Here is a 116677-nt window from a genome sequence, read left to right on the forward strand (position 1 = left end):
AGGTTTTGCAGAATGTTTTTTATTGAGTACAAAAAGTTGTCAGCTCCTTTTGAACTATTTGTCTCATTACTAAATATATCCAGTTTAAAGGTTGCAGTACACTGGTCGATACTGTATAGCAGGGGGCCCCAACCTTTCTTACTCGTGAGCCACAGTCAAATGTAAAAAGACTTGGGGAGCAACACAAGCACCATAAAAGTTCATGGAGGAGCCAAATAAGGGCTGTGATTGGCTATTAGGAGCCTCTATGCACACTATCAGCTTACAGGGGCTTTATTTTGTAGGAAATCTTGTTTTTATTCAACCAAAACCTGCCCCCAAGTCAAGAATTCAAAACTCCCTGGTTTGGGGGCACTGAGAGCAACACCCAAGGGGTTGGGGAGCAACATGTTGCCCCAGAGGCACTGGTTGGGGATCACTGCTGTACGGTATCCAACTGGACTGTGGGTTGATACGGTTACTACCTAGCCAGTCCTCCGCTAAAGGATAAGTACACACCTGCCTATACCCCACCCATGTCCCAGTCCACTCTGCCCATTTTCCCACCCTATGACATTATTGCCCTGCCCCATGTTACATCTCCACCAACTACCCTAGCCCAAAGGCTGGTGTAATAAGAAAAAAAGGTGGCAACCTTATGGGTTATTGTTACATACATTCAGGCTGAAGGCCCAAATGATCTCTCACAAAGTGCAGCGCTGGACAAACTGACACAGCTTGTAACAGAATAGTGTGCCAATAACAGGTATAATTAGTGACTGAGGAAAAGCTTAGGCCAAATTGAACTGATCTAATTGCTGATCTAAGTGATTTGCATCCTGTCTAATAATCCGATTCCATTGTAGACCAGTGGAGAGAGCAGAAAACATCTACAGCCCAATGAAGTCTCCTCAGTGCATCCCGATCCCTATATTATTGAGCCCACCCAGATATAAGCTGTTGTATGCAATATATTTTTAGAAAGACCTACATTGTTCAAGGGTAAAGTTTTCCTTTAAAAACAGTTCTTAAAAATTAAGAATGTACTTTATTTAAACACAATAACTGCACTAGGATACCTACGTCTCGATCATTCCAAGCTTGTTATGTAACAGCCTAATACTGTAATGGCTGCTTAATGGAAAATATGTGGAATATATACCCTTTATATGAATAGGAAATATTTCCCCTCTAACCCATGAACCATGACTTCTCCACTAATTGTGATTTACCAATTACAGGTTTACATCCGTGCTCCAAAACAACCATTAATAACCGAGCTACAAAGTTTTACAGAGTAATCGGAGCTCTTTTCCTGACAGCACTCTACTCAGCGCTTAATAAATCTAGCCCTAAATGTGCAGGAGAGATGCTTGCTAAGTAAGGGAGTCGAATACTTTTGCAGCTGTAAAAGAACTTTCCGTGGCATGTGGAGGGCGGTTAAGTAAGAGGGCACTGTGTGCCTCTGAAGTAATGCTCTTGGAGGGTCCCGGTGCTACTGTGAAATCTATATGTACTGTACTTTGTAGTATGTGGCAGGAATAGTGGGAGTGAAAATATTAGGACCTTTTTACTATGGGTTAGATTAAGTTCTGGAGATTCAAAAGGGATGTATTTGCACCTAATAGAGTCCCATTCACAAATAGGGTCAGACTAGGGAGTGCATGGCCCACCGGGGCTACCACCCCAGGGGTCCCGTACCCCCCACGGCACCCCTGCCGAACACGTCCTCCATCATGCTCTGTCCCCCACAGCACCCCCCCAACCCCCTGCAGGGGCCCCCTCACGTGCATAAGTGAAACGCGTCAGGGGAGGACACCGGGGGAGCGGCAACAGGCAGGGCCACTAGGCGGCCCATCCAACCCTGTTCACAAAGCAATTGCCCCATACCCAGAGCCAGTGCATGTTCTATGACGGTCCAGGGCAAGGCTTGGGGCCATTAAGTACAGTGCTCTATTTACAATGGCCTATAAGCCTATGGCTAGTGCCCAAACAACTCCAACCTTTTGTTCTTCAAATGGGCTCGCTACAACCAATATAGCTGGAGTGGACTGTGTAGCCCAGGTATGAATGTATTTCAGTAGTAAAGGGAAATATCACTATATTATATATGGCATTATTATGACTATATATTCCTGCAAGTTTATCACAAATAGTTATTGAGTAATTAATTGTGGCATGTCTTTGCTGGCCTAAATGATATACTGTGCAATTCAATCAATCTCCACCCTGGAGGACCTGTCTCTAAAGTATTATTCATTTGTCATTATACTTCTTCTAAGAATCATCTTAAATTAAATTACTCACAAAGAGCTATGTTAATCACATACTGAATGATTCCATAATAAGCTGGTTGCACTTCTGGGACCTTTTTCAGCTCAATAACAAACTTTCCTATAAACTGGAACCCAAACTGAACTATATGTTCAAGGTAAGGTCCCATCTGAGATTTGGGGGATGCACAAACCCCTGAAACCAACAGACTGCACTCAGACCCAGTGATTACACTTCTCCACATATTGGGGTCATTTATAAACACTGAGCAATTTTGAACATGGACAGTTACCCATGGCAAATAATCAGAAGTCTGCTTTCATTGTTATATCTGCAGCTGGCTGGAAAAATGTAATCACTGATTGGTTGCTATAGGTTACTGCCCAAATTTGCCCCTGTGTCATCTAAACACTACCATAAAGGGCCCACCATATAGGTGTGAACAAGCTAGTTGTCTTCTAGGGCTTAATGCCATAGACCAGGGGTCCCCGATATTTCTTACTAGTGAGCCACAGTCAAATGTAAAAACACAAGCACCATAAAAGTTCATGGAGGAGCCAAATAAGGACTGTGATTGGCTATTAGGCAGCCTCTATGCACCCTATCAGCTTACAGGGGCTTTATTTGGCAGTAACTCTTGTTTTTATTCAACCAAAACTTGCCCCCAAGTCAGGAATTCAAAAATAACTACCTGGTTTGGGGGCACTGAGAGCAACATCTAACCACTGGTTGGGGGTCACTGCCATAGACTGGGAAATCGATGGTGCTGACAAGGAAATTCCACCATGCCAGCAACATTGATGCTACATTTTCAGGGCAATTCCCTGTTATTCAAGTCTCGCCAACACACATTGTGGCTTGAACCAAAGCCTATGGCGTTTAGAGAGTTATAGGACAGCCATATCTTTATTATTTATGTATTCATTCATTTGCTCGTTAGTGTATTAAGGGAACATTCTATATTTATTTTCCACAGTTTATTTCCCTTACATTCTCTAAAGTCATAAATGGCCTTTCAGCTTCACTCTTGCCTAATCATCCATTGTTGGAATACTTGAAGCTTGGTATGGCGGCTTGCCCATATTATGATCATAACTTTCATACTAAAACCCCTTGTTTTTGACAATACATTCACTTGCATAGATACTGTTACCAATGATCAGGGAACCAGAGAATGTGCATTAATAAGTCTATGAAGATTCTCATTCATCCAGGTCATGATATACAGTATCTAGTAGAATTAAGTCTAAAACAACTGGACTTTTCTGAGTTTTTCTTGAAAACATTTCACCACTCATCCGAGTGGCTTCTTCAGTTCAAATGACTGGTAGGGAATTCCCCGGTATTTAAACTCTTGATGGTAGTAGAGTCACAGACATCCAATCACAATGGTTCCATTGAACTTGTTCAGTTAGGTGTTAGCTGAAACTGACAGGTGTAAGAAGGTATGATCCAATCACAATGGTACCAAGATTCTCATTGATGAAGGTGTTAATCCTTCAAAGTACATGACTGGAAGTGTGAACTGTTGTGAAACTGCCGGGGTAAGGATGTCAACGCGCCATTGTATGTTGGTGACAAGCGGTGTCGCAGGCCCCCTCCTCTGTTCAGGGATGGTTTTTCCAGGCTGGCATAAATGGCCTCTTTCACACCTCTTTCAAACCATCTGTCCTCTCGGTCCAAAATATGCACGTTACTGTCCTCAAAAGAGTGACCTTTTTCTTTGAGGTGTAGATAGACCGCTGAGTCTTGTCCTGAGGAGTTTGCCCGCCTATGTTGGGCCATTCTCTTACAGAGAGGTTGTTTTGTCTCCCCAATGTATAAGTCTGAGCACTCTTCACTTAATTAATAAGTCCCCTCTCTTTTGTATGCTGGTAGCTAATTTGGCCGGATCAGTTGCACTCCAATGTACTCCTATATTTTGTTTAGCCTTGGAGTGCTCCCACAACCTTTCTTTTTGTGTATTTCTGTACATGTAGCATTTTTCACACAAGAAATGATGCTTGATCTGGCAAGAAAAAGTTCCTTTTTGGTAAGTATTTTTGGTGAAGCTTCTTTTTGTCCTCTATGCCAACTGAGCTTGCCCCCAACCACCCTCCCCAGCGCAATCTTACGTCTCAAGCTCCTTGGCTCTCCTGCACCCATCCTGGGAAATTAAGCTCAAACAGGGTCAGGTTGGCTATTTTGATAGCCCTGGTAAAGTGCTGCCTGTTGCAAAGTTTTTTCTGTGTACCTACTTTCAGCATAGGTTAGCTTATACCTCTGGGAATCTCATTAAGCTCTCTCTTGCAACCTCTTATTTTACTCTTCACTGGTTCAGCAACCAAGCAAAGACTACACATGCTTTCTGGGTAATGACAAAAAGAAGTGCCAAGAGTCCACTTTGTCATTGTTATTTTAGATGGATGACTGCTCCAAAATAAAGTGAAAACTGGGACTTGTAAGTTGAAAGCAACAGCTAGACAACACGCACAGGCAAGTATGATTATGTATTTATGATTACCACTAATTATAATTAGACTTTTGACTAAAAACAATTTAACAAAGCATTTAGGTAATATGAAATTATGTATTAGTGGGTGGGTGCCACACCCTCCGCCTGCATCCAATGGGACGAGCTCGGCATGACCTATACAGGAACATGAACCTGCACGAGTGCGCCAACAGCAGGGAACCAGCAAAACACGGATCCAGAATGTATTAGCGCCATGTCATTGTAGCATTCAGTGTCAGTATCTATGCACTTAGCACGCCTATGCATTAGTGTCTATATATTGTAAGCCATGGTGTATAGTCAGCAATAGAAAGAGAACCCTATATTAAAACCTGCCCTTGACAATGACCACACCCTGCCATTCTGCCATGCATAGGGATTTGGGAGCAAATTGCATAAGGGTTAAAATTTTGCCCATGTATTAGTGCATCAAGTGGTATAACTACCGTGGGTGCAGGGGAATACCCCTGGGCCGTACCACCCATGGATCCCATAGGAAACAAGGAGTACAAGAATGGAAGATAAATGGAGGATGGAAGTCTATAGTGTTTACACAGAGGGCAGGTCTCTAGTTATGCCACTGAGTTCCTCACCAGGATTTTGTGGTACACACAATGATGTTGCCATGTGCACCAATTTTAGCAATTAACACTTTTTCATACCATTTAAAATGAATAACGACAGTAGAGATAGATATTTATGACATGCAGGCTACTCTGCTTGTCTCTGGCACCAGGGGGAGAGTTATTTAGAGTTGCACGGAGGGAACTGTTAGAGTGCATCATTGATCTGTCCCTGTCACTCTATGCTCATGTTACTTTCCATTTTAGTAAATGTGCAAGTCACAATTAGGTGGCTAAAGCATGGCTAAATCACACAGGTGCCAGGCTTTTTTATTTATACGTTTATGCTCTATGTGGTAGTGAAAGGGCCCTGGATAAGAACATATGGGGCATTTATAGGACTTTTGGGGAGAAGCACAAGTCTAGCAATGTGAGTTTTGGTACATTTCCTATCTGGACATCTTATGGGAACCCCCAAAAGCGTTAATATAGCAATGGTTGAAAAGTAACAGCTAAATGGGTCAGTCTACTGTGTATGATATACTCTCAGCTTAATTATACACCAGAATGCTGAACAATGGCCTCAGCGTGACTATAACTATCTCTCGTGAGCAATTCTGATTCTGCCTTATAATTATGTGGGAATCTTTCATATACTTGTGTTCTGGTGAAGGAAAAAAACTTATTTTTGGCCACCTTACTTAGCCAGGGTTTGACATTCTCTCATAGAGGAACGATATAGGCAGGCACTCTGAATTCCCAAAATTATGTATCAAAAATGACCCTATTGGTACGAAATGCGTAAGGCTTTCTCTGTTTTTTTATATATGGACTAAATAAACTTTATATTTTTTAACTACAATATGGCTGCTTTTTGATACATATTTTTGGGAATTCGGAGCTCCTGCCTATATCGTTCCTATATGTGATTTTCTCCATGATGGCTCCCTAAGCTGAAGGTCTGGGGCATGAGCACCCAGACCCACCTTTACTACGGGTAAGATTTGTACTTTGTTTGCTAAGACTGTGGTTATCCCTCAAGACATTTTGGATTTGACATTCTCTCCACTACACAGTGGAGCTTTCTATGGCAAGCTTATGTTGCACTAAGAAACCAATATATGCTAATGATGTTCTACACATTTTTTAAAAGAAATTCATGATGAAATTATGAAGGAGTAAGGTACAACAAAGAATCGGATTAGAAATGCTAAACCCTGTTTGGGCTTCTGCACAAGTCCAAGACCACTCGGCCATTTAGCAGTGAAGATCTGTGCCTTTGAAAATCACCCCCATTAGCTCCCATCATGCTTTGGGCTGATTGGTTGCTATAGGCATTTGTAGCCATGTTCATTTTAGGCTTTAGTTTTTCATTCTATAAAAGATCCTGTAGGTTAATGGAACTTGACAAGAGCAAAGGCATAATGCTTGGCCTCAATGTATTTTCTAAATATCGACATTATCCCTATCAGGTCTTCATTGTGTTTGATCGAAATTGATGGGAAATGTGAGGAACTGTTGCCTGAATGAGCAGAGGGCCATGGTTTAGGATGATAGTCACCATGTACCATAAGCAACACACTCCCCTTTATCGAAAACGGATGCAATCTTAGCCATTTTCTGGCATTTTATCCTTAGATTCCAGCCCTAGGTAAGTCTGGGTGTTGCAGTCATGCCAGCAATGCCATTTACTGTCTATCTCACTACCTACTTGTGGTCTGTTGGCACCCTTATTACATGACTGAATTTCAGTACCGGCTGAATGGTGAGGATACGCTTCCTGCTCTACACATTATCCTTATATTTTCCCATGTCCCTAGCTGCCTCTCTGCCCTGTCCTCAGCTGATTGATGTATACATGACTATAAACAATCCCCCACCCTCACACGCTGCCTGCTTAGGTGTCGACTTGGCTCGGCCTTCTCCTTCATTCCCAGCATTCTCTGTCTCTCTGAGACCTCTCACTTCCACCCAGGGCTACATTGCTTAAATACTCACTGCAATCAGAGCAGATGCCACTACGGCACGAGTTCCCTCCGTTACTGCAACTGCCTACTGTCTGGCCTTCCCCCTTCACAGACAGTCTCTGCTCTAGTAATTCACCTTAAATGCCACTTCTTGGCTGCTACTCCACTCTACCAGTGTCACCACTTGCTCCCTATAGCACCAGCCATCAAAGCTCTCCACAATATGGCTTCCCACACTACCCCCAAATCATTCCCTGCTTTTTCTAACAAGCTTTGCACATAATAATCTACATATAAAGAGCTAATTCTGCTATATTGTTGCCAACCATATGTCACAGATGACAGCTCCTTAACAGGGCATCAGCCATATTGTCCCAGGATAGACCTACCAACTAACACCTGAGCTCACCCACTTATTTTAACTTGTTAATCTTGCCATCTGCTGTGAATCAGCAGAGAAGAAGATGGGGTTCTACTGTGGGCCTCTTTATGGGCCCAGATCTCCATGGCTACAGTGGGGCAGTCACCTTGGCCTGGTACAGAAGGCCAAATAATATTGTGTAATAAGTCTAAGTTATTCTTTGTTTAGCTTTATTTCTCCGTTAAATAACGTCATCTAAAATTATGAAAATACTATTAGGCTGTTATTTAAAGAAAAACTATACCCCCAGAGTGAATAGTTAACCAACAGATAGTTTATATCATAATAAGTGGCCTATTTAAGAATCTCATCAAATGGAATATATATCAGTAAATATTGCCCTTTTACATCCTTTCCCTTGAGCCGCCATTTAGTGATGGGCTGTGTGCTCCCTCAGAGATCAGCTGACAGGAAATAATGCAGCTCTAACTGTAACAGGAAGTAGTGTGGGAGCAAAAGGCAGAACTCTGCCCATTCATTGGCTGATGTGATCTAATATGTACAGTATGTGTGCCTGTGGTTTGTTTGTGTACACCATGAATTATTTGATGCCAGGGGGCGGCCCTTAGTACTTACAATGGCAATTTTCTATTTAGGATTACCAAGTGGCACATACTCCTAAAAGGTATATTTTTATGAAAAAATGTATTTGTATGAAGCAGGGTTACACAATGCAATATATTTTTATAGAGACCTACATGGGTATAGTTTTTCTTTAATGCCGAACAAATAAAAAAAGTACATCGTTTTAGAACAATTCTAACATGTTATTATTTTGGTAAACTTTGCTCCTGGATCTTGGAATTTTTCCTCTCCTAATAGCAAGCCCTCTGCCCACATCCCCAAAAAAGCTTCCTCAATCAATCCTGAGTTCCTATCCCCATTAAGCATGGATGCAAGGTCAGCTTCTCCCTGCAGGCCAGTTGCTGCCGGGATATTCTTGGACAACAGGAATGCGGGACGTGTAAACCGTGCAGTCACCCTTCCAATAACAACTTGTTTATTCCTTTTTCAAAGGCATTGGCTTCAAGGGTACACGTGCTGGGCTGTGTTTCCCACTGGCATGGGCCTGCGGTACTATGTAGGTGAAAGGTATAAATGTTCTCATCAGATGATTACCTGCCATTAGGAGCAGCGCCACCGACCCAGAGAGTAATGTACTCTTTGTACAGGAGATGTTGGATAAGGAACTCCTGAGCAAACAACCCTAAAGTCTAACTTTATATTGTGATTAAAAATACACTCTGTTCAAACTATTTTTTGCTACTGCTTAATGTTTGCCTTCACGTGCTGATTGTAAGGTACTGACCAATACTGTATGAGTGGCCATACAAGGTGATAGCCAGATACTATTGTTGTATTCATTCAAGTGATCAAAGCTGAGGCTCTTCTTCAGGATTTTCATACAACTGACACAAGGCGCTTGCCTAACCAACTCTGTGCAGATATGGCTGGCTTTAGGCCTAGACCAGACAGGAGACATTCTTGCAATCTCAATGAGCGAGTGGCAGACACTCAAAGTGGAAGCAGGTGGTTCCTTTTTAATATTAATACTAGATGATGTGGGAAACAATAAAGTGTCTCACTGCAACCTATTAGGCGAAGACACACAGAGCTACTTAGTAGTAGCTACCTGTCACTTCTACTAAACGCCAGAAAATACCTGCCATAGACAATACTGGGAATTGCCACTAAAGTTGCTGCTACTAGTAGCTCCGTGTGTCTCCACCCTTACTATGGATCTTTCAACAACTTCAGCAGTGATAATACAGGGACTTACTATACCTGCTGTGCCAGAGCCACAGTCCCTTCCCAGAGGCTATTATGCCCCACTGCTACTATAGGCACCATCTCTCCCTACTATACCTGCTGTGCCACAGCCCCAGTCCCTTCCCAGAGGCTATTATCCCCCCACTGCTACTATAGGCACCATCTCTCCCTACTATACCTGCTATCCCACAGCCCCAGTCCCTTCCCAGAGGCTATTATCCCCCCACTGCTACTATAGGCACCATCTCTCCCTACTATACCTGCTATCCCACAGCCACAGTCCCTTCCCAGGGGCTATTATCCCCCACTGCTACTATAGGCACCATCTCTCCCTACTATACCTGCTATCCCACAGCCCCAGTCCCTTCCCAGAGGCTATTATCCCCCCACTGCTACTATAGGCACCATCTCTCCCTACTATACCTGCTATCCCACAGCCACAGTCCCTTCCCAGGGGCTATTATCCCCCCACTGCTACTATAGGCACCATCTCTCCCTACTATACCTGCTATCCCACAGCCACAGTCCCTTCCCAGAGGCTATTATCCCCCCACTGCTACTATAGGCACCATCTCTCCCTACTATCCCTGCTATCCCACAGCCACAGTCCTTTCCCAGAGGCTATTATCCCACTGCTACTATAGGCACCATCTCTCCCTACTATACCTGCTATCCCACAGTCCCTTCCCAGAGGCTATTATCCCACTGCTACTATAGGCACCATCTCTCCCTACTATACCTGCTATCCCACAGCCCCAGTCCCTTCCCAGAGGCTATTATCCCCCCACTGCTACTATAGGCACCATCTTCCCTACTATACCTGCTATCCCACAGCCCCAGTCCCTTCCCAGAGGCTATTATCCCCCCACTGCTACTATAGGCACCATCTTTCCCTACTATACCTGCTATCCCACAGCCCCAGTCCCTTCCCAGAGGCTATTATCCCCACTGCTACTATAGGCACCATCTCTCCCTACTATACCTGCTATCCCACAGCCCCAGTCCCTTCCCAGAGGCTATTATCCCCCCCCACCCCACTGTTACTATAGGCACCATCTCTCCCTACTATACCTGCTATCCCACGGTCCCTTCCCAGAGGCTATTATCATAGTTGTTACTCTAGTAGGCTTTGCACAGCCAGGAGGCTAGTGTGACTAATACACAACTAATACAAGTATAGTCAACATAGCAACACAAGTATAAAGTCCAAAAAACGCAAATGTACCCCTTATTTGCACTAGCATCCCATAAATGTTCTTTCATTATGTTCTAAATAACCTTTCTTGTGGAATTTTCCAAGTGGCTTTTTTTAAAAACATGTTTATTAGGAATACCTGTGACAAAGTCACTCATGCTGCATGTTTATAACTGTGAAGTTTTCTGTAGTGCAAATATGTGTTTAGCATATGGTGACTTCGGTGCATGAAAGCAAACAGGTTACTAGCAAACTTGCAAATTCTATAGAAAACCAAACTCCCCCTTTCTATGCATTGTGGGTAGTGAGATATAGAACGTTAAAATGATGCACGTTGGCAAATATGGCGTTTCTGCTAGGATCTTCTTGATTTATTTGGCAAGACTAAATTTAGTTTCTGAGTGAATGTTTAACCTAAGCCCAAGCCTAGTCAAGGAAACCCTGGAAAGATGACATTCCAGTGAAGGTGACATTTCTGTTGTGCGAGGATACCAAGAGATGGCCTTTCATTAGAAAACTGCTAATCATTATATAGGATTATATATAGTAGTTAGCCAGCTTTACTTATCACATCTATCCGATCTCCAGAGCTGTTTATTGGCCAACTATGGATGCTGGCACCATAGCACGTTAATATTTAATTAAATGCCTCAGTATATTTTTAGTTGACTGGAAATGTAGGGAGTGTAACTCAAGCTGTTCACAGAGCCATTTTGGATCAATAAACATGAGTATAGATCTTGTTTTTCCAGCATGACTACATCAGTACAGTAAGAAGAGCTGCCTCTGGGGAATGGTGCAAGCTGATTATTATTATAACTGATATAGGGTTACCTACATATCTCTCTGTGACCTCTAATTATGTATCTGCTACACTCCCATCAGATTTGCCCAAATGTATGCTAAAGTAGGTGGTCTGAGGGCCTTATAGGGGCTAGGGTGGAATGGGGCAGTGTGGACAAATGTATTCCTTTCCTCTGAGATGCTACTGTGCAAAACTGTATCTGCCACTTAGCTTTGTGGGGCCCTTCAGGTCCCACAGTTTGTGTGTATATAATATATAATTTTTTTCACAATATTTACTTTGGGTTTGCAGTAACCACATGCATTTAGTACCAGATAAGTTTAAGGGAGGGACAGCATGGAAGTTCGCAAATTGGATGCACCCTGGTTCCACTTATGCTGGGTAAATAAAGTGCTACTATGGATTAGGAAAGAAAAACATGGCAGCTTGTTTAGCAAATGCTTGATAAATGACCATGCTGGAAAACAAAAGGATTAAGTGACCTGCCCAGGTTCACAAAGTGCTGACTCCAGGACTGGGACCCTGGCCTTCAGTGTCCCTCAGTCAGATTCTTTCACCTATAGGCCTTCTCCATTACCAGCTGGATGGGCACATTTTTATTGAGATAAATTTGCTTCTGCCTTGTGCAGCGATGTGCCAAATGCAATGACTGATAATAATAGGATTTGTAATGAAATAATTGCTTGAGATCAGCAGTTTCAACATGCCCGTTTCAGAGATCTAAATCTATAACTTCCCCCTTTTCTGTACTTTCTGTACTTTCTGCACATGATCTATGACCTATATTGAAAGCTCAGCAATTTGTATTTGGCTAAAGTGGGTGGCTGACAATTTTTGGCAATGTAATAACACACATAATCTACCTCCACATTGGCTAAGCCAGAGCAACCAATCAGATGCTTGCTATTAGAGCAGGCCAGTAGAGACTACTTGTAGACTGGTTGCAATTGGTTACTACAACCAGAGCAAATATGGGCTCCTGGCGCTCCATAGCTTATTCATAGCCGGCAAGTTGGAAGGCATGAAAGGATGTCCTTTGCAACTTTCCAACGTATAATAAATGAGCTCTTCTACCCCGTCATTTTTGTGAAGTTGTTCAATCCATTTGCACGCACATATGGCATGTAGGCTGCACTGACAGTTAGCTAAAGGACAACTAGCTGATATGCTCTTTTGCTGACATTTTCAGGTGGTATGGTAAAAAAACAGAAGTTAAGGTTAAGGAGCCAAAAGGACAAATACTCCATATTTAAATAGTTATGGGTATATACCTGTAGTATATAGTGTGCTTTTTTGTCCTCCCCCCCACCCTAACCTTCCTTGTTAGCTATTTAAGCACTGACCCTCAGGAGATATTTTCTAGTATCTTGCCTTAAGGATACCTAATTATGTGTAGCTCGCACCGAGTAATAGGAAAATAGTAATTTGCCAAAAAATTAAATATTGTGTTCAATTTGATTTAAAATGTAAACTTTTTTTGTCTTAAGGCAATGCTCTGTGTTTAAGAGATATAAATATCTTCTGTTTAAAAAAAGGGTAACCCTCTCTGGAGGAACCCTAAAGGTAGGGACATAGGTGACCCAGAATGATAGTGGGCTGGGCTTAGAGAAGGGGATGATCCTCATTGGAGGAACCCATGTGGTTTTGGGCTGGGCCTTAAGGAGGCGGTGGCAGCAATAAAGGGATCCACAAGGTATTTGAATTGGGCTTAGAGGAGCTTGATTGACGGCACTGGAGGAAATTTCACTTTTTACATAGCAAATAATTCATTCTACCATTTAAAATTTTTCTTTTGAACCAACAAATGTATTTTTATCTGTAATACTGGTGTGTAGGCGCCATCTCAGTGCATTGTGCCTGAGTCTGAGCTTTCAGAAGGAGCCAGCGCTACACATTAGAACTGCTTTCAGCTAAATTATTGTTTCTCCTACTCCCATGTAACTGGAGGAGTCCCAAGCCGGACTTGGATTTCTTACTATTGAGTGCTATTCTGATACCTACTGGGAGCTGCTATCTTGCTCCCTTCCCATTGTTCTGCTGATTGGCTGCTGGGAGGGGGGGGATATCACTCCAACTTGCAGCGCAGCAGTAAAGTGTGACTGAAGTTTATCAGAGCACAGGTCACATGGCTGTGGCACCCTGAGAAATGAAGAATGAATATGGCTAGCCCCATGTGAAATTTCACAAAAAATGAATTTCAATGCAGGATTCTGCTGGAAAAGCTCTATTAACTGATTTGTATTGAAAAAAACATGTTTTCAATCCAAGTCCGTGACAGTATTGCTTTAAAACCAAGTATGGATAGAATCATGGCTGCATTTGGCTCTGTTTATTGAACATTTGCCAACATTTCAAATACAGATCTATTAAAACTTACAGCTGCCTATAAGAGACATAAAACAAATACTCTCCCTGTATATTCTAGAACATGCAGAGTGACACTGCATTTCATCTTGTTATAGAAACTGCTGCTCTCGGCAGCCCTTCCCTGAAAAATGAGAAAAGCCTGGGCCTCTAATACAGGAACTTGGCCAGGATACTGGCAGCCAAAACCTCAGGGTATCACGCAGCCTGCAAGTGATCACTGACAACCACCAATCAGAAGTCACAGCATCATCCCTTCCAGCCAATGGAAATCAAGCAGCTGTTTGGACCAGACCTGACCTTGGCATAACATCCTGAATGCTCATGAAATCACAGTCTGTTAATGTTTTTATCCATGTAAGGGTGGCCTACAGGGCACGACCAGGTTATGGATTAGCTTCTGTTCCTAAAGTAACAGGAGACGACACCTGTTCCCTAGCTTGGCTAAATTAGCTTGTATCCATATTTTTATTTATTAAAATAGATTTATTTTAAATTAATCTTCATTCCAGCAATGGATATGGGTCTTAAGAACCTGTAAATTATGTGCTCTGGGTGAATGCTCTTTTTTTCTAGGCTGGCATTAAAGGACAAGCAAGCCCTCAAATTATAGTTTCATAAAACAGGTGAATGCAACCTTTGGCAATGCAGTTTCTGGTGCACTATAACTCTCAGACACTTCAAACAGCCTTAGGGTTTTGGGAAAAGTGTTCTGGTAAAGGTCCACTTTTTCCAGTCTTCAGTGAGAAAAGGGTGTTCCCTCTGACAATTTGTGGGTGTATAATGGTAATATGGTATATCTAGTATAAATAAATCTAAAGCAACTGGACTTGTTTGCTTTAGATTTATTTATACTAGATATACCATGACCTGGATGAATGAAAATCTTCATAGACAATGGTAATATGGCCATATAGTATGGATTGTCCCACACATGTTATTGACACAGTAGATCCCTTTCCAAATTCTAATCTGGGACTCGTATCTGTATGTGCTTTCATTAGCACTTTCCATGTGCCTATTGATCAACACTGTGCCCCAGACATGCATTAATAGAAAGAACACTTCTGAGTGGTCTTTGACTTTTCAATATATTTTTCTGATTGTACATCTATGGCTAAAGCTGCACAAGTGACTCTACCTGTTGTGACTTTTCCTTGTGGCCAAGGCCAATATAACTTTCTGCTGATAACTGGGGATTGCCATGAGCAGCCCATGCCATGAGAAAGTGTATTCTTATTAAATACTAGTAGCTTTGGGCTTCTGTGAGTACTTAGGCTGGAGCAAAGGACAAGTAGCCTAGTTGCCCAGTTTCTCATATTACTTTCTCATGCTGTCTTCCTAATATTCCTTTCAGCCCCTTATCTCCTGAACCTACAATCCCTGCTAAGAGCACCCATTCGCAAAATAAACTGGGTGTATCTTTGCCACAATAGCCACACCCCATTCCACCCAAGCAACCCCAGTCCTACCCAGACCATGTTCCTTTCCCTACCTTTTATAAAGGATTTTGAGCCTCTTTGATGTTGCTCCCAATGGCCTCAAAGTAGGTGCCAATTTTTTTATTTCTGGCTTGGAGACAAGTTTTGAAAACCCAGAGACACCATTTTCCTCCAAGCAGAACCTCCTGTAGTCTAGCAGTCCTCATGGGGCTACCAAATAGCCAAACGCAGCCCTTATTTGTCATCCCCAAAGAACTTTTCTCATGCTTGTGTGGTTTACCAACACTTTTTACATCTGAGTGTGGCTCAGAGGTAAAAAAATTTTGGGGATACCAACCTTAATGGCTCTATCATTCTCCTTGTTCTTCTTGATGTGGTGTCTGACCTCCTCTGTCCTCAAAAGTTCAGAATGTTGACTTGTCATTTATTTTCAGCAGAACGGCCCAGTGCCCAGGCTGTTGCTTGGCCTTCTCAGCAAAATATCACCCAGCAAACTCATCTACCACTGAGATAAACCTGTCTCAGTCAGTAAAGTCCTACCTCCTCCCTTCAAAACCCTTTAAATCCCATGCCTGTCCATGGAGGAAAATGGGAGAATAAATATGTTAATCCAAGCAGAGATCCCAGCCAATGGAACTGTAGTACAGGACAGGTGGATGTAAAAATAAGTTGGTCCTACTTCTTGGAGGAACATCCCATAGACCAAAACAGGCAAAGATCTGTTTATTTGTACTGCCTGTATTGACTGTCTAAATTTTTGCTGACTTATTAAACATAAACAACAATTTGGGTACAATTTTATAGTTATGACAGTTTTAAGAAAATGAGATGTCTATTCTTGTAAATACTTTAATTTGCTCTCAGAGTACATAAATTATATGAGCTGTGTAGACATAATTGTATGTTGGAGAGCCTCTACGTTGGGTAAACTCCCAGCTCATTGGCTTTTTGTTACAGTTAATTGAGGATGTTATGAGTCAGAAGCCCAACATGTTGTTTTCAGGATGAGAGGAACAATTAAAAGCTGCAGCATGTAACCACTGAATGATCAGCGCGTGCACAGAAGAGACGGCCAATCGGAAAGCTCATGATTTTGCTAAGCAGCCAATCAGTTGAAGGCTGGAATACATGTAGGCTCAATGCATGCTTGGACATGCTCAGACAGAATCGGTTGTGAAATATGCTTACCGTGCAGAAATGTGTATTCCTCTGATACTCATGTAACAAATAACACCCAAAGTGCTATTATTAATTCTGTAATCTTGTGTTAAAGAATATATTCTAAGGGCATGTTAGGATTTCTATTTATATACTTGCGCCTTTTTAAAAGACACGCTTTATGTTGCTTATTCTAGTATTCTCTATTGTTCAGTGTAGACATTCCTACCCATATCATAAGTCTGTTGCACAGTCAGAAACTGTTAAACATGGTACCCTCTTCATACCTTCCACATTAATATAGCCCCACACAACACAAAAAAACCCTAATATCCCTATCACTGTAATCTGTTCCTTAAAAAAAAGTATTAATAAATACCATTTTTATATGCTGCAAAACAGTTCTTCTCTTTCTGCATCATTTGAAATACTGGCAGGGGAGGAGGGACTAAAACATTGATGTTACAAATTGTAACAACTTCCGCACAGCTTACAGACTGCATGCAGGTACTACATAACCCACAATGCATTGCACTGTGATGTTCTATCCTTATTGACATCACGTGTGCAGGGAATTGTGGGATTTGGAGGATACAGGTTCAGCAGGAAAACAGGGGGCCAGGCTTAGGGAACTGTTCCAAAACATTATTAGATTAAAAATTATTCATATTTTTTTAATTGATATATATTGCAATGTTGCTTGGAATTATGTTTACTTTTCAAAAAGTTCAAGTTGTGTTTGAATGGAGTTCTTTAAAGTGAGAGGATCTCCTCCCCATATGCCCACCTATGGGTGGGTGATATTAGGCTAATTGGATTGTTTGGCCCTAGGGTCTAATGATCAAATTAAAACAGAGGGCATAGGCACCGTTGGTTTGGGCACCACATCAATGAGCGGTGTGGACCCTGATCCAATGGAAAAATCAAACCTGCCTGATTTCCGCACAGATGACAATCGGGGAGGCCCGTCGGAGGTGCCCATACACGGGCAGATAAGCTGCCGAATATATCTAAGGGACCGATATCGGCAGCTGAAATCGGCCCATTTATGGCCACCTTTAGTTGTAAGAATCCCTCTGCTAGTGGTTTAACTATCATTTCAACACATTTAAGCAACAAAACTCATTTGCTATGTAGAGGAATAACTAAATATATTCATGAATGAATGTAGCAAATGAGTAATACATAACATAGGGTAGAATAGTGATTGGAAAGCTGGAAATGTATCAGTAACTTGCACTCAAATATGTTTAAGATTAGCACTGTAAATAAGATATAGGAATAACAGACCTCTCTGAAGCAAGAAACACAAGCAAATCTAAAATACTCACTTACTGGTGAACCTTGACACTGACTTGTCTCTCTAACACACTAAGGAACTTGGGAGTTATGACACAAAATCCTTTGAGAGCAACCAGCCACATTGGGATATCAGCATTGACACTTGCCTGCACATTGTGGCCAGGCCATATCAATGTACATGTCTGCCATATGCTGCTTTAAATGTAGCTAGGTAACTACAGGATGACATAATGAAAACACCAAATAATATATATTTATTGCAACTCCCTTTTGCCTTGGGTTTTTGGGCAGCAGTTCAAGAAGCAAAGTCTCTGGTCTTTTGATAGATAACACAGATGGAAGTCTACTTCATGCTCTGGGTTATAGAATTACTGTTAGGGTTCAGTGTTGATTAGATATGTATGAAGGTTCTTGGCTACAATTTAGAAGGTGCTTAGCTACATCCTGGTGCTAAGGGAATCTTTTTAGCAGCAGGGATGGGGCATTATTGCCTTGGAACATGGTAACAAATTGCAGAAACAGCCTTTGTACTACAGGCATAAAATGGTTTATAGGGATTTTCTTCTTTGTAAGGTTTTTTTTTTTGAAATCCCAAATGTATGTGTCTGTTGAATCAAATGTGGATGCACTTTAGTCTACCAGAACCCTTAAAAAAAGGATTTTGTCACAGGAAAACATGTTTTTGAAACATCAGTCAGTAGTGCTCCTCCAGCAGAATCCTGCATTAAAATGCATTTTTCTAAAGAGCAAACTGATTATATTCAATTTTAAAATTTAACATGGGGCTAGACATATTCTTAGTGTCCCAGCTGCACTCAGCCATGTGACTTGCACTCTGATAAACTGCAATCTCTTTTTACTGCTGTCCTGCTGGTTGGAGGGCTGTCATTCCCCTCCCTTTCCCCCTCAGTAGCCTATCAGCAAAACAATGGGCACCTGACACCTGCATTGCTAAAAATGCTCCTTACCTAGTGGTAGATATGAGAATAGCACCCGAGTCTGGCCATGACTCCTCCAGTTACATTGAGTAAACAATAGCTATCTCAAAGCAGTTGCATTGTGAAGTACTGATTCTTTCTGAAAGCTCACACCAGAAATGACGCCTACACACCAATATTACAGCTAAACAAATACATTTATTGGTTTAAGGCTAACATTTTAAATGGTAAAATGAATTATTTGCAATTTACACCGTGTAATTTAGTAATTAAAACAACATCATAAAAATCATGTCAGAATCCCTGTAACCTGCTGAGTAAATCTAAGAGTAGGTAGCTTGTGGCAGATTGTGCCACAGTTTCCATGTCGCTCCTTCAGTATCATGTTTTACGTACTTGTAATGTGTAACAAAACCCTTTCTTATAAAATCCTCCCTGATTTCAGAACATCAGTTTTGCTGCTCGCCATAAAGGAATGTGGCAAATGAAGTTTCACTGACTCACAATCTCTCTCTCATAAGAGGAAGTAGCTGAGCTAACAGAACACGCAGGGAGTGTATGGGCTTTCACGTGAAAATGGCAGGCATCCAATCAGGCCAGAGCTGATCTACCTGCGCCAGCCAATCACAGCGTTATTTATGGAAGTGCAGCGTTGCATCATTCCCATGGCACCAGTGCCAAGTAATTGGGAGATACCATTCCTGCGCTTTGTCACCAGCTGTTTTCGTCTTTCCAGTCCAGAACAAAAAGCCTCTTTCCTGGTATTATTGCCTGCATTGCCGTAACACATTATTTAATTAAAGCAGAGTATTATTTTAACCCTTTACAATAAATAATTGTTGGCTGACATTGCATTTGCTACTTTCATCTGAAAGTACAGAACCGTTCTTACAGAACCATAAAAAGTATGACAAGTTTGTTTTCACATAAAGTTCCAAGCTTTCCCCTGATACCATTACTTGGATACCAGCCCATCGTATTACAGAAAATAAAGATTATTTAGTGCAGCTATGAACTTTGAACAATTATTTTTAATTCATTTATGATGTTTATATGATTATTGCAGTTGTGTTTTGCTGATATGTGTACTCAAGGTTAATAACAAGCCACGCAGCCTATAAGCAGTGCTATTGAGTCTTTGGTTTAGAGTTTAGTCTAGATTTTTGTATCCACAGTACAAAGATATCAGCTGGGATTGGTGGGCCACCATACATGTACCAACGATCATACAAGCATTGGCACGTGCATGGCCATTTTAGGCACAGTGCAGAAAGGGCTTGTCCCTCAAACAGCGGCCTAATCATCTTGTACCGGGCCCCCCAGCAAAAAATCTTTGGAGGGGCCCAGCGTGCACTACAACTGACCTAGTCTCCTGCCATGCCGACTACCCTTTAGCTGGAGTGCACACACGGTAAACTGCACAGGTTGCAAGTTTTCTAGTAGAATGGCTATAGAGGAATCTGATCCTGCAGCCCAGACCCCAGTATGTCGCCCCTCCCCCATGACAGGGGGGTCTGATTCCTCTATAGCAGGGATCTGTATTAGCCCATAAGCCACATTTAATTGAAAAATGTGTTGGGGTGCAACACAAGTGTGACGAAAGATTCCTGGGGGTGCCAAAAAGAGCTATAATAGCCCCTATGTGGACTGGCAGCCTACAGAAGGCTGTTTGGCATTATACTTGGTTTTTATGCAACCAAAACTTGCCTCCTAACCAGAAATTCAAAAATAAGCACCTGCTTTGTGGGAGCAACATCCAAGGGGTTGGGGAGCAACATGTTGCTTACGAACCACTGGTTGGGGATCACTGCTCTATAGTATATGCCACTGCTCTCAAAGAAAGGCCCCATCCAGCCAAAGGACTGTCTTTATAAAGGGTAGTTCATTGTATAGGATTCCTTATCTGAAAACGCGATATCAAGAAAACTCCGAAATATAAGAAGGCCATCTCTCATAAAGTCCATTTAAGTCTATTAAGCATATAAATCTAATTTTTCTAAATAATTTCCTTTTTGATCCTAACTGCATGAATCCATATTGATTTATTTAATGTTTAAATAGTTATCAGTACAGTAGATAGGTGATCCAAGCATCCTGGGTAACAAATATCATACCTCCAGTCATTACCCAACTTTAAAAATATTGTTGATCTCATTTCAAACTGCATTAACTACTCATAGCCCTTGTGGCTTTTCATTGGCTGGAATCTTGAGAAGTCAGACAAACAGGGCATACAAATTTACATTTTTGTTAAAGAAAAATAAAGAGTGATTTGAAAGTCCTTCTTTCAGATGCCTAATCACAGTTAGAAGCCATAAGGAATGAGATGGGACCAATAAATGCAGCCTAAAACTGCAACATCAAGCGACTATTTACACTCACACTTGAACAAATTACAAACACACAAATCCTTGCAATATCTCTGTTTGTCTTAGTCTTTTTTCCTGGATACAAGCCATTATCGCAAGAGAAAGTAAAAGTAATAAAAGCATAATAAAAGAAACAAACGATAACAATAATAAACTGAGAACCTTGAATAGATATACAGACTATAAAATTAATCTTGAGTTTGACTTCCAGAAACTATTCAAAGGGGATAATAAATGTGTGGGAGTCATTCCCGTAAGTCTATAATCCTTATTTGGCAATCTTTCTGACTAGTGCTTATTGTGATATGACTGATAAGTGTAGCCAAGGTGAAATGTAGTTCTAGTTGGATTTAAGGTGCCCTTTGTAACTGTAGAAACCAGTGATCTTTACAAAGTTTGTTTCTTTTAACCCTGTTCGCGGGTGACTAATCTCCCCGAGTTGCCATCAGTTGCCATCCTACCAGCGAACATGTAAGTCGCTGGTGGGATGGCACACGCGGCGGCGCGATTTTGGCAAATTGCCAAAAATGCCTCGCGAGGCAACTTCGCTGATTTGCCGGAATCGCCACGTGTACCAGCCCACCGGCGACTTACATGTTCGCCGGTGGGATGGTAGTTCGGGGAGATTAGTCGCCCGTGACAAGGGAGATTTGTCGCGGACAACTAATGTTTGGTCATTTCCCTATGGGACCCAACTGTAAATTATATCCTTATAAACAGCTTAGTGATGCCAGTTATAATCGGAACTTAGTAATTTCTCTCACATGACTCACTAAAACCGATATATTATAATAAACAAGGTATAAGAAGTCACCTTGGAGTTCCATGAACTTATAATATCTCTATATTTTACAACAGGGGGTACTTTATTCACTATTCACGGCCACAGGCGTTACTGGGATCTACAGAGAACTCTATAGCCAAGGCAAGCTGAATGGAAACTATAATTGCAGTTTCTTTTGTCCCTGTGACTTTAATGAGGAAAGAACAGTACTTAAGGTTATGCGTTTTAATACTGTACAACCAATCTATACATGTTACAGCTTGTGTTTCTAATAAAGGGAATAAATTCTATTTAAAGCCTGGGGCACACCTTATCCCATACAGTAGATGAGATGTAAGAAATGGCCTACTGGCTCATAAATATTCCTGATAAGAATGAAATATATTTAAAGGCCAGCTTTACATGGGCCACCAGTGGTGTAACAACATGACGCTGCCCCCTCCCCCTTGCACTAACGTGATTTTAATTGGCCACTGACAATAGAAAACATGCCAAAAAGCTGTTAACATCGCCGTCTTTTTGTCTTTCAGGCAGTGGCATGAAACATAATATGATTGGTGTTCTACGGTGCCTGAAACAGAGCACAACAAACTGAGATATGTGTTAATTGTCTTATAATAAACTAAACAATTTATTCTAAATCATTTGCTGACAACTAGCACTATAACCCAGGGCAACAAAGCAGACATTTCTGTGGGAATGTTTAACGCACCATAACGCAGCCACAGCTCTTCTTCACATCCTGCTGCACTGATCATTTGTACTGGCAGCAGGAATGACTTAGAAATCTTTTTAGTTTTTTTGTTATTATTATTTTTATTAAATATGTATAGTGAAGATAAAACCAAAAGTTTTAATAAATAATTCAATTAAAATAAATCATTTTTCTTGGTTCTGTCCATTCCATCCATGACAGGGCAACTCGACTAATGTGGGATCTGGACCAACTGACCATTCTTGATTATGCCACCCGCACCTCTTTGTTCCCTCATTTTTTTTTTATAAACTATTTTTTATTTTTTAGATTCCTTTAGGAACAAAGTAACAAGAAGAAGAGTAGAAGAGTAAAAGAGACCTGGCACAGCAGGGAGTTAGAAGGCAAGTACTAAGAGGTTTAGCCGATAGCTGTAGAATGTATTGTATTGGGTTTCTGAGCGCTGTTCTTTCTTTCTATTCCATTGTCCTATTCGAGTCCACTTGGGGATACCACTATTTTATGGGGGTATTACTGCTGACGGTATGATCAGTTAATGCGGTCAAACGTCTTTTTCAGCATTGAGTGCTAATACCATAGATGACATGTTGTGATTTAGTAAGCACTGGGTAAGGGTAATGAGTCTCCTAGTATTGTCATGTAATTGTTGGTCCTAAACAAAGCCTGCCTGCTTTTATTTGTATTCAAAACTTTGTCTATTAAGATTGGAGCTATTAAGCTATTAAGGTGGCAAATGTTTGGGTTAAAGTGTGGGTAAGTGGTCTAAGAATGCTTGTATGTTGGTTGGAGAAGGTATAATTGTGCAAAGGGATATATTTAAAATTCTTGGGTGGTGGTTTGAATTTTCCCAGTTCTATGCTGTGAAGCTTGCTGGAAAAGTTGTTTTTTCAAGGCTGCAATCGTTTTATTTCCTATAGTACAGGTATAGGACCCATTATCCAGAATGCTCGGGACCAAGGGTATTCCGGATAAGGGGTCTTTCCGTAATTTGGATCTCCATACCTTAAGTCTACTAAAAAATCAATAAAACATTAATTAAACCCAATAGGATTGTTTTGCATCCAATAAGGATTAATTATATCTTAGTTGGGATCAATTACAAGGTACTGTTTTATTTCTACATAAAAAAAGGAAATCAGTTTTAAAATTCTGAATTATTTAGTTAAAATGGAGTCTATGGGAGACAGGCTTTCCGTAATTCGGAGCTTTCTGGATAACGGGTTTCCGGATAAGGGGTCCGATACCTGTATAAGTATTGCTTTTCAGTTTAGTTTCGTCATGATGGGCTCTGAGTTAATGCCCCTTTTGACCATTTAGTGACCATACATAAAACTGCAACCTAACTTAACATCCAGCTCTCCTATTTTATTGTTGTGGACTACTGCAAGTAAAATTGCCCCATCTTGCCAATGTGCCTTCACTATCCAATCCAACAAATAAGAACTGTGGTTACAGTGTAACATAAAATATATTCAAATAAAACATTTCTCTTGAAACAATTTTTGCTCCATTGAGGAGTCCAGATCAGCTCTATGCTTAATTCTGTTTCCTGGCCGTATCATATACCTGTCTAGAATCCCTGACATGCAATGACTGGGCAAGATTCTCCATCTACAAATAGTTTCCGTACCAAAGTTGGCGTAGGGCGCATCTTACTGCAGCCTGACAGGCCATTCACCCTGCTCCCGTAATACCTGATTTAAAGCCTTGCTCCCCTAGGTGATCTTTGCCCTTCTCCCATTTCCCGGATAGTCTTCTATTCATCCCGATCACTTTTAATCCCTTATCAACTTTTATCCACGCAAGCAGGTCTCTCTCCTCATATTTAAGCCAAACAATAACTGGATTCACTTCCAACTGCCAGTGCTGGTGGATTTTCTAGATTAATCTGCCAGATAAATAAGAATTCCTAAATTTGAGAGAGAATTGGAGTTTATTTCCAGTCCCTCTCTGTATTTCCATCTAGAACAAATTTTTACCTTATACTGTTAAATCCGTGGCCCACCAGAGAACCTAACATTCATAGCCATGAGATGAAGATAGAGCTAAATGTTCAGGTTATTATTTACACCTATGCTGGAAATAAAAAAGAGCTAATTGTTTTAGCCAAGGGCTCAAGACCATTATGCTCAAAGCAGTCAATTAAGAACAGCTAGGGCTCTTCCACAGACATGGACCCCTTTGCATGCTGGGGTTGAAACCTACCCTAGAATTAATCCTTCCAGTAACATTCCTAGTCATAACTTAATGAGTGGGAGCTGTGGCCATTTCCAATTAGACTTTAGAGTAGATTAGACTTTAGTAGATTTAGCAAGAAAACAGAAATAAATGGTAGCGTGGCTGATTAGGTGGTTGCCTTAAGAACCCACCTATTACTCACCCCAATCCCAAGACATGTGATTTAAGGTTCTTTTGTGGTCAGACAGGCCTATATTTAAAGGAGAACTAACCCCTAAAAATGAATAAGGCTACAAATGCCATATTTTACACTGAACTTAGTGCCCTAGCCTTAAATGTCAGCATCTATAGCATCAATGATTTAGGTCTTTACAGTTATCTCAGGAGCTCCCCATCTTGGAAAGTGTCTGTGACTCACATGCTCAGTGTGATCTGGGCATGTTGAGAAGCTAAGGTAAGGGGTTGTAGCAAATTATCAAGCAGAAAATAAGGTTCGCCTGTCATAAAATTGATGCTACAGACTATTAAATTCTGCTGCTAATTGCACTGGTTTAAGAACTGTCATGTAGTAATTATCTGTATTTGTTCCTAATCAGCCTTATATTGTGCCATTTATATTCTATATATGTATAGTGTGACATTTATATTCTATATATACAGTATATAGTGCATTTATATTGTATATATACAGTATAGTGTGCCATTTATATTGTATATATACAGTATATTGTGCCATCTATATTCTATATATACAGTATAGTGTGCCATTTATATACTATATATACTGTATATTGTGCCATTTAAATTCTATATATACAGTATAGTGTGACATTTATATTGTATATATACAGTATAGTGTGACATTTATATTGTATATATACAGTATAGTGTGCCATTTATATTCTATATATACAGTATATAGTGCATTTATATTGTATATATACAGTATATTGTGCCATCTATATTCTATATATACAGTATAGTGTGCCATTTATATACTATATATACAGTATATAGTGCCATTTATATTCTATATATACAGTATAGTGTGACATTTATATTGTATATATACAGTATAGTGTGACATTTATATTGTATATATACAGTATAGTGTGCCATTTATATTCTATATATACAGTATATTGTGACATTTATATTTTCTATACACAGTATACTGTGAATGGGTTCCTAAGCCCAGTTAAGTGACAACAGCAGATGATGGGGGAAGATAGGGAGCTACTGGGGCATATTCAGGTGCACAGATATTCCCTGCTTAAGGGATGTGGTTGCTTTGGGCTGGTCTAAAAGCACAAAACATAATGTACAACATTTCTTACCTACTTCTTTAGTTAGACTTTAGTTTTCCTTTAATAGTTTTAGACAAAACCCTTGTGAATCACATTTCAAAACATTTAATTGGTAACTGCCTATGTGGAGATGAAGCCCCCAAAAGCCATGGGCCTCAGACTACCGCATAATATTCAGTTTCTTGTTCGACAACATGACAAGGCTACATCTGTAAGAATTCCAGTAATGGAATGGGAAAATAAAAACAAATGGAAAACAGATACTCAGATGTCATAGAAATCCACAGTAAAAGAAATTACAAAGGTATAATGACCCTTAAAAACATGAAATATCATCCTTTGTTGTGTAAGGTCATCCTACTTGCACTGTTAGATCTGTGGCTTTAGCTTGGATGGGTAGCTGCATTACAGTGCATTACAGTGCCAGAGGCCTTGCCGTACTGCTGGATATTGGTTTAAGCAGAGAGGGAGCCAAAAGAAACATGTAACATTAATTCCTAGAAGTTCTCTGGAAACGCCATCATAAATGCACGCACCGTGATTTATCCAGACTATTACACATGTGCCTTGCAGTGCTCTGAGAAACCAGGCCCGTCTCTCAGCAGCAGAACAAGGCAGTTAAAACCTTTGATGTCGTCCCGGACAAGGAAAGTCAGAATGTTGGAGAAGTCGCAGGACGCAGTTTAATGTGACAGCACACTCATTATTACCATTTGAATGCACATCATTTACCTACATCAACACATATCTGCTTCAGAAAATGCAAAAAATATTGTAAATACATAAGTTCACCAAATACTGCAAACACAACAAATACACTGTTTCATTGTACCCAAGATGGGGGTCCATTTTTTACCCAAAATGGGAGTAGAACCCAACTGCTTTATCTATACAAGACTTCCTGACTATATTTTGTATTCAAGATAAGTTCAGAACCTGAGTGCTTTGCACAGATCCTGTCTCTATTTTTGTACCAAAGGAGAGGGGCAGAACCTAACTCCTATGTGTGGGCAACATGCGGATAGAACATGACTCCATTTTGTACCCAACCTGACTCCTTTGTGTATGTAATATGATGTAGTAGAATCTGACTCAATTTTTGAACCAAAGATGGCATGCAGAATCTTAAGGTCCCCATACATGGGCCGATTCCAGCTGCCGATATCGGTACCTTAGACCGATTCGGCAGCTAATCGGCCCGTGTATGGGCACTACCGACGGGCCTGCCCGACCGATATCTGGCCTGTAATCGGGCAGATCTCGATCAGGCAAGTTAAAAAATCTAGTCGGATCGGAGACCGCATCGGCTCGTTGATGCGGTCCCCAGAACCGACCTTTTTCTATACATGTAGCTATAATTTGATCGTTTGGCCCCAGGGCCCGATATCGCCCACCGAGTGGATCTTAAGGTGTATGAGGACCTTTACTCTTTTGTGTAGACAACATGTGGGTAGAACTTGACTCCATTTTCTACCCAAAATAGATGTGAAACCTGACTTCTCTGTATGTAATATGATGTAGTACAACCTGACTAAATGTTTGCACTAAAGATGGTGTGCAGAATCTTATTCCTTAGTAAGAGGGGGTAGAACCTGTTTTGTACCAAAAGACTCCTTTGTATAGACAAGGCGTGGGAAGAATTCATACCACAGACTTTATTTTATTTTAAGTAAATGTAGGACACATCATAGCCTTGCATGTTCCTGTACTGAGCACTTAACCATATGCCGAACAAACAACACAATGTAAACAGAGTACATACTCACCTCCCACTAATCAGTGTAACCCATAAGAAAAGGGATTGTAGAACCTGACTCCATTTTGTACCAAGCTGAATTAGACCTCCATATAGTATATATATCCAAAAGTGTGGATAAAACTTAATTTTCATAGCCAAGATGGGGGGGGGGGTTTACAATTTTGTACCCAGGATGGTGTGTTTAGAGACTGATACAACATTTTACCCAAGACAGGGGGGGGGGTGAGGAATAACACAATCTTTTACCCAAGATGGGGGATAGAGTCTGACACAATTTTTTTTTTGGGGGGGGGGGGCAGCTGGATGGGGGGGGACAGCTCCCATCATCTCCTCTGACAGCTTTTGTTTCACACAAAATATTGGATTTTTACAACCACATGTGCAGTGTGAAAAGTGCAATTTTGGGTACAAGTCTCTATAAATGACCCCTTGCATCTTTTGTACTTGTTTACCTCAGCTACTATGCAATATATAGAAACTTATAGGGGAAGGGGGGGAAGGATTTTTTTCCCCCAACTGATTCTGGTGAAAAATAAGACTCCGCCAGAACACCTGGGATTCTGGCACCTGATGCAAATGGAGGAAATTGGGAAGGGGAGCAGGACACATGTGCCACGCTGCACATCTCTGAGCTGTGTGTGGAACAAAGACAAGAAGCAGAGCTCTTACACTATAAATAGATACCGAGTCAGCTGGCGCCTGGCCAGCCAATAGCATCTCTTCAGCTGGAACAATGATGTCACTCCCTGGCCAAACTATTTCCTGTCTCCAGCTTTGCTATGCTCTTTTTCCTCAGGCTGTAAAATATGTGTTAAATATATAGGAAACCTAAACAGTCATCTTTCCTTATAGTACAATTATAACTTAATGCCCCTCTGTATCTCAAAGTAGTCCTTCAATGTGCATCCATAAGAAAAATATACTTTCACTGAGTGTACTATTACATATGCAGAATAACTGGGAGCTGCCATGCCGCTTGCTCTGCCAAAGTTCAAGAGAATTTGCATTGCAATGATATTACTTTTGGTGCACGGCATGATTAACGGCATTGGCATCAAATTCGCTTGGTGCAAGTCGGTAGTGCCTAAAGACACTGGAACCCTTGAATTACTACCGTGTCCAAGATGGCTCAATTTGTACACTGTTGCTGTCCCTAGGATTTTGGACGATTCACACAAAATTTAGTACCAACCCGTCCTTTAGGGCAATGGCACGCGGCTTATTTTAGCCAATTAGTTACATAGTTACATAGTTACATAGGGTTGAAAAAAGACCAGTGTCCATCAAGTTCAACCCATCCAAGTAAACCCAGCACACTTAACCCACACCTACCAGTCTAAACACTCACATACATAAACTATAAATACAACCACTAGTACTAACTGTAGATATTAGTATCACAATAGCCTTGGATATTCTGATTGATCAAGAACTCATCCAGGCCCCTCTTAAAGGCATTAACAGAATCTGCCATTACCCCATCACTAGGAAGGGCATTCCACAACCTCACTGCCCTCACCGTGAAAAACCACCTACGCTGCTTCAAATGGAAGCTCCTTTCCTCTAATCTAAAGGGGTGACCTCTGGTGCGCTGATTGTTTTTATGGGAAAAAAGAACATCCCCCAACTGCCTATAATCCCCTCTAATGTACTTGTACAGAGTAATCATGTCCCCTCGCAAGCGCCTCTTTTCCAGAGAAAACAACCCCAACCTTGACAGTCTCACCTCATAGTTTAAATCTTCCATCCCCTTAACCAGTTTAGTTGCACGTCTCTGCACTCTCTCCAGCTCATTAATATCCTTCTTAAGGACTGGAGCCCAAAACTGCACTGCATACTCAAGGTGAGGCCTTACCATAGGAGTGATTTTGGATTAATTGCCACCACCTCCAGAGCTAGTATAAAGGTGGCCATACATGGGCCGATTGTAGCTGCCGATATCGGCAGCTTATCTGCCCGTGTAGGGGAAACAACAACTGGCCCCCGACTGATATCTGGCCTGAAATCGGGCAGGTTAAAAAATTCAGTCAGATCGGGGACCACATCGGCTCGTTGATGCGGTCCCCGAACCAACTGTGCCTATACCAGTCATTATAATGCCCCCGATATCGCCCACCCATAGGTGGGGATATCAGGAGAAGATCCGCTCGCTTGGCGACCTCGTGTATTGCCACCTTTAGTCATAAGTGCCAAAGCACCTTAAATCACTTACGGTAATTGCAATCACACGCCAGCAATTAGCCATGCTGTAAAGTTATAAAATAAAGACTCCTCGTTGCTCTTTAGTTACTCAGTAACCCAGAGATAAAAATAAGATTTTCCCTAGATCACATGTGCTTGTTTACACCATAAAGAGCTGAAGTTGGACGTAAGTTTATGGTGCTTTGTGCATGATAATCTGCACGCTGCTTTGCTGGTAAGGATGACTGAGAAGTGATAGTAGTAGGACTCTTATCTGTACATGAGCAGATGACATTCTGGGCATAAACAATATATGTATACAAAATGCCCTAGCAGACAGCTATGTGAGATATTTACTTTAGGCCCCCTGGGGTTTAAATACCATTTAAAATTAATTTAAAAAGCTGGCACAGACTATTTTGGCACAGCGGAAAAAGAAAAGCCCCATTAATTGATAATTTGAAATTAGAACTTGCCCCAGTTAGTAAATGAGCCTCCCAGATTTTCCAGCCGACAGTCTTAATATGTGTGTAATTAGCAGGGTACGGGCAGAACTGCCACTGGTTTGTGGTGGACAGGCTGCAAGGACCCATCCAGCCGGGATCTCTCCTTTGAATAAATCCAGTTAATAGTCTAATGCCTTGTTATTATTACATATGGGGTAAATCTAATATAATGTCTAATTATTAATCATTTTGTCGCAAGGTTCACGGTTAAATGTTAATATCATTTGCCATCTTTGAAGAAGTTGGATGTAATCAGCTTTATTGCTCAAGTGTCTATAAGCTTCTGTTGGATAATCTATACTTTCCTGACTGCGTAATCCTCTCATTTCCTGAGTCTAGGTTCCCAGCACTGCTCTGCACACACCTAGCCGAGTAAATGGCAAGGAAGCCGTATTTGAGCCTGTCTGAGGAAATTGTCTTTCTACTGACAAATGAAGATATTTTCATTATATGCTGTGTATATATTTGTCAGAGTGGTCAGTTTGGTTACATAATATAATGACTTTGCCATATAAGTCAGTGGAGACTTATAGCAGATGAGAGATTTGTGAAGACCTTGTGACCAGCCACAATGGTCCTACAACTCTCAGTTAGGAAACACATATGGCACAAGTGCATAACCCCCTACTACATATAGCAAGGATAATCGAAGGCAATAAAAATGCAACAGGCTGTCGTTCCTTGTATTATTATAACACCTTTGGTAGTTTGTGGTAAAGAAAACAGAGTAAAAGGGGCTATACACATACAGGCCAGATGGATGGATACCGACACATTTCTATTACTCCATTTGTAAGAGCTGACCAAAACAGCATAAGGTAAATAAGAGTTGGGGCTCGAAATAATCCATCAAGAAACATTATTTATTATCTGTTATTTGTACAGCACTGACATATTTACACAATGCTTTATAGAGATTGTACGTTGTTCATTACCCTAGTAAACCTTACAGTCTAATGTTCCTATTACATTCTCACAATAGGGTCAATTTTATGAGAAGCATAAAAAAGGAGAAAACCACACAAACAACACCTTGCGGATAGTGCTCAAACCAGCATGAAACTCAGGTGCTACAAGTTAGCAGTGCTACCCACGAGCCACTGTGCTACCCACAAATAATCCACCATGTTGCCCACGAATAATCCTTAATACACCAAGATAACTGGATAAATTTTGTGAGTTTTGAGCATGTAAGACGTTAGGGGGCTCAGGGTGATGCCTTCGTGCTTCCCCCCATCTGTTCCTCACCTGCCCCTCGATTGGGGCCTTTTTTTGCACTTTGCACACTGCGTTCTGCATTTTAAATGACCAACTACCTAATGTTACTTATATTTTAATAATCAATAACAGAACAAGCAACATTTAGGCTCATTTCATTCAGTGCGGCTATTATTAAACTGTGGGTGTTTTGCTTCTTTGCTACTTGCCGAGAGGCAAATGCTATGAATAAATAAGTTTTGCTGCTGACAAAACAGCAATGATTTATTCCATCCCAGCCCCAACCTAAATATGACCGATATATGTAAGGAAAAATCAGAAAGCAAAACTGTGTATATTTCCTAGTGACGTACATCACATTTGAAGGGAGGCAGACTGGGTAATGCTATTATAAAGTGTATGTCATCATTCTGCCCTGCTGCTGCCATCTTGCCTTATTGCTCTATTTTCCTATACATTACCCAGTATCTCCATTCTTCATACTTTGGCCTGGGCCCATGATATATAGTGCCTTGGGTTGTCTCCTCTATTTTCATCCTTCCTCAAAGACAGCTCCCATAGATGTGTGTTTTTACATTTTTGTATTCATATATGTAGCTACTAATATACCCAGCACTGTACATTAATACAATACATTAATAGAACAGATGGGAGCGATACAATAATAGAATATAAATAAATACAATACATTCAAGATTAAGTGCTATATGTTAAGTGACAAAGGTATCTTATTAGGCCACAAAGCTTACAATCTAAGGGGCTGATTTACTAATCCACGAATCCGAATCCGAATGAGAAAAATTCGGATTGGAAAACAAACATTTTGCAACTTTTTCGTGAATTGTCGCGACTTTTTCATAGCCATTATGACGTTTGTGAATTGTCGCGACTTTTGCATAGCCATTACGACTTTTGCGAATTGTCGCGACTTTCTCGTATTGAGCGCTCGAAAAATTCGAGACAATTCGCAAAATACCGATCATTACGAAAAAAAAACGCATTCGGACGCTTTTCGGACGTTCGTGGATTAGTAATTGTGCCCCTAAGTGTCCATTCTTTTTCCTGCCTTGTGCTGTCGATTTCCCTATTAATAGTTTCTCACATGCAAGACTGTTGTGTGTCTCTCTATGGCAGAGCTCCCATCCCAGACTGAGAGTATGGGGCAAGCAATATTACATACGCCCTGTAGGAGAGCTCACATTGCCAGCATAGCACACTTTAGCTTAAAGGATGGTTTCCTTTCCTTGTAGGGAGATGAGCTCGGATAGGAGTTGTAAACAAGTTCTTAGAACTAGGGGCCTGGATATATCTGCCTGCCTTTCACAAAGCCCCCTGGACTCCTGCGGACAGCTGCAGCTAGAATGTGTAAACAGCTTCACCAGGGGAGCCTTGCTCCATTCCTGCTGAGTGATCAACTTCAAATATATCCCTTGTTTTTCTGCAGCCAAAATATCCCATCCCATAGGCAGGCCTACGGCTGAAGAAGGGAAGGCACTTGCAGCAAACACATCTGTGTTTAGACTGCTAAATATTTGCTGGTAAAACACAAAACCCCACCAGAGGCAGAGGGAGAAATTGCAAACACAGCAGTGTTCTCTGCACTATCATCAAATATCCTTATTGTAGTAATACAATGAATGGGCTTTGTAAATGAGTTCCCATATTTAAAATTAGTTTGTTATAGGAACCACATTCACTGGTGATCTCTTCAATTTGCTATTTAAAAATGGTTATTATAATGCCACTGTATATAATTTACAATATTTATAGAAAGTTAAGCCAACCACACACGCAAAGATCCATTCTTATGGACTGGGTAGTCAGACATAATTTATTTGTCCCTCCAACCAATGACTGGATTATAATAGGGCCTAGGTAGTCCATCTGGGAAAGAACAGCATTCACTGCCTGATACAGCTCTTGACTATCCAGGTACTCAGGCCTGCCTGATAGATAAATGTGACTAGATATTGGCTGAGGTGGGCATCATTTTGGCCCTATACAGTTTCTTATAATAAGTTATAAGTTGTCAGCATTGTTTTTATTCTAAAAGATAATACAGTTTTATTTGTAAGTGTCCTGTGCTTGGTGTACCCAGCATCTCCCATCTTAATGTGTTTTTCTGATTCTCAGTTCATGTGCATGTTCCTCACTATTCAGGGCATGTCATTGGAGAAAAGACGAAAAACAGTTCCATCAGTCATTTCTTTTGGAGACAATGGTATGTTCCAGTGCGAGGCTTGGATAGTGACAGTGAAATTGAATGCAGTGTTGGTAATGCTCCAAATATTAGCCGAAGCGCGTGGTGCATGATGTCAGGTCACTTTGCCACGCCTGTGACTTTTAGCACAGATTCATAGGACAAGAAATTAGGAAACCCCATGGGCACAAAATAATTCTTGTATACAAGTTATCTATCCTTCTGTTATTTACAATAATAAGATATAGAAGAGATGCTTAACCTAGAGAGCCTCAAACGGACAGATAATTCATCCCCCCACCGACATTTTCCCTTACAAGCACTCACCCCAATCTCCCCCTAACTGGCCTTCAGACTGAGCCCCCTTAGCCCATAACAAGGTTACAGATATATCAAAACATTGGGGTAACAGTCACCCTGCTATAGTTTCAGTGGTACCCAGGGCACAAATAAGCACTCACCCCAAATCTCCCCCTAACTGGCCTTCAGGCTGGGCCCCCTTAGCTCATAACAAGGTTACAGATATATAGAAACATTGGGGTAACAGTCACCCTGCTATAGTTTCAGGGGTACCCAGGGCACAAATAAGCACTCACCCTAAATCCCCCCCTAACTGGCCTTCAGGCTGGGCCCCCTTAGCCCATAACAAGGTTACAGATATATAGAAACATTGGGGTAACAGTCACCCTGCTATAGTTCCAGGGGTACCCAGGGCACAAATAAGCACTCACCCCAAATCCCCCCTAACTGGCCTTCAGGCTGGGCCCCCTTAGCTCATAACAAGGTTACAGATATATAGAAACATTGGGGTAACAGTCAGTCAGCTTTAGTTCCAGGGGTATCCATGGATATACAGAGCAAATCTGGTGAATTCAAGGCTCATATTATCAGCATATTACTGCACTTGTAGGGGGAGAGTAGTGGGGAAAAATAGGAAACCAAACTAATAATACATAGTAATTAGAGGGAAATGGTTCTACATTGTGCAAGGAGGCAGGCAGGCATGTGACTAGATGACTTGGGCTGGACTTCCTGTTGTTGGACTAAAAGTACACTTAATCCCTGTTGTCTAAGATCTATTATGGTGGAACAAAGCCAGCACCAAGGCTAAAGCATTTCATTTAGATAAAAACATGTTTATAGCAAGCATAAAGAAAGTTATTATGACATGGCCACCTGCCATCTCCTTCTCTGAGCTGCTGTCGTATAACACAAACCACTGATTTTAGCCGATACACATTGGACACACATTGTAAGGGACATTTCTGTTGGGCAATTGTGACACTCTATAACCAGTTTGAGCCTTGGAGCATTTGCAAACATTAGAACCACCCAGAGCAGTAAAATGCTATAGGTAACTTTTAACTCCAATTAGAGGGTTAGATAATTTATAGGGCTAGAACAACCATCACTCAGAGCTATGAAACACAAGTCACAAGTCAAAATACTGCATATAAAATTCTTAACTAAAATAGGAAGTTGGGCTACCGTAGTGCTACCGTAGTGCAAGTTAGCCCTCTACTTTACTTGTGCAATGGACTGCTCATCCTTACATTCCCAGGACCTGGAATAACCATTTATCTATGACAGTTCTATTCAGGGCCCCAGAAAATAAGGGGGTTTACGATGACTAAGGAAAGAATCCCTATATGCAACTTGTGAAGGGGATTTTATGTCCTCAACACCTGATCAGCTGCACATTTATCCATGCAAAAAACTGAATGCTTTCCCGGAATCCACAGGCAAGGAAAATGAGCTAAGGATATATTCGGAAACAGAAAGCAAAAACAAAAGGTCTAATGATAAAACAGATGAGAAGGGATCATGCTAGAATGAAATGGAAGCTTTTGGTTTCAGTAAGAAATAAAATTACACGTGGAAACATTGAGACTAAACAGGAAGTCCCATATTTAAAGGAGGGGATGTAAAAAACAGGATGGAAAATTGAAGATGAAAGGGTTGCCCAGGAAAACCCAAGTATTTTGCAAAAAACATGTTTATGAAAATTATAATACAAATATGGGACCTGTTATCCAAAATGCTTGGGAGCTGGGTTTTTTCAATTAAAGGGGTCTTTCTGTCATTAGAAATAAAGCTGATGGGATTGATTTCTTCCAATAAGGATAAATTACATTTTAGTTGGGATCAAGTACAAGGCACCATTTTAATATTACAAAGAAACAGGAAATCATTTTTTAAAAAAAATCAGTTATTTGATTAAAATAGAGCGTATGGGAGATATTCTTCCTGTAATTCAGAGCTTTCTGGATAACGGGTTTCTATATAAGTGATCCCATACCCAATTTTGCCATCAGGTCAACTTCATGCAACTTTGGCTTTGCCAAATGGTTAATTCTTTGCCCAGTTTGGCTACCTGAGTGGAGAGCCAAATCTGAATAAAATTTGGCCCTTTGGGTTCCCAGTTATATCACATGAATGGCCATTGTGGGTCACAATACAGATCATTCCTAAAAAGCGAGAGGAAGCAATGGAAGAAGACAGACAATAGTTCCTTATAAGACCAACAAAGATGACTAACAACAGTAACATGGTTGATAATGTATTATCAACCATGTGGAGCAAATCTCACCCACCCCCCCAAAAAAAAAGCCTTTAAAAGAGGAAAAAACCCATTAATGTCTCTAAAGTTAATATTTGCTTTCATGAGAGATTTTGTTTCTGCTTCACAGTTGGCTGACCTGCAATAGCAGAATTATTGGCCTTCCTATGAGCAGTCTCTTAGTAACACATCTTAATTTAGGAAAGATATCACCTCATGTCAAGCTTCCAGCCATCTGTTCCTCTCTGGTTTCACAGATCGAGCCACTGCTCGCTAGGACCTATCCTTACTGTTGTTTTTTTTCTACTGTCTGGTAAAAAAAAAAAACAGTGGAGGCTATTTATTATTTTTTATTATTACTCAAGATACTTCCATAGTAACACATGTTCAACTACAGAATAGATGTTATTTTTTTTACCTGCTGCTGTGGTTGAATTTGCTATGATTGTTGTATGTATGTATGTATAACTTTATTTATAAAGCGCCACAAGGGTACGCAGCACTGTACAATCTTACAGTATACAGAATTACACACAGGGAGGACAAGTGTTATAATAAATAAATACAATAAATATATATAAATGCACAGGGAATAAGTGCCATGTGGTATGAGACACAGTAGGAAGGAGGCCCCTGCCCCGTAGAGCTTACAGTCTAAGTGGTTGGGTAATATACAGGCACAAACTGGAAGGTAAGAGTGCACCAGGTATGGGCATTTGCCCTTAGTGCTCCAGAAGGTAACAGCTGAGCTTTTTCTTAAAGAGAGTGGGTGAGTGTTCCCTACGGAGGGATTCAGGGATAGAGTTCCAGAGGTAAGGAGCAGCGTATAAAAAGATGGAGGCTCTGAGAGGAGCGGAGGAGACGACCAGGAACATGCAAGGAGACCACTGAAGAAATGTAGCGAGTTGCCCTTAATGGAATAGGAATTCCATGGACATATTTTGGGTAGGATGTTCAGAGGCACATTGCATAATGCTAGTGGATATATTTCCCAGTGTCTACTCACTGGGCACAAACTCACTGTTAGGGCCATGTTGAGTGTCAGATAGTGTCAGTATCTGCTTGCTCAAGAAAGATCACCCTTAAATGCATGCCTTATAACAGAAAGAGGGCGAGCCACCTGTTAAGCACCTTGTGTGTCAGCTCTAATGCCTCACTATTTTTACTGCAAGCACCACTTCAATCACATTGCCACACTGATGGCTTTTTTTTATGAAGAATGAGCAAGGCACATAGTTTCACACTTGGTTCAATGAAGGATTAGTTGTCTTCATTTTCCAACACTTTTCTTGGTTTGTATATATGTTACTTGAACTCCTGTATGCTAGTTGTTAAAGATTTATAACCCCAGCGTTCAATGTAATTGTGATACTTTAGTATGGTTTGCACTATTGATTATCTTTGAGATTTCTAGTGAATCTTATCTCTGACTGGCACTTTAACTCAGCAAACACTAAAAATGAAAGTAGGGCAATTGGTCATTGTGCCCTGTCCCCAGTCCATTCAACTGGATATTTGCTTTTAGTGCTTAAAGTGCACTAGACTGATTAAAGCTTGACTGCTAAGTGTTTGTGTATGGAAGCAAATCTGCCCAAAAGTACTTCATAAGCCCTTTAGCTTATTGATGGCAGATCCCCTGAACCGTCCCTTCTGACTCAATCCCTTCATGAATACTGTGTTTTTGTTGCCAAGCAAATGCTCAAACAGTCATTTGTAAGCAGTAACCACTGCTTTTCCAAGATCCAAGCCAGAAGGTAAGGGCAAAACTAGGTCTGGCCATTATTATACATGTCAACCAAAACATTCAGTAAAACTGAGGAACGACAATAGATGTAGTGATTTGCCCCACATGTGATTATCTGGCAGCTTTTGAACAGTACTAAATGTGTTACTGATACCAAGAGCCAGACTGGGGAACACTAAGAGATCATTTTTGATAAGAATATAAAACCGAGTCTGCGGTAACTGTCCTAGACCACTCTCATGTGGAGCCTCACTAAGCAAACTGTGTAAGCAAGTAGAATGGGTATAGTAAGCATAATAGAAAAAGACAGTAGGGCAAGATGGCAAAAGTAGGTCAAGATGGCAACTCCACTCTTTACAGAGTTGCATGAAGAACATTACTTTCAATGCTCATTGCCCTGATTGGACAGAATGGTATTAGTAAACGTTTATTCCTCTTATGGTTAAAAGTGATCATGCACAAAAAGATACACTCTTTCCCCAATTTGCTGCCATTGCACTACAGCGCTGCAGAATATATTGGTGCTTTATAAATAAATGTTAATAATAATAATTGCACTGGGTAAAATTGGGATGGACTGATCATTTGGCTATCGGGCCAATGATCGGGACTAATAAGACCTGTCAGGAGATGACTATATCAGCTTTCTAATGCCGACCATGCAGGGCAGGATTTTCAAACCAGACTAAAATATCCCTCATATGTAATAAAAAGCACTAAGTTTGCCCATAAAAACCAATAAGATGTGCTTTTAAACAGTTGACCAGTAAATTATTCATGCTGGTTGCTATGGGTTTCTGCTTCTGAGCAAACTTATTGTCTTTTATTACACAACCCCATATATCTGGACATTATTTTTGGTCAGATCTGGATCAGACAGTTCCTCCTGGGCTGATAAGCTGCTGATTGTGTCTGGAGGAGCCAAGTTTCAGTGGTCTAAACAACTGAAGAAACACTTTGATCACAAATTATATTTTAGTAGCAGTAAAGAGAAGACTTATTTGGGGAAGAGAGGAACCCATGTAACAAAAATGAAGGCTTCTTTAGACTATGATAGTAAGGATACCAAATGATATGAAGCTGTAGACGAGTTAAATACATAGTAGGAACAATTTTTTAGTTGTCAGGAATTTAAACCAAGCCAAGAACCTCAGCATCATCTCTATTTCACAGGCATCCTTGCCTTGCTTGCAGCTATGTCTGAATTGTTGGTTGCTGTTTGTTTTAGGTTGTTGATCTCGATTTAAAGCCTCACTTAATCCCCACTGCTTGCCCTGGCCTTGGATATGCCTCCTGAGTTTAAACTAAAGCACTGGCTGGCCTTGACTTTGCATCTAATGGATTTGCCATCATTTTCACCAGTCTGACCATGACCTGTATCCCGAGTGGAGTTTTCTGTTTGTTTGTTTTTTTAACAGATTCAGTCTAATACTTGTTTTGGGTCCAGTTCCTCTGCAGACTTCTAATGCCAGACTGCACAGTTATAACTACTAGCATCCTCCAGGTGCTACTGAAGTGTGACCTGAAATTATCAGTCAGCACTGTAAAAGAATATAGTGGATTTTACAATGGCAAATACAATGTAGCTTATGACACATATTCTAAAGGCCTGTGCACACATAGGCAAACCTTCCTTATATACATGGACAGCACACATTCCACTCTGTAGCATATTTGCCCACAACAGCCAGTAATAATACAGCATTTCATTAGCCTATTGACCAGATCACTGGTGAAAGCCATGCAATCAGACTGGCCAGTGAACAGAGAGCAGTTGTCCCCAACCAGTGGCCTCAAAATAGGTGCATACGTTTAGTTTGTTACATACGTTAGGTTCATTAAATCCAGGTGTGCTGTTTCTTGTAGGCAGTCAGTCCACATATGGGCTATCAAATAGTAAATTGCTGCCTCTATCTGGCACCTCAGAAACTATTGTAGTGCTTGTATTGCTCCTTAAATCTCTTAACATTTGAATGTGGCTTACAGGTAATAAAGATTGTAGACCCTACCCTAGAATATTCCATGTTAACTGATGTCAGGAGTGATCCTGGACTACTCCATAGAATTCCTTCTGCTTTGCATACAAATAAGGAGGGTATTTTCTCAACCAAAATGCTCCATTATTTAGAAACCACACTATCCCAGGTTCCACTATAGTGTTGGGATGTTTGGGGTCTTCATTGACAGGTATAAAGCGCTTTGGTTAATTCTGTCCCAGATAGCTCATGGTATTAGGTTAGCTTTCACAGACTTAAGCTGGCCATATACGTTCAGATTTTAGTTCTTATGACGAACATTCGGATATTGTTTCAACGCAACAATCTAAAACTAACATTTAGACAGAAATTGTATTATTGACAATTAACAATTACCAGACAGGAAAACTGTATGAATCTCCTTGTTTCTATGATTATATTGGTGCATGTATGGCCAGCTTTAATAATATGATAAAGAATAAACTAAACCCTCGGAGTGCAATTTACAGGTTTTCCTCCAATAACATGAAATAAATGTAAGATTTAACCTTGGCTTACATTATAACTAGACAAATATTGCCACCTGTTTTACATGATGGCATCAACACAGCCGACGCTTGCCAACTGGCAAGAGCCAGGATTGTAACGTTAGCGTGGATTACATGAGGAAATCCAATCATGTTAGATAATTACACTTAGTGCCAACATTCATTCATAAACAAATCAAGTTTTTTTTTTTATATATTTCTTATCTTTATTTAAAAAATAAATATTGCCTTTAAACAGGCAACATTTCACAGTACAAAATATAATAATAATCTTTGTAACTGATATACAAAAACAGCAATGAATATTCCTCTTACAAAAGAAAAAAAAAAAAAAACCCTCCTCGGTGCAAGCATACATTCCCCAAGGAAACACAGAAGTTTTGCAGTGCTAAGTTACAGTACAAGAGATTAAGTGCTTGCTCCAAGAATCTGCAATACAAGTAGAAGTCTGCAAACGTTTAGGTCAAGAATGTTCGAACAGGGAAGGGCGGAAAAATCAAAAACACATTTTCATACATCAATGCAAAAGGAAGCCTTGTTTTAGGAAAGCTAAAAATAGCATAGTAGGCAGCAACATTAGGCTTAAGTGCATTGAAAGACTGGCGTTTTTTTTCTATTTCATTACAGAATACTGTATGTCGACTAACGAGATAAAAATAGCCCTTTATACAGTGAAACTAAAAGCTGCCAGTCGGGACGATAACAAAAATGATTTCATGCGTGTCCCAAAGGCAGATATTATTAATGGTGACGTTTCCTTTCAAGATCTGCAGTAGATTTCAAACATCTTAAATCATTGTACAGACTGAGAAAGTGATGTCACAATTAAAGCTGATCATTTTCCGGAGATCATTGCAATTTTACAAAAGCCCCCTAAGACACTGTTATGCAACAGGCTGAGAATCAGAATATTTTTTAGCTCACTATAGCTGGACGGTCAGTGAAACCTGCCCTAAGACCTGAACAATATAAAGGAGAAGCCATTCTGTAGTGGTTACATATGCCCAACCCCCTCCCCCCAAAAATTTTTTATAATAGCTTAAACATTCCACAGAATAATTAGAAAGTGCTTTACAAAGAAAAACAAAAATACTTAACACTGTTTTCTAACAGGAGAATACTAACAAATGTCACAAAAAAGGACAACATTTTTGCATGTTAATATATAAAGGATCATGCAGCATGCATATCCTGTTTTTTAGAGATATACACGCAGAAGGTTATTGGATTCGGAAAACATAATTGCGGGATTGCATTTGTAGGGTATATTAATGCCAGCTTCTCATGATTTTCTTAATCACCTCATTTACATAATTAAACCCTTCAACATATCAAAAGGGCCAGTAAAGTTACTATCCATCTCTGTCCTCTGAGTTAATGCCCTCGCTGGAATGCTTTCTGGCGTGACTTCTATAGCCCTACTTCATAAGGCACCAGTAGAAAAGGTAGACTAGCATTCTATAGTCATTTGAAATCCTTTGACCCTTGCTTATAAATAAGAGGGCAGGGAGGGGGAAAAGTAAGAATCACACCATTCAGACTCATTAACAGTTTGGTGTTGCTTAATTATCAGTCTTTGTGTGTGCTCTCAGTGATCAAATACTATGTGTGTTCGAATGTCCTCATATCCACCATTGGCCACAGATTCTTGCCCACAAAGGGCATAAAGCAGACCGCTCTTTATCTTCATGGCACATCTTAATCAGGCGATGCAGGTTTAAGGCAAGTGTGAAAGTCTTTCCTTGTCTTTGGTTCAAGCTCCTGAACCAAGCCCTTGAAGAAAAGGCCACTTACAGCTACCACATGGCCACTGTGTAACAGTAGTCAAGTGAAGAATTTAAACATAAAAGAATGAACATCCTTGGTGGTTTCTGCTTTTCGGTTTACTGCACACATGTGTTTTTGTTGACATCAACCTGATGAAGAAAAAATACAAATAGTTTAGCCAAAGGTTAGCCATCTCATTTTTTAGATTAAGTTGTGCTAATTCAAGTGGACAAGCCAAGTAGTATCAATAGAAGAAGCTTACCTCTGTGTAGGTTGGGGGGGGCATGTATTTAAACTCTGGAGCATACATGAAGATAGGGCTGTCGCAGGCTCCATCTAAATCATCCAACAATGGAGTGGTGGGGCTCTCCAGTCTGTGATCTTCAGGAACAATGTCCAGGTAGCCTGGAGGAGCTGAGGGAAATAACAGGAATAATGCATAAGACTTTAGTCTGAATACAACACGTTGGTCTAAAAGAACAATAAACAGAGCAATATTTTAAGAAACACACCTTCTGGGGTGCCTGGGATGTTCAGTTCAATCCAGCTCATCTCAGAGCTGGCCTGGCTTGCCATGCTAGAGGTACGGCTGTTCATTCCAGAAGAACTGGAGCCTATGACAAGGGGCAAGTTGAGGATGATCTTCTTGGCACCAGGGACGCTGACATAGACCTGCAATGTAAAAGGAAGAGTAGTAAGTTATCACTGCAATGCACTGGATTTTATTTCCCTTTCTACTCTCACTTGACTTTTTCAGTAATCATATCAAAGATCTTGGTGGGTTATGCTGATCAAGTTCCTTTCAGTTGGTTACCCACAGAAACCAACCATCATTTAGCTCTGAATAGTCTAGGGTGGTTAAAATAATAAAGGAACCATCTGATTGGAGTTGTCATGGGTTGGTAGACTTAAGCAAGCTTCATACTTCTTGCTAGACACTTCCATTTACACTAGATGACATTGCAACAACCAATCTGACTTAAGCCAAAACTTACCAGCAGGGAGTATTCAACACGCAGGATGTTACACCCCAAGATGGAAGGCTTGATTTTAGGTACACGGATACTCTTCCCTCTCCATGAGTCAGTCATGCCTGAAATGATGTGATTGCCTCTCACACTGCATAATTTCTGAGTGAAGACTTTGGTCTGGCCATTGGCCAGATAGGTGTGCTTGGATATAATGGCAGCTTTGGGGACAACGATGCGGGAGCAAGTGTTCTCAAAGTCAGCAGAGATGCAGATGTCTTCACCTATAAAAGAAGGGTAAATCTAGTTGAGAGGGAAGCCATTTTTTTTATGCAAAAACTAGTTGTCTGCAACATTTTGTCTTTTCTACCTGCAATTCTGACCTTATTTAATTTAGGTTTTTTGGAGTCTTCTTTGAAACCTTATACATACATATGTACCACATATCATTTAGATGGTTAGAGACAAATGAATGGAGGAACCTGCCCCATTGAGCTAATGCTTAAATATATATTGTTGTAGTTATTTATATTCTGTAATTGCATTGATCCCCCATCAGTTCTATCAGTGTATAATTTTAATGTACAGCTCTGTGTACACAAGTATCCAAACATACAAACATAAATTCTGTATCTACATTAAACAAAGAACCTTACCTTCACAGAATCCCTTGCGGTTAATGCAGGCACTCATAGAGATGTGGCCATCAGGAATGAACATGCACGTCATCTTCTTGTACTTTTTGCCAGACACTGGTGACTGCCAGGAAGAAACAAACAAGATTAGTGATGCTCTACTGAGCTGCTAAAGACAGGACACCAGCTACTGCTCTGACCCTCTGACCCTGGGGCTAATCTATAAACTCATTAGCTGCTCTGTCAATGAACCTGACCTATAATGAGTGCTGAAAGGGCAGGAGATCACTCCTCAGATAATCCAAGCATGCAAGACTACCTGCAACTGGGTATTGCAACTTTATACAATAAGGTGTAACTTTACCATTGAATACTTTTATTTCTATGACTGCACATAACTATAAGATCTATAGGACTTAGTATATAAAATATAGTTACCATGAGATCTGGAGTGTCTACATTCACAGAGTCCTCAACTTGAAAGTGCTTCTGTGCTTCTTGGGGAGGATGGGATGGCCGATCGAGGAAAGCTTTAACCCAGTACTTCACAGAACCATACTTTCCTTTGAATGATGACCCCAAAGGACTGCAAAGAGATACAGGACCATAAGACTTGATATACAAAAATAAAACAGACAAAAAAACAAAACACAAGCAGATAAATGTAATTGCTACATTTAATAAAAGCAGGATACCTACCCTTGGGGCAGCTCGAAACCGAACTTGTATTCATAGAAGTTGCCTGGCCTCATAATGACAGATCCATCGGAATCTATTTAAGATAACAAGAGACACAGAAATGAAGTTATAGCTTGGTAAAGTTTTGTCAAGGAATCACAAAATGCTGAATTGCTAACTGCGTGTAGCATTATTGCCTTATGTTGAACAGAAAGGGACAGGACAATCTTCTTTATAAGATACTATTAATCTCCCAGTACGATATGGACTGAATCCAATAGGTTGATCTGAAACTAACACACCCTGCCATGGCAACCGTGCACCAGTGCAGATCGGGATGTCCTGCCAATAGCCTCTGTAGTTTTCACACAAGCATCATATTTCTCACATACAGTGTGCATTACAGTACTGAGCCAGTGCAATAGGATCGCAGGACACAGCACTTCCAGTAGCAGGCTCTGCATACCAGGAATATTTGCCAAGTCCCAAATTCAAGTCCAGATGATGCTTACAGGGACACTGCATAGCGGGGCATTTAATGACCATAGCGGTGCATTTAATGAGTCTATTACTACAGTGCCACCAAGCACAGAGGGACACCAGATAGGAAATCAACATACGCAAAGGGGTATGTCGTCGGGTATAAAGAGCCACATCCTCATAGCCGTCATGCAGTTTAAAGGGACTACAAACCCACTTCCTATCATGCTCGTAATGCTCTTTGAAAGCATCAGGCAACCCAGCAATGCAGAGATAAACAACCCTCCAAACTACTCACAGTACCTCCATCTTTCCCTCCCACCTTTGGCCCCAACATTGCTTCTCACCTGTAGGCTGCTCCTCCATCTGCAAGGTGTCCTCAAATCTCAAGTACTCCATCTCCTGCTTGCAGTTCTGGGACCACAATACTTTGGCCACTCCACAAGCCAACACTCTGACGGCTGTCACCCGGGTCACTTCGGCCACCTCCACCAGGACCTTGCCGGTTACCTTCTCCCCGCCGCAGTACACCTTCTGCGGGTCGGCGAAGGACACTTCGAAGCACTTGACTTTCTTGAAGACAACCATGATGACAATGAGTTCTATTCCAATGGGCAACTAAGAAGCCTGAGAAGACAGTTGGGCTGCAGGGGGCAACCTGTTTGGCAATGAGGAGTCCAATGGAATTGCAAGCAATGAAGAATAGTCCTTAGGTAAGGATCACACAAACAAGCAAAGAATTTTAGTTTCACTTCAGTGTCAGTTCAGTAGTGTGTGATCTCTCTAAGCCTGCACAGAGTTGCACTGGTTAGCAGGTCCCACACTTTCCAACCTACAGGTTGTAAACAACACCAGGAAATCAGCCTGATATAGCCCAACGTAACCCCGCCTCTGCGCTCTAGCTCCGCCCACCTCGTGTATCCCGACGGCTTCCCCATGCTCACCTCATGCACACAGCTGCCATTGGCCGGCGGAATGATGTCACAGGAGAGGCCAGCCAATGGGAGCCGTACGGCAACGCGTGAACAGGGCATGCAAGCGGCGGCAAGGAGTGCGGAGGGGGCGGGGCCTGCGGCTCATTCCTTAGGCTGTTAGTCAGGGCGGGCTGGGCTCGCTGGCTGGGGTGTGTGTGTAGGACTGGGCTCGCTGGCTCTGGGGGTTGTTTACTGTTGCGACTGGTTTCGTCTATATGGGGTAGTCATGTCATTGTGTGGCACCTGTGTATAACGGAATCGCAACATAGATAAAGTACTGTAAGGGCTGAAACTGCCCTCCGGCTCAGAACAGGGTGTAAGTCAATTTGACCCCATGCAGCACTGTTATACCTGGCACTGTTATACCTGGCACTGTAAAAGCGTGTGGCACAAAGGGGTACTGTAGGTACTGTACAAGTGCCCTTATGGTGCTACTGCTGATTTGTTATTCCCAGCATCCCCTGGCAATGATGGGAGGGATTGGAGTTGATAGTTTGGCTGGGATTACCTCATGGCCCCAGACTGTTTTGCCTTACTATACACAGTTCCATTACTATACACCCTGTCCCTCAGTTCTATTACTATACACACTGTCCCTCAGTTCCATTACTATACGCGCTGTCCCACAGTCCCATTACTATACGCGCTGTCCCACAGTTCCATCACTATACGCGCTGTCCCTCAGTTCCATCACTATACGCGCTGTCCCTCAGTTCCATTACTATACACACTGTCCCTCAGTTCCATTACTATACGCGCTGTCCCTCAGTTCCATCACTATACGCGCTGTCCCTCAGTTCCATTACTATACGCGCTGTCCCTCAGTTCCATTACTATACACACTGTCCCTCAGTTCCATTACTATACACACTGTCCCTCAGTTCCATCACTATACGCGCTGTCCCTCAGTCCTATTACTATACACCCTGTCCCTCAGTTCCATCACTATACACCCTGTCCCTCAGTCCTATTACTATACACCCTGTCCCTCAGTTCCATCACTATACACACTGTCCCTCAGTTCCATTACTATACGCGCTGTCCCTCAGTTCCATCACTATACGCGCTGTCCCTCAGTTCCATCACTATACGCGCTGTCCCTCAGTTCCATTACTATACACACTGTCCCTCAGTTCCATTACTATACGCGCTGTCCCTCAGTTCCATCACTATACGCGCTGTCCCTCAGTTCCATTACTATACGCGCTGTCCCTCAGTTCCATTACTATACACACTGTCCCTCAGTTCCATTACTATACACACTGTCCCTCAGTTCCATCACTATACGCGCTGTCCCTCAGTCCTATTACTATACACCCTGTCCCTCAGTTCCATCACTATACACCCTGTCCCTCAGTCCTATTACTATACACCCTGTCCCTCAGTTCCATCACTATACACACTGTCCCTCAGTTCCATTACTATACGCGCTGTCCCTCAGTTCCATCACTATACACACTGTCCCTCAGTTCCATCACTATACACACTGTCCCTCAGTCCCATTACTATACGCGCTGTCCCTCAGTTCCATCACTATACGCGCTGTCCCTCAGTTCCATCACTATACGCGCTGTCCCTCAGTTCCATCACTATACGCGCTGTCCCTCAGTTCCATTACTATACACACTGTCCCTCAGTTCCATCACTATACACCCTGTCCCTCAGTCCTATTACTATACACCCTGTCCCTCAGTTCCATCACTATACACACTGTCCCTCAGTTCCATTACTATACGCGCTGTCCCTCAGTCCTATTACTATACACACTGTCCCTCAGTCCCATCACTATACACCCTGTCCCTCAGTCCTATTACTATACACACTGTCCCTCAGTCCCATCACTATACACCCTGTCCCTCAGTCCTATTACTATACACACTGTCCCTCAGTCCCATTACTATACACCCTGTCCCTCAGTCCCATTACTATACGCGCTGTCCCTCAGTTCCATTACTATACACCCTGTCCCTCAGTTCCATTACTATACACCCTGTCCCTCAGTTCCATTACTATACGCGCTGTCCCTCAGTTCCATCACTATACGCGCTGTCCCTCAGTTCCATCACTATACGCGCTGTCCCTCAGTTCCATTACTATACGCGCTGTCCCACAGTCCCATTACTATACGCGCTGTCCCACAGTCCCATTACTATACGCGCTGTCCCTCAGTTTCATTACTATACACACTGTCCCTCAGTTCCATCACTATACACCCTGTCCCTCAGTCCTATTACTATACGCGCTGTCCCTCAGTTCCATTACTATACACCCTGTCCCTCAGTTCCATCACTATACACACTGTCCCTCAGTTCCATTACTATACGCGCTGTCCCTCAGTTCCATCACTATACACACTGTCCCTCAGTTCCATCACTATACACACTGTCCCTCAGTCCCATTACTATACGTGCTGTCCCTCAGTTCCATCACTATACGCGCTGTCCCTCAGTTCCATTACTATACGCGCTGTCCCTCAGTTCCATTACTATACACACTGTCCCTCAGTTCCATCACTATACACACTGTCCCTCAGTTCCATTACTATACGCGCTGTCCCTCAGTCCTATTACTATACACACTGTCCCTCAGTTCCATTACTATACACCCTGTCCCTCAGTCCTATTACTATACACCCTGTCCCTCAGTTCCATCACTATACACACTGTCCCTCAGTTCCATTACTATACGCGCTGTCCCTCAGTTCCATCACTATACACACTGTCCCTCAGTTCCATTACTATACGCGCTGTCCCTCAGTTCCATTACTATACGCGCTGTCCCTCAGTTCCATTACTATACACACTGTCCCTCAGTTCCATCACTATACACACTGTCCCTCAGTTCCATTACTATACGCGCTGTCCCTCAGTCCTATTACTATACACACTGTCCCTCAGTTCCATTACTATACACCCTGTCCCTCAGTCCTATTACTATACACCCTGTCCCTCAGTTCCATCACTATACACACTGTCCCTCAGTTCCATTACTATACGCGCTGTCCCTCAGTCCTATTACTATACACACTGTCCCTCAGTCCCATCACTATTCACCCTGTCCCTCAGTCCTATTACTATACACACTGTCCCTCAGTCCCATCACTATACACCCTGTCCCTCAGTCCTATTACTATACACACTGTCCCTCAGTCCCATTACTATACACCCTGTCCCTCAGTCCCATTACTATACGCGCTGTCCCTCAGTTCCATTACTATACACCCTGTCCCTCAGTTCCATTACTATACACCCTGTCCCTCAGTTCCATTACTATACGCGCTGTCCCTCAGTTCCATCACTATACGCGCTGTCCCTCAGTTCCATCACTATACGCGCTGTCCCTCAGTTCCATTACTATACGCGCTGTCCCACAGTCCCATTACTATACGCGCTGTCCCACAGTCCCATTACTATACGCGCTGTCCCTCAGTTCCATTACTATACGCGCTGTCCCTCAGTTCCATTACTATACACACTGTCCCTCAGTTCCATTACTATACACCCTGTCCCTCAGTTCCATTACTATACACTGTCCCTCAGTCCTATTACTATACGCACTGTCCCTCAGTTCCATTACTATACACACTGTCCCTCAGTTCCATTACTATACACACTGTCCCACAGTTCCATTACTATACACCCTGTCCCTCAGTTCCATTACTATACACCCTGTCCCTCAGTCCCATTACTATACGTGCTGTCCCTCAGTCCCATTACTATACGTGCTGTCCCTCAGTTCCATTACTATACGTGCTGTCCCTCAGTCCCATTACTATACGCGCTGTCCCTCAGTTCCATTACTATACGCCCTGTCCCTCAGTTCCATTACTATACGCGCTGTCCCTCAGTTCCATTACTATACACCCTGTCCCTCAGTTCCATTACTATACACCCTGTCCCTCAGTTCCATTACTATACACCCTGTCCCTCAGTCCCATTACTATACGTGCTGTCCCTCAGTCCCATTACTATACGTGCTGTCCCTCAGTTCCATTACTATACGTGCTGTCCCTCAGTCCCATTACTATACGCGCTGTCCCTCAGTTCCATTACTATACGCCCTGTCCCTCAGTTCCATTACTATACGCGCTGTCCCTCAGTTCCATTACTATACGCGCTGTCCCTCAGTTCCATCACTATACGCGCTGTCCCTCAGTTCCATCACTATACGCGCTGTCCCACAGTTCCATTACTATACGCACTGTCCCTCAGTTCCATCACTATACGCGCTGTCCCTCAGTTCCATCACTATACGCGCTGTCCCACAGTTCCATTACTATACGCACTGTCCCTCAGTTCCATTACTATACGTGCTGTCCCTCAGTTCCATTACTATACGCGCTGTCCCTCAGTTCCATCACTATACGCGCTGTCCCTCAGTTCCATCACTATACGCGCTGTCCCACAGTTCCATTACTATACGCGCTGTCCCTCAGTTCCATCACTATACGCGCTGTCCCTCAGTTCCATCACTATACGCGCTGTCCCACAGTTCCATTACTATACGCACTGTCCCTCAGTTCCATTACTATACGCGCTGTCCCACAGTTCCATTACTATACGCGCTGTCCCTCAGTTCCATTACTATACGCGCTGTCCCTCAGTTCCATCACTATACGCGCTGTCCCTCAGTTCCATCACTATACGCGCTGTCCCACAGTTCCATTACTATACGCACTGTCCCTCAGTTCCATTACTATACGCGCTGTCCCACAGTTCCATTACTATACGCGCTGTCCCTCAGTTCCATTACTATACGCGCTGTCCCTCAGTTCCATCACTATACGCGCTGTCCCTCAGTTCCATCACTATACGCGCTGTCCCACAGTTCCATTACTATACGCGCTGTCCCTCAGTTCCATTACTATACGCGCTGTCCCTCAGTTCCATCACTATACGCGCTGTCCCTCAGTTCCATTACTATACGCGCTGTCCCACAGTCCCATTACTATACGCGCTGTCCCTCAGTTCCATTACTATACGCGCTGTCCCTCAGTTCCATCACTATACGCGCTGTCCCTCAGTGCCATTATACGCACTGTCCCTCAGTTCCAGTGGGTGACAGGTTGGGGTTCCAGGTCTGATTGGACCCATGCAGTTCTTTGTCCCACAGTTCCAGCTTTATCCCTTGATGCTTTTTTGCCTATTAATACATACTATTATGTCACTGTTACAGCATCTTCCACTGATACTGTTGTGTTTTGCTATACACATGATGCGAGAGTCCTGTGACTTTAGGCAGTGTGGAGATGATATTGTAACAATGTTTTTCTTTAGGGCTATGGTACACGGGATGTATTCTCTGCTGGGGTACATTCAGCAGAAGTGCCCAAACCCGTCACTGCCTCCTACAACGTTATAATGTGGCTTGTCACTACCATCAAACACGTGAACATGGCTGACAATCTTGCATCCATAAACTGTAAAAGACTCACTAAAGTAGAAAGGATGGCCCAGGTGCTCCAGCCCCAGACCCTCAGCTCAAGGGAGCGGACAATCTGTTAGCATAGAACCAAAAGAAAAAGGGCAACAGGCCAATTTAAAATTAAAAAATATTTTTTTTTATTAAACACTTATGTCCATCTGACACTTTATCATAGGCTTGTCACTACCATTACAGTAGCATGTTTCCCAAAGAATATGCCCTGCATCAGCATTACTATATACACACTATACCATAGTTACACCTGCCTTGGCATTACCTTCTGGCACCATCTTGCTTTGTTATACACCATGCCACAGTGACAGCCCTTTGCCTTGCCACCATCCTGCCTTACAATACACACTCACAGTGTGTGGCTATACACAGGCAGATTTAAACTAACAATTTGAGCAATTCAGACTTAGTTGGTAGCTTATCTACCCATGTATGGGGCCCTCAAACTGGCCTGCCTGACCAATACATGGGCTAAATTTGGGCAGATGTTGCTAAAAACGGATGTGATACAGTCAGAAGACTGGCTATTTACTGGCGCCGATTGAGGCCATTCTGAGGGCCCCATACACAAGCAGATATGCTGTCAACTTGCTCAGAGTGGTCCAAATTGTCATCTTAAATCTGTGTATGGCCACCTTTGGGGTGAAGACACATGGAGCTACTAGTAGCAGCTACTTGTCGTGGCTACTAAAATAGACTATGCTGATCATTTACTGATAATTGTCTCTGCATGTGTTTTAGCAGGGTCAATTCTCAGTATTGTCTATGGCAGGGTATTTTCTGGTGTAGCCGTGAAAAAGTAGCTGCTACTTGTAGCTCTGTGTGTCTTCACCCTTAGCTCTGGGAGTCACAATGGCATTTCTTTATAATCTTCTGTTATGCTGCTTTCCCCACAGTCAGACTTACAGAGAGAAACCAGCACTGGATGGGGCCAGTTATTTCTATCCTGTATCTTTAGACAAGCTTACTGATAGTTTAAAGCTTTGCTTATACAAGAATCAGTAAGTACAGGAGGAAGTGATTTGTTTAGATTATTTTCTGTGAGTGTTTGTTTAGTTTGGAGTATTATTAGCAGGAAATTTTCCCCCATGCAGGTTGGGGTAGTGTATGCACGCTCAATCCTGCCAGAACTGAAGCCATTATATGGGGAACAGCGCCACCTATCTGCAAATAGCTCTAGTGCTCCTTGAATAGAATTTCTCTCCATTTGAGAATAAAATTAAATCAGAACAAACCAACATCAAAACTGTGCTATATGTAGAAACTTATTGTATACATTGTGTGAATGGGATGAAAAAAAAAAGTTAAATGTCCCCCTGTTACTGTGTAGGCCCCCTTTAAACATTGGAGTAACTGCCGGGGATCCTGCATTGCATAACTCCTCTGGTCGAAAGAGGCTCCAGAAGACTCTTGCTTAATTTCTATCATGTTGTGAGGTGTATGTTTCCTTTATATTTGCAGTTACTTGTTGGTTTAATCCAGCCACATATCCCCTTCAGCGATAACACTCCAGATAGATAGATGATAGATATATAGATAGATAGATAGATAGATAGATAGATAGATATGCCATTATGCACAGGGTGGGGGGTTTAATATTTGGCTCAGAACTAAATATTAACTAAGCACTGTCAGGTACATATTTAGACCCCTTAGCTAATGACAGTCCCTTCGGAGAGTACCAGTGATTCATGATGACAGAAAGTATGAAGGCGTGTAGGGGGCTTGTGCATGGGAAAGGGCTGGCTGCCAAGTTGTTAAATAACTTTCTATATATACGTTTACATGCCAACAAAGTATATGGCTGTCATTGTTGGGAATTTCATAACCTGACTGGCCCATACAGTTAAAAAAAAATACCCCGTGCTGGCAATTTCTAGAAAAATAGTATATTAGTGTGAAAAAATGCAGTGTACTGCTAAGTCAAGTAGTAAAGTGTGAGCAGCGGAGCTCCTGTTAGCCATATCAACAACAGCAGCCCAGTCCTACCGTGTACTAGAGATATATTGATAATGAGAAATTCCATGGGAAAAGCAATGCCCATCTACAGCAGCGTTCCCCAACCAGTGACTCAGGAGGTACATGTTGCTCACCAACCCCTTGGATGTTGCTCCCAGGGGCCTCACAAAAGGTGCTCATTTTTGAATTCCTGGCTTGGAGGCAAGTTTTGGTTGCATAAAACCCAGTGTAAAGGCAAACAGAGCCTTCCATAGGCTGCCAGTCCACATAGGGGCTACCAAATAGCCAATTATAGCTCTTATTTGCACCCCAAAGAACTTTTTCCATGCTTGTGTTGCTCCCCAACACTTTTTCCATTTTAATGTAGCTCATGGATATAAAAGGTTGGGGATGCCTGATGTACAGAGTTTGAGACTTTAGGTTAGTGTAACAAGGGGCAAGTAAAGCTTATGGCTCGTGGGGAATATTCTCTGCTGGATAAGAAACAGCAGGTGAGTTCCATTGAACTAAATGACAAACGTAATGGCAAATCTATGGCAGTTCCATGTCAATGCTTTTCAATCGGCCGTAGTCCACTAGTTGGGGGCTACTTGAGTCCAAGCCCATTGCCGGTCCAACCTATCAGGGTACCCATGTCTGACAAGATTAGACTTTCCAAGAGTGAATTCTCTTTCAGCCGCTAGCCTTCTATACCTTCTAAACCAAATAAGTGTCAGGCCTGGCTAAATACCAAACTCATAATCAGGGGAATGAAACAGAGTGTAAGTTTACTGGAGGCACAGGATCCAGCACTATCACTGGGAAAACTGCCCAGGTCTAATCTAATGCAGCCACTTAGACCAATGAATTGCTTTACGCGGTGGGAAGGAAGAGATGGATAGTATGAATGAACTCATCCATAAAATAAAGTGGATTCAATGGAATGAAATGCAACAATACATAATGAATACAGTCATAAAGTTCATGGAAAACTATAGCAAATAAAATGTATAAATAATATATATGTGTATATAAATGCGTATATTAAATCCAGTTAATAAATTAGGCCTCACATTCACTTAAAGGGGACAATGAATATTTAATATTTGGGGGGCTTGCGGTTTCTGTGGTGGGCCCCAGGTGCCCCAGTCAGACAATGCGGTGCAATCTCTATGGCCCTACATTGTGCCCAAATTATACGTGACCCCTTTCAGTGAGGAATTTTGTTAATATGTTTCACTGTATACTCAGGGAATATGCAGGGATCCTCCTCCAAAGCATCTATTTTTTGGAAAACTCTTGTTTGCGTGATACTAATAGTATGACTGTGTATGGTTGCCTGCAGCACGAACAGGAATTCATCACAAGCCCCATCCTGTGATTCCTTATAATGCCATTTAAGTTTCACAGCTATCAGTGCTGTCTTTAGTTGGCTTAGCTTGGGGCAAAACAGGCTTTCCAACCCTAATTTATACAGCGCTGTGTACATACGTAGTGCTATATAAATAAAGGTATATCAAGTAGGTCCAGTCTACTGACCTCAGCTTTTGTTGAACTATAAGTGCCAGGAATCCCTGATTAAATTTGATTTTGAACTTCACACTGGCCCCCTAAGCTTATAACAAGGTTACAGATATATAGAATTATTGGGGTAACAGTCACCCTGCTATAGTTCCAGGGGTACCCAGGGCACAAATTAGCACTCACCCCAAATCTCCCCCTAACTGGCCTTCAGGCCCCCTTAGCTCATAACAAGGTTACAGATATATAGAAACATTGGGGTAACAGTCACCCTGCTATAGTTCCAGGGGTACCCAGGGCACAAATAAGCACTCATCCCAAATCCCCCCCTAACTGGCCTTCAGGCTGGGCCCCCTTAGCTCATAACAAGGTTACAGATTTAGAGAAACATTGGGGTAACAGTCACGCTGCTATAGTTCCAGGGGTACCCAGGGCACAAATAAGCACTCACCCCAAATCTCCCCTAACTGGCCTTCAGGCTGGGCCCCCTTAGCTCATAACAAGGTTACAGATATATAGAAACATTGGGGTAACAGTCACCCTGCTATAGTTCCAGGGGTACCCAGGGCACAAATAAGCACTCACCCCAAATCTCCCCCTAACTGGCCTTCAGGCTGGCCCCCTTAGCTCATAACAAGGTTACAGATTTAGAGAAATATTGGGGTAACAGTCACGCTGCTATAGTTCCAGGGGTACCCAGGGCACAAATAAGCACTCACCCCAAATCCCCCCCCTAACTGGCCTTCAGGCTGGGCCCCCTTAGCCCATAACAAGGTTGCAGATATATAGAAACATTGGGGTAACAGTCACCCTGCTATAGTTCCAGGGGTACCCAGGGTACAAATAAGCACTCACCCTAAATCCCCCCCTAACTGGCCTTCAGGCTGGGCCCCCTTAGCCCATAACAAGGTTACAGATATATAGAAACATTGGGGTAACAGTCACCCTGCTATAGTTCCACTCTCACACCCTTGGGTGTGCAAGGTTGGGGGTGCTACTCACCCATGTAATGTGGAAAGAAGAACTGTTAGGCAGTGAAGGTATAACATAATACTGTTTCTGTATTACCCATTACTGGCACGGTATAATTATCTATGGCTCATAAGGAATATTCCGTGTGTCTCACACTAGAAGCATTCGCCCAAATGAAAGTGAAACAGAATAGTGCCATGCCTGACTCACATTAAGCACATTACTGGCCACACAATGAGCAATGCAGTTGGGCAGCAGGGCTATACCCGAGGGGGCCACAATTTTGCACATACAGACATGCTGAGCGGCTGACATCTGATCTGGATGCTCAGTAAATAAATCCCATCATGTAACTGCCTACTAATGATGACTTGGAGGAGTTATCAGATGAGCTGGAAACAGAGAAGGGCACATGAGTCTATCAGTCCAGACATTGCCTTTGGGCTAAACAGACAGATCCATGATAAGTAGCCATTTTGTTGCTTGGCCAGACTTCCCCCATTGCCCTCTATACAGAAGAGAGGAGAAAAGGAGAGACAAAAAGGCCAAAAAGAGGAAATGGGTGGAATTTAGTTGAAACATACAGTAACCTTGTTGGAAATAGGTGTGGCCTCGGTGGGTTACCCCTCATTTTGTCTATCTATCTATCTATCTATCTATCTATCTATCTATCTATCTATCTATCATCTATCTATCTATCTATCTATCTAGTATCTATCTATCATCTATCTATCTATCTATCTATCTATCTAGTATCTATCTCTCTTTCCACCCTCTCTCTCTCGCTCTCTCCCTTTTAATCTAATTATCTATTACATTTCTCTATCTCTTTATCTCTCTAATTAATTATCTATTTAGCTTATCTATCTATCTATCTATCATTGATCATCTATTCAATTTCTCTATCTCTATATCTGTCTAAGGGCTCTGGCACACGGGGAGATTATTCGCCCGCGACAAATCTCCCTGTTCGCGGGCGAATAATCTTGTTATCTCTCTAATTAACTATCTCTCTGTCTGTCTATCTATCTATCTTTCTATCTTTCCTTTTATTCTAATAATCAGTCGATTATCTATCACATTTCTCTATCTGTCTAATTATCTATCTATCTATCATCTATCTATCATCTATCTATATCTATCTATCATCTATCTATCTATCTATCTATCTATCTATCGCTATCTATCTATTTATCATCTATCTCTGTCTCTATTAACTAGTAATTCATGTGTCACTGTTGGTGTTTATAGGCTATAGCTGTTGATCTAAAGGAAGCGCAGTGTTGCGTAAGGTCTGTAGCAGCGGATGAGTTAGCAGTTTGTTCATAGAGAAAGAGTCAGACAGAGTTTCCGGGCAGTGTCCCACCACAGCCTCCTCTATAGAAAGGAACAAGAGATCCCATATGGGCTGCAGATCCCAGCTGGGCTTCATACACAGCTCAGATACATGTTACTATATAGCTGTGTATGTCCTGCTCAGTAATGCCTCCTGTGTATGATATATACTCCATATGTCATTGCTTAGTTATCCAGGCAAGCATTCGACCAGGGAAGCATTTGACCAGGCAAGCATTGGACCAGGCAAGCATTGGACCAGGCAAGCATTGGACCAGGCAAGCATTTGACCAGGCAAGCATTGGACCAGGCAAGCATTGGACCAGGCAAGCATTGGACCAGAATAAAAAAACTGCTGGCAGTACTTGCTCAAATCTGTGGATGAATTTTTAACTGCAGCATACAACTAAGTCATGCTGCTTGGCATGCTGGGAATTCCTAGTGCCATATGATTCCGTAACCAAACAATATTTTATTGGTGCGACCAACTGGTACTGTTAAAAGTCATAAGCAATGGACCCTAAACTGAGGGTCTGCCCCCCCTCTCAGTGGGACCCTAAACCTTGGGAGGGGTGCTCCAGACTATAGGCCAGTTTGGAGAGATTTGGGAGGGATGCCCTTAGCTACCCCTTGGAGCCCAAGTAAATGTCAGTCAGAGTAAGACTGGGGGTAAAAATGTGAATTCAGTTGCAGTGCCCAATTTCCGGCCGAGATGGTGCAACTTTAGTGTGTGCAGCATCAATAACTCCATTAGCTTCCTTTGGTGCAGGTCAATTGCATCCATGAATGCAACTAGCTAGGGTAAAACTGTACAAACGCCAGGTCCGGACAGGCAGGGGTTCAAGGGTTCCCTAGTATGGCCACCCGTTGCTAGGGGCATGTATGGGTGCAAATACTGTTGTCAGTATTGTCTGTGCATGTTCATAACATTTTGCATTTGTGAATGAAACATTTAAATCCCAAACTGAACTAGGGGTTTACCTTTAAATTAACTTTTAGGGCCCCATTAACTAACATTCAGTTTTTCATGGTTTTTTTTTAGGTTTTTGAAACCACGAATAACTTCATTTCCATGAATGGCAGTCATCTATCAAAAGATCCAAATGGAAAAGGCATGAATGAAAAAAGACCCAGAAAAAAACCTCCAAAGCTGCGAATTAATTAAAATTAAATCGTCGAACAAAAACTGCAACTTTTTCGTATTGTCAAACAAATGACAGCGTGAAAGAAAACCCAGAAAACCACTAAAACCGTGAAGCAAAGAAAGATCTTCCAGTTGTAAAAGGGACATCTGCCATTGATGTCTACATGATCTCAACAGGTTTTAGATGGCGTTACTTTTTCTTTTAGATTTGTCATTGTTTTGTCGCATAACAAGAGTTTTAGTGAATGGCTCCCCTTAGTGTGATGGAGAAAATGCTATTCTGGGACAATTTGCAATTGGTCTTCATGTTTTATATTGTTTGTGATTTTTGAATCATTTAGCTTTTTCTTCGGTAGCTCTCCAGTTCAGAATTTTAGCAGCTATCTGGTTGCTAGGGTCCAAATTAGCCTAGCAACCAGGCAGTGGTTTAAAAGAGGAACTGAAATATGAATAGGAAAGAACTAAATAGAAAGATAAGTAATAAAAAATAACAATAATAATAAAACTGTAACCTTACAGAGAAATAGTTTTATAGCTGTCAGTGACCCCCCCCCCCCCCATATGAAAGCTGGAAAGAGACATAAGTAATTCAAATGAAGACCAATTGCAAAGTTGCTAACTGATAATTCTATAACATTCTAAAAGTTAATTTAAAGGTGTGCACACCACTCCCCCAGCGTGTGTTAGTACAGGATACAGCAAGAACCCCCATGGAGATGAGCCCACTCCCCCAGCGTGGGTTAGTACAGGATACAGCAAGAACCCCAAACAGCTCATTGAGTACATGCGCCCTATCAGTGAGTGGGATGGAGGTTGAAGAATTTGCCCATTACTATGAAATGTTCCAAGAGCGACTCAAGAAACATTCCGTGCATTGCTGCTCTCAGTAAACAGGATGCGAGCTGTTCTGCACATGAGTCAGGCTGGGCAGCCGGAGAGCTTCACAATCAGTCTGATCCATAGCAGAACCTGGGAAGGATCTCTCATTGGTTCTTATTGTTGGTTATCTGTTTATACCCCTGGCACTGTGGCAGTTTATATACAGCTGTTCCATATATACCCCCGATGGCATGAACTTTGTGCCCATCTTGTCTGCAAATATCTTAGGGTAGATTGGCACCAACAAAATCTGAATCTGGCCCAGTGGAGTGTCTGGCAGGAGAATGCAGATAGATAGACAGACAGATATACAGACAGACAGATGAATGAATAGATAGATAGAGGATATATAGATAATAGAAAGAAAGAAATAGAGATAGATAGACAAATGGACAGAAAGAAAGGAAGAAATAAAGAAAGATGATAGATAGATAATAGGATGAAAGAAAGATATAGACAAATAGAAGAAAGAAAGAAAGAAAGAAAGAAAAGAGATAGATATAGATATAGGTAGATGGATAGATAGATAGATAGATGATAGATAGATGGATAGATAGATAGATTGATAGATAATTAGACAGAGAGATAGAGAAGCCATAGAGAGATATGGGACTTGTTATCAAAATGCTCAGGACCTGGGGTTCTCCAGAAAAGGTTTCTTTCCGTAATTTGGATCTCCATACGTTACCTCTACTAAAAAAATAATTAAAACAGTAAACACAATAGTAATGTTCTGCCCCCAATAAGGGGTAATTATATCTTAGTTGGGATCAAGTACAGGTACTGTTTTATTATTACAGAGAAAAGGGAATCATTTAACCATGAAATAAACCCAATAGGGCTGTTCTGCCCCCAATAAGGGGTAATTATATCTTAGTTGGGATCAAGTACAGATACTGTTTTATTATTACAGAGAAAAGGGAATCATTTAACTATTAAATAAACCCAATTGGGCTGTTCTGCCCCCAATAAGGGGTAATTATATCTTAGTTGGGATCAAGTACAGGTACTGTTTTATTATTACAGAGAAAAGGGAATCATTTAACCATTAAATAAACCCAATAGGACTGTTCTGCCCCCAATAAGGGGTAATTATATCTTAGTTGGGATCAAGTACAGGTACTGTTTTATTATTACAAAGAAAAGGGAATCATTTAAACATGAAATAAACCCAATAGGGCTGTTCTGCCCCCAATAAGGAGTAATTATATCTTAGTTGGGATCAAATACTGTCTATGGCACCTTACAGCAGCCCCTCTGGCATTTGCCAGAACCCACAGATTGCCAGTCTGGACTTGCCTTGTAGATGGAATGAAAGGAAAATATTGACCAAAAGTGAAAATAGAGTTCACCACAGTTCTCAATAGGGAAACTCAACAACAAAGGTCGGATTTGGCCAGCTGGACACTGGGGAAAAACCCGTTGGGCCCAGCCAACCAGCCCTGTAAGCCCTCGCGGGCGCTCCCTCCTTCCCCCCCTGATTGCATAACATTTATTTCCCCCTCTGATGTTGCCAGCATTACTGTTTTTGTTTTCCCTCGTTAATGTTTATTTCTGCCAAGGCTTCTTGATATGGACCAACAATAACAGGGTGATGTTGATGGCAACCGTCTGTTTACTAATTGCTTTATTATTATTTATTGTGCCCTTGTTTTCTCCAACTTGCACTTTCATTTTCTCTCTGGCTCACTTTGCCCTCTTTTATTGGTCTTATAGGGGAAACGCACATTCATTTTTTATTTTCTCATTAAAGCGTACTATTGTGTTTGTGTACATATAAATATAATATACTGTGCTTTTTTGTTTGGAAGGATGTAATATAGTTTATATAAATAAGCTGCTGGCCGGGGGGGGGGGGGGGGCTATTCAACTTGAAATAGGGCAGTGGGGCATGTGTTATCTAGCAACTACCCAATAAGCTTTAGGCGTTTAACCAGGGACATAAGCAGTGGTCAAACTGCACTTTTGCAATTTAAATGCATTGTTATTGTTTTCGGTTTATGAGCTAATTAAGTTTTTAGTAACTGCCAATATAATTAATTTTATAACAATAGCGCTACCTGCTGGTCAGTTCATGTAACTGTACTACTCATGGATCAAGTGAAGAGCAGGGTTGCTACCTGGCTGGTAGTTTACAGGCCTTGCAGGTAAATCACCTGCTAGGACCAGGTAGGGTTGCAACCTAGCTGTTATTTCACTAACCAAGCTGGTAAAATACTAGCCAAGGCTAGGGCCAGGATTCCAAATTTACCAGCAATGTACAATCTGCCATGGCCTGCCTCCTTATCTACCTCCTAGCTTCCATACTCACTGAACCCCCAGTTTCATGATAAGTCCCCAGTATGACTCCCTCCTCTCAATGTTATTGCTCCGCCCCTTGATGTCATGGCCCCACCCCTCAGCATCACAGCCCATTCCATTATGGACCCACCCCCAACCCTGGCTGGTAGAAAAGTTCTAAAATGGTGGCAACCCTACGGCCAGTCCCGTTATTACAAATTTACCGGCAATGTAAGTGCCATACACTGCCCACGGACCCTGATGTGCCACCCCACCCCCTGTGACATCATCACCATCCTCCCTCGACACTGGCTGATAAGTTTGGAGGGAAAAGGTGGCATGCCTAGGTTAGGTGGCACAAACTCAGGAACAATGACAGGAGCAGGAATGGGAGTGAAGTCAAGAAGTAGAGACAAGCCAGAGTGCCCAAGCTATGCGAGGCTAATGCTCAAGCAAGGAAGTGAGGTCAAGGAAGGGTTTAAATAGGGCTGGGCCAGCTCTGATTGGCTGATTAATATTTCTGCATGGTTATGATAGGAGGGCAAGGTGAAAACCTGAGAATAAGTGAGGATCAGAGTAAATCAGAGAAAAGAAAACCCAGCAGCTGCTCTCCTGGCCCAATAGTTACCCTGGAGGATCCTGGCTCGAATCCCAGCCAATCCTAAAAGAAGTTGCTTTGCTCAGGAAAGAAATCAGAACTCTCAGATGCCCTTTCCCATTTCTTTCCTGAGCAGAGCAATGTCAGAAGCCTTCTCCGTTTTCCTTCTAAAGGTATATCTCTCTGACTGTACAGTTACAGGAACTGACCAGCAGGGGACTCTGTTGTTACAAAATTCATTATATTTGCTCAGAAAGTAAAAATAAATAATGAATAATGAAGTGTTTAGTAAAGCACCTGAGCAATTTTACATTCATTTTTTTAAGGTTTACTTATCCTTTAAAACAGAAAGTGCCAAACAAGAAGAAAGGGAAAGTGAGAGCAATAATAAGTTGCGGAATTCCAAAAGCCCTTTGAACCTTGGCTATTGTTGATAAGCCGTTGGCATGCCTGTCCCCTTACTTGATCCCAATGCTAAGCGAGAGGAACACAAAACATAAGGAGGAAAGGTCAGTGCGTGAGTATGGAAAGTTGGAGAGGGAAGAATACTGGGTTTCTGGGAAGTACAACTGCCAATAAGCGGCTGAGGATTCTGGGAACTGGGAGTCCCGCTTGGGGCGGCAGGTTTCATATCCCCATTTTACGCTTCTCACTGTAAGAAGATCCTGCTGAACTCAGCTGAGGCCAGAGATTTGGCAACCCTTACACGTATGTACAGAGCCAAACACGTAGAGCTGAGATGTGCCCTCACCCAATACAGTACAGAGGCACATACACACTAGGGTGGCCCAGCAAGTCCAGCTGCAGTCTCATACCCTGACAGTACGGTGCAGAGACCGGGAGAAACCCCGCGGGAGTAACATGAGGTTAATGGGTCTGATGCACAATATTGCAGGGGGGGCCCACCCAAGCCTTAATGGGGTTGTTCAGCTGTAACTTTTAGTATGTTGTAGAGAGTAAAACTCCTGCAGTTGGTCTTTATTTTTTTATTTCCCATTTGGAATTTTAGCAACTATATGGTTGCTAGCGTCCAAATTACCCTAGTAACCAGGCAGGGGGTTGAATGAGAAACTGGAATATGAATAGGAGACGATCTAAATAGAAAAGCAAGTAATAAAAAGTGACAGTAACAATGAAACTGTAGTCTCAAAGAGCAATAGATTTTTGGCTGCCGGGGTCAGTGACCCAGACAAATTTTACACCTTTGCATGGGATCAGAACAGTCTATTGACTCTCTAATGTTACACCTTTGCATGGGATCAGAACAGTCTATTGACTCTCTAATGTTACACCTTTGCATGGGATCAGAACAGTCTATTGACTCTCTAATGTTACACCTTTGCATGGGAGCAGTACAGTCTATTGACTCTCTAATGTTACACCTTTGCATGGGAGCAGTACAGTCTATTGACTCTCTAATGTTACACCTTTGCATGGGAGCAGCACAGTCTATTGACTCTCTAATGTTACACCTTTGCATGGGAGCAGCACAGTCTATAGACTCTCTAATGTTACACCTTTGCATGGGAGCAGTACAGTCTATAGACTCTCTAATGTTACACCTTTGCATGGGAGCAGTACAGTCTATAGACTCTCTAATGTTACACCTTTGCATGGGAGCAGTACAGTCTATAGACTCTCTAATGTTACACCTTTGCATGGGAGCAGTACAGTCTATAGACTCTCTAATGTTACACCTTTGCATGGGAGCAGTAAAGTCTATTGACTCTCTAATGTTACACCTTTGCATGGGAGCAGTACAGTCTATAGACTCTCTAATGTTACACCTTTGCATGGGAGCAGTACAGTCTATAGACTCTCTAATGTTACACCTTTGCATGGGAGCAGTACAGTCTATTGACTCTCTAATGTTACACCTTTGCATGGGAGCAGTATAGTCTATTGACTCTCTAATGTTACACCTTTGCATGGGAGCAGTACAGTCTATAGACTCTTTAATGTTACACCTTTGCATGGGAGCAGTACAGTCTATTGACTCTCTAATGTTACACCTTTGCATGGGAGCAGTACAGTCTATTGACTCTCTAATATTACACCTTTGCATGGGAGCAGCACAGTCTATTGACTCTCTAATGTTACACCTTTGCACGGGAGCAGTACAGTCTATTGACTCTCTAACGTTACACCTTTGCATGGGAGCAGTATAGTCTATTGACTCTCTAATGTTACACCTTTGCATGGGAGCAGTATAGTCTATTGACTCTCTAATGTTACACCTTTGCATGGGAGCAGTATAGTCTATTGACTCTCTAATGTTACACCTTTGCACAGGAGCAGTACAGTCTATTGACTCTCTAACGTTACACCTTTGCATGGGAGCAGTATAGTCTATTGACTCTCTAATGTTACACCTTTGCATGGGAGCAGTACAGTCTATTGACTCTCTAACGTTACACCTCTGCATGGGAGCAGTACAGTCTATTGACTCTCTAATGTTACACCTTTGCATGGGAGCAGCACAGTCTATTGACTCTCTAATGTTACACCTTTGCATGGGAGCAGTACAGTCTATTGACTCTCTAATGTTACACCTTTTCATGGGAGCAGCACAGTCTATTGACTCTCTAATGTTACACCTTTTCATGGGAGCAGCACAGTCTATTGACTCTCTAATGTTACACCTTTGCATGGGAGCAGTACAGTCTATTGACTCTCTAATGTTACACCTTTGCACGGGAGCAGTACAGTCTATTGACTCTCTAATGTTACACCTTTGTATGGGAGCAGCACAGTCTATTGACTCTCTAATGTTACACCTTTTCATGGGAGCAGTATAGTTTATTGACTCTCTAATGTTACACGTTTGCATGGGAGCAGCACAGTCTATTGACTCTCTAATGTTACACCTTTGTATGGGAGCAGCACAGTCTATTGACTCTCTAATGTTACACCTTTGTATGGGAGCAGCACAGTCTATTGACTCTCTAATGTTACACCTTTTCATGGGAGCAGTATAGTCTATTGACTCTCTAATGTTACACGTTTGCATGGGAGCAGTACAGTCTATTGACTCTCTAATGTTACACGTTTGCATGGGAGCAGCACAGTCTATTGACTCTCTAATGTTACACCTTTTCATGGGAGCAGCACAGTCTATTGACTCTCTAATGTTACACCTTTTCATGGGAGCAGCACAGTCTATTGACTCTCTAATGTTACACCTTTTCATGGGAGCAGCACAGTCTATTGACTCTCTAATGTTACACCTTTTCATGGGAGCAGCACAGTCTATTGACTCTCTAATGTTACAAGTTTGCATGGGAGCAGTACAGTCTATTGACTCTCTAATGTTACACCTTTTCATGGGAGCAGCACAGTCTATTGACTCTCTAATGTTACACCTTTGCATGGGAGCAGCACAGTCTATTGACTCTCTAATGTTACACCTTTGCATGGGAGCAGCACAGTCTATTGACTCTCTAATGTTACACCTTTTCATGGGAGCAGTACAGTCTATTGACTCTCTAATGTTACACCTTTGCAGGGGAGCAGTACAGTCTATTGACTCTCTATTGTTACACCTTTGCATGGAAAGGTTGGTTGCACCCACAAATCAGATGTGAATATGGCCTCCCAATACCATGTGTTGTATAGAATATATAAACATATATCCTGTATATATATATATAAATGCTATTCATAGCATCAGGGGAGACTTGATCTAAATCTGCAAATAGCTCCACACTACAGGGAAAGTATTGTACTGGGATCCTAATTGACTTGCACTAAATCCTAATTATTAAGCTGCTTAGGAAGTGGCTACAAGGCCTTACGGTAAGATCAAGATCACTGCTTAAGCCATTCAGCTACACCACATAACCTGCTGGTTATACAAGCAACCTTGTGGGTCTCTACTCCAACCCTCAGTCCCGTCTGTATGGCCCATATTCACAATATTCTCACTACATAACTCCTCCCGCAGTAACTCGGTCTGTGGGAGCCATCTGTATTACTGATTGGGCACTGGAGGACCCGGCCATTGTTCTATAGGTGCCACCTCATCTCTATATATATAATGAGCAGCTACATGCACGCTGCAGACTGCACTGAGGCAAGGAGCCCTGATATTTTGGGGGCCCCCACACAGTTGCATTGACTTATTTGGATGATATCATCATTTTGGACCATGGTTTGGTTGAGTTTAGCACTTACTGGAACAGATTGATACAAGAGATAAGTGCTCAGCTAAACACACAGTGCTGATCCAAAGGCTCAGCCCTATAGAGGCTACAGATAATGAAGCAGCAGTGACACCTACTGGAAGCTTTATGTCACTGTTCAATACCAAAATAAATAGATAAATAAAGATGACAGGGGACAAACTGACTTTATTCACATCTTTTATGCTCTGGCGTACCACATAAATGGCCACATTTGACCATTTGGCCATTTATTGAGCCTCTTCTATGTCCTTTGAGTGAAAAGTGACTAAAGGAAAAGAAAGGTGTCTTGGCCAACTCATTTCTCACTGTAACAGCACCCTTTGCACAGCGGAGGATAATGAGAATATTAATCAGTATTAAACTCAACTATATGCTCTTCTGTAATGTGCTTATGAGCATTCATTTATTTCCCTGGTTTTTAAGATATTAGTAGTTTTTATACTGCTAATATAATGAAATAGAAACAACAGCACCACCTGCTGGACAATCACGGTCAGGCCTGACAGTCAGTTCTACATTAGAGAAGGAAAAGAGAACCACAAATACAGCGCTCCAACTTACCCCACACTGTCCCCCCTATTAATTTAACATATAAAAACAAATCTCACAAAAAAATAGAACCCATTTTTAATAAAACATTCAACCTCAATATATTAAATATTTCTGTCCAGGCAACCGATACTTATCTACAGTGGTTTAACCCCAGTGCTGCTGGATCGTACCATTTGCACAGATATTCTCTGTACTTTTAATGCTATTGAAATGCCTTGCGCTAATAATACACGCTAATAAATCTGCTACAACCGTCTTGTCGCTCAGGTTTCATAAGGTTTATGCTATGAACTGTCGCCACCTGGTGGTGAGAGACCAGTGCAGCCTTACTGGACCACAATAGGGCCGGATTGGAAATGTGGGATTTAATGGTTCATTCTCATTTTAGATTTTTGAACTCAGATAAGTGCAGGCAGGTTGAACTCCATGGATGGTCTTTTTTCAACCTAAAATATGTATATATGTTAACATATTACTATGTAATGTAAACTCACTCTGTGTGCTCCTCTGAGCATTTTTGCAATTTGTATTAATAAACTCTCTTCTAGTGTTCAACGTATTATTAGTTTTAACACTGCTATATGATATATTATATATAAAAAACCACCTGCTGTTAATTTTCAATGACTGGACACAGTCGGTGTAAAATGAAGTGAAAAAAGGAAAAGTTTTGCATTGTCGCTACCCTTAGAACCAACCAGAGAAACATCAGATGACTCTTCTGTGCTCACTTACTGAATTTTCTGAGCAGAACAACATCACAAGGCTTTCCATTTTTCACTAACTTCATGTTTCAGTTGGTCTACATTACCAACAGGTGGCGCACAGCATCATATTAGTAGTATGAAAAGTGCCACTATCTCGTAAACTAGAAAATATTAAATGTAAATTGCAAAAGTGCTCAGAAGAGCAACTATACGGTAAGTTGTTTTTTAGGGTTTCATTTGCTTTACTCAATCTAAAAAGACAGCAACAAGGATCTGAAATGTTGATGTGCAGTTCCATAAATGACTATTGAAGTGTATTGTGCCTTAGTTATATGGGACTGGTTTGTACATGCTACAAGTCATCGCCCTATAGTTGTGCCCGATAGGAAGAATTCCATTTACAGCCCTGTTTGCCTGACCACTCCTTCAATGATGTCAGGCCACACCCCTTCTGGCTCCTTATTAGGGCTTTATAGAACAATGGGAGGGCTGTGGGAGGTGATAAAGATGTTTGCAAACCAGTGAGAGATAATGGCTGCTTGGGCAAAACCATCATTTTACAAGAACATGGTGGAAAATAAACTGCCCTATTAAGCTATATTTTCCTGCTAAGCCAACAAACATTCTAAATATAAAATATAAATATATATATATATACTTTCAGATTTAGGAAGGTGCATTTTGAAATAGTTTTTTTTGTGAAAGGGCATATAGTCTGTGCCCTTTATCCCCCCTACTTGAAGACCTAATATTTATATATATATAGGTGTTTGTGTGATAAAGTTCCGTAATGACATTGGCCATTGTGATTTGGATCAGTGGTGACATAGAACATCCAGAAGAACATCCAAAAGGGTTTTTATGATAAATAGTTTGGGATTTAGAGTCTTTCTGGCAGAGGCGTGATATGTACAATAGGCCCTGAGATGTACAATAGCTGTGCCTAAAGGAATTGCACCAGAACTGACGGCAATCCTATCAGTTTCAATGATCTAGCTTCTGCCAAACATTGGGTCCACCATCTTCACATTTGTGTCCAGGCCTTTGTTTGCAACATGCAACGCCCAAATAGCTACAGGTTCTGCACGGTGTTAGCCAGGCACAGCAGAAGTATTAAGGCAACAGGTATATGCCGACCATTTGCTGCTCCTGTGCTGAATATATGTAACATTCCTGGTTCAGGGAGAAAGTCTTTGGCATCCTCCAAGGCATAGTAGGCTGCATTTGTCATGTTGGCATCTCCAGATATGGCCACATCAAACACACAAGACTGGAAATAAGCATCCTCAACTGGGAGTTTCGCTCTACACATAGATTTGGCCTTGTCGGTGCTGATAGAGCTTGTCCTACCAACATCCTTAGTCCTAGATATGAATTGGCTAGCTGGGCATCCTCCCATGCATAGCTGCAAGTCCTGTTCCTCTTGGAAAGCCAATGAGATGTCCTCAGGCATGCGCAGGGAGAATGAAAGCTGCTTGGCCAACTGGCGAACTCGTATGGTGGTTCCAATATAAGGGGCCTCGATCTCTATTAAGCTCCCGGGCTCCCTGTCGTAAATCTTAAGGTTACTTCCACCCGCTCGTCTACCTCCATTGACTGAGCCATCATCGAAGGCTGCTGGTAAGTTGTCCACTTCAGCTTGGTAAACCTTCTGATCTATGCACTGCTTCATGTTTTTGAAGATGATGGTGATCTATGAGAATAAATAAAGCATCATTATGGAGAATAACAAGAAAACAATACCTCTGTAAATCCAGGTTTATGTGTAAAAATGCCTGTCCTGCTTGTAGTGGGTATAAACAACCGCAAAAAATCCTCTGCACTCACCCATTATCAATATATAGAAATAGGACATTAGGACATGTCCTAATGTCCTATTTCTACATATTGATAATGGGTGAGTGCAGAGAATTTTTTGCGGTTGTTTATATGTATTTTGTGGTCACAGCCTCATTGCACCAACGCCTAATGGTTGACAATTTAGTGGTTGAGCACAACTTTCCCTTTTTCTTGTCTGCTTGTAGTGGGCCCTAGGGAGCTTATTTGGCTTCTAATGGTGGCTTCTCTAACAAGGTCCAGCTTTGAAACTCCTGCAATGTTCTACAGGAAGGGGACAGTGTTCAGCTGCTGGAAAGGAATTTAGATCAACTTGGTTGGGTAGACTAGAGCATCTACCAAAGACTGGATCCACGTTAATATCTCCTGGATACAGGCCCATTATCAATTAGAATAACTATCATGGTAGAACCTAAGGGAGGTTTTGGAAGACCTTAGGGAATTTGCAAATATTAGCCCTGTTATGACGTCCTAGGAATGATGACATAAGGCTTTTGAAAACCAACAGCGCAACCTAGGGGTAGTTATTGCCCAAACCTAAACCACACTGAAGTCATTTAAAAAAAGCCCTGTAGATGGTGTTTTTTTGCCATGCTTGCTTTGAATGAAGTTCATAGGGACGAATCTGCAATGGTTTTTACCTTAGTAGTAACTGTGGCATTGGACATAGTGGAGAGTGGTGAGCTGGTTGCTTGGACAAACAGGTATTCATTATCCAACAGAGGCCATGACCCGTTCACTCGACACGTCTGAAAGTCACCACTAAAAGTGCGTACATGAGGGTCCCCAAACACCCCACAGTGGAGATACTTTGGAATCTTGCCATGCTTCTCGCGGAAAGTTCTCTCATAATCACAGGCCTCCTGTTTCCTGGGGCCTTCGGGGCGAGGCTGGGGAGGTTGGGGCCTGGGTGATGCTGTAGGCCCCTCTTTGGAACAGTTGTGCTGAATCATGAGATCTTCAATGATGTGCACTGCAGAGTGGTAGATCAGGTCTCCGCGGCAGGTGCGGGCAGTTTTGCGGGTACATTGGGAATAGGAGCGCAGGGCATTGCACTTCTGAATCTCTGCATTTCTGCCGGAACCCCTCAAGTTTAATGTAGCAGACACATATTCTGAATTGCATTTGATGATCTTACACTGGGCATTCACTGCAGGAAAATTAAAGAGCATTATTAGGCTTGCAGCAGAAATGTAGGTACAGATCTACCTATTTAGGGACCTTGGAAAACCAGTGGATCCTAATGTGCATTGTCAACTAGTCAATTGGCATCTTGTTGTCCCATGTATGGGGCCAAACATAGAAACACCCAGTTGATATATGGCTAGAATGGGCCCACATATCTATTAAACTAGGTGGAAAATACCTCTGGACAAGGTCCATATTGGAGCACTATGGCAAACCAGTGGAACCTAATGTGCATGGTCAACTTAAACTATAGATAGAGAAATGATAAGACCTAGTCAGCTTTATTGGGGAAATGCTAAATGACATGCACCTCCTGGTTAATGCGTGTTGGTGTAATTAGCCCTCGTTACCTTGCTCGCAGAAGATAAGCAGAAGGACCGTCTTGAAAAGGACACTGTCTAAACATGTTGGAAGATGGCGTTTACCCATTCCAATCTATCACAATCGCCCTCTGCTTTCACCTCCTCATCGACTCATCCTCTGCCTGTAAAATAAACAGGTAATCTGTAAGGAATCAGCTTGATATAAAACAGGAGATACAGCATGTTCTTCTGTATAGACAAGCAAATAATTCTAATTTTTAAAAATGATTTCCATTTTCTCTGTAATAATAAAACAGTATCTTGTACTTGATCCCAACTAAGATATAATTACCCCTTATTGGGGGCAGAACAGCCCTATTGGGTTTATTTAATGGTTAAATGATTCCCTTTTCTCTGTAATAATAAAACAGTACCTGTACTTGATCCCAACTAAGATATAATTACCCCTTATTGGGGGCAGAACAGCCCTATTGGGTTTATTTCATGGTTAAATGATTCCCTTTTCTCTGTAATAATAAAACAGTACCTGTACTTGATCCCAACTAAGATATAATTACCCCTTATTGGGGCAGAACAGCCCTATTGGGTTTATTTCATGTTTAAATCATTTTTTAGTAAACTTAAGGTATGGAGATCCAAATTACAGAAAGGTCCCTTATCCAGAAAGCCCTGAGTCCCGAGCATTCTGGATAACAGGTGCCATAACTGTACTAGAAATCCTTTGTTTTTAACCCAAAAAAGTGCGATTCCCAGGAAAGCCTCACTTGCTCAAGGGAAGATGAAATTAAGGGTTCATCGCCGTAAAATGAGCTTGGTGCTTTCGGCACAGATGAAATATTTTGGGCAAAAGGACTAGATGTAATTGCAGATTTAGGAGCTGGCTAAATTATGGATATGACACATCCCAGCTTGGCCGGCCTGAGCCGTCGCTTCTTAAATCTCAAGTGGTATTTAAACGAGTGGGCAGTTGTCCAGCACTCAGTGAGTCATCCCGCGCCTGTGCCAGCAGTTCTAATCCCGCAGCTGGCAGGCCTGCTAAGTGCCGCTTATGAAAATTCCCACAGTCCTGAGAAAGTGTGGAAGCTGGCACTGGGAAGGGAGTAAGCTGAGACGGCAGCGCCGAGTGAGGTCACCGCGCTTTCCAAAAACCCTACTGCAAATTATCACCCCCAGATTTTATTATCCAGCGGCAGCACTGCTACAGGGGGGAGCCCACCTAAACTAACTGGAGAAATCATCAATAGAAAGAAATAATATTGCAGCCTCCCTGTCAGTGTGTTGGTTGCTGGGGTCACTGACCCCACAGCCAGCATTTTTAATCGCAGGCCGGAAAAAGGCAGAATAGAAATGCTAACAATTCATACAAAATAAATGGGTCCACATATAAAATACAGAGTGACTGCAATAAACATGGCCTACATTGGCTGTATGGGGCCAAGGCAAAGCCCTCCCTGACCCTATATTGTATCAATTAATCTGTATTTTATCTTTGTGCTATCGTTAGATAACATTTTTTTGGGCTACGTTGACTGACCCTTGTAACTAGGCATTTGTTTCAGTGCCAGAATGAATAAACAGAAAGGTATATCTTCCCAATAAATATTTCTTCTGGATTCCAGGATCACTGACCTTAGCAACCGGACAGCAAAGTGATACTGCTGACACATTCCAGCTTTTTACAGGAACATATCAGTATCATGGAATAAGCCTACATAGTGCTATTCATAAAACCCTTGCTCCACCCCCACCCCAATTTGCCTGCTACTTATCTGTGCATGGGTGGGAGATATTGTTTATATTGGTGCTTCAGCCATATTAGGTCTTAGCCCTGCCCCCCAAGTGTGACATCACAGCTTCAGCAGCAGTGGAAGAAGGCATCATGGAGTCGGACACAGGTAAGTCAGAGGGTGAAGCAGGGCTAAGAGGGTAGTTTAAGAAAGTAGAAATAGCGCTAAGTAGGTTTTTAAAGTGATACTGAGTTTGATCCAGAGAAAAGATGGAAGGTGTCATTATCACTTTAATTTCAAGTTTTTGGGAAAGTTTACAGATGGACCATAATAAATGTATATGTTGCTTCCATGTCAGGAACTTTAGAGCAAGTTCCTGTAGGGATATAGAGATCTTAAGTGTGGGCTTGGACCCCCACCCCCCAAAATGTAGGAGGTACTAATGTGTGGGTTGACAAAATCCTGACCATTACCCAAACCTGGTACAACCTAACAAGCCGTCATTCTTTATATACCCGCCCCTTTGGGATTTATAAAAATCACAGCAGGTCTAGTAACCCATAGCAACCAATAATATTCTTGCTTTTTAAACAAGCAGTCAGTTAATGCTACCTATTAATTGGTTGCTATAGGATACTAGACCCAATGCAAAAGTTTGTGACTTTTATTACATTCCCCCCCACCACTAAGAGAGTAAAATCACGGCGGCTTTGTTACACTGTGCCGTGCTATTGCTGCGCGTTGCTTTCCCCTGTAGATTAAATGCTCTGCGGTTGAATTACACAGCACTGCACGTCCCATGGGCCAGTTTCCATGTATATTAAAGGTTGTATCAGTTTCCCTGTAGCCGCCCTGCTCCGTGCTTCGGTTACCGAGTGAAATGCAAGCTCTGTGTGCCGGTTTAGCTGCTTATTAAAATCCCGGTATCGGTTTCCCAGCAGATGAAATGCTGCGGGGCTCAGGTTCTGTGCTATTCAATCTGTAAGTCACATTTCCTGTAAGGGAAGAGTTCTGGTCTGGGTTTTCCCAAAGTGGGCCAAATGCAAGCTGTGTCAGGTTCTGTGGGTTTTACTAGCTCTGTGGCATGAGATTTCCTGCTGGCTACACTGGAGCCCACACACCACTCTGTGATACTAATGGCTGTTGGATTATTTAATGAAACTGTTGTAAAGGGTAACTTAACCCTCTGTGGGTATTTCCCCTTATCTTATCTTAAATAGGCTACTGGCCATGGGAAGGGACTCAGCGGCCCTATGCTAGAGTTCTGCAGAGGCTTGGGTCACTGCAGGTACAGGTATGTGACCTGTTATCCAGAATGCCCAGGACCTGGGGTTTTCCGGATAAGAGATCTTTCCGTAATTTGGATCTCCATAACTTAAGTCTGTTAAAAATAATTAAAAAATTGAATAAACCCAATAGGATTGTTTTGCCTCCAATAGGGATTAGTTGGGATCAAGTACAGGTACTGTTTTATTATTACAGAGAAAAGGGAATCATTTAACCATGAAATAAACCCAATAGGGCTGTTCTGCCCCCAATAAGGGGTAATTATATCTTAGTTGGGATCAAGTACAGGTACTGTTTTATTATTACAGAGAAAAGGGAATCATTTAACCATGAAATAAACCCAATAGGGCTGTTCTGCCCCCAATAAGGGGTAATTGCTGTATATCTTAGTTGGGATCAAGTACAGGTACTGTTTTATTATTACAGAGAAAAGGGAATCATTTAACCATGAAATAAACCCAATAGGGCTGTTCTGCCCCAATAAGGGGTAATTATATCTTAGTTGGGATCAAGTACAAGTACTGTTTTATTATTACAGAGAAAAGGGAATCATTTAACCATGAAATAAACCCAATAGGACTGTTCTGCCCCAATAAGGGGTAATTATATCTTAGTTGGGATCAAGTACAAGTACTGTTTTATTATTACAGAGAAAAGGGAATCATTTAACCATTAAATAAACCCAATATGACTGTTCTGCCCCAATAAGGGGTAATTATATCTTAGCTGGGATCAAGTACAGGTACTGTTTTATTATTACAGAGAAAAGGGAATCATTTAACCATTAAATAAACCCAATAGGGCTGTTCTGCCCCAATAAGGGGTAATTATATCTTAGCTGGGATCAAGTACAGGTACTGTTTTATTATTACAGAGAAAAGGGAATCATTTAACCATTAAATAAACCCAATAGGGCTGTTCTGCCCCAATAAGGGGTAATTATATCTTAGCTGGGATCAAGTACAGGTACTGTTTTATTATTACAGAGAAAAGGGAATAATTTAACCATTAAATAAACCCAATAGGGCTGTTCTGCCCCAATAAGGGGTAATTATATCTTAGTTGGGATCAAGTACAGGTACTGTTTTATTATTACAGAGAAAAGGGAATCATTTAACCATGAAATAAACCCAATAGGGCTGTTCTGCCCCCAATAAGGGGTAATTATTGGAAGCTGGTGCAAAAGCATAAGAAGCTGGTGATTGTTTTGTAGAAAATGTGGCAACCCTAGAGATGGATGAGCAGGCTGTGGGTACATAAATAAATAAATAGCAATATGGCAGGCTGGGTTAGGTTCGGGCGGACACTGTGTGGGTTTGGGTCAATAAACAGTGAAGCTGCGCTATTGAATAGGTAGCACGTAGTTTAATGTGGTTTACGGGTTTCAGATTATTTTCTCCATCTGAAGCTGCAGGGTAAAACTGTTGCAGGTCAGGTTGGGGGTAGAGGGTCAGAGCAGGGTAGACAGGTACAGCTTGGGTGTGGGTCCTTCAACACTGAGATATACAGTACATTAAGCCAGGCAGAACTGTACGTCTCCCATGATTTGTAAGCCTTCCGGCCATCTGCCTGCCACCCTCTCTGGGTCAGAGCTTTAGCAGCAGTACAGTTTGGCCTGTCATGCAGAGGAATGCGTTGCTAATGCCGCTCAGCTGTTAGACAGGCCTGCTGCACAGGCTTCATACAGCCCCTGGGCTAATGCACACAGTTCATGAAAAAGTGGTGCCCCATTAGTAGCCCTGTATTACTTTCAGCAACATAGAATGGGTTTAGGTAAGAAAATATTCTGCATACTGCAAACTATAGCCCAATGACTGATATATCAACAGTTTCCTATATCTCTACTCCTTTCATGAGCAAAGTGGGATCTTGAACATTGATTGGCCCTTCAAGTGGGGCCCTGAACAATGGTCGGACCTTCAAGGGGGGCCCTGAACAATGGTCGGACCTTCAAGGGGGGCCCTGAACAATGGTCGAACCTTCAAGGGGGACCTTCAATAGTGGTTGGACCTTCAAGAGAGGCCCTAAACAGAGGTTGGACCTTCAAGAGAGGCCCTTGACAGAGGTTGTACCTTCAAGGGGGGCCCTGAACAATGGTTGGACCTTCAAGAGAGGCCCTAAACAGCGGTTGGGCCTTCAAGGGGGGCCCTGAACAATGGTTGGACCTTCAAGAGCGGCCCTGAACAGCAGTTGGACCTTCAAGAGAGGCCCTAAACAGTGGTTGGACCTTCAAGGGGGGCCCTGAACAATGGTTGGACCTTCAAGAGAGGCCCTGAACAATGGTTGGACCTCCAAGGATGCCCCTTTTCTGGGCTGGCAATCTGTGGATTCTGGCAAATGCCAGAGGGGCTGCTGTAAGATACCATAGACAGTCATTAGTTATAGATGGGAAGGGGAAAGGTCTATAGTACGTCAAGATGGCAACAATAGTGCTGTATAGCCCAACACTAGCCTCTCAGCCAGGTGGGTAACAAGTATCCCCACTGAATGTAAAAATGTAATCTTCCTTCCATTCTCCTCCCCATGTTTTCCTACACGGTAGCTCCCACTAAAATGTTAAAGGAGTGTTTCACTTTAGGTTAATGTTTAGTATGTTATAGAATGACTTATTCCTAACAACTTTTCAATTGGTCTTGATTTTTAATTTGTTATAGTTTTTAAATTACTTGCCTTCATCTTCTGACTCTTTCCAGCTTTCAAATAGGGGTCACTGACCCCGGCAACCAGAAACCTCTTGCCCTACGAGGCTACAATTTTATTATTATTGTTAATTATTATTATGTTCAAACCACAGCCTGGTTGCCAGGTTAAATTGAACCCTAGCAACCTGATAGCTGCCCAAACTCCAACCTGAAGAGCTGCTAAACAAAAAGATAAATAGTTCAAAAACCACAAATCGTAAAAACCGAAGACCAACTGTAAATCAGAATATTACTCTCTACATCAGACTTAGGGGCAGATTTATTGGCCACAAATCGGAAGGCTTCGCCATATAAAAAAAACGGTGGAAAATCTGCAAAATTTTTATACGCTTTTTGTAAAATAACGGCATAAAATCTGGCGTTCAGACAGCGAAATTCTCCACGGTCACATTAGGACGCACTACTAATCCAAGGGATGCCCTTGCCCTATGGCAGGGTGTATTTTCCCCTATGTGCCCATTACGTTCACCGGCTGTAACCGCGGCCCGGGTGCATCTGTCAGTGCCCCCCTCACAGCTGACAAAACCTTGCGGTGACATCACAGCGCCCACATCTATTGGGAAGTTGTCTAATAAGCAGTTCCCACACGTTGCCCTCCTGCTGGCAATGCTTTGGGGGCCCCCGGCCTCTGTGTGTGTGCCTCCTATGCATATTTCTGCTGAGCCAACCATAAAATTGTTTGAATGTTTTCCACTGCCATTGCCATGTCCATCTCGGGGGGGGGGGAGATTTATGTGGGGATGCAGATGTTTTATCGCAAGCAGAGGCGGCCGCCAAACCGCGCAGCGTGTTCTTCCGCAGAAAAACCATCTGCATTTCGCACAGTTCTTTCACCCCCCCCCCAAAAAAAATAACCCATATATCTTTTTTCACCTGCACTGGGGACAAGGATGTTAAACCGACCCTTTCACTGAGTTGTGTTGACCCTGAGCTTATATAAACCATTTGTCCGCAATTTTCCATGCATCAAAGAACAATTGGAAAGAGCCCACTTGGGAAAGGTTCGTGTACTCAACGTCCAAGCGATGGGGGCACCCCTCTCCTTCCACCTGCTGCACGCAGAGAGATCCTGCAGCTGTGCTTGGGAGTGCCTTGGCCGGCCAAACTTCTAGCAGTCGGGACTAATTGCTCTCAGAAGAGATGGGAAGAATTTCCTCCCAGATCAACATGTGGCCAGATGTTGGGGGGGGGGGGGAGATCCTACAGATGCATATAATGGACAGATACACGGGCCCCCCTTTATGCTGATACTAAGACCTTGCATTACTTTACAAATACAACACATTAACCCTAGAGTGAAATGATGTAGCGCCCTAAGGACCCTGCTCCACCCCTACGTGCAGCCTCGGGGGGCCCCGGAGAATGAAGATTAGAAGAAACAGCTTATCCCAAACAATAACATCAGGGTTATTTATGACTCTAGAAGTACATGGAGTAAAGGAGTGGTAACGTTTTCTAATCTCATTTGATTGCGACTGCCTAGAGCTAGCGTTCTCTTAGCCCTGTCAGTGCGGGGCCCCCAGTCCTAAAGGGGAAAACAGCTATGTTTTATACACACACACACACATATATATATATATATATATATATATATATATATGCCATATATGCACCCGTAGAATAGCAACTAGTGCACCTATGGGCTACAAAAAAAATTAAACCCATGTTAGTCTATGACGCTGTATACACTCGTGACTCCAGTGGTGTTCTCAGTTACAACTGATACATTGGTTATATAGTACTGGAACATGGATACCCTTAAGTTTATTTATGTTTTACTATCTGCTGGCTATTTATGTTGCACCAAAGTGGGTGTTGTGCTTCTGCTGTAGGATTGTCTACCTCTCTGTTATAATATTTGGGAAATATCTTTACTCTCTCAGACTCCCAATGTGAAAAACATGCAGTAGTATTTACATTTAGGCCTATTCTCAGTTGTCTGGGGACTAAACAGAGAAGGAGAGAGCGTGGGTAAAAAGCACATCCTGACACATGATGGAAAACTGCATTTATATAAATATCTAATAACATCTTACATGTATATGTGTCATTTGGAAATGGACAGCATGCAATTTCCTTCTATAATTCCACTAGGACTTCCCAGCACCACTAGTGTTTGTACAACATTCAGCATTAGTACCGTAAATTGATTGGTCTGCCTTTCTTCCCTGTGCCATATTAATTATAGGGAATAATGTACCCCCTACTGTAAATGATAAGGATATTAGAAGTCACTGAGGGTTCTGTGCCCATATAAAGGCACAAGGCTGCAGGCTGAGTTATACAGGGAACTCTGAGTATCACTCATGTATTATAAGGGATAATGTACCCCCTACTGTAAATGATAAGGATATTAGAAGTCCCTGAGCGATTCTGTGCCCATATAAAGGCACAAGGCTGCAGGCTGAGTTATACAGGGAACTCTGAGTATCACTCATGTATTATAAGGGATAATGTACCCCCTACTGTAAATTATAAGGATATTAGAAGTCACTTTGGAATTTATGACAGTCTAAAGGCACAAGTCTGCTAGAGATAACTGTGTATTTTTATAATGTATCTATTCCATAATGCCGTATGTTGCATAGAAACTTAAAACTTTTCCCAGCTAAATAGTGACTGGAAGGTTAATGACCACATTCATTATTTTTCCTGTGCACCTGGAGATCCAGTTATTTGTCTCTGACAGCTCAGCATGTTGTTTGATTTCTGGAACATTCACTTGTCTCCTGCTGAGCACTGCAGCAGCATAAAAAGATATATATTTAATGTATGTAACCCCCTACTGCAAAATATAAGGATATTAGCAGTCACCAAGGACTTCCGTGACCATATAAAGGTACAGAGACAGCAGGCTAAGTGCTTTTATACTGGGAACGGAACTCCAGTGTGTTTTCTAATATCCTTATTTGATTCATTGGGGGAGGTGAGGATGCTAGAGAATCCTTTACAATGCACATGTTATTATTTTGGAAAACATAAGCAGAAAGCCGTAGTTAAACACTACTTGTAATCATGCAGGTGTTTACTGAAGTCATTCCTTTTCCAGGCTATAAACATATGCTGCCTATTGTAACTCCAAAAAACTGAGCTGGTTATAGCCATGTAGCACTGACACGTGCAACGAGACTATGTTTTCCATTTCCACTAACCTCTCTTTGCCTGTGCAGTAGCCATGGGTACGTGAGGAACCCAGCAAGGATTTATCAAACATGTCCGCACTTTATAAATAAAGGATCAGATTTTCTGTTACAAACACCTTGCTCCCAGTGTTCATTTGCAAAGTGTTTCTTGTCTTTTTGAAGTTGACTTTTAATATCCTCATATTATACAATTGGGGGTACTTGATCCCGTATAAAACACTACTGTAACTATCGGTAGGAACGGGAAGGGGGGGGGGGGGGCACTGCACCTATTTCCCTTCTATAGTGCCCAGCCATAAATGTGGTGGCAATGATAATGAGAGTTGTTGGGGGAAAGGGGCACAGATGCATATTTTGCCCCAGTGCATGGATATACTGTACATGTCCACTACTATTATAATATGAGTGATACTCAGAGTTCCCTGTATAACTCAGCCTGCAGCCTTGTGCCTTTATATGGGCACAGAACCCCTCAGTGACTGCTAATATCCTTATCATTTACAGTAGGGGGTACATTATCCCTTATAATACATGAGTGATACTCAGAGTTCCCTGTATAACTCAGCCTGCAGCCTTGTGCCTTTATATGGGCACAGAACCCCTCAGTGTCTGCTAATATCCTTATCATTTACAGTAGGGGGTACATTATCCCTTATAATACATGAGTGATACTCAGAGTTCCCTGTATAACTCAGCCTGCAGCCTTGTGCCTTTATATGGGCACAGAACCCCTCAGTGACTGCTAATATCCTTATCATTTACAGTAGGGGGTACATTATCCCTTATAATACATGAGTGATACTCAGAGTTCCCTGTATAACTCAGCCTGCAGCCTTGTGCCTTTATATGGGCACAGAACCCCTCAGTGACTGCTAATATCCTTATCATTTACAGTAGGGGGTACATTATCCCTTATAATACATGAGTGATACTCAGAGTTCCCTGTTTAACTCAGCCTGCAGCCTTGTGCCTTTATATGGGCACAGAACCCCTCAGTGACTGCTAATATCCTTATCATTTACAGTAGGGGGTACATTATCCCTTATAATACATGAGTGATACTCAGAGTTCCCTGTATAACTCAGCCTTGTGCCTTTATATGGGCACAGGACCCCTCAGTGACTGCTAATATCCTTATCATTTACAGTAGGGGGTACATTATCCCTTATAATACATGAGTTTTTTTTTGTATATTTCTTAAATTAATCAAAACATTTTAAAAAGGAAGCTACATAATGCAATTAAACATGAGGCCACAATTATCAGTAACACACACAATCAAGTAATGGTCAAAGTGATTGCTCAATGTTTGATTGGGGAGCCTTACATAGGAAAGAATGAAATATTCTCATATCGGTCAGGTATGAAGCAATTCCTTTTGCCCTGGCCGATCTTGATATCAATGACCCAGACTCTCGGGCAGGTTTGATTGGCTAATAGCTATCATTAATAATCTCCTGTCTTTGATATTCCAGTTCTAGAGTGTGGCACGGAGGGCAGTTTATATATCATATATATACACTATATATAGGGTATATATATGTGTGCCCCCTCAGAGATCAGCTGACAGGAAGTAATGCAGCTCTGACTGTAACAGGAAGTAGTGTGGAAGCAAAAGGCAGAACTCTGTCCATTCATTGGCTGATGTATGTGTGCCTTGGCTTGTTTGTGTGCACTGAGAATCCTATGATCCCAGGGGGCGGCCCTTAGTACAGGTATGGGATCCCTTATCTGGAAACCCATTATACAGAAAGCTCCGAATTACAGAAAGCCCGTCTCCCATAGACTCCATTTTAATCAAATATTTTAAAATTTAGAATTTTCTATAATAATATAAAATTTAATAATAAAACAGTACCTTGTAATTGATCCCAACTAAGATATAATTACCCCTTATTGGGGGCAGAACAGCCCTATTGGGTTTATTTCATGGTTAAATGATTCCCTTTTCTCTGTAATAATAAAACAGTACCTGTACTTGATCCCAACTAAGATATAATTACCCCTTATTGGGGGCAGAACAGCCCTATTGGGTTTATTTCATGGTTAAATGATTCCCTTTTCTCTGTAATAATAAAACAGTACCTGTACTTGATCCCAACTAAGATATAATTACCCCTTATTGGGGGCAGAACAGTCCTATTGGGTTTATTTCATGGTTAAATGATTCCCTTTTCTCTGTAATAATAAAACAGTACCTGTACTTGATCCCAACTAAGATATAATTACCCCTTATTGGGGGCAGAACAGTCCTATTGGGTTTATTTCATGGTTAAATGATTCCCTTTTCTCTGTAATAATAAAACAGTACCTGTACTTGATCCCAACTAAGATATAATTACCCCTTATTGGGGGCAGAACAGCCCTATTGGGTTTATTTCATGGTTAAATGATTCCCTTTTCTCTGTAATAATAAAACAGTACCTGTACTTGATCCCAACTAAGATATAATTACCCCTTATTGGGGGCAGAACAGTCCTATTGGGTTTATTTCATGGTTAAATGATTCCCTTTTCTCTGTAATAATAAAACAGTACCTGTACTTGATCCCAACTAAGATATAATTACCCCTTATTGGGGCAGAACAGTCCTATTGGGTTTATTTCATGGTTAAATAATTCCCTTTTCTCTGTAATAATAAAACAGTACCTGTACTTGATCCCAACTAAGATATAATTACCCCTTATTGGGGCAGAACAGCCCTATTGGGTTTATTTAATGGTTAAATGATTCCCTTTTCTCTGTAATAATAAAACAGTACCTGTACTTGATCCCAACTAAGATATAATTACCCCTTATTGGGGGCAGAACAGCCCTATTGGGTTTATTTAATGGTTAAATGATTCCCTTTTCTCTGTAATAATAAAACAGTACCTGTACTTGATCCCAACTAAGATATAATTACCCCTTATTGGGGGCAGAACAGCCCTATTGGGTTTATTTAATGGTTAAATGATTCCCTTTTCTCTGTAATAATAAAACAGTACCTGTACTTGATCCCAACTAAGATATAAATAATCCTTATTGGATGCAAAACAATCCTGTTTGGTTTAATTAATGTTTTATTTATTTTTAAGTAGACTTAAGGTATGGAGATCCAAATTACAGAAAGACCCCTTATCCGGATACCCTTGGTCCCGAGCATTCTGGATAACAGGTCCTATACCTGTACTTAAAATGGCAATTTTCTATTTAGGATTACCCAATAGCACATACTACTAAATAGTATTTATTTTTAATTAAAATGAAGCAGAGTTTCACATATGATCTGTTTTATGTTATTATTTTTATAGAGACCTACATTATATGGGGGTTTAGTTTTCCTTCAGCTGTTGTTGGGGCACCCCAACTTTCCTAGCCCTCCCTTAACCCAAAGTATCCCCATTGTGTTTGAAACCAAACTTACTGTTGAAGTTCCATGTTACCCCTTACATTGGGGGGCATCGAGCCCCCACAAGACAAGATACTGGATTCATACAAGCGGCGTCTATGGAAGGTATTGTATTATAAAGACCATCCAGTTCAGTTGTGGGTGTACTGACCCTCCAATGGTGATTATGGGGAAGGTGTGCAGCGGGGAGAGGGCCCCCATTCTCTCCTGCTCCATGCAAGCTTTGTTCCAGGCGTTTCCGAGGCAGCTGTCCGGGGATATACGGATAGCAGCTGCTCCAATAGCTGTCAGTTTAGAAAGCCCTTTTAAGACTGATCCGTACCCTTCATTAAGGAGATCTAATGACAGCAACAGGTTTGGGATTTATTCTTCGTGCCACTTCTGGATCTTTCATATATCAAAAAAAAAAAGAGAGGGTCACCCTCTCCAAAAATAAATTAAAAACTGTAGCCGTAAAAATGTATCGTTTATCCAAACTGAACGGTGCAGATATCTATAGAAATATTTTGCTCGTTTTAACGTAAATCTCCATGCACAATAAGTGGAATAGGGGTCACTGGGCAATAGAACCCCCCTCGGGCCGTTGTGCTGATGTCTGATTATAAACACGCAAAAACCCACTGAACAGAAGCCTTTGCCCCCTTCCAAAGACACTAAGGTAATGATTAACAGTTTCCCGGACAGCAAAATTAGGGCACATTAGGGCACATTTTTGGAAGGGGGGTGGAACTAACGGTAATCTGAATATAAAATATGAAGGAAGGTAATGTATTAGGAGTAATGTATCCATGTATTCAAGTCATATATAAGTGACTAGTCTTCAGCAATAAATGCAGTGCAGATGTTGCTTTCCTGCCTGGTGCCCCGACCCCTAGAATATTAATGCTTCTGCTTGGGGGGATTTCAGTTTTTAGTGTCCCCCCTTTTGTTTGGAGCTGGGATTTTAACCCTGTCAAATTCAAATTCTGTAAATAAGAACATTCATGTATCTGTATGGAAGTATATTTTATTTATAGAGGGGATGGTGAATCCATAGTATAAATTAATGTATTGGGATATTAGTCAATGCCTGTGTAATAGGTATATAAAGGCACAAGGGTGCATGTATTATAAGGAATAATGTACCCCCACTGTAAATTATAAGGATATTATAAGTCTCCAAGGGGTTCTGTGACCATATAAAGGCACAAGGCTGCAGGCTGAGTTAAACAGGGAACTCTGAGTATCACTCATGTATTATAAGGGATAATGTACCCCCTACTGTAAATGATAAGGATATTAGAAGTCACTGAGGGGTTCTGTGCCCATATAAAGGCACAAGGCGGCAGGCTGAGTTATACAGGGAACTCTGAGTATCACTCATGTATTATAAGGGATAATGTACCCCCTACTGTAAATGATAAGGATATTAGCAGTCACTGAGGGGTTCTGTGCCCATATAAAGGCACAAGGCTGCAGGCTGAGTTATACAGGGAACTCTGATGTATTATAAGGAGTAATGGTTAGGGGGAAGTTAAGATGTATATCTGAGAAGAAGATAATTTATGTTTTTTTTTGTAACTTATAATTTTTATTAAGTTTTATAAAGAGGGGTGGGGGAGAACAAAAGAAGATAATTTATGTTTAACTGAAGTCACAACAGTCACATTATCATCAAAATCATTCAAAATCTGTGGTAGGCTTTTCTTGAATTAAGCACAATACTTCTAATTTAGTGGAGAAAGTTCCCAGGCTTCAGTCAGAGTGTGTCGGTTTCTGACATTCTATGCAAGGTTTCAGGTGGGCGAGAGCTCTCTGGATTTGCCATTACATGTTAGAGAATACAGTAGGAGAGGGAATTTCTATTTACCAAAATGTGCGTTTCAGCTTTGGGAAGGAAAAGATGGAAAAAGTGTGCATTTCCTATTAGCAAAACCCACCCTGGCATTCTCCTACAAGCGCAGGGAAAAGAAAGGTTTTACGAGAGGAGGCATGCATTTCTTGTGTCTTCTCTCTTTTCTGTATTAAATCTTGGCCACTTTATAGGAATCTGTCTGCCTTTGGTTTAAATTGTTAACTTTTTGTACTAATTGCAGTCACTCTTGTGACGTTTGTACTGAAATATCTAATAGTGGTTCAACAGTGGAACGTTCTAATTCTAGGAGCCCAAAGGTAAAGGCACCACTATAAAACCTGCCCTGATCTTTAGGCTGAGCTTGTGATGTATGCAAAAGCAGACTGGGGTTTTTTCCTTTAACCGGCAGTGTCACTCCTATTATAACTATACGGTCACTTTTCCAGTGGCAGCCCCTGGTATCTTACAGAAAAATGCCGGCTTCCGAGCAAAATTTGTTAGAGCCCCACACAGCACAGAAACCCCTAATATTCCTATCACTGTAATCCTTCAAAAAATATGAATAAATACAATTTGTATATGCTGAAATCAAGCTGCAAAACAGTTCTTCTATTTCAGCATCATTTTAAGTCCTGGCAGGGGAGAAGGGACTAAAACACTGATGTTACAAATCGTAGCAACTTCTCCACAGCTCACAGACAGCATGCAGGAACTACATAACCCAGAATGCATTGCACTGTGACGTTCTTTTTCTTATTGGCAGGCTGAAGGCACTATTCTAGTCTCAAAGTAGCCAGCCAGATCAGCAGGGGAACAGGAGGCGGGGCTTAGAGAACTGTTCCAAACCATATTATTACATGAAAAATCATGAAAAAGTTGCATATTTATAAAATGATTTACATTGCAAAGTTGCTTGAAATTATGTTTACTTTTCAAAACATTTAACTTGTGTTTGGGTGGAGTTCCCCATTTAGCGCTAGTGTGCGCTATTGTGCTTGTTGCACTAGAGCATTTCCAGTACAGGGAGCACAACTGCCAGAGGCATTAGGTAGGTCACCATTTACATCAAGGGATTCAGAAAGGCCATGGTAGTTTTGTGTTGGAGACCTACAAAGGTCTAATTGGTTGTAGTGACGCAACAATCCAACCTGATTTTTAGCTGCTCAGGAAAAAAAACCTGCATCACCTTAACCCTAAATCTGTACCTGACCCCCTAACCTGAAACAAAAGAATATGGATTTCCAGGAAGGACCAAAGTCAAAATGGTAGGCCTGGGAGTCCATACTCTTTGTTTCAAGGTGGGAGAGCATGTTATTATATGCACTTAGTGGCCTATTTCCATCTGATGTTACCCTAAGAACTTCTCCTCTTGCCTACAGACTTATATGCATGTATCACTCAGATCAGAAAGGGCTGCCCCCAACACTGGATTTGGCCACTGGGTTTTAAAAACAATTTCCAGTTTTCTATACAGGCACCTGCCCTAGGAATGGGCCCTCAGGTGCCTATATAGAAATGATGGCCCTGCAGGCACTGTGCATTCACGCAGAATATAAATGCCTAAACCTGGCTAATGGCTGTCATAATAATTGCCCCATACAGGGCAACGTTGGCCTGAGAACATTCTGTCCAGCGGATAAAAAAAACGAGCCTGCTAGGCCTTGCTTAGAGTTTTTAGTTGCCTAAATTGAGAAGTGTATTCCTCATTATGGAACAAAGACCGTCTGGACAGGAGTAAAATTTAGAGCTTGCATTGGCGGGGCTCCACTCTGGGTCCAGCTTTGAACTTTAGACTTCTGACACCTCAAATGGGCATCAGGCAGATTTGGCATCTCACTTGCGCTATGCTCAGGGGAAGTCCCTGCACCCAATATTCACTATGTTATTACTGTCACACTATACAGTTTCTTGGCTTTGATGCGAATATATCCTGATAGCTTTAAAGATTGTGGAAAGTGTGTATTTATCTTTCTAACTCCACAACATTGGTTTTATTCCTGTAGATCTTCCATGAAAAGCATTGAGTATTTACCTAATATCTGGAATATTTATGAAATCAAGCCGTGAGATAAATGCCACACTGGCCACTAGATGGCGGTCAATACCTCGAGCAGCAGATAAAGGGCAAGTAATAGAAAAAATTCACAGCTCTTAATGTAATAATATGGGTGATTCGGGGGTCTGCTTATTATAAGTCATTTTAAATATCATAATGGGTCAGGTCCAAGATGAACAATACATAAGAGATTAAGGTGTGACGCTTAATGTGCAGCATATCTATCCTGATGTGTTTTGTATTTGCTGTATGTCATTCCATGCTGTGTGTGTTTGTGGTCTATGGAAACCTGTAACTGAATGGGCATTTGCTATCAGCTGAATAAACCCCAGTATTATGACCTGCCAACCAATCACATTGTTTGCCCTTGTTGCTTATGTAAGTAGCACACCTATTTGCTATTTGCTCACAGGTTGGTGTTTATGTCCTTTGCTATGTTGCACAAACAGATTGCATGGGCACACTGCTCCCATTCATTCCAACAGAATCACACTCACCAACATGTTGGAGACAAATCGCTAACTTTGCGACCATAAAACATAAGGTGCATTTCCTATACTTGGCATTCTTCTGCTCAGGGTGGCGCAGGGGATACTTGGTAATGGATCAAATGGAGTGGCACAGCACCCTAGAAAAAAAGTACCCCAGGACCAATGGGATTTTTATGGAAGAAGCAGACCATCCTGGGCCACAAGGTTTACCATTTACCTCCCTTAGAGAGTGCCCGGCATATTGGCCCTCCCGCTGAGTTTTAACATTTAGTTTTTGTTTAAGTGTTATAATCTGCATTTACTTGATAATTTATTATTCATGGCACCCAATGAGGCAACCAGTGAGTAAATGCAGAGTGTGCATGTAATTGTTGAACTCCAGCTAGGGTGCTACAGGTTGGGCAACTGTAATAATACAATAATATCTAGTTTGCAATTTCTTCCACATTCCCTGCCCCAGTAAGAGTACCCCTGTAATCCCAGCATCTCTGCCCTACCCTAAAACCAACCCTCGCTAGAAAATGCTTTATATCCCTCCCTCCCACAGTTTGTCATTAAGTAATTGGAAGAGTTCTAACGACACACAAGAACCACAATGATGATATCTGATAGGTATGAAGTCGATTGTGGTTTTTTGCTGCATTTAGCTTCCCTGTAAGACCCTTGCCCGATGCGTACATCTCGGTGCCCACAATTATTTTTGCAAGGGGAGCTCACAGAGGCTGCTAAATTTAGCTTTAACCCGAAGCAGAAGCCAATTAAGAGGTTCACCTGCTAAGCAGTAATAGAAATAGCTGCCTGCGGGATGGGCAGGACGGGAAGCCTTCTGCATGTGCTGCTCTCTGACCCCTCTTTTTATTCCACGGCACCAAACCTGCCCATTTGTCCTTCACATTCTGCATTGCCTGACACAGGCTTTGATGTGGAAGCACAATGAATTCCGGGTTGTTCTGTAACCTTAAGTCTGTGCTCCCATAAGCAGTGTGGTAGCAAGTGGCCTCACATTCTGTAGTCCATCTGCAATATGTACACTTTTAATTCCTATGCATATCCTATACAAGTAAGAGAGAAAATAGATCTTTTTATTACAAATGCCAGTCTCTCCTTCTATCATTCTTACCCCCTTCTCTTCTTTGCTCCACCATTGGTTAGTACACAGGTAGGCCTTAAACAGTAGGGATATAAAAAAGGCATAGGGACAGTGCAAATTCTTTCATGAATCATAAAAGGGGCTTGCAGAGTTGGGGTGGGTGAACCAGTGCCCCTTGGGAGAGGGCATTTAAGCTCCATTTGACATTTCTCTCTGTGCATATTATGCTCCACTTCAATGCATCTTTCTTTCTTCACAGTTTCTTTATTCTTACATTTCATGCTTCCTGGCCGCTGTCACTTCTCTTCTCTAGCGCTGTCTTCTATCTCTTAAGTTGGCCATACATGGAAATATCCACTGCCTTTCCTGATTTGGCCTCTCAGGTGGTGGTCCAAATTGGACTGATCCGAACATTTGACTCCTGAGCCAACAATGTGATCATAATAGGGGCCTTTGCAGACTCATTGAGATCCTCAGTCAGATATTGGACAAGCAGGTCATTATTTTGGTCCCTTACATCATCCTAAAGGCAGCCGGCCTCTGGAGAGGTCCAGTCAGCAACCAATGTCATTCTGTGGTTCAGGATTCCTCTGTAAGAGGATTGGACTGATACAATTCTATAGTTTACAGAACTAGTAATGCTAAGAAAGCATATTTAGAAAAAAAACCAAAGAGGGAATAAAAGGCAGCCTTGTTCCTTTCCACCTATTGATATAACAGGTTAACAGGTTGATCCTTTTTGGTACAAAAATGTAACCACTTTTTCTGTAAATCCTGCGATTTTGAAAATAATTTACTTTTCTAAGTACTACGTTAATCATAAACGCTTCATTGGCATTCTCCTGAGATGAGAAATAGACTCTGTGGTCACGTTCTATAAAATGTCTGTTGCCACGCTTGGGGTCAGAAGGGAGTCCTAATGAAGAGTTAATGTGACCCTGATGTGCTAGCCCGTACATGTAGACATATATTATCGTACAAGTGAGGTATCGGGGGAACAGGCTTTTGGACGGGTGATAGATTTAACAACGCTCACAGGAACATGTGCACACAAGATGCAGAATAGGCGGCCTCTCCGGTGTAGTGATGTTGACCAGGTGTCCTGCAGAACAGGAGACCCACCATATTGTATATGTCAATGGGAGCTCTGGGGAGCGAGCAGAAAAATGCATCACTAATCTCTCTGTATCATGGCTGCAGACAGCTGTGGAGCAGGTTCCGAATCAAGGGCTAAATCCCCCATCTAGTGTTGTGCAGTCTCACTTAGCAACATATATCAAACTTCTTTGGTGCTTTTTTTTTATTTAACAACCCCCCGCCCCCCACCGCCTATCCTAACATACAGATGACTTTATAATTATGGAATCCACAAGACGACTGCAAATATGATCATTCAAGAGCATAATTATAATAATAAAACCAGTCTCATGATGTCCATTTAGTGCATTTGGTACATGTAATGCATTTGGTCAAGTTGCAAGTTGGGGAGCTGCTAGGGGCACAACATTGTGAGATGAAAATGGCTGGACTTGCTCGGGGTCGGAACCTACTATCTCACCTCTTCTTCCTTCACTTTAAATCCACTCCCTCCTTGTCCCATCTTTTCTATTAAATAGATACACTAAGCCCCAGGGTTGTGACAGCAGAAGAGCTAACTGACTGACACCTGGGCCCACCAGAAACCCATGTGTTTGCTATTTACTTTCATCATTTTTTTTACCCCTTCTTTTAATATATCTACAGGGTAGGGGCAAAGTGAAAAAAGTGGTGCAATCCCAGTGCTAATTACACCTTTTGCCCCCAAAACTGCAGGAAGACTTACTGCAAGTCTCTGCACTCATTGCAGGAAACCTGCTTTGGCCCATGAGTACAGAGTTGCCTGCATTTGGCAGCACTGTATTCATTAAAGTGTGATTGGACACAAGTTGGACAGGGCCAGTAGGGTTTAGGTTGCAATGGAGCCCTGTGTTACTACCTGCCCTATAACAGGTGTTAAGAAACCTCTTTCCTGATAAACAAATCCAAAGGGAGGTACTGCCAGACCCATGATGCAAGTGTTTTACCCCTTAGTGCTCTTACACTTGCAACAGTAAACTAATGATCCCCCCCTGCAGTTTCCAGACTATTTATCTGGCGCTGCAATGCATGTCACTGAGGGTTAATAAATACAAAGACAGGTTAATATAAATATGATAGCAGTCCTGCCTGGGAGCCTTGGTTCCTATATGTGATTCAATGCTGTTCCTGTGCACTGCAAACATGATATAACTAAATGAGACTACTGGATCACTGTCAGATATTGAGTATTACTTAGGCATGCTCTGTTTATGTAGCGGAGAGGAGGTTAAGCCATGGAGGCAAATAGCCAGAGGCCAGTAAATAAAATCCAGTGAGGTTTGTGGAGGGGCCTCTAAATATCGGAGGCCTCCCAAGCATCAGAATAAGCAGCTGCTTCACTGACCTTACATTTATAGATTTGTTGCATTTAATACGTCTGGAACCATTTCCCTTTGCACCCTTCACTTCCTGTTTTCTCTATCTGAAGGACAGGAAGAAAAGCCAAACTGCTCCATATAAATAACATATGGAAATCATGTGTCTCGCTTTCTAATTCAGTGACGAGAACAATATGCACTTACAAGCAGAGCAAATTGAAATGTTTGGAGTTCCTTTCAGTGGAAACGAGCTGTGACTACAGGCTGTTTGATGTGTCTGCCATAATGCGTATCAGACATCGCTACTGTGCATCTTCTCTCTGCGAGTGCTCCACTGAGCAACTCCTGCTGTTATCAGTGATATAGATTAGGTAAAAACCACTACTTTTTGTTTGACTCCCATGTTTTTTTCACACCAAAAACATGTCAGCTTTACAGAGGCGTTATCTTTGAGGTTGTGGATCGCACCCCTGGAATATCCAACCACCCATGCCACATAAAGTTACACCCCAGTCATTCCCGTGGCTTCATGTGCGCATAGATTATGAAAATAAATGCAGGCAAATGAAGTGAATGCGTACGTTTTTACTCATGTTTGTAATCACTATGGAGCCCATTTTGTAACTTAAAGCTGTGGAGAAGCCCATAGAAACCAATTAGCTGTTAGCTTTGATCAGCCTGCTGTAAGTAGAATAATGATTGGTTGCTATAAGTTTCTGCATGGGGCAAATCTGCCCATCAACAGAAAATGTGGCCTACACATGCCTAAATACTGTGGAGTCCATTTTGTAACTTAGTGCTGTGGAGTAACCCATGGCAACCAATCAGCAGGTAGCGTTTATCTTCCTGCTGTAAGTAGAATAAAGGTGGCCATACATGTTAAGAACTACAGGTGGGCGATATTGGGCGAATTTAGGCTAATTCAGTCGATCTTATCAAATTAAGACGACGGTAATGGGTGCAGTCAGTTCGGGGACCACATCAATGAGACGATGCAGTCCCCGATCCGACTAAATTTTTTAAACTGCCTGATTGATATCTGCCCGATTTCAGCCCAGATGGCGGTCGGGCAGGCCCGTCGTTGGTGCCCCTACATGGGCCGATAAGCTGCCGAATCGGCCTAAGGGACCCATATCGGCAGCTACAATCGGCCAGTGTATGGCCACCTTAATTGGTTGCTGTGAGTTGCTGCATTGGGGCAAATATGCCCCTTAACAGAAAATGTGGCCTACACAAACCTATGTATGTGTTTGTAATACATAGTATTGTGTTTTTGCCTTGAGGTTTGCCTCAATGCAGGAACTCACAGCAACCAATCATTATTCTACTTACAGCAGGCTGAAAAGCTACCTGCTAATTGGTTGCCATGGGTTACTCCACAGCAGTAAGTTACTAAATGGACTTCACAGTATATTCTCTATAGACATTAAATGACCAAAAATGTATAATACTGAGGTGTATGACTCCCAGTGTATCCTGCTCACAGGTGCTGGTAACTGCAGATCAACAACAGCTGGGCAGCAGGTTGACATTGAGTTAATAGCATGACCGTGTGTGAGCAGGTTCGGCCATTTTGCTTGTGTGTGGTCCGTTTGTTTTCTACTACACAGCAGAGCGTTCACACCCCACCAGCCATTCCCGGAATACTCGTCCGTCAGGAAGGGAGTATTTACAACCTGGAGGAACAGCTGATCTGGCACACTCTGGGCGCTGGGACAATTATAGTATTCCTTGAGAGGTAGCAAACATGGACGGCAAACTAAACGTCACCAACCCTCTGTCAGACCAAATATAAGCAGTAGGGTGGCCCTGTGTACTGCCACCGAACATGAGTATATATATATACGTATGACCTTCAGCTGTGGGCAGGGTGGCTGCTAGGAGTTGTCCTTCAGCAACAACTAGTGGACTGTAAGTAACACCCATATGTAATAAAAGGCACTTTGCCCAGGAGCAGTAACCCATAGCAACCAATAAGATGTCTGAGCAACCCATAGCAACCAATAAGCTGTTTGCAGGTGACCAGTAAATCCTACCTGCTTATTGGTTGCTATGGGTTAATGGTCCTTGGGAAACTTAGTGCCTTTTATTATATAACCCCTTAAGGTCTCTTTTTATGTTTCAACCTCAAAAATTCATTATATGAGGGATTTAATAACCACCAATATAATTTATTTGTAAGCTTCAAATGCCACTTGAGGCCTGTTGGAAGTGAAAAAAACTTGCTAAAATTAAATTCTGGAACTTGTCACAGCGATTATTTAATGCAGTGCTATAAAAATGAAAACCATCCCTTTAATAATAATAATAATAATAATAAAAATAAATAACAGTTAATATCAGCTCCACAAAAGCACTTAATGGCATTAGGGTTGCCACCTGGCCAGTATTTCACCAGCCTAGCCAGTAAAATACCAGCCAAGGCCAATGTACTTGCCAGTAAATTTGAAATAACTAGTCCTCTGGTCAAGTCCTGTCCCTGACTCCTGCCCGCCTCCAAATACCTCTCCCAACTCATTCTTCTTCCCCACACTTTAGCTGTTTCCATTTACATCACAACCCCACCCCCATTGCATCATAACCCCGTCTCTGATGTCATTGACCCACCCTATCATAGACAACCCCCCACCCAGGCCGGTATTAGAAGCTACAAAAGATGGCCACCCTACTTGGCATTAAAAAGGTACATCTGAGGATATCAGAAAAATGGACAATAAGATCACAATGAAAGAAAACTAAGGAAACATTTTCTGCAAGGAGGCAAATTTTCTTAAATAGTCAAATAAACGTGCAAAATAACTGTAAAAATTGAATGATTTTCCATTTGAATTAGCCCGTGAATAGGTCCCTAATTGTTATTGCCCTGTTGGTGCCATGTAGCCTTACTGCCACCATCTTGCTTTGGTACACTTACTATCAGATACACTTCCTACCTATATATACTGCTCTGCAGCCATATATTCGGATATGTGTGGTGCCCATTGCCGTCCCCTATTCGCTCCCTAAAAAGACAGCTCTGATGGGCCAGGGTCCCGCTCTGAAGCCCAACACTGTATGCGCTGACATTATCACAGCTGTTTGGGCAAACGCTGACTTGTGACATCCTGTAATCTCCTGCACAAATAGGGAAAGCCTCAATAAAGAGGCCATTGGCATGCGAATAGGCTTTGGCTGCGGATTCAGCGGCAGCAGCTGCGGCCAACCTCACCACATTAAACCCAGTGGGGTCGGTTTCGTAAATAGAAAGGATATTTATTGTTGGAGCAAAAAAAAAAAAAAGGAGTCACTTTAAATCAGATATAAAACAAAGAGTTGCAAAATCTTCATAAATTATATTATGGTGTCTTTTGGGAGGGGATCCAACAAGGGCAATTATCCTGGGACAGCCACACATTGTTTACGTTTGGCCACAGGTTGTGAAAGTTGAAGTTCAACAACAGTCAAGGGTCTGACGTTGCAAAGTCCTACTTTATATAAAAAAATGGCAATGGCTCCTGTGTTTTCGTTACTGCCCTGTGCCACTTGTGTGCAGATGAATGAATCAAACTGCCCTAGAAAGTGTGTTGCTAGCTTCCATCAGCGCATTCTGGGTATTAGGTTCTGCTCTTATTTTAGCTCTGCCTTTTAGCGAGGACCAGAAAAAGCCGAACACATGACTCGCACGGCATAAGATATAATAAGTTTTATTCCTACATTCACTCGTTTGTGCAAATTCTCGGTGCCTTAAACCAGAAACAGCGTCACCGGCATCAAAATACCTGTTGTAAAGGGGATATAAACCCTGAAATAAAATGACACATTTTCAGTTGTATGAAAGTTATTTTTAAAGGTAATGAGGAGGGCAGCTGACTTCTACTATGTAGTTTTAAGAGTCAGAACCAGCAGTGCAGAAAGAGAGAAATTCTGCTCTTAGTTGCAGACGCCTCTGCAAATATCTTTCAAAATGTTTTAATTTATCTATGTATATATATATATATATATGTGTGTGTATATTGGAAAATTCTTAGAATTACATTTTCTTTTATTTGACAAAATGTGTTTTTGGGTTTATATCTCCTTTATTGTATTTTTTCATTTACTAATACGGGAGAAATATACCCCAGTACAGTAACCCATAGAAACCAATCAGCAATCAGATTTATTCAGGGTACTATGGGTAGTGTAATAAGGGTAAATATCTGATATGTCGATATAAGCAACTGGGCTGCGGCAATCTTCCCCTGTGTTTGTAAATAAGCCCCACTGCTGGAATGCAGGAATTCAGTATGCATTATGACTCTTCCACAATACGTTTGTCCAATTGCCAAACCAATTTAAAATTAAATATGCAGAGTCAAATTTGACTTCATCTTCAACAGGTGAATTTGAAACTATAGTCGGTAAAAAACCCAAGACCTGTTAGTTGCCCATTACAAAGTCACATGACATTAAGGCTTCACGTTTGGTTTGGCTGAATAATAAGAATTTGGCCGAATTGAAATCTTGCAAAAAACCCAGATCTTAAATGAAATCTCTAATTGGTTGGTAAAATCACATTTGGAGTTTCCAAAGTAATGAGCAATGACACGAGGCGCTGCGAGTACCAGTTATAATCCCCGCTGTGCAGCAGTAGGATTTTCATACATACAGCGGGATTTTAATCAAAATCCGTTGCAAAATTAAGAACAAAATGATTGCATTGTACAATGGCTTAGACTTCCCCGCTGCAAATTTTGATAGCTCATAGCCACTGTAAGAAATGCTCGTAAATGGCTTTTTGATACTGAAAATACATATTATATATACGTTGCTATGAACTAAAACGGAAAATTTTGCAACAAAATTCTTTCTGCCGTTGGCTGCATCATAAAATACTTTTGCAATTTTCACTACTTTTCCTAGATGACAAAGTATTTTTTCCATTACAGGTCTGGGATCTGTTATCCGTAAACCTGTTATCCAGAAGTTTCCGAATTACATGGAGGTCATCTCCAATAGACTCAATTTAAGCAAATAATTCACATTTTTATAAATAATTCCCTTTTCTCTGCAATAATAAAACAGTTGCTGTACTTGATCCCAACTAAGATATAATTACCCCTTATTGGGGAAAAACAGTCCTATTGGGTTTATTTCATGTTTAAATGATTCCCTTTTCTCTGTAATAATAAAACAGTACCTGTACTTGATCCCAACTAAGATATAATTACCCCTTATTGGGGGCAGAACAGCCCTATTGGGTTTATTTAATGGTTAAATGATTCCCTTTTCTCTGTAATAATAAAACAGTACCTGTACTTGATCCCAACTAAGATATAATTACCCCTTATTGGGGGCAGAACAGCCCTATTGGGTTTATTTAATGATTAAATGATTCCCTTTTCTCTGTAATAATAAAACAGTACCTGTACTTGATCCCAACTAAGATATAATTACCCCTTATTGGGGGCAGAACAGCCCTATTGGGTTTATTTAATGGTTAAATGATTCCCTTTTCTCTGTAATAATAAAACAGTACCTGTACTTGATCCCAACTAAGATATAATTACCCCTTATTGGGGGCAGAACAGCCCTATTGGGTTTATTTAATGATTAAATGATTCCCTTTTCTCTGTAATAATAAAACAGTACCTGTACTTGATCCCAACTAAGATATAATTACCCCTTATTGGGGGCAGAACAGCCCTATTGGGTTTATTTCATGGTTAAATGATTCCCTTTTCTCTGTAATAATAAAACAGTACCTGTACTTGATCCCAACTAAGATATAATTACCCCTTATTGGGGCAAAACAGTCCTATTGGGTTTATTTAATGATTAAATGATTCCCTTTTCTCTGTAATAATAAAACAGTACCTGTACTTGATCCCAACTAAGATATAATTACCCCTTATTGGGGGCAGAACAGCCCTATTGGGTTTATTTCATGTTTAAATGATTCCCTTTTCTCTGTAATAATAAAACAGTACCTGTACTTGATCCCAACTAAGATATAATTACCCCTTATTGGGGGCAGAACAGCCCTATTGGGTTTATTTCATGGTTAAATGATTCCCTTTTCTCTGTAATAATAAAACAGTACCTGTACTTGATCCCAACTAAGAAATAATTCATCTTTATGGGGGGCAGAACAATACTATCAAGTTTAATTAATATTTAAATGATTATTTAACAGAGTTAAGGCATAGTGATCCAAATTACAGAAAGACCCCTTATCCAGGAAACCCCCAGCTCCTGAGCATTCTGAATAACAGGTACCTGTATTGACTTTTATCACCTTTATCAATTAGGTTGCCGTTAGTTATGCTTTATGCTTCAGACCTTTCCCAAATCAAAAATATAGATGCAATTTTTGGGGGGCAGATCAGGGAATTACAGTGTTTTAAACCAGAATATTGTTTTCTTGTTTCCGGGCTCTGCAAAGAACTTGAGACTTACCTTGGCTTCAGTAGGGCGAGAGCGTTCCTCACTTGTCCATATTGCCCTCTGCTGAGGGTGCATGTCCCAGGCGGAGACAGGCCCTATGCTCTATCTCATCCTGTCCCACTCAAGCAGTTCCAAAACCATTCAGACTTTGAGCAGAATGGGATACAAAGCAGTCCCTCCGGCTGCACCCAGGCTGTGTGCCCTGAGCTCTGCACTGACACCACCTTTTTTTAGAGGGTGGGTGCAGTTTTTCTCAGAGGGGCTCTGCAGATACCACAGGGGAGATAAATCAATAGACATTGGCACCTGCTTCCTACTCAACAACTGCGTATGGCAGCTCTCTCCTGGCCTCTCCGCACAGCTCTGTACATATGTTCCTGGCTGGATGGGAGAAGTGCAGGGTGTGGGAGAGGGAAGGGGAGAAAGGAAAGGAGGGGAGGGAGAAAGAGGGGTCTAAAAAAAGATCGAAACAGATGTAGCGAGAGCCAGCATGCTCAATATGTCAAACCTTCCTACAGCAGGGACGCAAGCGCCGCACATGACATTTGGGAATCAGCAGCGTTAAAAAAAATAGGGAATCAGATATGGACCCGCAGCTCCGGGAAATGGGAGGGATCGGGGGGGAAAGAACTCTTACGGAAAATAAAATTTACTTTATTCACCTTAAGGGCAGTGACACACGGAGAGATTAGTCGACCCGCGACAAATCTTTGTTGTCGCGGGCGACAAATCTTCCCGCAATGCCATCCCACCGGCTAGAATGTAAGTCGCCCGTGGGATAGCGATTTGCCGAAGTCGCCGAAGTTGCCTTGAGAAACTTATTCTTATCTGCTCTCCAAGTATCACTTTTCCTTTAGGCTTACTGGCACTTACAGGGTTAAACCACTTGTTCTGCTGAAGGCAGGCTGCAGTGGGTCTCAGCTGACAGATACAGCCTGCCCATCGTTGGGGTTGGATTGTGGGCACTTACTGTATGCCAGGTAGATGCATGCCTATACTGAAGCCATGGAGCAACCGTATGTAATAAACATTAACAAAGGACACACAGATAGTACATTATTCGTTTATTCTAATTTAGATAATCGAATAAAATCGTTGATCTGGTCATATCATATAGGATAAGTAAACCTGTAACAAAAAGTTTATTGTAAAATTGCTCAGGGTGCTTTTTAATGCTCTTTTTCAATTTACATTCATTATTTTTTTCAGTTTCAGAGCTATTTAAGTTTTTATTAACAACCAATATAATGAACTGTGTAACAGCACCACCTGCTGGTCAGTTCCGGTAACTGTACAGACAGAGAGATATACCTTCAGGAGGAAAACAGAGAAGGGTTCTAATGTTGCTCTGCTCAGGAAAGAGATCAGAAGCCTCAGATGCCCATTTCCATCTCCTTCCGGAGCAGAACAGAAGATTTCATTGCGGTTATAGACTGTGGATGGTGGCCAGGGCTGGATTCACAATCAGATGGATGGAACTGCAACTCCCTGCTTCTTTGCAAGAAAAGGTCCAACATTCACATCTGGAAGCCCCAAAACAGGGCACATAAAAGTAGATTGACGTCAGTTTCGTTGCCAGTCCTTTGCCCCCTAGCTGACAGTCCAGGGCAGTGCACCTGAGCCCTATGCCTACTTATGTGAACTACTTATTTGCACCTTCTAGTAGGGGTCATTTATTAAGTGCAGGGCAGGGTGCAAAGGGCACAGAATGGGCACAGTCCACCAGGTTTTCTGTCCTTTGCCCCCTATAAAGAAATGTATGCAGGTCTCCAAAATGGAGCAAGAAGATCTGCTTATTCATGAGGGGTGGGCCTGGGGGAGGCATCTAGATGTACCCCTCATCCCCTATGCCCTAATATGCACATGATTCAAAAGTGCAAGTTAGGGAACCCCCTATGGCAGCCAGTATGGACAGGCTTAGCTCCTTGTACCAGAGTTAATTAGCCGGACACTAGTGCGCCCCCTAGTGTTCTTGCACTTGCATCTGGGGTCTTTTAAATGATTTTTTTTCTATTTCTGTTTTTGACTTAGCCAAGCTTTATAATTCTCATTCTGCTACCCAAATCAGGCACTGGTCTCTCCAGGCAGCAGTACAGTCTTATAAATTCTGGGTAACTGTCTCTGGTCTTTTAAGATGATTGCTCCTATCCAAAGTCTGTATTTAGAATCTGTATAGTGAAACAATAGGGCAACGCTGCAGAAAGGAAGTAGACACAGGAGCTTGAGTACCAGGAAATGTCCTCCCCCCAGGTAAGTGACCATAACCTTTCCAGAAGGATAAAGGTAAATAAGTTTCCCCACTTCTACTAATGATATTAAAGGGAAACATTCTTAAATGATCCCTTTACATTTATAGATAACGGAAATGATAAAAAGATGGCTGCTAATGGTGTTGCTCCCCTAGTGTCTATAAAATGATAATGGCTGCTGGTTCTGCCTTTGTGATTTCCATTATTTCTGAAATCTCCTCCTGAAGTCCTCACATGGGTCTGATAATAGTTTTATTATAAGCCACCAGGGTGCATGGCCTAATGGGAGCGGCAGGGTGGGCAACCAGATGTGGCCTGGTATGGATACACCCAAAGTGCAAGCGGAATATCCCCCTAGGCCCCACATAAACTGTACAGAGAGTCCATGACACTACTTCTAGGCTAGCATTGATCTTTTAAGTACATTTGTGACACTGTTCCACGTTGATTGGATTCTATCACTGCCATACTGGGCTCCAAGAACACATTCGGCCTGCCTGATTATTACATTATGTGTGTATTGCAGGGTGCCGAGAAAGTGTTCTGTCGGCCACGCGTGGTCCTGCCGAGGTACAGTTAGCTCTTTCCATGGGTGGGGCACCATCAACTGCCAGCTGCAATGGTGTGACATGACTCCTGAACCCCAACACTTTCCCCTGCACACATGCACTCACTGGTGGAACTGCACTGAGATGCAACAGGACAAGCATAGGTAGAATGGAGGCTTGAAGTAGGAAGTGGAGTCCTTACCACATTTGGGTTCCCTTCTACCCCGTGGCCCTGGGGTCTGTTGTAAGGCAACTATGCCAATGGCCCTCTGTTTCTAAATCCCAGGGCAGTCCTTGGTTTCTCTCCAATACCCAAGAGGATGTATATATATATATACTGATGTCCCAAGAATTGTGGTGGGATGCCGTCACATTGGAAAAATGAGTTGGAGCTTGTGCCACATGGGTTGAAGTTGGCAAAGGTAGCAATTTTATTAGCAGAGATGCTACATTTAAAGACAAATGGGATAATATTTTGAAAAAAATAATGAGTTAAGTTGTTTTAAACCACAGAAGAAAAATGGAAAGTTGTAGATTGAAATCAGTGCTTTAAAGGATAAGTAAACCTTTAAAAAAATGAATGTAAAATTGCCCAGGGTACTTTCTAAGCACTTTTGCAATTTACATTCATTATTTATTTTTTCAGTTTCAGAGCTGTTTATGCCAATATAATGCCAATATAATGAATGTTGTAACAACATCGCCACCTACTGGTCAGTTCCTGTAACTGTACAGACAGAGAGATACTGTACCTTCACAAGGGAAACAGAGACGTTTCTGATGTTGCTCTGCTTAGGGAAGAGATGGAAAAGGGCATCTGAGTCTTCTGATTAAAACCTGAATAGCTTTGAAACAAAAATAAATAAACAATTAATGTAAATTGCAAAAGAAATTTTTAACATTGACTTATCCTATAACGGAAACAACTGAACCTCATTGTGACTCATGTAGGAAAATGGAAAGGAAAGTAAGGTGTTGAGTTCTCATTTCACCTAGAAATGTAGAAAAGGGCAAATACTGGGCAGAAACTGTTGGAGAGAGAAGGCAGGCTGCCTTCTCAATTAGAGTTCCAGAAGGAGACAAGTGCAATATTGCTGTAGACACTAGCCCCATATGTAATAAAAGGCACATAGCTTGCCCAGCAGCAGTAACCCCAGTGGCATAACAATGGAGGAAGCAGACCCTGCTGTTGCGCAGGGGTGGGGGGAGGGTACAGAGGTGCCAGACCGTGGGGTCTGCTTCCTCCATTTTACATGTAAATCCCCTCCCCATGCCATGTCACCACCCCGGCATTCCCAACACATTATTTATAGGTTCCTATAACGTATTTCTTTATACAGACCCTCTGCTATTTATCCTATGGTCTGTCATTTAAACCCCTACCAGGCTGATAGGGTCACAGGACAGCGTTTAAATTCCAAATTCTAGTTCTGAATTTTTAAAATTGTTAAACAAACCAAATCGAATAAAAACAGGGACAGGTCTTTGAACAGATCTTAATGACCTTTGTTCAATGGCTGCCACTTACCCCTAGATGGTGCTGTGCTGCCTCAACAGACCAAAGACATTTTCTATGATCTGTATCAATAAAGGATTCAATAAAACTCTTTATATTAATAAGATCCTAATTAATTGGGGTAAAAGTATTCAGCATAGCAATAATTATTTTTCTGGGATATTTTGAGTGGTAGTGCTGGGACAGCCCATTGGTGTTAAGTGACCTCTAGAATACAACAGGGAGGATATGAATGGCTAACGTAGAGCCCCTCAGTGAAGAAGGGAGGATGTATCTCAGAGACTGGGGTAAGAGCCCCCCATAAGGAGGCGGAACCCTAGGGAACCCTATGAATGACTGTCTATATAAGGGGTAGGTGTGTAGGTTAGAGATGCAAAGGCATCAAACTGGTGGGCCCCTGTTTCAATTATGTTTTGGCTACACCATGCCCCTGGCCGTATCCACTCCCAGCTATAACATATTCTGTTTTTATAGGTTATTTTTGGTGGGTTTTTATTGGGATGCAGATCATAGGGAGTGGGAGACTGGTCTGCTATTTAGGGTGACTCCCAAAAATTCTGTGTCTATTCACATTTAACCTTCTGTCCTAAGGCCTGAAATGACCTGCAGCGTGTCTGTACTGTATCACCACTAGATGGCAGTCTTGGAAAGGAAAAGTTTCCATCAACTCTTTAAAGAAATAAACTCTTGTACGACTGTTCCTTTCAGAGCATTACATGTCATGTAAATCCCTTCTCCTAAATAAGCCTTTATATAAATATTTCACCCATCACTTTCTCCAGCTCCTGTCTCTTACTAAAGGGCTGCTATACTTTCCCTTTGTATTTGTCTAATGGTAATATCATTACATTCATTTTGCTTTCTCCTCCCCAGCTTAAAGGTGTTTCTGGCTAAGCTGCCATTATATCTCAGCAATTACAGTATAATTACATAGTTACATAGTTACATAGTTACATAGGGTTGAAAAAAGACCATTGTCCATCAAGTTCAACCCATCCGAGTAAACCCAGCACACAACCTATACTAACCAATCTATACACTCACATACATAAACTATATATATACAACCAGTAATACTAACTGTAGATATTAGTATCACAATAGCCTTGGATATTCTGCTTGTTCAAAAACTCATCCAGGCCCCTCTTATAGGCATTAACAGAATCTGCCATTACCCCATCACTAGGAAGGGCATTCCCCAACCTCACTGCCCTCACCGTGAGAAACCACCTACGCTGCTTCAATTGGAAGCTCCTTTCCTCTAATCTAAAGGGGGGGCCTCTGGTGCGTTGATTGTTTTTATGGGAAAAAAGAACATCCCCCAACTGCCTATAATCCCCTCTAATGTACTTGTACAGAGTAATCATGTCCCCTCACAAGCGCCTCTTTTCCAGAGAAAACAACCCCAACCTCGACAGTCTCACCTCATAGTTTAACCCTTCCATCCCCTTTACCAGTTTAGTTGCAGTCTCTGCACTCTCTCCAGCTCATTAATATCCTTCTTAAGGACTGGAGCCCAAAACTGCCCCCCATACTCACGGTGAGGCCTTACCAGGGACCTATAAAGGGGCAAAATTATGTTCTCATCCCTTTAGTAGCCACAGAATGACACTGCCTGGAATTAGACAACTTGTTATCAACAAAAACCCCTAGATCCTTCTCCATTAAGGATACCCCCAACACACTACCATTCAGTACATAGTTCGCGTCTATATTATTCCTACCAAAGTGCATAACTTTGCACTTGTCAACATTGAACCTCATTTTCCAGTTTGCTGCCCAGTTATCTAATTTTGTCAAATCGCTCTGCAAAGCGGCAGCATCCTGCATGGAACTTATAGTTTTGCACAATTTAGTGTCATCAGCAAAAATAGAAACAGTACTGTCTATGCCCACCTCCAGGTCATTAATAAACAAGTTAAAAAGCAAAGGACCAAGGACTGACCCCTGCGGTACTCCACTAACCACACTGGCCCACTGTATTTTTCCTGCCGTGTGTTCTGGGGTATTATACATGGACCTGTCACTGTATTTATCCTACAATAAGTTCTGGGGTATTATACATGGAGCTGTCACTGTATTTATTCTGCCGTGTGTTCTGGGGTATTATACATGGACCTGTCACTGTATTTATCCTACAATAAGTTCTGGGGTATTATACATGGGACTGGCACTGTATTTATCCTACAATAAGTTCTGGGGTATTATACATGGAGCTGGCACTGTATTTATCCTACAATAAGTTCTGGGGTATTATACACGGAGCTGGCACTGTATTTATCCTACAATAAGTTCTGGGGTATTATACATGGACCTGTCACTGTATTTATCCTACAATAAGTTCTGGGGTATTATACATGGAGCTGTCACTGTATTTATTCTGCCGTGTGTTCTGGGGTATTATACATGGACCTGTCACTGTATTTATCCTACAATAAGTTCTGGGGTATTATACATGGGACTGGCACTGTATTTATCCTACAATAAGTTCTGGGGTATTATACACGGAGCTGGCACTGTATTTATCCTACAATAAGTTCTGGGGTATTATACATGGAACTGGCACTGTATTTATCCTACAATAAGTTCTGGGGTATTATACACGGAGCTGGCACTGTATTTATCCTACAATAAGTTCTGGGGTATTATACATGGAACTGGCACTGTATTTATCCTACAATAAGTTCTGGGGTATTATACATGGAGCTGGCACTGTATTTACATGGAGCTGGCACTGTATTTATTCTACAATAAGTTCAGGGGTATTATACATGGAGCTGGCACTGTATTTATCCTACAATAAGTTCTGGGGTATTATACATGGAGCTGGCACTGTATTTATCCTACAATAAGTTCTGGGGTATTATACATGGAGCTGGCACTGTATTTACATGGAGCTGGCACTGTATTTATTCTACAATAAGTTCTGGGGTATTATACATGGAACTGGCACTGTATTTATCCTACAATAAGTTCTGGGGTATTATACATGGAGCTGGCACTGTATTTATCCTAAAATAAGTTCCGGGGTATTATACATGGAGCTGGCACTGTATTTATCCTACAATAAGTTCTGGGGTATTATACATGGAGCTGGCACTGTATTTATCCTAAAATAAGTTCTGGGGTATTATACATGGAGCTGGCACTGTATTTATCCTACAATAAGTTCTGGGGTATTATACATGGAACTGGCATTGTATTTATCCTACAATAAGTTCTGGGGTATTATACATGGAGCTGGCACTGTATTTAGCCTGCAGTGTGTTCTGGGATATTATACATGGAATCGGCACTGTATTTATCCTTTCATGTATTCTCTAGTCTAATATCAGGGCACAAATAATGTATGAGGTATGGGCTAGTATATGTACCTGACACATATGATCCCTTACACAGGCAGGGGACCAGATATTGATCAAAATTATTCTACAGCCTGAAAAATCTATATAAGTAAAGGCAACGTGAAAGACAAAGGGCTGCTGATTGGTTGCTATGGGTTACTAGACCTTTACTTCCCTTGATTCTAACAGGGATTTACTTACTGCAGAGCAGAGAGCAGGAATCCTGGTCTCAGTATAAAAGAGCTGCTGTTATACCCTGAATGAACAGAAGGTGTCAGTATTGTACAAGAATACATTTCCTATAGTGGTAAGGTTATCCCACCTTGCACCCCCCATTCCAGTGTGTTGCCTGCACAGTGAAGAGTGAGGCACATGGACCCCCCGGAATAACCAGCTGCTTAAAGTCTAAATGTTTCCTCTGATCTTCTACTTAAGTCTCTTCAGGCCTCTCCATCAATCAAGGATGTAAGACATATGACACTTTACCTTTCTGTGAATGGAAATAATGGGGCACTCGAGCCTGTCAGGTAACGGCTGATTGATCTGCACTTCAGCGTGGAACCTTCTTTCTGCTCAGTGGATGCCTAAAGACCTATGGGTGAATAAAGCGTCACAGTTTAATATATATCTAAATATAGTTATCCTATTCCCCCCCATAAGCACCTCTTCTCCAGTGTAAACAGACCTTCAATGGATTGTTTAAATGTACAACTATGTGTGTTCAAGCAGCACTATGAGTAACCAGTGCAACTTACCTGCTGCAGACTGTACTGCTTCCTATGCAGTCATGCAACATGCTGTGAAATGATTGCTGCCCAACTGTACAGCAGACAGGGCAAGCCCAGCGCTAGATGGGGAAAGCCATGTATCAGTAGGTGGGTGCGGCAGCCCTAGGTAGCAATCTCAGCTGCAGGGTATTATCAAGACCAGATATCTTTTAGCCGACTGGCCAAATACAGATTAGGCATCCAGCAATGTTCAGATGGATGATTCCGGATGTCAATCATACCCTGTTATTGCCCCACTGGGCATCTTAGTGGTTTAAATAGCTGCGGCTTAGTAGAAAAGGCTCTGGGTAACCAACATGTAACCACAAATACAGCCAAATGGTATTTATGGCTTGCCCTGATTGCACCACCGTGCCCTCACCCTCAGAACTGTGCCCTCCATATAGTGGGGACTTGGGGGCACTATATATTATGGTGCAGAATCATTACACTCCCTGTTGTTATGACTTATATTGAGTTTTTTTATTACACTGTTGACATAGCAAATAATTCCCTCTGCCATTTAAAATCTTATTCTTGAACCAACAAATGTATTTGTAGCTGTAATATTGGTGTGTAGGCGCCATCTCCATGCATTGTGCCTGAGTCTGAGCTTTCAGCCAGCGCTACACATTAGAACTGCTTTCAGCTAACCTATTGTTTCTCCTACTCCCATGTAAGTGGAGGAGGCCCAAGCCGGACTTGGATTTCTTACTATTGAGTGCTATTCTGATACCTACTGGGAGCTGCTATCTTGCTCCCTTCCCATTGTTCTGCTGATCGGCTGCTGGGAGGGGGGGGGATATCACTCCAACTTGCAGCGCAGCAGTAAAGTGTGAGTGAAGTTTATCAGAGCACAGGTCACATGGCTGTGGCACTCTGGAAAATGAAGAATATGGCTAGCCCCATGTAAAATTTCAAAAATAAATGTAAAAAATGCAAAACAATGCAGGATTCTTCTCTATTAACTGATGGGTTTTGAAAAAAACATGTTTTCCCGTGACGGTATTGCTTTGATTGGGTAAACCCAGGTGCCACAGACCCAGTAAGAGTTCCACACTCTCTTCATTTCATTTGAGTTGATGCTCATGGTTATTTGGGGATATTCCACTTGCACTTTTGTGGTCCTAGAGTAACTACACGTCGGATCTACCCCTATCACTGGCCAATAATATATTAACTGAACTGCATATAAGCTGGGTCCTATTTATATATTGGGACCCAAGGGCCTGTGCCTAGGGCAGCAGATTTTGGGGGGCCTCAGGCACTTATATATATAAGACTTTGGGGCATATTTAGGTGGCACTGACTATAAAGATGTGTAAGGAGTGGAGTGGAATCAGCGGCAATTGATGCAGAGCAGAATGGGAACTCTGGAGCTTCTGCTTTTTAGGGGATTTTAAAATAGAAGGCTTACTTATCCTTTACCAGACAGAGTTCTTTCAATAGCAGTTACAATGAATGTTGAAAAAAATAAAAACGTATCCAGAACAGTGCAAAAGAAACAAAAATGAGTTTTAGGGCGGAGGAAGCTTTTCTGTAATAAAATACAATTCAGGCCTGTGCCCAGTAGGTGTCAGTAGCGCTCCCTTCTGCACCAGATTTGGATGCTCTGAGTTCTCTTGTATTCTGTCCCTATGGGTTATTATGAGCAACAGCAATAGCTAATAAAAGGACCCCTGTAGGGGCTTAAGATGTTTCACCAAAATACATTGTTAGACTGGTGTTCTGGGTTATAAACATGTCGGGAAACTTGCTGTTTTTATACCAGAACTAAAAAATTTTAGTCACAATTCCGAAATAAAAGTGTCACTAATGTGTTACCTATAATAGTCTAAGAGACAAGGTGGGCGGGGGATATTATTTGTATAAAGCTCCTATATATTCCATTGTACTTTGTAGTCTTTGTAGGGGAGGGGGGATTGGTAACAAAGAAAAATAATCATCAACAGGCAGTGAGCCCAGAAGCTAACAATTCAGCTGTCCCTTATAATGAGTAAAAGCTGCTTAATGTATCTTTTACAGGTTTATAGATGTAGATGGATATCTAAGAAGCAAAATAATGAGGCTTAAGATACAGAAAGCAAACAGCTATTGGACTTCTGGTCACTGGGATTTAGGGTTTTCCAGATAAAGGATAGTTCTATAATTTGGATCTCCAAGCCTTAAGTCTGCTAATAATCATATGACCATTAAATAAACCAAATAGCACTGTTTTGCCACCAATATAAATGTATGCAGCTTTGTTCCCATCAAGTACAAGTTACTGTTTTATTATTACAGAGAAAAGGGAATCATTTAACCGTGAAATAAACCCAATAGGGCTGTTCTGCCCCAATAAGGGGTAATTATATCTTAGTTGGGATCAAGTACAGGTACTGTTTTATTATTACAGAGAAAAGGGAATCATTTAACCATTAAATAAACCCAATAGGGCTGTTCTGCCCCCAATAAGGGGTAATTATATCTTAGTTGGGATCAAGTACAGGTACTGTTTTATTATTACAGAGAAAAGGGAATCATTTAACCATTAAATAAACCCAATAGGGCTGTTCTGCCCCCAATAAGGGGTAATTATATCTTAGTTGGGATCAAGTACAGGTACTGTTTTATTATTACAGAGAAAAGGGAATCATTTAACCATGAAATAAACCCAATAGGGCTGTTCTGTCCCCAATAAGGGGTAATTATATCTTAGTTGGGATCAAGTACAGGTACTGTTTTATTATTACAGAGAAAAGGGAGTCATTTAACCATTAAATAAACCCAATAGGGCTGTTCTGCCCCCAATAAGGGGTAATTATATCTTAGTTGGGATCAAGTACAGGTACTGTTTTATTATTACAGAGAAAAGGGAATCATTTAACCATTAAATAAACCCAATAGGGCTGTTCTGCCCCCAATAAGGGGTAATTATATCTTAGTTGGGATCAAGTACAGGTACTGTTTTATTATTACAGAGAAAAAGGAAATCATTGTCTTTAATTTGATTTAAATGGAGTGTATGGGAGATGGCCTTCCTGTATTTCAGAGCTTTCTGGATAACAGATTTCTGGATAAGGTTTACCATACCTGTATACACACATATATTCACAGCGTTTAATATAAAAACAAGTAGATACTACTTCATGGCAGATACAAACAGAGATTTGAAAAATCTTAAAAAAATACAGAAAATATCAGTATTTTCATCCTGTCAATTGAGAAAACAAATGGTTTTAAATGTAATATTTTTAATAAATTTGAGAAATTTGGGGGTTTTCAGCTCCCAACTCTGTAACATTGCACTTTGTATGGAAGAGTAACAAAATAATCTATAATATAAATAATATAATATTAATTTTTTGGTGATACAAATTACATATATATATATATATATATATATATAAAGATTAATTGTATCTCAGTTATGATGAAGTACAAGGTCAAGGTACAGGATCCGTTATCCAGGAAGCTCTGAATTACAGAGAAACCACCTCCAATAGACTCCATTATAATCAAATAATTCAGATTTTTAAAAATAATTCCCTTTTCTCTGTAATAATAAAACAGTACCTGTACTTGATCCCAACTAAGATATAATTACCCCTTATTGGGGGCAGAACAGCCCTATTGGGTTTATTTAATGGTTAAATGATTCCCTTTTCTCTGTAATAATAAAACAGTATCTGTACTTGATCCCAACTAAGATATAATTACCCCTTATTGGGGGCAGAACAGCCCTATTGGGTTTATTTAATGGTTAAATGATTCCCTTTTCTCTGTAATAATAAAACTGTACCTGTACTTGATCCCAACTAAGATATAATTACCCCTTATTGGGGCAGAACAGCCCTATTGGGTTTATTTAATGGTTAAATGATTCCCTTTTCTCTGTAATAATAAAACAGTACCTGTACTTGATCCCAACTAAGATATAATTACCCCTTATGGGGGGCAGAACAGCCTTATCTGGAAAACCCCAGATCCCGAGCATTCTGGGTAACAGGTCCCATACCTGTACTGTTTTATTATTACAAAGAAAATGGAAATCATTTTTAAAAATTAGACGGAAAAATAATCTGCAAAAAAACACAAGTTTTTTTTCCCTTTAAAAGCTAGCTTATTTAAGAAAACCCTCAAATGGAATAGCGCAGTAAAAAAAAAGTCACTCGCTGGCGAGAATAATTTTTAATGAGTCTGAAAATCTAATAAATAAATAAAGTTGTTAGAGACCATTGGCTTCTACAGAAACTCCAGATATTTATTGTTTTCTTTTGAAGCAAGTTCAAGGTTTCAGAAAATAATATATATAATATAATAATAATAAGAGTCATATTTATAATAGAGATAACCAAACTACTACTAATAAATAAATAATAATAAATATATTATATAATACATAATAATAAATAAAATAGATATAATGCTACTACTAATGGTAATCAATGAATGTATATAAATAATATCATAATAATCTCCATATTTGAGCATTTTTTAATTACAAATATAGATGTAAAATGAATTATTTATCCATAAAATGATTTCTATATTTTTCTTTTAGCCTTAAGACTAACCCCTAATTGGTTATTTGGTGGAATGAGATAAACTGAAGTATATTCACATATTTGAAAGGGAAATAATTTCCTGCCTTGTCAGACTCGGTATTTTACTAACAAAAATCCCACAACGTAAAGCACAGCTCTAATAATGTGATTAATAACACAAAGTCACCAGTGTATATTTACATTAGCGAAATCTAAATAAAATGACTGATTAGCGATAATGATAACTGATTTATTATTATTATTTATTATCTAAAAATAAAATCTTAGTAAAATGACGGTTGGTCTGACTCTGTAACTCAGTTTGATCAGATATTTTTGTTTGGGCAATTAGAATTCAAAATAAAATATTACAGTTTAGCAAAAATCGTTATATATATGTATATGTGCCTGTTTATACAATATAGGCATCATTCTACAAACAGGGGACAAATATTGCTATATATATATATATATACAGTATAAACAGGGAGCCAATAAGGAAGGAGGGTAGAAATCAATAATCAGTATAGAAATACCTATAAATACCTCCAACCATGGTACAACTTTCTTTTAGTTCTTTTATTTTCATTTTTTAATTTTTACTTATTTTGTTTTTATTGAAACTCCTACCCAAGGCATTACTATCTATTATACCTTTTACAATCATTTTTGTATCTCCACAAACAGCTTCAGTATGACAAATTATTCTAATTGAATTATTATTTGATTTGTTTACATTTTTGGTTACAAAATAAAAAATGGAAAAGTGGAAAACAAAATGCCATTGTGGTGTTATTTATAGAAGAAAGTCTGCCGATCCTATGTACTACATCTCCCATAATCCTTAGCCAGACAGTGAATTGGCTCTGTTTGACCTTACAATCGCAAGCATAGTTAAAACTGATCTCTGACTTCTGATTTAGCAAATATTCCCCTTTATCAATAGATAATGTCTAAGGTTTATTATAACAGTTATAGTATTATTATTCTCCATTGTTATATCTGGAACATATACCAATAAGGGAGATAAGTGCTGCTCACATGTGTATAGACCCAGTTCACCAACTCGGTGTCAAGAGAGGAGAAATGATGAGCATTATATAATGTTAGTATTTTCCACCCCCCCCCCCCCATTAAGCATCATTAATAATAACTGCTATTGTAACTTGACAGTCTCCTTTATGCATATGCGCCCTATGAAGGCAAGGGGGACGCAGCTCGTAAATTAACCCCTGCTGCACCCCCTTTCAGTTCTCTATTTGCCACCCTGGCAGCCTGACTTTTCCCCTGTCTGTTTCAGTATATAAAATTATAGTCATCTGGAGGGTAATAGTACAAACAACAATGATTTTTCTTCCGATTGTTCTAAAATGTCTAATTATATGTCAATAATGAATCGAAGAATCAATTATCGGTCCTTGTTCTGTACTTGGGATCTGTTGGTCAAGACCTGGGTCCCAGGTTTGAATCCCTACGCCGTGTACTTGTGCCCTTGAACTCATTGCTTTAACTCCTGATGTGCCAATATGCTTACCGTGCCCAAAGATGGGCAGCTGACTGACGGAAAGCACTATATAACTGAAATATTCATGCTATCTATAGCCGTCCCTTAGTCACGACTGGCACATTGCCCTTAGCTGTCATTCGGCAGCTCACCCTCCCAATTACCGCCACGCAAGCGCCCCCGGTTGCTGATTGACACGACCGCGTTCCGCGGCACATGTTCCCGAGAAGCTTACTCTCCTGTAAACAAAGCTAATTGTCTGCTGTTGTGTAGGGAATGGGGACAAAGGGAACTCATGGCGGCGGCGAGAGATAAAGAACGGCTTCTGATGTCGAGGAGGAGGGAGGGGTAGGAAGGCAGGGAGGGATACAAGGCAAGCACTGGCAGTAGGGTACAACACAACTTCATGATAAAGACATTCAAAATGTGTAAAGGGGAGGTTAACCCAAATAAATTCATGTTCAGAATCCAAAGCAAGCAATAGAAGCAGATCTTGTCTTGTCAAGCTTTACCTTTCTATTTTGCCTGTCCAGTCGCTAGGGATAGTGACCCCCGGCAACTTGAAAGCAGATGGATTGTGTAACTAAGGTTTCTTTTTTTTTAATCCATTTACTAAACCATATCCAAAATATCTTAGCAACATTACATGGGGAGGCCCGTTTGTGGTTTTAGAGTTTTTTGAAACCGCGACTAAACTCATTTCCAGTAAAACAACAAATGTGGAATGTGTAGTAATTTATTACAAGACCCGAATAGCAAAAGCACGAAAAAAAAACGAAAAAAACCCAACACATTTTTCACATTTTTCAATGAATGGAGAGTCTGAAAAATCTCACCCCACGCGACCATGGGGTCTGCCTCCTCTGTTGTTATGCCACTGCCCCCTTAGACAAATAATAAGTGTGTTTTGGTGAAAGTGTGTATATCACATAAATATGTACATATATATATATATTGTAGGATTGATGTGTATGATGTATAATCCCTATAAATAAAGGATAATATGTATACAGGAATGGGACCCATTATCCAGAATGCTCGGGACCTGGGGTTTCCTGGATAAGGGGTAATTTGATATCTATACCTTAAGTCTGCTAAAAATCGTTTAAACATTAAATAAACCCAATAAGATTGTTCTGCCCCCAATAAGGGGTAATTATATCTTAGTTGGGATCAAGTACAGGTACTGTTTTATTATTACAGAGAAAAGGGAATCATTTAACCATTAAATAAACCCAATAGGGCTGTTCTGCCCCCAATAAGGGGTAATTATATCTTAGTTGGGATCAAGTACAGGTACTGTTTTATTATTACAGAGAAAAGGGAATAATTTAACCATTAAATAAACCCAATAAGACTGTTCTGCCCCCAATAAGGGGTAATTATATCTTAGTTGGGATCAAGTACAAGTACTGTTTTATTATTACAGAGAAAAGGGAATCATTTAACCATTAAATAAACCCAATAGGGCTGTTCTGCCCCAATAAGGGGTAATTATATCTTAGTTGGGATCAAGTACAAGGTACTGTTTTATTATTACAGAGAAAAGGGAATCATTTAACCATTAAATAAACCCAATAGGGCTGTTCTGCCCCCAATAAGGGGTAATTATATCTTAGTTGGGATCAAGTACAGGTACTGTTTTATTATTACAGAGAAAAGGGAATCATTTAACCATTAAATAAACCCAATAGGATTGTTCTGCCCCAATAAGGGGTAATTATATCTTAGTTGGGATCAAGTACAGGTACTGTTTTATTATTACAGAGAAAAGGGAATCATTTAACCATTAAATAAACCCAATAGGGCTGTTCTGCCCCAATAAGGGGTAATTATATCTTAGTTGGGATCAAGTACAGGTACTGTTTTATTATTACAGAGAAAAGGGAATCATTCTGAAAAATTAGAGTTTTTGATTAAAATTGAATCTATGGGAGATGAACTTCCCTTAATTCTGAACTTGCTGGTAACAGGTTTCCAGATAAGGGATCCCATACCTGTATATTGTACAAAAGAGCCACGAATATCCTGTAAAATATATCCTTATAAATGGTGCTTGGTGATGTCATAAATTATATGTTATATATCAGTGCTTAGTCACAGTCTCTGTCACATGACTCCCTAAAACTCATGTATTATAATAAATAATTCACCCCCTGTTGTAAAATAAGAGAATATTAGAAGTCACTTTGGAATTCCATGATTTGTATATAAGCACTTGGCTTCTATGAAACTTCTTGGTGACTTACAAGAGGGGGTACATTATTCACTGTGTATAATCATTAATTATACTAATGTAGCATTACCAGGCTAGCAATACTATTTAGGTTATTGTCCCCAAAAATACATACCAAAGCACAGCAGTTGCCCCCCACCCCCCCATGTAAAATACATAATATATCACCTTGCTACACTGTACAAATGAACAGGGTTAAAGGGCCATGCTCACAAGGGCTTACAATCTATATTGCAGTATACTGTAATATTATACTGTATATATATATATATATATATATATATAATATTGACCAAGATAAAGATGATGTCTAATGAATTGTTAATTTTATTTTTTGTGGTTTTTTAATTAACCTCAGCAGCTCTACACTTTGGAATTTAAACACTTAGCTGGATCGCTGGGGTCCAAATTTTCCTAGAAACCAAAAAATATAGCACAGGATCATAAAAGAAAGATAAATAACAATAATAATAAAATTGTAACCTCACAGAGCAACAGGTTTTTGGTTGTCGAAGTCACTGACCCCTCCCACATTTCAAATGGAACCTTAGATTGTAAGCTCACTGGAACGGGGCTGATGGGAATGTGATAGGGACCTTAGATTGTAAGCTCCACTGGGGCAGGGGCTGATGGGAATGTGATAGGGACCTTAGATAGTAAGCTCCACTGGGGCAGGGGCTGATGGGAATGTGATAGGGACCTTAGATTGTAAGCTCACTGGGGCAGGGACTGATGGGAATGTGATAGGGACCTTAGATTGTAAGCTCACTGGGGCAGGGACTGATGGGAATGTGATAGGGACCTTAGATTGTAAGCTCACTGGGGCAGGGACTGATGGGAATGTGATAGGGACCTTAGATTGTAAGCTCCACTGGGGCAGGGACTGATGGGAATGTGATAGGGGCCTTAGATTGTAAGCTCCACTGGGGCAGGGACTGATGGGAATGTGATAGGGACCTTAGATTGTAAGCTCCACTGGGGCAGGGACTGATGGGAATGTGATAGGGACCTTAGATTGTAAGCTCACTGGGGCAGGGACTGATGGGAATGTGATAGGGACCTTAGATTGTAAGCTCACTGGGGCAGGGACTGATGGGAATGTGATAGGGACCTTAGATTGTAAGCTCACTGGGGCAGGGGCTGATGGGAATGTGATAGGGACCTTAGATTGTAAGCTCCACTGGGGCAGGGACTGATGGGAATGTGATAGGGACCTTAGATTGTAAGCTCACTGGGGCAGGGACTGATGGGAATGTGATAGGGACCTTAGATTGTAAGCTCCACTGGGGCAGGGACTGATGGGAATGTGATAGGGACCTTAGATTGTAAGCTCACTGGGGCAGGGACTGATGGGAATGTGATAGGGACCTTAGATTGTAAGCTCACTGGGGCAGGGACTGATGGGAATGTGATAGGGACCTTAGATTGTAAGCTCACTGGGGCAGGGGCTGATGGGAATGTGATAGGGACCTTAGATTGTAAGCTCCACTGGGGCAGGGACTGATGGGAATGTGATAGGGACCTTAGATTGTAAGCTCACTGGGGCAGGGGCTGATGGGAATGATGTGTAATCAAGTCCAACTGAAAACTAGGACATTGTATAACATACTAAACATTAACTTAAAGGTGAGCTAGCCCTTTAATGTGTAATAAATGTTTGTCCTTAAGGGAAGGAGAGATTCATCATCTTTATTGGCTTTATCTTCACAATTTAAAGTGTATGTTTGGTGCTTCCTTGTTGATCTTATATACATTCCATCAGTTAAAAAAATCCAAAGCTTTATTTGTCCGGTAGCTGAAAACTTCCTTTTAGGATTGAATAAATGTTCCATTTCTTTTATTAAAAATACAGGCATTAGTGCTATTAATATGGCTGAAATGGTAGCAAGGTAAAGTACAGGTATGGGACCTGTTATCCAGAATGCTCGGGACCAGGGGTTTTCTGAATAAGGGGTCTTTCCGTTATTTGGGTTTCTATACTTTGTCTGCTAAAAATAATTTTAAACATGAAATAAACCCAATAGGGCTGTTCTGCCCCCAATAAGGGGTAATTATATCTTAGTTGGGATCAAGTACAGGTACTGTTTTATTATTACAGAGAAAAGGGAATCATTTAACCATGAAATAAACCCAATAGGGCTGTTCTGCCCCAATAAGGGGTAATTATATCTTAGTTGGGATCAAGTGCAGGTACTGTTTTATTATTACAGAGAAAAGGGAATCATTTAACCATTAAATAAACCCAATAGGGCTGTTCTGCCCCCAATAAGGGGTAATTATATCTTAGTTGGGATCAAGTACAGGTACTGTTTTA

General features: G+C 41.4%; 2 protein-coding genes and 1 long non-coding RNA gene across 5 annotated transcripts; 1 reads left to right on the top strand and 2 right to left on the bottom strand.

The window, feature by feature from the left end:
• Positions 1–41154: 41154 nt before the first annotated feature.
• txnip (thioredoxin interacting protein) lies at positions 41155–45833 on the bottom strand. The gene is made up of 8 exons (XM_002938464.4): positions 45593–45833; positions 44787–44859; positions 44526–44673; positions 44109–44211; positions 43480–43736; positions 42997–43156; positions 42747–42898; positions 41155–42633 (listed from the first exon to the last, which is right to left on the bottom strand). Exons 1-8 carry the CDS (start codon positions 45831–45833, stop codon positions 42601–42603), a joined length of 1167 nt encoding a protein of 388 aa, XP_002938510.2. The 3' UTR covers positions 41155–42600.
• On the top strand, positions 45261–58607 carry LOC105948235. Its single transcript, XR_001171652.3, has 2 exons — positions 45261–45958; positions 58464–58607. It is a non-coding gene; the product is annotated as an uncharacterized LOC105948235 (long non-coding RNA).
• An 8044-nt stretch (positions 58608–66651) lies between these two features.
• On the bottom strand, positions 66652–98064 carry hjv (hemojuvelin BMP co-receptor). Of its 3 annotated transcripts, none has more exons than XM_002938475.3 (4): positions 97686–98064; positions 71140–71273; positions 70243–70751; positions 66652–69458 (listed from the first exon to the last, which is right to left on the bottom strand). In XM_002938475.3, the coding sequence occupies exons 2-4, from the start codon at positions 71216–71218 to the stop codon at positions 68838–68840; spliced, it is 1209 nt and encodes a 402-aa protein (XP_002938521.2). In that variant the 5' UTR covers positions 71219–71273; positions 97686–98064; the 3' UTR covers positions 66652–68837. The 3 variants fall into 3 exon arrangements, with proteins under 3 accessions (XP_002938521.2, XP_031747388.1, XP_031747387.1); XM_031891528.1 differs by lacking the exon at positions 97686–98064 and adding an exon at positions 83514–83963; XM_031891527.1 differs by lacking the exon at positions 97686–98064 and adding an exon at positions 83378–83492.
• Positions 98065–116677: the final 18613 nt, after the last annotated feature.

Source organism: Xenopus tropicalis, chromosome 8 (assembly GCF_000004195.4).
Source record: "Xenopus tropicalis strain Nigerian chromosome 8, UCB_Xtro_10.0, whole genome shotgun sequence".
In the NCBI taxonomy this organism is placed as follows: Eukaryota; Metazoa; Chordata; class Amphibia; order Anura; family Pipidae; genus Xenopus; species Xenopus tropicalis.

What these genes read in the sequence shown, in the direction of transcription:
- hjv (XM_002938475.3), bottom strand. Translation starts at nt 71,218, where the DNA reads ATGGGTAAACGCCATCTTCCAACATGTTTAGACAGTGTCCTTTTCAAG. An exon ending in GCTTATCTTCTGCGAGCAAG is followed by an intron (nt 70,752 to 71,139) that starts GTAACGAGGGCT and finishes ATTTTCCTGCAG; the next exon opens with TGAATGCCCAGTGTAAGATC. An exon ending in ATGCCACAGTTACTACTAAG is followed by an intron (nt 69,459 to 70,242) that starts GTAAAAACCATT and finishes TTATTCTCATAG; the next exon opens with ATCACCATCATCTTCAAAAA.
- txnip (XM_002938464.4), bottom strand. Translation starts at nt 45,833, where the DNA reads ATGGTTGTCTTCAAGAAAGTCAAGTGCTTCGAAGTGTCCTTCGCCGAC. An exon ending in GTGTTGAATACTCCCTGCTG is followed by an intron (nt 43,157 to 43,479) that starts GTAAGTTTTGGC and finishes TTTACATTGCAG; the next exon opens with GTCTATGTCAGCGTCCCTGG. An exon ending in CCCCCCCAACCTACACAGAG is followed by an intron (nt 42,634 to 42,746) that starts GTAAGCTTCTTC and finishes TTTCTTCATCAG; the next exon opens with GTTGATGTCAACAAAAACAC.